At 40.6% G+C, this 144,179-nt stretch overlaps 2 protein-coding genes and 1 long non-coding RNA gene across 6 annotated transcripts; 1 reads left to right on the forward strand and 2 right to left on the reverse strand.

Annotated features, from left to right (window-relative positions):
* Nucleotides 1–230: 230 nt before the first annotated feature.
* On the reverse strand, nt 231–28,608 carry DNAJC15 (DnaJ heat shock protein family (Hsp40) member C15). The gene is made up of 6 exons (XM_037377049.1): nt 28,447–28,608; nt 20,306–20,357; nt 17,803–17,876; nt 10,714–10,790; nt 6,004–6,074; nt 231–2,863 (listed from the first exon to the last, which is right to left on the reverse strand). Exons 1-6 carry the CDS (start codon nt 28,546–28,548, stop codon nt 2,793–2,795), a joined length of 447 nt encoding a protein of 148 aa, XP_037232946.1. The 5' UTR covers nt 28,549–28,608; the 3' UTR covers nt 231–2,792.
* LOC119143131 lies at nt 26,047–28,136 on the reverse strand. Its single transcript, XR_005102582.1, has 2 exons — nt 26,495–28,136; nt 26,047–26,392 (listed from the first exon to the last, which is right to left on the reverse strand). It is a non-coding gene; the product is annotated as an uncharacterized LOC119143131 (long non-coding RNA).
* An 8,979-nt stretch (nt 28,609–37,587) lies between the features above and the next one.
* EPSTI1 (epithelial stromal interaction 1) lies at nt 37,588–85,717 on the forward strand. Of its 4 annotated transcripts, XR_005102745.1 has the most exons (13): nt 37,590–38,054; nt 48,160–48,218; nt 50,211–50,294; nt 54,179–54,252; nt 54,876–54,959; nt 60,641–60,714; nt 71,447–71,540; nt 74,770–74,853; nt 77,658–77,731; nt 79,254–79,359; nt 82,928–83,040; nt 84,065–84,097; nt 85,573–85,717. XR_005102745.1 is itself a non-coding variant. In XM_037377962.1 (12 exons), the coding sequence occupies exons 1-11, from the start codon at nt 37,861–37,863 to the stop codon at nt 84,083–84,085; spliced, it is 948 nt and encodes a 315-aa protein (XP_037233859.1). In that variant the 5' UTR covers nt 37,592–37,860; the 3' UTR covers nt 84,086–84,097; nt 85,573–85,717. The 4 variants fall into 4 exon arrangements, 2 of the variants coding, with proteins under 2 accessions (XP_037233859.1, XP_037233861.1); XR_005102746.1 differs by lacking the exon at nt 50,211–50,294 and having other exon boundaries at nt 37,588–38,054; XM_037377962.1 differs by lacking the exon at nt 82,928–83,040 and having other exon boundaries at nt 37,592–38,054.
* Nucleotides 85,718–144,179: the final 58,462 nt, after the last annotated feature.

Here is a 144,179-nt window from a genome sequence, read left to right on the forward strand (position 1 = left end):
CAGTTGTTTCCACGGATACATACTAATGCTATTGTACGTGTGATGCTGTGGCACCAGACATACAATAATGATACTTTCACAACCACTGCTCATTAGTTTCACTCATTTTACAGCATTTTCCAGATATGACTGGTCAGTTAATCTCCTGATTTTTTTAATTTGTTAATTTGTCAAATTTGTTAATCGATCAGTAGTCTGCTCTGAAAGGAGGGAGAAAGCAGAACTAGAACTTGGGTTTATTTCTTTTTATTAAGAAGGACAATCTCTCTCATAACTGAAAGCCAGAAAAAAAGTGTTTTGGCAAAAATAATCAAATATAAATAATTAGATCAGGAAGAAAATTATCAACAGCACAATCTCACAACAATAAACGCCATACTTCTACAAAGACTTGGAAAGTTAATTTTTAAGAACAAAACAAGATGATATTTTTAATGCATTTGTTTCAACTGATACTTTAGAATAGCTCTTTATACCTCATTTTACTCAGGGGGAAAAAAGGCATCGTATGAAAACAACAGCTAGTCAGTTCAAAATTAATGGGTTTTGCTACCTACCATACACATCCATTTTGCTTTTGAACAATGACTCAGATCACTTACAGATTCCACTTAAGAAAATTAGAAACAACCCCACCACCTCACTTCTCTCCTCCCGAAATGAAAACCTTTATGATTTTTTTTTCTAATACATTCTGATATACCAGTGAAAGGAATAACTAACCTTAAATGTGCATTAATTGGTGGCTACTCCTTTAAAAAGAACGCCACAATTAAGGCTACTGCATAGGAATAAAGTCCATTATCTTCTAATGAAAGTTGCCTGCATTAAAGCATTAGTTAAATGACACAAGTGTAGTACTCACATAGTGTATGCCCATTCCCATGCAGGTTCTTCCCTGCAGCCTTTTTTCTTGACTTCCCGTCAAGTTGTGTCGGATGCCTTATCACCCTAACTGTAGAAAAGTCTCTAAGTCACCTAAAGTTAGTGTTTTCTTCCAGGGTCATCTTAAACCTTTTTTCTTCTCTCTTTAATGAAAGGAAATTGTGACAAAGTGGGAGGAACCTGACAAAAAAAAAATAATTGTGTTTTCTTCCTTTCAAGGAAAAATCCATATAAACTGGACACCCACCACTGGGTAAAGATAAACACATGTTCTAGTGGATAATATGAGGTTGGATGCTTTAATTATTTAACTGCTCTTAGCTACTTTTCTCTGGCTAAATAACCTCGGGAACAGAATATCTAAATTTTACATTGGTAGCACTTCAGCAAGTTGTTTGCTGCACTTCAAGTGATACGAGCCTGCAGTGATACTAGAAGGTTTTTCAGTCTTGCACTGAACTTACTAGACTGTCTCATCTCATCATCATCTTCTTAGGAGAGTTAATTCACCTGCAGCCAAGTTACAAGTAGAAATTTGCAGCAGCCAAGTACCCCAAATGGCACCTACCCTTAACTGTCAATTATAGCTTTTTTAAATCAGACATTCACAGCTCCAGTATTCCCCAAAGTCAGCACTAGGTTGCTAGGGTGCCACATAAGGAGGTATGCGTGATACTTTGGGATATGAAGCATAATGCAGAGCTGTCAGAATTACCTGAGAACTAACCAAGTAAGTCCACCCAGAGCCATAACCAAAGGAACTGTCATCAGGGGTATAGTCCTGTCTGTTCCCTGCTGCAACAGTTTTACACCAGCCTGACATGACCGGACTGACCTAGACAACTGCAGCCTATAAAATCCACCTGAACTCCATTCAGTTCCACTGCCATTAAAAACCCCTGCAACACCCCAGCTGCTACAGAACAAACATACACTGTGACTTGAAGTAAAACCACGTCAAAATAATTACTTGACAATTTCAGACATCTTTTAATATGCAAAAGAACTAACCAAACCCAAGCCTCTTCCTTTGTATCTCCAAACGCCATATATACAGCTAATGGAAACTGCAGTCTGTAGTGCCGTTAGTCATTTTGTTCTGAGTTGCAGCTCTGAAACTGCACTCATGAATAAACCCTACTGTTTCACTAGCAGATTTAAGTGCAAGGTGATGCTGAAAACCTGCTGTAAGGGATCTGACTATTTCCTGTGACACAATACATTGTCACATATTTTCTAGTAGATTTAGATTAGAAATAAGGAAGAAATTCTTCACTACGAGGATGGTGAGACACTGGCACAGGTTGCCCATAGAAATTGTGGATGCCCCATCCCTGCTGGAAGGGTTCAAGACTAGTTTTGGACAGGGCTTTGAGCAACACACTCTACTGAAAGGTGTCCCTGTCCATGGCAAGAGGGGCTGGTAACTAAGTGATCTTTAAGGTCCCTTCCAACCCAAACCATTCTATGATTCTGTGAAGTCTTCATCATTGAAGAAAAAAACCCTATATTTAGGACTATTTTTTTTAATTTGAAAAAGCTCCAAAAGTTTAATGGAAGAGGCAACTACTTATGAGGAAGAACACAGACAGTAAGAAAACATTTTAAAACTTGTAATGGATCATAATTCAGTAAAAATACACTAAAATTGAGACATAGAATCATAGAGTATCTCAAGCTTGAAGGGACCCATAAGGATCATCAAGTCCAACTCCCTGCTCCTCACAGAAGCATAACTGTACATAACTATAAAAGATTCAGTTTTGGTTTTAAATAATATTAAATTTTTAATTATGAAAATAAATAGGAACAATCAATGCGGTGTTAGGAACTGTGCAGAGCAAGTAGATAGGAAAGCTGTTGCACGATGTATCTGCTGAATCTCCTATGACCCAAGGCTTCGGATTTCAGTTTTTGGCACTGGATTCCAACAAGTCTTTTGCTTCATTTATTTTTGTTGCTAAGTAAGGTGATCCACCTGAGAAGAAGAGGAAAGGAATACCATTTACACATCACTATTAAGTACCAAATAACTTGCAGCATCCCCTTATTACTCACTTTTATTAGCTTTTCCTTCCTAAATACATCCTTTCCATACAACTGCTTAAAAAATGGCATTGATATAAACTAATTGATAAGGAAACACGAGACATGCAACCAAAACTGAAGTCACTGAAGAATAATGCTGAACAATTTGTCTCAGAGAAGACTGAAATCTGAAATCACTTTACATCAGTGTGATTCAGACTTGCAGTAAAATGCTGCTGCAAATGTATGCAAGGTCAGCTCTCTCGAACACTCATCCAAAGCTAACATCTATTATCTCCACTGACCCCAAAAACTAAAAGGTAAAATTTTATATATAAATTTAACATAAAAAAAATAAATCAGGAAGTGTGTGCACATGCACACTCACACACAACAAGCCTCTCCTACGCTAGATGCCAGAATCACCAGCCAGAAACCATCACATTAAAGCTATTTAAACATGGTACGCCTTCTAACTTCTAGTCCTGAATACTGTCATTGCTTTACGCTCCATCTAACAATCTGATTACAGTTCAGCGGTCTTTTTGTGTTTGGGTTTTTTTTTTTTTTACTCTCCCCCTGAGTGTCAACCATCTGCCTACAGTCACCAAAACCAACATTACAAGGTCTGTATCAGTAACTTACCACTCACAATAATACACCTATATTTTTTTTACAGGAAAATGTGTTTCCAGCAGTACTGCACACGGAATAGCCTTTTCCAAGGCATCTGTTCAATCATTTTTCCATTCATCACTTCATTCATTCTATTCTATTCATCAGAAAGGATTATGATAGAAGAAGCACACAGAACTAGTTGTAGACACATGTAAATAAAAACAAAAAGGCAAGGCTTTCTTAAAGACTTCTTTAGAACATACCTGTAGGAATCCAAATTATGAAGTAATTTCATGGTGTAATAAAACAACTGCAAAAAGTAATGGAGTTCTTTTGTTCAAGTTTTGGTTTTGTTTAAATGTAGCCCTGATAACTAAGACACACTGGAGGAAAGTGAGGCAGGGCAGGGGAAAGATAGAGAATTGACTACTGGAAAACAAAAATGTTTTTCTTCTTTGTTTTTAAACCAACTGGCTTTTTAGTCAGGAATAGGATTTACTACATTAAGTAATGCTTCCTTCAAAGAGTAGACGAGAGCATCAAACAGACAGTAAAGACTAAAAACTGCAATAAACAATGTATCCCAAGTAATTTTAAAACGTGTGTTGATTTTCTGCATGTCTAGAGTGGAGGATCTTAAAGTAAATTCAAATGTGCTGGAAGTGTTTTCACTACATTTACATCCTTAAGTGCCATATTAATTTTGGAGCCCTCCAATGAGAGAGAATTCAATCTCATGATTGCCTAAGTGTTTGTAATTAGGGCAAGTCCAAAAAGGCATTTCTGCCTCTTTTTTCTGTGAGCAAATATTCTTTCATAAAACTAGTAAATGATAAATTAACATACAATGTATCAATATAAAAACACTTTAAAACTGAACTGTAAAGGTTAATAAGCAACCATTTTAGTAGTGCTCACTGGGGATGTTATTATGCAAACTCCTGTATATTTCTTCTTTATTTCTAATAATTTTCTTTTCAACATTTTGGATCTCAGATAATTTGTAACTTTTAACATCTGTAATTATTGCACTTTCTTCTACCAAATCTAGCTGGTAAATTATTATTTTAAAATAACATTTTAATGTTGAATATTATTTTTAAAAGCACATCTGTGCTACACACAGCCAGAAGAAATCAAGATACATACATAAGCAAACAAGTCTCTCTGTGATGCCACATGTTCAAGATTACTCCAGGCTCTTGCTCTGTAGCTGAAGACATTACACAAGCTTTTTTTCTATAGCCATGCCAGAAGAGCTGCAGGGGCAGCACAGAGGCACAAATCCCTTCAACTGGTGTTCCTACTGAGAAAATGCTCCATCTTAATAGCACACAGGAGGGCTCACTACATCCATCCAAACATACACTGTGCCCAGCTGCAGGTGCATTACAGCTGTAAGAGCAGGTCGTTAAAATGTATGATCTTTGCAACGGGAGCTGCCTCTCTAGGTCTACTCAAAATCCACACAGAGATTCATGGTTCTGGCTCAAGTCTCCAAGTACTGCTACAACAAACTCTGAAATTAATTATAAAAAAAATGTTGACCTAATAGGTACTCTAGCGGTTAAGAGGCCTTTGACCATCCTAACACATTAGAAATACAGAAGAGAATTTCTCTTCTATGTCTGTGCAGCTTATACATTATAGAAAGTGTAAAAACAAAGTGTGCAATCGAATAAGCAGGACAATTTTTGAATTAAACTGAGGGTTAAGACAGCAAAGAAAAGAATCGACCAAATACTTCCCATGGCTAGTGGTCACAGTTATTTTTTCATTTTCTTAAAATGGGGTGCTGGCAGGGAGCCCTGTAATTCTGTCAAAAAGATATAAAAACCCTCCGATTTCCCCTTTTGACTTCCGAAATACAGTGCAACTCTTCACCATCTGTTATTTGAAAGTAGAAACAGCAATGAACATATGGGCTTTCTTTTTCAACCAGCTGTAGTGTAGTTAAAGTTATAATAATAGCTTTTCTGTAAGATAAATTTACATTAAAAACCTGGCCAGTAAAGCAACAGTGCCTAGCTTTACATTTTTTCCAAGCGAATTCCAGGAAGTCTGAAATTCATCAATGATGTAGTGACTACAGAACATTTCCCCACAGAAAGTTACTTTCACACATGTGACTGGTCCATCTCAGTTCAAAACAGGAATTTGAGTTTAATGTAAAAATGTTACAGCTAATATTTTCATATTTTGTAGTAGAGTTTTTAAAGTGTGGAAGACTGGTCCCTGAGCTCATAGTTTTAACTGAAGCAGCACAAGTATAGAAAACAATATTAAAGGAAGATGGGTAGCACTGTGGTTCATAAAGCCTGGTTTATCTGAGAGAAGACACACAGAAGCTCAGGTCTATAAATAACATACATTTGCACGCAGTGTGGTTATTTACACAAACAGTAAACTTAAAAGATCTCATTTAAGCCACTTCCTTTCCAGCTCTGGTTAAGAAAAATAGTAATTATTTACCTTTATCAGGATGATTCAAAATCATGATTCTTCTATGGGCTGTTCTGATTTTGGCCTTGTCAGCAGATGGACTGCAAAAATAAATCAAAGTGTTTACCATAAATGCCACAGTGTTCAGGCTATAAATTATAGTTTATACGCGCTTCAAAAATAATTAAATCTTGAGATTTTCACCATCTTGTGGACAAAACATAAACTGCATTTCTGAGGAAGTAACAATAACAAAGGCATGTGAAACACACTGAGAAGGACATTTTTAAAAGGCCTGTGTATTTGAAACATACAAATATCTTTCAGGGTTTGATTTTTTTATTGTTTTTTAAACACAATACATCCATTCATTTAAAACAATTTAGGAAAAAAAAAGAAAAAAGAAAAAAAAACCCGGCAGCTCTAGGGTGTTTCTAGCTGGTTATTCTTACCATTAAATGCAGAAAACACATTTTTTCCTCCTAGAAAATAAGTGTTTATATGACCAGTGACAAAACAACAAGTATTTAATACTATCACATTTTGTTCTACTGTAAATATTTTTATAGCTGCTATAAATAATTCTTCTTTCTGCTGGGGCCTGAAAAAAACCTGTATTTGTTATTTTTGCAAAGCTCTTCAATCTATTACATTCAGGGACACGCTGATTTATGAGTGCTACATAATGTTTTTTCATTCAATGACAGATACATAAAATATGTACTTGGCCTAAATTAAATACGCACCTTAACAGACAAATAACCACTTATGGATGCAGTATGCCAAAACAGTACGGCTATCATATGCAAAAGGACAGTCTGAATGGTTCAGTTTCTCGTGATTTGTTAGCATGCAGAAATGAAGCCGTGCTTTCCACTCCAGGTGACTTCTTAATCAGTGATGATTCAATTAATTAATCTTTTTGTAGATACAGTTTGAATTCAAGGTATCAGCCTAACTAAATTCCCGAAGTAAACAACCTCTAATTATTATTCTGTCACAGGGAAATTAGGGTATGTTGCAAAAATAGTTCATAGAACTGCATACGAAAAGACTATTTCAATGGAACAGAAAGGAACCCAGAAAGTATGAATTAAACTGAGGGTGAAAGGCCTTGAACTACACAAATACAAAAATGAAGTATTTCTTATCAGACAGCTAAAAATATCAATCATCTATATTTTGATTTGTAAAGTTGTTTAATAATAAAAAAAGGAAAGTTGATATACCACATTTAGAAACTCAGATGGCTAGAGCGTTAACTGTGGAAAAGTTGCAGTTCCATATCATGGAAAATCATGCTGTGCTGCTCCAAGAAGCAATGGCGACAATGGTGTTTTACATCAAATTTCCTTAGTTTGTAAGGTATTGCTTATTGCACAAAGTGGTCCCTAAAGATTCTTAAATCACTACCAAAAAACCTTTAATGTCAAAATCACAGTTATGTTGAATGGTACAGCCTCACAACTTGAGTCACGCCAACGTTGTGCTGCCTTCCAACACTACCAACTGGCTGAGAAGTCTATCACCTTGGTGGGAAGAGTCAATACAGTGGAGGACAGGGCTGACGTTCAGGGGGACCTGGAGGGGCTGCAGCAATGGGGTGACAGGCACCCTTCACAGACTTCAACAAGGACAGGCGCAGAGCCCGGCACCTGGGGAGGAAGAGCTCCTCGCGGCGCTACAGGCTGCGGAATGGCTCTGCTGAACGGGGCCCAGGGCGCAGCAAGAACAAGAGCCAGCGGTGCCCTGGCTGCAGAGAAGGGCAGCAGCCTCCTGGGCTGCGTGAGTGGGAGCACAGTCACCGGGTCGACGGAAGCAGCTATTCTTCTCTGCTTGAGCATCCACATCCAGCTGCTGCCTCCCGTTGTGGGACCTCTGTACAGGAAAGACATTGGCCAGCCCAGCAGGTCCAGCAATACAGGTCCAACCACAGTGGCGGGGGGCTGGAGCACTCGCCCTCCGAGGGGAGGCTGAGCCAGCGTGGCTCATGCACCCCAAAGAACAAAGGGCTGCCTGGGGACCTCACAGCAGCCTCCTCAGCACCTACAGCGAGGCCGTGAAGAACATGGGTCCAGGCTCTCCAGAGTCATGCACGGTGGGAGGTTGAGTGAAAACAGGTACAAATTGAAAAGTGGGGGGGTGAACTGGGTGTTATACTTGCACAACTCCAAAGAGAGTCCAGCAGGGATACGGGTTGCCCAGCAAGGATGTGCACTCTCCATCCTTGGGCATCTTTCAAGACCTGCTGGACAGTCCTGAGCAACCTGCTCTGACCCCACTGGTGGCCCTGCTTAGAGCAGCAGGTAGGACCAAAGACCTTCTGAGGTCTGCACCAACTTGAAAGGTCTTATGATCATGTAATTATAGTCCTAGAAATCATGTAAACACTATAATCACATGACTACCTGTGCAATAAGCTGTGTTTAGAAATAAAATAAGTTTTTTAAAAAACAAAGAAACTCAAAGCCACTAGGATTAAACATTAAGTATGTTTATGTTTGTACACTTACACAGTGTACTATTTTTTTAATGTGATAGCCTAATTTTTTTTATGTCATTTAAGAATTATTATTTAAACTTTTTTAACTAATGCACATATATATTTTCATACATTAACAATTAACTATTTCCTGTGGAAAGAAAAAGTATGCATCTTGTTACAAAGAGTAAATCATGTAATACAGAAAATTTTATCTCACACTTTTCAGACATATTTTCTAAGCTCAGAAGTTCAGTGTAGGAATTTGATAGTTGTAAACCATTATACTTAGGACAGCCATATTTTGCTAACATTATTTTGTCTAATGTTTGTAAAACACTCCTAACATTTTCACCTCCCATGTAATCTCATTCTGCCATCTCTCCCATCAACAGTTTCTTGTACAGAGTACATAATTAATATTATTGCTGTGTTTACACTGAATTTCAGTAATCAGTGCTGCTTCATAAGAACTAATGCAAGAACTTAAGATAAGTCAATATTTCCAATACAGTATTTGGTAGATTTGGATACCTTTTATATCATTTAAATACAAGTAATTCACGTGCATGTTTCTACCGAAACCCCTGCAATCTCACAAGATGGTTGTTAGAGAATAATATTTGAAATGTAAAAGCTACCATTAAATGGTCACCTTTATCATGGCTTGTATTTATTATGTATACTACCCATGCATACTCAGCATTTGAAGTACTGAAGAAAGTCTTTGCCTCAGAATTTAATATGACTTGGAAGTGATGACACAGAGGACAAGTGTTACAATAATAAGATCAGGGCCTAGACAGATCTAGTTTGTGCATACTCTGGCATTTTCCATAACTCAAAAAAACCCCAAAAAACAACACAACCTATCTTTCTTTCTTTATTTCTTCTTGGTGGCATTTTTATATATATATGTCATGCAGCAAGCAGTGAGTTAAAACTGGTCTAGAAAAGCGTGTTTAAACAATCTATTTCCTATAAAGATATCAGCCATGCTTCTACACAATTAAATGTTATAAAGGATTGAGCCTAAAGAAGAACATTTCTTAAGTCTGATTAAGCCTTGATGTTTGCAAGACTCAGTCTAAACACAACAGGCAGTGTCACTGTTCCAGTGCAGACTCAAGCTATTAAAATTAAAAATTACAAGTGTATTGATTAACGATGTGATGAAACTTCAGACATTTACATTAGCAGTGTCCAAGCTAGGCATCGCCACTGTATACGTGCTTTTGTAAGCTGCCATATGATACTCTGGAATATCACTGAATTTGCTCTTATAAAGTGAAAGTGTTAATACATTATCAAACTCAAAGGCCAAAGGAAGTATTTCTGAAGAGCATTCCTGTAAATCTCTTCTTCAGTGTGCAAGCATGGAGCATTTCAAATAAATGTAATGGTTTTATTATACAACTTCTTAAAATGAATACTAAAACTGCATAATTTCCATTATGTTAAAAATAAACACAAATAGCACCCTGAACAGCATTTTGAGTCCCAGTTTTCACCATCTGAAATATTTTCTTCTGGGGATAATTAAAACCATTCTCCTTATGGTTGTTTTTTTTTTTCTCTCTCTTAAACCTTAAAATTAAAAATTAATCTAAACCTTAACTAAGAAATCTACTAGGGTCAGATCTGCTCCTCTCGTCTGGAAAGCCATCAGACTCACCACCTGCTTCACAGAAAACAGGTGTGTGGTACCATTGGCCATCCAAATGTTTATTAAAAAAATCCATTGAATACTCAGCTTGGAAATTATTTCCCATACCTCCTCTAAATGACAAGTCTCTCCAAGTATTTTTGTTTGGAATATGCTGCAACTTTTTAAATCCATACAAATCAGAGGGGAGAAAGAAAAAAATAGTATTACTGACTCATGAAAAAAATGAGCAAAATTGATTTGTTTTCCTCGTTTATTAATATAATCTACAATATTACTTATCTCAAGGGGTATTTTTGGAGACCAGGCCATGTGATCACACTAATTAGCACAGTATGTGCTATTCTGATTATTTCTAGAGCACCAGTTCTCCACTGCAATATGTTACTATGCCTTCAAGCCAAACAGAAGTTGCATGTTTTATTAGCATTTTGTTTGCTTTTTAGCTTAAGCAGAACATTAGCATGGTTTACAAGTCATCAGAAGTCCTTTTTTAAAAGTTATTATTTTGGCAAGAATATTCCACATTCTCACAACATGCATCTTCATTCAATACTTGGCAAACAAAAATATATTAATACAACACACCTACCTTACACCTAAAATAAGACTAGCTTCTCGCCTACTCATTTTCTGTTCAAATCCTCCTTTGTAGTACAATGAAAGACTCTAAAAAGAAGAAAGGGAAAACAAGCAATAATTAGTTTAATCTACAAGGTCCCAGGACCTAAATCGTATTTATATGACCTCATTCAGAGCATTACATTTATCTATAATTTATTTTGAAGGTATGGAATGGTTACAAACCAGATAATATGAAAGGACTTATCCTGAGTGTTAACACATATAAAAACCAACTTAAAAATAACTATCAGTAGTTTTTTCCATCTTCTATTGCTAGTAAGAGATATTAATAGCTACAACCATTAAAATCCTGCTTTTGGGCAAAAAAGTCCACAATGGAAGTACACACTAGCATAGAGTGGTACAGTGTGTGTGCTGGGGAGGGCAGGGAAGAGAAAGCAGGAAACTTGTTTAGAACAGCTTTGGTCCCACCACAATGGAAAACGACAAAAGTCACAATACTCTGGCATCCAAGGAATTATAATCACTCTGAAGTCCAGATATTTCTACAAAGAAAGTAGGTAGAAACAACTATAAAAGCATAAGGACAGATAAGTGTAATACACTGAGTCAGTATGTGTTTTCACATGAAGGAATGTTACTTCAAAAATTATATCAACAGTTCTTTGAAGGAACCCTAAAAAATAAGCAAAAAGAAACAAACAAAAAAAAACCAAAAAGAAAAACCAAACCCCACAACACCAAAAAAAGGCTTAGCATCAAGCCACAACCTCTCTTTCAGGAAATCACTCAGCAGAACACTGGAAAGTAACAGACTATATGGGGAAATCCTAACCAGCTTCTGCCTTTACATCCTTTCCCAGACACTGATGACAAGTAGAAGACAAAGGATCTGGAGTGAGTTTTTTAAAACTCATTGGCATGAAGGACTTTAGCCACTGTTTTAGGAAGGGGAGAAAAATCACAAGTGGGAAAAGAACATTAAAAAGAAGGAGGTGGATATGAGAGTAAATCATTACAATTAATTTCATAGGTAATGGGTTGCACGTGTATTTGTCAACCATAAATGTATTTTAAATTTAAAAGAAACCCAAATGAACAAAAGTTACTGAACCACCACTCACGGTTAGCAGTGATGACCTCAATGTAAATGCTTCTATGAGAAGGATTAGAGACTAGCCCATTGCTACACAAATAATAGTCTAAGCTGCACAAGTCCCAGAGGCAGCAGATGTAGCTCCAAGACAGCCTGCCTTTGGGGACCGCCACACAGAAATCACTCAACAAGACTGAAGTTCCTCAATGCAAAACCTATCACCTGGGGAAAAAATAAGCTGGTTTTGTTGCTATCAAAGGGAAGTCTGGCCTGAGAGCTGAGATTATTTAGAAGTGTTCCTTTTACCCTCAAGTAAAGATGTGTTTAGCCCTTAATAAAATAGTTTTCTCACTAAACGAATCTATTTATATTCAGTGAGAATTCTGACTTATGTTTACACAAACTCTCTCTTATGTAACTTCAAAAGCATTAAAGCATTTAAAGGGCTCTGCCTATGATATCTAAGCAAAGCCTTTAATTAAGCTTAGGAGTGACATTCACCCAAAAGTATGGGTCAGAAATACCTCACCTATTGCTACCCTTAAGTCACACACAGCCACAGCAAAGGTTTTCTAGTGTGCTGCTGTGATCTGAAACTGATTTTATCTTCCTTCTTCCCACCCTAAACCATACACAAAATCATACTACAGGTATCAAAGCTGAAGCAACTGTGCACGTGTCATACCTGCAAGAAAAATCTGTTGAGGAACCCCTTCTATAGCCGCAGGGTAACACAAAACAGGTCTGTAACAGCGCACATTGACATTACGGGTTAATAGTATGTAACACAAGGGCTCCTCCAGTCCTCTACAATGAAACAATGCCAATAATTTAATGACCACCAGATAACACCCTTGAGGAGGCAAAACTGCACAAAAATTTGCAACGATGCTGTACAATAACTACAGCCAGGAGAGAAAAGTATGCTTTAATGTCCTCTAAAAGGTCTTCCAGAATTTCTCCCAAAGCAGCTTAGGTACAGATGGAGTTCTGAAAAGGTTAATTCTTCTCTGCCCTTCAACTCTGGCATACAACTCTCATACAGGAGCAGAGGACACTGGTCCACTGTTCATGTCGAGAAGAGCAATATTTGAATTATCTCTAACATGGCTCATCTCTGTTCTTGGTATTTTAGATAAAATCTACTATTTAAAATAAGAGAATAGAGAGGGATGGCTACAGGCTTCCATTCAGAAATACGTTTTCATGTTTTTAAAGCCCACTTCCTTGACACTGTTCTAACCTTGGGAAGCCTTGATTCAGTTCACTTCCAAGAGGAATGAAAAAAATTTCTGTATGTGCCCTTTGGCACACAAACAAAAGCAGTTTGTTGAACTGGTCATTAAGAAAAAACATTTTCTTCTCAGAAGTGAAGCATGTAACAAGAATAATCAATTCTTAAATTAAGATTTTGATCCTAACCAGAATTTAAAGGAAATTAGACATAAAAGCTATTTTTCCCATTGGTTAGAATAAGGGTGAAGATTCGTTGAGTCTTTGTTTTATGAAACGTCTTCGCAAATTTCTAGTTCCCTAATGAAACAACTTTTGTACGCTATCAAAATCAAAGCTTCCCCCTGCCCGCCCGCCCCTCCCCACCGCCAGTTGTAAATTCTAAGCAATGGCCGTAATAAAATGAAACAATACTGAAGATATTTTCTGTTATGAAAACTTCTCGATGAGCAAGCAGTTCCAGACAAAAACACTGGTTTATTTATTAACTTTGGCTATTGCAAACGAAGTCTGTACTGGAAAAGACATTGACATAACCTCTCCATTTCTTTATACTATTTGGGATGAGGGGACAGCCTATCATTTCATTTACTTTGTTTCCTTGCATGCTATCCTTATATATTATTATGTTCAGCAACTTACGGAAGCAAATTCTGCTTCCTGAACAAATACTATTCATAGATTTGGGAGCGTGGGTGTGGGGAAACAGAAAATGGCTAGACTTGCTCTGCAAATGTCTATTCACTCTTGCAAATTTTCACAAAAGCAGTCAGCTAAGAAAATCCAACCCATTTGGATCGTGACGTTTTCAAGATACTTTTCCTGGCATAGCACAGGGAAAGCATAATCACTGTTTCAATGCCAGGTAAGAGATTCAAAACTCCGTAACTGAGACTTTTTCATCCATCATGTAACATGAAGTAGTGAGTTTTTCTGAAAACTGTATGTGTTGTTCCACCACCAGTATACTTCTCCACTGAAATGGTAACAAACACTGGAAGGAAAAAAAACCCCAAACTATAATAACAAACTATTTAGAAGCTGTATTATAGTATAACCTATAATTTGCCAAGATCGACTTCAACTTCCTTAACTTCAGTTATTAAGAAAAAAAAAAAAAATAAAAAGGATTGCAAATTGCATTATTCTCTGGAAACTATTTTCAATGAAGGACAAGAGAGATGGTTGCTACCCTTACCTCTCAATTCAGAACACTGTGAGTCTGAGCAGAATCAGATCCAATAAGGGAAATGCAGTGCAAAAATCTCTAATTAAGTGCTATAGAAAACACCATTTTCTTCTGGAACGCAGAATTTTCAGGATTGTGGTATTTAAGTATTTTGACAGTTCATTTTGCCTAGATTTTCTGTTTCTATCTTCAGTATCTTCTAACTTCCAACCTTCAATATCAGTGATTCAACAAAGAAAAGTAATGAACGCTATTGAAATTCTTCCTTTTTTTTTTTTTTAAATTCCACATTTTAGGAAATATTATTATAATTAACAGCATTAAGGTCTGCCTAAGGAAGAAAAGCCAAATGACTACTTGGTGCTACGCACCTTCTACTGGCAACAGACTCCTGTCACTACACACAGAAACAAAACAGTGTCACTGGCATTTGTGTCACCTGTAACAAAACTAGGCTCAAACTAAAGAAGCGTTTCTCTGGAAACTAGCATTACGACTTGTCATAGAGGGGAAATGACAATGTTTCCTCTCATGTCTTTCTCCATTGAAAAAAGATGGTACAGAATTTCAGAGCTAAATTACAGCAGCATTTACATGTCATATTTAAGAATACCTGTTTAACTGCCGTAAGTTAAAGTTAAATGAGAGGTAGAAATTCAGAATAAACGTACCACTTTTACTTGCTTTCCTTACTATTTGTGACTAAAAGATGAGTGCAGCTGTTGACCGTACATGTTATTTATTTAGGTAAGTAAATACGAAGTGTCAAATACCTGAGACAGAGCAAGCAAGCATTTTAAATCATCCCTTCAGAATTGCTCAACTTGACCTTACCCAAATCATTTATTAGTGAGCAGGAAGAAAGCATAAATGGCATCTGGATTACATTGTGTGACTACAACCAACACAAACTGTGATTTCTACTTCAAACGGGGAGGGGGGGTTGGGGGACAGGGGGATGACGGGGACAGGACACACAACATCAGTTGCAAATGAGGGGAGGAAGAATGGGGGCTTACAGAGAGAACAAGCTAGCTTTGAAACAGACAGCTGCTTCACAGTCTCTCTCAAACAAAAACAAACAAACAAACAAAAAAACCTACCAAAAAACAAAAAGGGAGGTGATGAGGGACAGGGTTTGATTCTAGAAAGCTAGAGTAACTTCTGAAAGTTAGGTACCTCTAAATACCATAGGAAACCAGCAAAGTAACAGTAAGCCTAGGCACTAACTTTTAATGTGAGATTCTTCCTCCAGTAAGCAAAGATAGAAGTATTAACTGCTTGATTTCAATTGTCAGTAAAGTTTAGAGGAGGGTATGCTGTAAAACGTGATGAAAGTGCTAATCCACAGATAATACTCAGCAGCTTCAAATTCTCCAAACAAAATCATGTAAAGCCACTGAAATAAGAAGTCTGGACAATAAGCCCTTACAGAGGATCTTTTGACCTGTATTTTCTGTATTGTTTAATGAAAAATTATAAATAGGTAATAACTGATTGTTAAGGGGAGAAGAAAAATACTTGGAAAAAAATACAGTCCAAGAAAGTAGTAGCTGTAGAGTAGTAAAGAACAACTGATTTTGGCTAAGAATTACACAAGTATCCTAAAATGGACTATGACCGTGGAAGAAAAGCATTATCATTACCCTCACAAATGTAAAGCTGACAAATACATACAGTTAATGGCAAATAAGAGAGAATTTTTATTGTATTCAGCAGAACTCGTCTTACACTGAAAACTCATAGTTTCAAGTTCAGAAATAGAATAATAGAAGACATGTACTCTACTAGAAATCAACATATAATTCTGGGCTATGAGGCAGGATGCAAAGGCAAACAGAGGATGCAGCTCCAGGGACTAGGAACACCGAGAAGTGCAGAAGCTCCTGGTTGCTCTTTATGTTGTTCATGAATTCTGCAGGACTCTGAAAGTCACTGTGGTAAAAATGCGATAGGCCTGTAATGACCCTGGCTCAGCCAGTATACCAGTATTGAAGGGTACGGTTTCCTAGGAACAGACACCTCTCTGTGCAGCAACATGTCGTATTTCAATGTGATAAAAAGAGTCACCGTCTGCTTTCTTAAGTGAACACGTCTGAATTTAGATTCTCTAGCCTATGTCTACAAATGGATAGAAGGAGAAATGCTAGCGTAAAACTGCTGGGGAGGGAAGGTGAAGACTGAAGCTCTCCCTACTCTGAAGCCACATGTCCTTATCGCTAGCTACTTCTAGCAAGCCTGAAGTCAGACTGGATCTGTATCATGTGAAAGCAATTTAATTCACAGTACCTAAAGTCTCCTCTGCTGTTTTGGCAGGCAGCTTGGGAATCTCTCAAAAATTTACTTTGAAAAGGGAAAATAAAATGGTGTTGGTCTCACAACAGCAATGCAATAGAGTGACAGAAAGCAAAAACTGATCCAGGAAGCCTGTTTCTGGCTGATACACATCACAATTAAGAACAAGTGTGGACCATCCCCAAGAGGACAGCCCATGTTTCGAGTCCTTTCCTCCCCAGGAAGCTTGCACTGATGAAAACTGGAGTTTCAGCACATGAACATGAAGTACTGATGGCAAATGAATTTGGACCCTAGGATCTGTCTATACACTGCAGACAGGCTCTGTGCTGCAACCAGCCTCACATTAACAGGAACAATATTAATGATCACTTTTTTAAAAAAAAACACCAACTACTTTAAATATATTTTTCAGGAAATAATAATCTGCAACAACTACTCCCTCAACACCCTCACCCATCGGCATAAGAGGGAAATTGTGCTCCTTCCACTGTGGTGAAGCATTCACTGACTATGAACCCTGAAAGAATACACCGCCACATGCAGACATATACCTCTCTGGGAATTACTTTAATCAAACAGGAATGGAACGTACTTATTTATTTACCAGAGGACAGTGTAGCCACTGAAGCAGAAAGTAAATGCTCCCAAATATTCCCCGCATATGCTCCTCTCACAACACTCTACCTCTTGATTTATTACCTCATTAATATATTTGTAAAATATGTAGGGCAAAACAAAGAACAAAAACTTGGTTAAAAGTTCAGATTAGATGGGGAAGAAAAAAAAAAGGCAACTCTCGCATGCACAAGAAAATAAGCTCCCCCATCTCTATGGCAACCTTTCCTAGCAGTCTATCAATTTGTCTTCTTTATTTTTAACACTGTATCTGAAAGAAAAATGACTTTAAATTCTTTCAGTTTTAGCTTCCTGAAATGAAACTGCATGTCACTCCTTTGTAATCTCTAGAAATTAGCTATTTTCTTACAGCACACTTCAACAATTTATCATACATTTACTAGCAAAGAGTTCTGAAACATGGAACACCACCACAAAAATCAGAACTGTTTATCAAACTCATAAACATCTTCTGATATAGCTTCATCCACAGGGGTTTAAAATATACCAGATAATACGCCAGAACATACACAAGTAAGGAGCACCCCTATCCTAGAGAAAAAAAAAATAACTTAAGTGGCACTTACCATGTTTAATATAAAACTTCTCCTTTCTAAATACTTGAAATCTAAAAACACATAGTAGAAAGTAACCTCTAAACTTACAGAAGTTGAAATCCTCTTTGCTGTTTCTGTAATTGCCTGCTCCAATGGCTTCCAAAGGTGGAAAGCAAAACGACCTGAAACAGATTGAAGTTAATGGAAATGATAGCCAACATTCACTAAAAGTAAAAAAAAAAAAAAAAAAAAAAGAAAAAAGTCTCCAACTTATGTTCATTAGCTTACACATGATTTTTTGGGGTAAAAAAAAAGAAAAAATAAAAATCCTTCCTTGTTAATCTTTTTGTCTCATTTATATTCTGTACAGCAACATTGCACTTTACTGCTTTTCAAGATGTTCCCTCAACAGCCATTTTTGGATCTTGCCCAGCCAAAGTTCCACAGTAAACTTGCTATGGTTTACATTTTTCAATCTTTGCACTACTGGGGAAGGGAGGGGAAGAGGTTTAGTATACCTTATCTAAAAACCTAGTCATGGACTGCAACGATCCACTGTGTTTGCTGACAAAAGAAATAGATTCAAATGCATTTCAATATGATAAATGAAGATATCTGCCTTGTGAACTTTAAGAAAAAAGCGTAGTATAAAACATTAGCTTTACATATACATTATTTATTAAATACTGTTCAAAGGTTGCAACTTCAAAAAAGAAATCTATGTACTACACATTTCTTGCTGTGATGTTGTATGCTTAATCACACATTTTGTAAGTACTGGTATTTTTTGTTACAAAGAGACAATCCTCTGGGATTCAGAACCATTCAACTCCCCACCGGCAGTGAACATCTATAGCTAGTAAAGACTAGAAGGAACACTACTGACTGTGTTCTCAGAAGTACAAAGCAGGTCTATCAACTTCAGAACCAAGATTTGCACCATGTTACTGCAGGATTTCCCTGTGAGTCCCCTCTCCCCAATTACTGTGCTTGATTAACTATTCATTAGCAATGTAATGTACTATTATACACAATGCAAAAACTTGTTATTAAATGTGGCTCTGCTTCATTCAAACACCATCTTGCTTTCATTCTTAAAATATGCAATGTGTCCATATGTTTAGTCATGTAAACCTGTGCCTACGTTAACATGGACGTTAAAATCAGTTAGAGTATCACTGTTGCCATGCTGTGATGTACTAATGTATTACCTCACCTTCTTTTTAATGCTTGCTGTTACTACTCCTTTGCTAGCTGCCATTAATATTTCAGCTCAACCAGCAGAGATTTTAACAGCACTCCTCTTCTGCTTCTATACAAACACATAGATAAACCAACTTCTTAATGGGTGTACATCACCAAAGATCTTGTCTTCCCTTCCCCTAACCAACCCCCCCCCCCAGAATTGTACCCACTAAACACCTGCTAATGTTTGCTGCAACTTGTTCATCTATTGCATCTATTCTTGGTGTATGCATTTCCACATATATGCTGAAAAAAATGGAAATAGATTTGTGTACTTCGAAACCAGAACAGACCACAGTTACCTGGTCTGAGTACCCCAGAGTACAGATTATTTTAAGCCCATGCCCTGATGTTCAGACTAGAACCTATTTTTCAGAAGAACATACAGTCCAGAAGCAAAGAGTTCAGATAACAATGTACTGTGGAAACACTTTAGTATGATAAAACCACCACAGCCACTACAGCCTTCCATTTTTCTGTATTTGAATTTGTTGAGCATCACCTTCACATCACAAGATCCTGTTGCACTCTTCTGTACTACAGAGCCCTCACCTTGCAATAGATTTGCTCTTGTTCCCAAAAATAGGCAAATGACTCAACTGATGATTCTTCAGTCTGCATCACTGTCAAACCACTCAGGTTAGTCTGAACAGGTGCTTATGGACTCTAAAGTTACTATTTCTAACTTGTGAGTACTCCACCTACTTCAGTGCAAGACCAGTTTCTTCAGCGCTTCAGGGTAGTAACAAGTAGCTAGGGAACAGTAATCTATAAAACTGCTGGTCTCTTTTCCCAGGTAACAAGTGATAAAACTGGAGGAAACAGTCTCAAAATTTCACTATCTAAAAGATATTTAGACTGGATATTAGGAAAAATGTCTTCACTGAAAGCGTTATCAAGCACTGGAGCAGGCTGCCCAGGGAAGTGGTTGAGCCACCATCCCTAGAGGTATTTAGAAAACATGTAGATGTTGTGTTTAGGGACGTGGTTTAGTGGTGGACTTGGCAGCATACAGGTTTATGGTTGGACTTGATGATCTTAAAGGTCTTTTCCAAGCTAAATGACTCTATGATTCCATGTTATTAAATAAACAAAGTAAACTTTTCACATTACATTTTGAAGACAAAAAGCAGATGGAACCTTTTAGCTGATGCCGACAAAAATAGCTGTGATTTTTCCCAAAAAATTTTGGAAAATATGTCAAGGATTTTGAAGGGACAGGAACTGTAACTGAACACAATTCTCCAGAGAACTCTCAAGTGACCTTCCACTTTTCACTATTTATATTCATAAAAACTTCATTAACCCTTTTGGAAACTGCAGCTCACAAGCAGTAATTCCACACTAAGCTGGTAATTTAGCTTACCTGCAAATGCAACAGTTGCAACACCAAGCCCAACTGCTATCATAGTCCTGGCCTAAAAGCAGAAAAACAGGAATCAGAATAACATGCAAATTCTAATTTAAAATACATGCACCTTTTACTTTAACAGTGAGTATTTCTGATGTCTGACATAGACATTTCATATATAATTTACCAGACAGATAAAAGTGAGTTCTGTATTCCACAGGCTATGTTAGATTTTATAGTTCAGTCCCATTAACCCATGCCAATGCATCAGGTGTAACCTGGAACCACCCATTAGCAAATCAGTGAACACTGACAAAGCAGCTCACAGTATGTCATGATAAAAATACAAGGCAGACAACTATTTGTGATTACTTGAAATTATTTGTGCAGACTAAGTCAACACATTACATAACAGAAAGTATCAGTTCATTAGAAAAACATAAAGAACTAAAACAAACAATATTATTTTGCTAAGTCCTTCACTGGAAATCTCATAATAAAATTACTTCAAAATTGTATTGGAATATTAACTTAAATGCTACAACCACAATTAGTGTTCTCCATCTTTCATGTATTGACTCATGGAAGCCCCAAGAAATACATGAAGCCCAGTAACCTCTTTTCATTAGTGTCAATCACTGGCTACACTCTATCATATAGTACAAATATTCATGAATAGGCTGATTTCTGACAGATTTCAGACAATGTTTATCAGCAGCCAAAATCTGCTTTAAGTCTAACTGCGCTTATTGGAAGCAATCCCACCAAAAAGACTGGAACCCTCAGATTAGGTGTACACAGTGCCTGAAGAAAGTCAGGCACCTCAAGAAGGACAATAAGAGGTATCTCTGTGTTGAGCAAAAAGCTGCTGAAAGATACATATTGGATCTTGAAGGAGAGATTGACCTCACACGTTTGCAGAATTCAAGAAGGGTAGTGATCATTGCAAGTGTTGGGGCTTCAGTTCCACTTCAAAAAAGCCTACATGCAATCTTGGAAACAAATGAAATAGTCATACGTGGTACTATCTGTCTTATCATGCGATCGCACAATAATGATAGTTCAATAATGCCTTGAATTTTCCCCCAGGAAACATAAGAAGTCAGATTAGGCCCGTTTAGCTTGAATTCAAAACATAATGATAGTGAAAGTGATTTTTATCACCAGACTGTGACTTCTATATATGACTGACTTCTGCATTTATCCAATAACTGGTTTATAAGTCTTCTACCAACAAGCCTGACAGTAAGACTTAAAGCCCAAATTTCAATGTGAGTGTCCTAATAACTGGGTTTGGAGATTTGGAGCCAAGTTGCCTTTGCTACTGAGATTCCTGGGGCTAAAATCTTCTGTCTTTGATTGTACCCAATCTCACTTCTAAACAGAGCGAGTAGGGGAAGAGTTGGGAAACACTGGTTTTAAAGCCTTCTAGAGCTGGCTAATAGGGTTTAGAACACAGGTTGACAACTTTCCCAGGAAATGCACTGCTGTACAAGGTGTAGGCACTGCCATCATGCCCAGTGGCTCCTATGGCTTCAGCTTTGAAGGCAATCGGCTGTGATCACTGTCAGTATGGAAAAAAGTGGTAGCCTACTGTGCTGGTTTAACCCCAGCTGGCAATTAAGTGCCACGCAGCTGTTCACTGACTCTCCCTCCATCCCCCTGCAATGGGATGGGGAGAATTATTGGAAAAAGGTAAAAACAATGAGTTAAGAAAAGTTTAATCATTGAAATAAAACAAAACATATTTATTAACAATTGTAATGAAAGGGTGGGTGGAGATAAAACTGAAGAAAAAACAAGTGATTCACAATGCAATTGCTCACCGTGCCCAGCCAGTTCCTGAGTGGCGATTGGCACCTCTTGGCCAGTCTCTTCAGTTTATAAACTGAGCATGGCATTCTATGATGTGGGATATCTTTTTAGCTATTTCAGGTCAGCTGTCCTGGCCCTGCTCCCTCCCGGCTTATTGTGCCCCTGCCCATGGGCAAAGCACAGGAAAGTGAAAAGCCCTTGCCTTAGGGTAAGCACTGCTCAGCAACAGCTGAAACATCCCTGTGTTATCAACATTATTCCCATTCTAAGTCCAAAACACAACACTGTACCAGCTACTAGGAAGAAAATTAACTCTGTCCCAGCCAGAACCCGGGCACATGCTCTGACTTCATTTAGAAAAAAGCTGTATTCCTCTGTACCTAGCTTCTGGATCCTATGGTTTTAAGTACCTACCTCGCAACTACCTGTGATGGGGCTATTCTAGCTATTCGCATAACATAATATTGCAATTGCCTAGGGGTTTCTAGTAGAAAAAAAAATGACTAAACATAGTGAAAGTGGCACTGCAACGTTAAGACTAGGGGTGTTCCGGCCTTAAAAAGTCTGCCTGTCTATCCCATTTTAGTAACCTAACTCTCATTTTGGCGTAGTCTTCAGTCTCAATATTAGCATTCATTTCTGAATGTAAAAATAATGTAGTAGGTTTATGTCTGTTGTTTCTTTCAGTTCCACAAAATTTCCCCTCATCTTTAGACCATGAAAAAAAATCTAAGTACATTACCTTAAATCTAAGTACAGGAGCAGGACCATGAAAAAAAATCTAAGTACATTACCTTAAATGGTAGAAGATGTAAAATAGCAAAGCATACAGTTCATCTCCTCACAAAACTAAAACTCTTCTAACTTCTTCTCACAAATCTGTTTCCCTAGGTTCTCAGTATTCAAATCTTCTAAAAATTTCCTCCAATTCTTTTGCTTAGACAATAACCAGAAACAAACACATTTCTGAAAATATCATAATCCTATAGCAATTCTCTATTACTCTGTTCTGTGGTTTGTGACCATGGATTTATATTCAAGAGACTTTTTGTCCTGATTTTGGCTGGGATAGAGTTAATTGTTCTTCCTAGTAGCTGGTACAGTGCTGTGGTTTGCATTTAGTGTGAGAATAACATTGATAACACAGGGATGTTTCAGCTGTTGCTGAGCAGTGCTTACCCTAAGGCAAGGGCTCTTCAGTTCCCGTGCTCTGCCAGTGAGCAGGGTCACAAGGAGCCAGGAGGGAGCAGGGCCAGGACAGGTGACCCGAACCAGCCAAAGGGGTATCCCATACCACAGAATGTCATGCTCAGTACATAAACTGGCAGGGGCCGGCCAAGAGGTGCCAATCACTGCTCGGGGACTGGCTGGGCATCAGTCAGCATGTGGTGAGCAATTGCATTGTGAATCACTTGTTTTTTCTTAGGTTTTATTCCTCTTTTTGTTATCTCCCTTTTCATTATAATTATTACTATTATTTATTTCAATTATTGATTTTTTTTCTATCTCAACCCACAGGTTTTACCTTTTTCCAATTCTTGTCCCCATCCTGGGGCAGGGGGGCAAGCAAGTGAGCAGCTGCATAGTACTTAGTTGCCAGCTGGTGTTAAACCATGCCTCTTTCCTTGACTTGTTCAGAGTGACAGCAAGAATCTTTTACTAAGTGATTACAGTCAATTAAGAGCTCAACAATGTGTGAAATAGATCACACTGGCAAAAGAAATAATATTTATTAGCTTGCACTTGTCCAAATTAAGTTATACTTGCTTTGCCACCAAAAAGGTGGTTTAAGTCAGCAGTTTACAACAAGTTATCCAGGTTGCAACAAGGCATTAAGCAGCAGACACCTCATCACGGGTAAGGCCAAGCACTGAGACCAGGCTAATAAATAATACCTGGACTCTGTCAGTTCAGTTTAGAAATAGCTTAAGTGTTGGTGCGCACAGTAGTCTAGGAACAGAATGTCTGGGACCCCTTCGGGCCTCTGATAGAGTCAGCCATGTCCACTGGGATGCATTATTTCATTCTCAGTGGAAAGCACCAGCAGTTAGTAGAAAGCTAGTGCTGCCTGGAAAACGGCAGGTAAAAAAGCAGCATGGCAGCAGCTCTAGAATAGGAGCAGTACACAGCATCAACAGGAATATGAACACAAGTCAGAAAAAAGGTAAAAGTGATGGAAAGTTCAAGCCAGAGAAGCATGAAAGGCTGTCCGTGTTTTGAAGTGAGGTACAACCACCAGAAAAACTGAGAAATACTGGTTTATGGTAACTCACCTTATTTGCATGATGAGCAGATTAGAGTCAATTTTCACATAGTAGCAAGGAACTGATAGTCATGCCAAACCACCCTGAATGTTTGTTGTGTGTGAAAATATCCAGCTACACACATGATAAAAACTGAATTTGAACCAATGTAAGAACGATTGCATGGTTCTTTTACCAACGCAGCCACTGTTATAAAATAAGTGGCAGCTTCAAGTACTAACCAATGAGCCCTTTAAGTCCAGCCTGACTCCGCGTCCTTTGCCATGCTCACTAAATTCAGTTGATTATTTAGAACAGTAAATCCAGGTTTATTCTGGTGCTTTGAAGTGTAAAGTATAATGTTCAAAGCTTTAATTAAATGCACTCTTTTCGTATCAATATTAAATGAGAGCAACTCACCATCACTGTGAAAGGGATCAGTTAATTTATGGCATGCTAATACAGCTACCACCACAACCATTTTTTAGCTCCCATTGCTTGAAAATGCATTTTATTTCAGACTCATAAAGGCTAAAAAATTTAAATATTTACTAACTTTCAATTAGGACAGAATTGACCTCCCCCTCCCTCAGAAAAATGCCATCAAGAAATTTCTAAGACTTATTTTTTAAATGAAAGCATTCTGTTAAGTTCCAAGAGGGAAAAATAAAGAAATACAAGATTAAAAAGCAACACCTTTCCCTTTATTTATTCAGTGAATCAGCTCCCAAAGGTTAGTCATTAACCCAATGTTATTCTGCTGATCTCAGTATTTTACTTTTACTATATAGTTCAGTTTTCAGTAACAAACCCTCTTAGATACAGAAAACAAATAAAACGAATTTTTGCTAAAACTGCAAAACCTGGTATTTTTCTTAAAATATTCTTTTCAGAAACATGTGTAAGAAAACACAAACTTTAGAAAGGCAACTGCAAGACCTGACTTCCCGAAGTGTTTGGCAAACAAGAGGTTAAAACATATTAATTAACATAGAGTATGTTCCGAGGTTTACTTCATATACTGTTAGCATACAGAGATCTGTGGCTTAATCTTTTAATATCTGATCTGCCAGTAGCCTTATTTTTTTAGCAGAAGAAACAGGGAAGAATGAGATATTCTTTTTGCAAATTTCTAATCCACAGTGCTCTGCTAACTTAACCATAGTCAAAAAAATATAACTACTTCTGTAATTCTTAGCATTGCAGCCTCTCTATGAAGTACAAAAAAGTTAAACTTATAAACAGAAGTAGAATTTCAATTTTTAAATTTTTTCAATTTTAAAATTTCAGCACAACACTATTACAGCTGACTACAGGCTACAGGAATCACCATTATGAATGTCAAAACCTATCTGCTTCTATAGGATTTGGATTTTACACACTGCTTCTTCTACCACAATTAGTGAAAACTCCCTTCTCGGTCAAATGAAAAATGCTTTGATCTTCTCACAACTAGCTTTCAGACACACAGCAAGAGCTCCAGAGTCTTTTGCCTCAGAAACCTACAGTGTAATAGAATAAAAAGCTGAGAAAATAGTAATTTGTTCTGATGGGTTTGATGGCATTTTGTAGTTAGTCCATACTTAATCACAGATCAGCAAAATAGGAAGTGTGTTCTTACATTCAACTAAGTACAGAAGAGTAAATTGCTTGACCAAAGATTTCATTTTAAGGAGGTTTGGTTTGTTGGGTGGTGGGTTTTGTTTGGTGGTTTGTTGTTTTTTGTTGTTTCTTTTTTTTAATTAAGTGTTGTATGACTCTAAGAAATAGGATTCACAAGTATATTAACCAAGTGTACAAAAATATTTCTGAATCTAAATTTTTCCTTAAATAAAAATTCTTGATTTGAAATAAATGATTGTTTGGCATAGAAGCTAGAATAATGCTTGTATTCATCAGAGAAGTAGCTACAACTTATTGGAAGACTGTTTCAGAGCAAACCACCTAATTATATGGAGCTGAATACATTCTGAAGTGGGATTATATTATGAAGTATCTGCAACAGATTTGATTTCATAATCTAATACCTTCCTTCCAATCTTACCTTCCTTCCAATCTTACCTTCCTTCCAATCTTACCTTCCTTCCAATCTTACCTTCCTTCCAATCTTACCTTCCTTCCAATCTTACCTTCCTTCCAATCTTACCTTCCTATGAGACTGAATTTTTTTCCAACAGCAAATTAAAAGTAATTTCAGCTAGATGCTGTTCTCTGTACTCACCCAATTCTCTTGTGTCATTTATTTCAGAGCAACTTTTTTGGTTTGTATATAAAGCTATGCCTACAGTTTCTGCTATTTTTTCATAGGAAATGGTACCTGAGCAACAGATTCACTAACAGAAGCATTACCATAAAGTATTCAAATCAACCCTCTTGTGTGTTAACAATGGCCTGTTGCTGTTATCTGTGAGAACAGACTCTTTATACTTCTACTTTTGCTCTTTCATCGCTTCAAACTGCGAACGCTTTTGTAAACCAGCTACCAGAGTAACAGTGATCATGATCAAGTGACTTCAGCTAACATCCTGGACAGCTCACAACCACGATTCAGGGTAAGATAGGGTAGGTAGATTCAGGGTAGCTCTTTCAGCCCCCAGAGGCGGATGCTGCTGTTTGACTTCTGCTACTATTTCCTTCCACTGTGGCAAGAAGGGCTCTGTAGGACGTCAGAGGAACAGATGCAAAACACTACGGTTGATCTTGCTATTTCTCTCTGGCAAATTTTAGAATTTGCTTATACATAGCTTAACCTCCTTCTGAATTCCTTAGCCAGGAATGAAGTAATAACTGTCCTTTCTTCCACTATCCATCTACACGACACCATCCAGAGAAACTGTGAAAAGAGCTTCTACTGCCAACTGTACGCTAACAGTTTACAATGTATATATGCCTGAAAAATACTGCATTCTCCACTGAAAGGCCTGGCTAAAGAATAAATTTCAACAGACAATTGCAGCAATCCAGATTCTACTCTTCTAAAGACCTACCTCAATCTCTGGATCTGACAAAATAACTCCTACCAACAGAGCAAGCCGTGGTAACCCCAGGTGCAATTTTTAGCCCAAACAAGTAAGATGACCCAAAGAGTCCACAAAATTCACTAGGAATTTCCCTGCTAGCATTCCATGGGGAGAGTACATGGACTTTGACAATAGTAAGTTTAAGACTCAGTGTCTAAAGATTACACAGCTTGCTGTTAAATACACAGAAAAACTCTCTTGGGGGTCGGGGGGGAAGTCCTAGACCTAGACAGTAGTAACAATGAATAAATAACTTATAAAGAACTACGATATAAAAAATGTTTTTTTTTAAAAAGTAGATATAACAACACACACACAATGAAGTAAGGCAAATACATCTTTAAAGCCATTCTCAAAACATGGAAACTTCACCATCCAGTGCTTTAAGCAGCGATCCAAGTATTTGTCGCACTTCTCCTTTTCTAAAGGGAACTCGCTGTCCCACGAACTAGTCACAGTGACCAGAACCAAGGAGAGGGATGAAGTTCCAGTGCCCTTCCCTCCAGACCACAGCACAGCACCAGGACACTTCGGCGGCACCTTGGCTCCACTCCAGAGCCACCCGGCCTCTCTCCCATTGCAAAGCACCAGGTGAGAGCCGCTTCCCTGAAACAGCGCTCTACAAAACCATTAACGCCCAAACCCGCCGTAACAAAGCTTGCACAGCACGTGGAAACATCACAAGTGTATCGTGTCTGTACGGCAGGGGAACCAAAGCTCGGGCCCGCTCGCCCCCGCCAGTGAAGGCCCTGCCGCGCCTGAGGCGAGAGGCGCCCGCCTTCCCGCCCCGGGCACCCCCGCCCCCACAGCCCCGTCCCCCGACCGCTGTCCCGCTGCTCGCACCCGGGGGGTGAAAGCCCCGGGCTGGCAAACAGGGCAGGTGGCGGCCTCACGGCCCGGCAGGGCCCAACCGCCAGCCGGACCCGCGGCGGGCACCCCGCGGCGGCACCGGGCCCGGGCGGAGGAGCGGCCCCCGCCCCGGCTCCGCGGGCCGGAGGGGCACAGCCGGCTGCTGTCCTGCCCTCCCCTCGGCCGCCACTCGCGGGATGCGCTGCCACCCAGCCCCCGGCGCGCTCACCAGCCCTCGGTCCAGCTCGGCATGGCCCTTGCCGGCGCCCGTAGGGACTCTGGCGTACTCGGCATAGCGCAGGCCCTCGGAGGAGGCCGCCGCTCCTTCCATGCTGGAGAGGGCAGCAGGGCGGGCGCTACGGGTCGGCCGGAGAGACAAACCAGCCGGGGCGGACGGCGGAGCCCCTCCCCTCGCCGGTCGCGCGTCACGGCCGCGGCGGGGCGGGAGGCGGCCCCGAGGGAGCCCCGCTCGGCCACCGGTGGGGCGCTGGGCCGAAGCCGGGGGCTGGTGTCCCCGTCATTTGTTGTCCTCCTGACTGTCTTGAGGCGCTGGAAGACCGGAGGTGGCAGCTCGTTCTAAATCCCAGGACAACCAGGGGTGGGTGTGTGAGTGAGATGAAGGGGTGTGAGGTAATGCGTGCATTAAAAGAATAGGATAAGGAGGAGAGAAAACACTTTGGAGAAAGCCACGCACAAATTATTCATGGCCGTCTTCAGAATATAGGATTTTTAGAAGGCGGAAAAGGCAGAAAGGAAAGGATAAATAAAAGTTTGGGAAAGAACCCCATGAACAAAACCACAAAAAATGCTTTTTACTATTTGTATGTTTCCACCTTAGCTGATGTCTGTATATGTTCCCGTATATTTAAATTTTCATTTCCTTAAAATGCAGACACTTGGGTTTATAGCTCACTCTTCTGAAAATCTTCCAGTGATACGTCACGTGCAGAAGCTGTCAGTCACCATTAGCCCTGTACTGCAGAATGTGAAGCGCTCTATCCTGTTCCAGTACAGCAGTGTAGCAGCTCTTCTTTTGCCCTTACGGCGGTTTTCCTTCTCTCCTACTTGGTAGTACTGGCAATGGAATTGAATCGTCTGCAGATTGCTAAACGGTGTGACTCAACAAAGAGAATTACACTTCTTACCTCCTATTTCAGATGACAGTTGCTCTTCTGAGGCATCTTTCTGAGCATATATCATGGTTTTGTGTATGTGGTTGAGATTCATCAATCCTATAATACCAAACAGCAACTGCTTTAATTCAGCTCTTAAGTATCTTTTCGAAGTACAGCTGCTACTAACCATGAAGGTGAGTTGACCATATATAGCATTTCATTAATCTCAGGCAGACGTATAAATTTAACTTTCTACATCATAGAAGTCACTGGAAGTTGTATGGTGATCCATTTGGGAAGAAACTTTTTTTCTTCCTTACTGAACACATAACATACAATCATATATGGTTATTTTTTTAAACCTTCAGTGGAACTGAACTTCTTGTAATCTTAAAACCTATTTTAATAACAATACAAATGCCTCCAACTGATCATTTTTTGTTCATTGATTTGCATAGAGATGATGTAGAATGGCATGTAACTACTTTTTTTTGATGAGCAGGCTCAGTTTAAAAAATAGTAAGCAGAAAGTATTGGTATTTAAGGATTTTTTTTTTCAATTCTGCATTTTATTGCGACTTGGTTAAAAAAATCTGCCTCTCCTGATGACACAATGTTCTTTGTTAAAAGATAATTAGCCATAACAGAAGAAACATTGCTTTGGGGGAAAAATTGAAATGGCAGGAAATAAAAAGAAGCAAAACAAGTACAACTAGGAGAAGGTAACGGGCAAATCTGTGAAGTGAAAGACTGCAGAAAATAATACCCCATTTTTCCAGCTTCTGCAACATTTACCTGTATTGAAAAGTACCTACTCATAAAAGTAACATCTTTGAGTCCAATGGGACAGTAAAGTGAATGAGAGTTACTCATTTTAGCCACCATGTGTGTTTGGACAGGAAACTGTAGGAAATACACATGGTTGGCTCTAAACTAATAGCTGAATTACTTTGGAAAACTTCAAAAGACTCAGTGGACAAAAATCAGCAGAGCATCAAGAGTAATGAATTTTAACAGTGCTTTGTAATTCTGGACCAGCAAAAAGCAAAGCAGTTTACAAGAATTTCTATAATATCCAGGTATACAACCATAATTTAAAATCTGCCTAAGTGGTACCATATAAAAACCATGTGAAGTACAGGAGTGTGAGGAGTCCCAAACGTTTTGCTGGCTTATGGTCAACTTTTCCACCAGGAATTACTTGCTTCACAATGTTCCCTGGAATCGAGGTGAGGCTGAACAACCTGATTTTCCCCAGATCCTCTTTCTTGCACATTCAAACAGTGGCTCTGTATTCTTCCTGGGCTACCTGCCCCTGCTCCCACCTCTTGGATACTTCCTTTTTATATTTGAGTTTGGTCAAGAGCAGCTTGTTCATCCACGTAGGCTTCCTGCCACTCTTGTTTGACTTCCTGCTGTCACAATGTTCGTAAGCTTTTAGGTAAGGATCCTTGAAAATTAGACAACTGCCCTGGACTTCTCTTCAGTCCTATATCTCATGGGATCCTTCCAAGCTAATCCCTGACACCCTTGAATAGGTGGAAATCTGCACTCATTAAAGGTTGTGATTCTGCTGTTTTGGCCTAATTCCAGTGTCTCGCAGTCACTGCAGCCAAGTTCTTCCCCATTTGTAAGTATCAGATCCAGAAGAGCATCTCCCCTTGTCAGCTCCTTGATCACCTTTGCGAGGAAGTTACCATCAATGCACTCAGGAAACATGTCATTGTAAGGGTAGCAAAATTTGGCCTTTAAAGACACTGGGTCATACTATTATGGTCCATCCAAATACATCTAGGCAAGCTCTGAGTTGGAAAACAACTCCTCCAAATGTCTTCCTCATATCATCAGCAATGGTACTACTACTGTTTCTGAGACAGTGAGACTCAGAGGGCATATAGATTAAGCAGAGCAAACCAGATAATCAACACAAGGAAAATACATCTTTTGCTAGGGATGAAAGACTGTAGGTTGTTTCCCTTGGAAGCAAGGAGGGGAGGAGTGAAAGCAGCTGGGTCTTTGGTTACAGCTCTCTCCCAAAGCTCCTCTCAGCATGGCACAGCTGTGTGCTACACTATGCACAGGATGGTGCTGGTAGAGACAATCTGGCCATTACTATTTTAATTTAATCCTAAACACTGGTATGTTCCAGCATATTGTCACTATTAATGTGTAGCAATGTTGTCCAGATTTGTTATGCCATTTAAGTTAATTGTCTGCATACTTTTCCTGTAAATGACTTTCCTAAACAGTCTGTGCTGCAGTATTCCATGTTGCAGTCAGGATCACTGCTGGCAAGAATCTGTCAGGAATGAAGGAGAATCTAGAAACGGGTGAAACAGATACCAGATTAAAGCTTGTGAAATGGATAACAAGGCTGGGGGTGGGAGTGTGAGGGGTGCTTTTAGATTTACTCTTTACCACTGAGAGTTTCCAAAGTATCTGTAAGTGTAGCACCTGAGCAGTGGTGTTAGAATGGCAGGGAATAAAGTTTCATGCCAAAGATTAAAGTTTCTGAGGTCAGGCAGAGAAGAGAGTGTAATTGAGAGTTATCAAGGAAGTCATAAGGCGTATCATATAAAACTGGTAGAGTGAGTACTTGAGCTTTGCTGAATTGTCATGTGCATACAAATGAATAAAGAATAAATCTTCCCAGCCACTGCACCAGGCTTAGAGGTTCGGAAGAGTTCATTGCTCCTAAAAGCATCTGTATATTTCTTTCATTGCTGTAATATACTATAAAAGCAAAAAGAGGCAGGAGCTGTGGACTTCTACATATTTCAAGTAGCATAATCTGAAACGTTAAACAAAAAAAATGTTCTTTCTAGATACTATAATAATTGTCTGCAGGACACCATTGGTTGACTAGGTACCACAGAATAGTATATTATACAAAATCCTAAACTGAAATGAACCATGGCCTTCAGGAATTACAGGTGTACAATTATTCCTTGGAGAAGGTGGTATATATGGCAAAAGGCTCAGGTATCTTTAGGAATAAGAGGGTTAAAATTATTTATTCACAAGTAAATCTCCTTTGCTTTAGAAACTGTTAAGAAAAATACATATTCAGGAATTTTACAAAATACTATTTTAATACTGTCAGACTTCTCAAGGACTTTTTCCTTCTGGTCACAATGCTGGAGCAATAGGTGTAAGAGTCCTTTGTTTCTGATAGCATTTGTGTAGTTTACCAGTTAACTTTGCCTTTTCCAATAGATTTTTTTGCAGGCATTTTTAATGGTATGAAACATTCATTTGTAGTTCTGATTGTGTTTGTAACATCAGGCCTTTAAAATAGCCCTGTATTTAATACTATTTGTGTAGCAATAAAGATATGCATAGCACTCTCCAGGCATAAAAATACTCTTAAAGTGTAGTGATAATTTTCAGGATCTCAAGTTAGCAAGTTCTGGACATCAAGTCAATTATATTTTCAGCCTCCACTTCCTTTTCACTGCATAATATTAGCTAAAGCAGAGGTGGACCTGCTGTAGTGCTGAAGGATACTGCAGAGAAAGCAAGGGTCAATTTTCTTTTAGAGAGTAGATTATAGTTTTTGACAGGTACCGTCAATTTCAGCTTTCTGCAATAAAATGGGAAGTCTGTGCAGCATTTTACATCTCCTAAATAGATTACCCAACACAGACACACACACACACTTGTCAAAGTTAATGGCATTCTTTCTGCTGAGCCTGACAAACTCCATTCTTAAATCTAAACAAGAATAAATCTTGGCCAGATGTTGACATTTCACCCTCCTGGGGCTACCTCTCCAGGGAGCAGAGAAATTTCTCTTCTCCAGAACCCTGAGCTGTAACAACTATTGTTACCAATGCTGCAGAACAGACTGTCCTCACAAAAGAGTAATCTTGCTCCTAATGCAACATTATCTGTGAAGAGCACAAACCTAAAGGTAATACTACAGCTTTCATTCATATTAATGTTTTCTGGTTTGGGTCTACAGTGAGCTCAGATATTTAGCTTGTCATAAGCGTATTTCAGATCAAGTATTTTAAAAGTCAAGCTGAACATTACTTGTTCAGTTTAAGGTTTTCTGTTCACAACTACTTGTACAGGAAACTAGAGTACTCAGCCAGAAAAACCTTGATAAAATGTGTCTTCAAAAATTCAATTTTTAATGTGTCATTATGCTATAGAAACACCATATGCAGTGCTAGTTATAGATGGTATATTTGCCATCCCTTATCATTGCCCTAAAATGTAGGGAGATATTCCCAATGATCAATGACATGTATATGCTGTGCAGTGTATTCAGCTATGTGTCTTACCTGCTTAGCCAAAAGATCCAGGGAAAAAGCTATGTATGTTAACCCTTGAGCATCACACTCGGCTGTAGGACTAAGCAGTTCAGCTGACGGCGAACGAAAAAGCAGTTATCCAGTAGTCAAGGCCTTCTGATACCATTTGCAGGCTCCTGGGAAAACTAGAGAGGTGGGCGGTAGCAAAGCTAGTGTGTCCTGGCTATCTTTCTCAAGTGTCTCCTGCAATTTGATGATTTTCTTCAGACTTTAGACTTCTAGTCTCCTTGGATTAAATTAAAATCCTAGCTTTTAATGAAAAATGTCTGTGGTTGTAGAAAAAAACTTTAAAATTCAAAACTTTAACATCCATAAACCATAAACAGTGAAATAATGAAGAAGGAATAGGTGTTTTCTGGGAAGGAAAGGTAGGGTACATTACATCATTGTAAACACTTTGCTTTTTCTTTTTTTTTTTAATACTGTTTCTTTCATAGAACAAGGTTTTATCCCATCGGACATTCCCAAAGGATGAGGTAGCTGACCAGGATTCTCAGCATCCTCTATAGTGAGAAAGGATCTCTGGTATCTCTCATTTTGGTATAGTTCATGGTGCTGCTGAGTTGGAAATAAAGGTTCAATATAGAATGTTCCTCTACAGAAGAACACGTGTTTTCATGCAAAATGTAGATGAGGGAGGGAATATGATGACTCTTAGTATTTCACATCTCCACTGAAGAATTTTCTCAAAGCAAAAGAAAGATAATTTTCTATCTATCTATTTCCCACAAAATAATAATAAAAAAATGTTGTTAGCAGCTGGAATCAACAGAGCTTTACAGACAAAAAAGCTTTATTTTGACAGATGAATTTTCTCACTCCTCCTGTTCTCTTCCCTGTTCCACTGCTGGGGAGGGAGGGACCCAGAAGCTGTGTGGGCACTTGCCTGCTACCAAGGGCCAATGCCACGGCATCAGACCCAGTCAGGGATGTAAGATAAACCATTGGACACAATAGAGGGTCAGTATTTAGTGGGTCTAGAAAAATGTTAAGTACTGAATTAAAATTCTTATGGAGGATTTGGGAAGGGTTGAGATTGGGTGGAGTTTACATGTTTCAGGAGGCTGAATACATTGGCATTCTGATACTTTGGAAGCACAGATACTTTAGCATCTATTTAGCATCTACAACAGTAAACAAAACAGGGCCAGAGGCTGATCCTTTGTCATAAATCCAGCTAGCACAGATTGCTTATGTATGTGTTGCTTAAGACCAGCCTCGACTTGGCTAGGAGAGGTGTAGTAGAGGCAATATGCATGTTCTTACTACACAGCACTTAAACTCCAAGTGTCCTGAGAGCCCTAGGTGGTATTGCTGTGATCCTGAAAATTATTATTTGGGGGGATATTTCAGCTCGATGTGTCTGAAGCAGTATGAGGGATGGGTGGCAGCCCATGAAAAGTTGTGTTTTAGTAGCATGAAACTGAAGGGCTGATGAGTGACATACTGTAGAGTATGGCACAGAGGTACATTGGATGCATTTGAGATGCAGAGATTGCTGGGACGGTGTTGGAGGGATGTTTAAGGTGGAGGAAGCTAAATCTGGTGCAGTCACGTTCATACTGATTTTCTAGGGGGTCATGTCTGGCATGAAACATCCTCAGAGCCAGGCCTGGATGTTTTCCTGGAGAAGGGTAGTTTGGGTTGTCTACAACAGAGCTAAGAAATAAAAAAGCATTGAAGTGATGTAAGCGATTGAGCTTCTGGTGCTTGGGTTCATTTTACATCCCTATTTTTGAGCAATATAGATGTAAACTATTTAGATTGTACAGTTACTATTTGCAGCCATAACTTTCTACATTTCAAGAGGCAACGGATACTAGATCTGAATTTGACATAACAATATGGGATTGAAGATAGAGCAGCAGCGGCCACATTAATTATGATCAATTTTTTGTCATTAAATTTGTGTTATTAATACATAAATCTGCATGGGTTAAGAAGAATCCAGATGTTGAAGCTGGATTTTTACCAAATAGGTTGTCTGTAGGCACATCTGTTATCCCACAAATCTTTGCAGTCTTCAGACATGACTTTGCTATCAGTTTGAACTGCTTCTGGTCTCTCTGCGCCTGATGTATTTATCCTGCAGTCCTACGTAAAGGACTAAGCTTGATGCTTAATTTGCCAACACCTTGTACATTATATATATTTATATATATATATGTATATATACACACACATACATTTGCGAAGAGGAGGGGAGGGGGAACCTGGCTTAAGAGCTGTTCCTCAGGGCCTGCATTTAGCTGTGCCTCGCAGCTCACATGAAGGAGGACAGCAAACCTCTTGCCTTCTGGCCTACTTGAACACCTTTTTGGACAACTTAGGGGATGACTCAGATTGTCAAGTGCCATGCATTTGATTTCTGGTAAGAGTGCAATCACTATCCAGGACAAAATGTCTGTGTTCCCCACAGAGCAGAAGTAAAGAATAAATGCCCACATCCAGTCCAAGGCTGTAATGCCCTTTGCTCTTTCAGCAGTTCCTGAAGACAACTGGCAGAGGAGACACCCTTTGCCCAGACCAACCTGAAACACCCTTAAACAAGAAACCTGCCTATGTTGGCTGTTTGCAATATCAAGAGTTGCCTTGGAGCTGTGACCCAGCAATATCTTACAGGCTAGATGCGCTCGTTCACCCACAGCATATAGCTTTAAACAACATGAGGCAAAGGAGGCTGTTGTAGTCTACATTTATTTTCTGCTCTGGCCTCCTGAGCAGTTTGCAAACCAAAACGAGCTGTGTGAGCAAGCAATCTGATTAAAGGTACAGGCAGCTAAAAGAGATTGGGATTAGGGATATCAGGGCTTGTCAGAAGGTAGGCAGAGGGCCTTTGGGTAACTTCTGCTGTCTGTCTCCAAGAAGTGACCATACTGGACTCTTCCACAATGTTTCTGTGTGTTCATAGACCAGGCTAGACCCATCACAGCCCAGAAGTGAGACAGTTCTGGGGAGCAGCGCAAGGGACTATGCATCAGTTCATCCCCTTGCAACACACTGCTATTGCGCTCCAGAGACTCTGCAGAATGATTCATGCACGAATGGAAATTGTTCTTGCTGCAGAGCATGTTGAGGGTACGGTGGGAGGCAGAGACCATTGATGCTGTCTTCATCAGGTAGCCCTCAGAGATACATCCTGCTGGATGTGGCAGCTCTGGGAGGTGTGCTACTGGTGACAGGGTCCCATACAGCACCCCAAGGAGCATCACAAACATCACAAACACCAGGCAGCCTGAGGCTCTCCATGTGAACATTTTATTTTGCTAATTTCCCAGGGTGTGTGGGGTGCGCTGTAAGACCTAGATAATCTGGACAGCCAAGAAACCTGGCTACAAAAGCTTCCCTTTAGCAATGTGGTTTTAGCGCAGCTTGAGCAGCTGAGGGCAAAAAGAGACATGATCTATATGTGTGGAGCTGGATTTACCTAGCTCTGCTGCATAAAGCTTGAACAGCATTGCTAGTTCTTTTTTTCATGGGTTAGGAGCTGCCAAACATCTTTATTTTGCTAGTGATATTAAGAAGGTTGCTGGTTTTCCCCAGCCCTGCAGATCCCATAGATACAGTACCACTGGTCAGATGCATTCACTGGAGGGATCAATGTTTTCACTTAAGAGGTTGATGTATGTGTCCTCTATTCATCAGGTGGAATTAGGAAGGTCAAAGTAAAAAAGTTTTCTGATTGAGCACAATTGAAAGGCAGAATTGGGAGTTGCGCAGGACCATTGTCTTAAGATTTATCTGAGGGTGAGCTTTTAGTTTCGCTTTCATCTTTCCTTGTACACTCCTGCAAAATAGAAACCAGCAACCCCCCTGGAGTTATTCCTCTCTGTCATAGGCAATTTTGAAGTTCTGGGGTAAAAAAAAATTGTCAGAAATATGGCTTTCAGCCAAATCTCACTGTACTTATGCTGAAGCAGTCCATTCCAAGACTGCACAAACTGTTTTTGACTGTTTTATTAGTACAGGTCAGCTTTGCTGTCACCCCATGACTCCAGTCTGCCTGGGTGCTGTGGTTGAGATGATCAGACTGTGCTTCAGCTGGAGGATGACTCAGAAACTAGTGCATGTGTCTTACAGCTGAGAGTCCAGCCAGGGGCGGGTCTTACAGGGAAATGAAACCAATTTGTGTGAACTCAAAAATTTTGAGTCTTTCCCTAGCCTTAGTGGCAGCACTTGTTTCTGACAAGGCACGGTACTCCCAAAGCAATGTTTGGGGTTAGAGGACAGAGGGGAGGCAGCAGGTACAGGACACCTTCTGCCTCCAGTACCCCATTTTTTTCTCAGGGTTACCTGAGAGGAAACAACAAAACAGAGGAGGCTGAAAAAACCCAGAAGCTGACAACATCTGAAGAGGAGGGAAGCAGCCAAGCGCTGGTCTACCAACAACAGCAAGAGGAATAGTAAGTAACAAGGAGCCCGACTAAGATGGTATTATGTGTATCAGGTGCCTATTCTCCACCTTACTCAAGGTGTGCACCTTCAAAGGTGGAAATACTTTATAGAGAACCTGTCAATGGGTACAAAAGCAGCATGTCCTCATTCTCTCAGAGCCACCTGTGATCAGCCTGAAGCCTACCTACAAATGACGCTTCCTACATGGGACCTGAGTTGTTCTGGCAGGCTTCCTGATAGCATGGCTTACACCTTGTGTAATAGCAGTGGGTGGTTCTATACGTTTGATATTGGCATAAATGGTGTCTGTTTCTCGGCATCTTTTTTCAAAGTGAAATTTCAAATCTGGTTCTAGTTCCATGTTTTCTGTCTCCTAATACTTCATCCTGGGAAGTCTAAAAATACTTCCTTTGGCTTAAGAGATGGATATAGGCTGCATTCCAGCACTAATCTGAATGCAATCTAGGACACAGAACAGTTTCCAATAACTTCATGCTGACAAAAGTAAACCCAAAGCTTTAGCCCTCAATTTCATTTTAGGCTTTATTGGGATCTATGCTCAGTCCATCTCTGGGGTTACAGTGACAATTCTTAGATAGCTTGTATAAGCTCTAGCTTGCAGATATAATACAAAATAAAACCTGAAAGTAGTGTGTGTGTATTTTATGCACGTGCTTAATACAAATATGCTTAGCTGACCAAAGATAATTATTTACAGTCTTTTTTCCCCAAATGTCCTTTTCTGACCTGTTGTAACAGTGCATGTAATGCTATTATGATGTGTTGAGTTTGCTTAGCTTGCCTTTTTTCCCCCACCTTTCAAAGTGCAGCTGGAAACTGAAGGCTGTTTCAGTTTCCTTTCCCTTCTTTCTGGATGAAGAAGGTGGAGGCACGCTGTGAAAGACCTGTCAGGCTGCTGGTTGCAAGCAGCAATCAGCAGCTTTCCATTGTAACCTATGAATGCTTGCCTACTAGGTTGTAATGATACAGGGACTATTAAGAGCTGGGTAGCTTTGAAATCCGTCAGCAGATTTCTTTAATGACCAACTTTCAGGAGAGCAAACAACCATTCCTGAGCTACAGTTCATGTTTATTTTCTGCCACTTCCAAACATGAAAGACCCTGTGGCTTGCCTGCCATCATGCTGGCATATATTTACAGTAGAGTGAGAGCAGCCCTAGTTTGCTTATGTATTTGTGCTACTAGCATTTTTTTGTCTTGCTTTTTTGCCTTTTTTTTAGGGATGGTGGGTGGAGGTGGTGGTGGTGGATAGCGAGAATTTTCCCATTGATATAACTTTGACCAGCTTTTGCCAGGGATGCAAACCCCCTAGTACAGGTTAGGTAAATACTTAATCAGTTAGCCTGAGCTCCCCACTGAATTTAAGGCTAGAGCAAATATATTCACACAGATTCCGACTGGATGATGGGATCCCCCCTGAAACTAAGTAAGTTTTTTTGGGAGAATAATTAAAAGCCCTCTTTCCTTTTTCATCTTTTTATGAAGCTTGCAGAGAGAAAGCTGTTGTGCATCTACTGCAAGGACTGCTTAATATTTTTGCTATGTGATATGAGATTCTCTCTGTCTTCATAAGGTAGTAACAAAGAATTATTCCTAAACCTGGAGTGTACAAATTAAAGTCTGCATTAGTATGTAGTTAATGAGGAGGACGGAGGAAAGAAAAGCATGTCATATGAGTGGAAAATGAATACTCAAAAAAAGAAGTGAACAAGATGGGTTTTCTACCTTTCCTCAAGAAGGGAGATGCTAGCAGTCAGTTTGAATGGGATGAAGCTTCTTAAACTGCCATTTCCTTAACTAATCCAGATTAAAGTGGTAGGTACTGTGTGAAATACTGAAGCAGACAAGGGGAGATCTTTATTCTTAAAACAAAAATTAATGGTTTCATTCATAGTTACTATCTTTATTCTGTTATGTCAAGTTACATTTCAAGAAAGGTCTCAGATTAAAATGTCATTTTAGCAATGATAAAGCTGACTCAGACTTTTATCCATCACTCTTTTTGAACATGATCTTTAAAACTAAACTACCAGGACACCCTCAGAATTGTCCAGGTTTTCAGGCTGTGAGATATCCAAAGGTTTGCTCCAACAGAATCGTTGGAGAGCTGAAGTCATAGGGTGTCAATATAAGAAAAAATGCACAGACTAGCATTAACCTAGAAGGCTTCCTGGAATATGTGTAGCAGAGGGAACATGAGGGGCCTAAGCAGGATACCTCTGTGCCAAGGAGTGGCTCTATTCCAGCATGTGTGTGTGCTTCTTGCTGTTTTTTGGAAACAGCCAACATATGGTTTTGCTGCCAGCAAAGTGTGAGTTGGAGTCTCTTTTGAAGCCTCTGTGTGAGTTGTTTCCATGCAAACTCTTAATCTCACGCTGTGCTCCAGTGCAACTGGGAGTGGGAAAACACCTGAGCAGCATCTCAGGGTGGGATCAGGTGACCTTACATGTAAACTGGACACAGGAAATATGTTTGGGATGTGGCATGTTGCAGTCTCATCCACTGGCTGATATTCAAACTTGACTGTTAAAAAGTACAAGGCAAGCAACTGGTATTACAGGGTAATTTTTCTCTTGCTTTGGAAAAGCCCTTATATGATATGCTGAGGCTGACAAGTGAGAATAAAATGGTCCTAATTAAGAAAAATACTTGTTCAAATGCAAAATTGAAATCAAACTCTGCACATCCTCCTCCAGTTATATATAGGATGTGGTTTCAGGCCATGGAGAAAAAATCACCAGGATGACAAGCGCTTGAAACTGCTTATAATAATAAGCTTGCATTTGAGTTACTTCACTTTGTCTGCTAAGTGCCATGAAATTAACTTGTAGAAAGTGAAATCCCAAATTGTCCCAGTCCTTGTCTATTCAGAAACAAAAGTCTGTATAGAAGGAAAGGTGGAGGAAAGTGGGAAAATTAGGAAAAAGCTATAGCTGGTGCCTGAAAAAGAAATTGCTGCCTCCATTGAGCAGTGTGTCCTTGGTGCCTTTAAAGCTGGAAAGAATAACATTGGTTCTGGTAAAATCCATTAAAAAAATGAAATTCAAAATAATAAAATCTGAAGATACATTGTCGTGCAGCTGGTACAGTCCCTCATCATTTTGTGTGAAAGGAGAGCAGAGTTACTAGAATGCTTGACTCACAAAATTGTATTATTTGACTGCCAGAGCCAAATCCATAAGTGCTTTCTTTCCTTCCTTTTCCAATCTTCATCATGAATTTTAAAAAAATATAATTAAATATATATATATAGTGTAGATATAGACCTCTCAATCTTTTGCTGATAGAATACACACAGTTCTTCTGAATTTTTTTTCTTTCATGATTTGAAATTTCTTTTTAAAAACACCAAATTAATCTATGAAACTGGAGGCAGGTGCTTAGCAAAAAGCTTGTTTTGCTCACTGCCCTGCCACCAGTGGGAGTGCTAGAAGGGTAATTTCAATTATCATAGAATCACAGAATGGTTTGGGTTGGAAGGGACCTTAAAGACCATCCAGTTCCAACTCCTCTGCCATGGACAGGGACACCTTCCACTAGACCAGGTTGCTCAAAGCCCCGTCCAATTATGGAGAATTTCTTTAGAGTTGAGCTCTCCCTTTGCTGTGCAGGAGAAATCTCCCAACTCTCTGTCTGTCAGGCTGATGTACTTAGAGCCCAGCAGGGTGAGGCAGAGATGCCGGGCTTCACTGTGGTCAGTAGCCAGCCTTATCTCCAGCCAAGTGTTTGGTGGCAGGGTCTATGTAAGAGGATAACTATGCATTAAGATATCCATTAGTCTGGATTGTGGGGGTTGGTGTGTTCCTCATCATGCTTGAGTGAGGGAAGTCCTTCTAACTCCTTTAGGAGGCTTTCTTGGAAGAGTTCGATTTGCACAAGCCCCGGCATGTTCCAATCTGTTCTGTGAATGTATCAGAGGGACTGCTGTTCAATTATCATTTTCATGCTTCTTATTTCATTTTCCATAATTAAATGTTAGACTGTCATAAGATACATTATCTCTAAACTGCTAGCATTGCATAGCAGTTCCATTTTATGCGATCCTAATTTGCTGATTATTTTTGTTTTAATACCTTTTGCAATTAATGTATTGGCTTATATTGTGGTGGACTTGGCAGTGTTAGGTTAACAGTTGAACTTGATGATCTTAAAGGTCTTTTCCAACCTAAACGATTCTGATTCTATGATTCTGTGTTCCCTTGCACAGCTTGATGTGGAGCTGTGGTGAGATGATGAACAAGGAATATATGGGAGGATACTGTGTTTGGGCAGGGGCAATACAAGGACAACAAATACTATGGTGCAGAGGCAGAGCAGAAGGAAATGTATTGTTGAAAAGAAAGCGAGGGAAGCAGAGGTGAACATGTCACTAGCTGAACTCTTAATTTTCATGTGATACAGCGCCTGACCTGCTCAGCTCTGCAGGGATGCTGGCCAGCCTGTCTTGCCACACAGACATGTCCACGGGTGCCCATGGGCACAGTTGATGGCCAGCCCAGTGCCCTGCCCACATGCTCCGCACCACTGGTGATTGCCAGGTGCCCCAGACGGCTTGGGCATACTGGCTGCATCCCTGGCACTGTGCTGCACTGAGGTAACTGAGCTGCTTTGAGACCCGGGGACACCATAAACATGGCTGTATCTGACTTCACAGGCTTTGCTGGGCCTGATTTTAGTCTACTACACTGCCACAGCCTCCCGTTGGCATAGTCTGCCCATGAGCTTATGCTGACTAATGGCATGTTGGTGTTTTCAGGGAAGAGAGAAAGCTGTGCTGCGAGCCACGTCTGGGCTGAAAGCTACCCCTTGGCTGCCTAATTTGTTCCATCACTGTGGCAATTTCCTTGGAGCTTTAGAAGGTGGTTGAGGTTGTCCAGAACAGGGTGCTGGCTGAAGCACCTGCTGTCATTCTTTCTGCTGTGCTGCTGCACACTGAGCTCAAACCAAGCTGCTGAATCTGAGCCCCATCTTGGAAATTTAGTTCTGAGTTTCAGTATTACTCCTTGGACCAAATTTTAACTTCAGAAATTTCTCTGCAAGCTTGTGGGTACTGGAGAATTAAGATTTTTCTGCCATCAGCAGAGCAGAACTGCAGGTCTGTGGCTTTCCTGCTTGTTTCTGACTCATACGTTCTCCTGGGCCTCTCTTCTGCTGTTTTCCTTCTTGTTCTTTCCCCATGCAAGTTCACTTCTTCAGAATTTAACTCTTTGTCTTATCCTGAGGCATCACCATGGCAAAAATGTTGGCCACTTCAATGAAAGCAGAGGGACCAGATACAGAAGTCAGTTACCCTGGCTTAATAAGCTTCCAGACATCAGCTGAACTGTGGTAATTAAGTGCACTCCTAGCCTGTGGCAAGCACAGGACAAAATCCATGAACGTAGACTTTCGATGATAAACATTTTCTGCTAATGCAGTTTATTTTCTGCCTCTCGTGTTAAGAGCACACATGCAGCTAGGATGAATCAGACAGTGTATAATGTTAAGCCCCGGTAATTCACTTTTGTCTCTGAGCTGCAAATTGGTAAGATACTGCTGCTATAAAGATGGAAAGCCAGAGCCCCAGGCCTGCACGCAAGGTTTGTAGACCCTCCCAGAGCTCTGCTTGTGGCACCGCTGGGGCACAGAGCGTATTGCTTGACTGAGGTCTCAGACTGTGGCTGTCAGTTGTCGTTAGCATCTGGCCATGTGTGCATTGTGAAATAGGGATACTTACAGGACAGTTGTCTGCTCACTGGGATTTGGCATCTTGTAGCCCTCTGATTTGGCACTTTCCGTGGTGCTTAGTAGCCTGTGGCTGCTCCATCAAGCATGGGAGCCTTGCTGAAAACAATACTTTGTGGTGACATGAACGTGATTGGTCTTAAAATAATCTCAAAGTTAAGGCTAGCGTATCTTTCAAGGAGATTTGACAATCATCTTTGGCAGTTTGGTCCCTTTTCTCTTTTAAATTCAGTCTTAACGTATTATTTAATGCAGTATTTCGCCTATATCTTCCCTTGAGTCCTTTCTCCAGACTGAACCTGCCCAGGTCCTTTCCCAAGCTTCAGTCATTTGTGTTGCTCTCCAGCTACATTCTCCTTGGTTTCTGCCTCTTATACAGAGTGTATTGCCCAGCAGAGCGAAATATTTAGATTTCAGCTTTGTGGCATTCATGTGCCAATGCACTCACAGTATAAAACACAGTGGAACTGGAAATAGTTTATAACAGCCATTACTTCTGTAACTCTTTAAACTATTTCACACTTCATTTGGAAAGCTCTCCAGTGGTAGATGGCTGGAGCGGGCTTGAGGAAAAACTGAAGGGCACAACACTGCAAAAAACATTATTGGTGAATTGCAGTTCTCGTGTTTTTTTTTTCAATTTTAGAAATAAAATATTTTATACAAACGTGAAAGAAAGTAGAACAAAAGTTTCTATGGTCTATACTCTGAAAACATTGAAAAGGTGTCCTTGAGTGGTGCTAGTTAGGTGAGTAGAGTATACATGCAGGATTCAGAATTTAAAGATTGCAGACATAGTGTTCTCTGTGTTGCTGATCACTCAGACTGTAAACTCTCTTTTCAGATTTCTGGTGACTATTCATGTTTCTTCTGACTGAAGTGTTTCTATGTCTATTTATTTGTATGTATCATTACGTAGGTATTTATCTTCCCACTACTGTGGTATTTGATGGCTATCTGAAAAATCATTGGAAATTGCTTTTTGTTTTATTTCAATATATATGCATTCTCTGATTGGATTATAACCTTCTTACTCTTGTTAGTATCTGTTCAGTCTGTGTAATTAGTCAACACATTCGCATTTTCTGTGGAGAAAATAAACCAAAAAAAGTCTCATCAAGTTTAATATGATCTATGAAGGTAAAAGACTATTTGCTTCTCTTTTTTGAAGAGCTATAAGTTGTGTAAGATGTTCTCCCTGCTTCCTCCAGTGACTTCTGTATTTTTATTTATGAAAAAACCTTTCCTCAAAGATATACTTAAGTCATATAACAATAAGAATCGTTATTAGGGAACCTGGAAAGTTAAATTCTTTATCATATTTTCTGGTTGTGGATTTTGAAGCACTTTGTATATTGTTATAAAGTACAAAAAGTCTGCACAGCACTGATAGCTTCAAATCTTCACATTTCCTTAATTGCTACCCAGGTAAGTAGGATAATTTGCTCCAGACTTATGGCTACTGTGGCAACTCAGAAACTGACTGGAATATTAAATTGACAGGATGTAGTGGGTTTTATAGGCTTTACTGGATCAGAGGTTTTGTCTGAACAAAGAAATGACATGCAATATCCTGCAAACTGGCTAAAAACACAAGGTGAAAGCTGGTGGTGAGTTTTTGCAATAACTTTCTCTCCTTCAAAAAAAATATCTCAAGACAATAAGAGATACTAGGTGCAGATTTTAAATTTATCATTAGAACTAGTAGGGCAGGTGGGGTGTCTCAGGCTACAGTTCATCTGGCTCCTCTCCTGCTGTAGGCTCGAAAAGCAAGGACCGGTTCATACCCTGACTTTCACCAACCGCACATGGAGTTTCTGTGTGCTTGCTCATCCTTCCCCCTGACCCAGTACCCAAAGCTACACTTTTACATATCTGTCTTTCTAGAGACCAAGGTGAACACTATATAGTTAGATAAACTCACTAATGCTTTTTTTTTTTTTTCTTCCCCTGTTAACTTGGACTAAAGCAAAGCATGTAGTATAAGAACAAGGTAAAAGACAATCAAAAGTTGGTATCCTTTTCCTGCTTTCCCACCCCCACTGGAGACTTGACTTTTAACTTTGCCTTTATTTCAGTAACATGGAAACCAAACTGGCCTTTTAAGTAAGCATTCTTTTAACCACAATGACTCTTAAACTGCTCTCTGGAAAACAGAGCAGAGCTTTCCCTGGCGCCAAGTGTAGTGTCACTTCTACCCCTTTTGTAAACCGATTGATCTTTGCTATATTTTATGTGCCATCCTTCTGAGCTCCTGGGTAATGACCACAGTCAGATATCACAAGAGTGGCCTGACATGGCCTCCTGGACTCAGCTTTCCAGACAAAAAGCAGAAGCAGATAAAGGAAATGATTCATGGAAAAAGGGCTGGATTTGATACCGTGATTTCTCATACATGTGCAGACACACAGATGTCCCTGCTTTCTTTTTGATTCCTAATTTAAAAATCAACCAAACACACACTGTTTGAAGTCATAAAACTACATCTGATGATATAAAAACTCTTCTGCCCTCTAGTGCTGTGAAGCAGTGGGATGTCGGAGATGCACTGATGTTTTCTTGGGGGGGGGAAATACATAGCCTTGCAACTCTACTATTCCAGCCATTTTTTTTTCACTGACAAAGGGAGGGGAATATAAAAAGTGCTTAATTTTTGTGTATGAGAGAAATATGACCTTAATATCTGAAACAGCCAAGAAAAAATACTTTAAAATGTCTTGAAACCAATAAACTGTACAGCAGCTTGTCAAAGGCAGTTTGGGATAAATTATAAATGCTACTACTTGGTCAAATAAAAAAAACCCAAAACCCTGAAAAAACATAAATGATGGGGAATGTTACACCATAAGCAAGGTGGGTTGTCAAAACTTCTTTTAAGTAACTGTTGCAGTTGAGCCATCAATGTCAGAGGGGCATTGCTGCTGTCTTAGCTCCTGCCTTTGAGAGTCAGGGATTTGGTGGAGAAGTGAAGAACAGTCTCACGGGCACCAGGGTATGCTGGCAGGAAGGGAAGGGATCATATTAAATGGCACCATTAAAGCTCGCAGCTCTATCTTTACTAGTTTAATATCATAAATTAATCCATATCCTCCTAGAATAAGTCTTCAAAAAGAAAGAGGTAATTGGATATAAATACTTTCCTTCCCAAACCCTGAATTACAGTGATATGGTAGAAGGCAGCTTTTTGCACTTTGATCTCTTTGCATGATTTTCATTCCCCTTTTTAGCTTAGTCTCAGGCCTCATTCTCTCATTACTTTTCGACAGCCAAACTGTGCTTTCTCTACTTCCTAGCTTGTCCTCTAGCCACCCCCTGTGGCCCTTTCTTCTTTTAAGAGGCTGAGCCTTCGCCCCTCATTATTCTTTGTTGTCTGCTCTTTTCCTTGGGCCTTCCCCACTATGAAGTCAGATGAAATATTTGTGCCCATGCGTGCACATAAACCCCTGCCGAATGCTGCAGAGAGGTGGGAGCTTGCGTTTCTGGTAAACCTGCAGCCCCATGGCTCAGCAGAGCTGAGCGGGAGCAGTGTAAACTCCTACCTGCATAATACACCGTGTAGATAACCCCCTTTGTTTTCTGCAAGTGGAACTGATGTGTTTTCATCACTCTTTTGATCACCTCGAGTCTCTTACATACTCTGAACCCTGTCCTGCCTCTTTGCCGTCATGTGAGATTGATAGCCCCTTGAGACAGCAACCGAGTTTTGAATTAAGTCTAACAAAACAGGGCTTTTGTCCTGATTCAGTGAGTCGCATCTTAGGCATGACAACAACATAAATACGCCCAAGGAATTCCTGGCGCCTGACAAAGGCAAGGCTGACAAGGAAACTGAGGCTCGGGCTGAAAGCAAGTTGCCTAGGTCCATCACAAACAGCATGATTTTGCACACTTCTTGGACAACTTTTGAACAGGCTGCCTAAATCCACAAGGTGTGGTGCCCTCAAGGTATGGGGTGGGACTGCCAGCACCAGTGCTCTTCCCAGTAGGCAATGGTCTTCCTCTGCTTGAGCAAGCTGCAGAAGTAGTTGTCTGCCGTACAGAACATTTTGGTTCAAGGAAGTGATTTGATTTGAAATGCATGAGATTTGAGGTCAGCGGTCTAAAATGAGACTTGAATAAGAAAAGTGATGGCGTATGCTAAAATTTTCTGAAAATTTTACCTTTGGTATTTCTAGCCAGCTCCAAATACAACAGGTATTTCTAGAGCATTTGCCAAAAATTCCTGAAGAGCTGAATCAAAATAAATACTGGGTTTGATATGAAGCTATTTGCTACAACAGCAGAAAACTGACCTCACTGATGAAGGCACCCCATTCTAATCCTGGTTTTCTGCAGACAGGAAAAATAAGACTTTTTCTTTCCTTTTAGTGTCCGCCCTTATGTCTTGATAACTCCAAACGAAACCAGAAGAAACCAGCTGCAGCAAAGTAAGTTGAGTTGTTTAATATAGTAATACATTATTTCTACTTGAATAAGTTTAGGATTTTGTGCACTTTATTGCCCTAGCAACTTTTATCCTCATTTTTACAGTGCTTTTATATGTGTAGCTGTGACAGTCAAGTCAGTGCTATGAGCATTCTCCATCATCATGTAGGCTTTTCTTAAGATTAATTTCTCATCTGGCTAAACTTCATGCAGAATAAGTCTTGTTCAGGAAAAGGTGCTGGAGCTGTTCAAACTGGTTTCTACAAGACTCGGCTGGAATTAGCTCTATCCCACTTTTACAGGGTTGAATTCAGATTGGAGAATCCAGCTTTGAATGTTCTCCAGGTTAGGGGGGGAAAGAAAAAAAAAAGGCAAGTAAAAAATATTTTTTTAAAATACTCCCATGTGGAGACTAAAGCGACTAGAACCACTGTTGGCTGTTGAATCTCTATTTAAGGATTGTAGGTGGCTCTTTTAATGAAGCTGGTAAAGATAATTTTAGACAGAAAATACATGTGGATATAAGTTCACTTTTGCTTGGCTTTGAGTCTTGCTGGTGAAAGTAGCTAAACAGGGACACCCTGAACCTCTACCAGAAAGATTAAGCATATGTTAAAAAGCAAAGTTACAGCAAGAGTTGGCTGTGAAAGAAATCCCGTATGCAGGGGTGACCAAGCACCGCAGTCCTAGACTCCTGAGTGTTTATTTGTGCAAGATATGAAAGCTGAAGGAGTGTCAGTCAGCACTCATCATGTTTTGAGCCCTCAAGGAAACAGTGCAGTTAAATCCTTTCTTCTCAAACATCGTGAGTTTGGTTGAAATGCTTCACCAGCAGGATGGTGTGGGGCTGGGTTTCCTTTGGTTGCAAGAAAGAAAATGAACTGCTCCTGAACTAAACCGTAATATTCTAGAAGGAGGAATAAAAGCAGATCATCTTAAAGCTGACTCTGACACTAACAGCAAAGGTGCTGCTACTCTAATAAAGATCTGTTTTCACTTTGTGCCACCAGCGTGCAAGGTCTGAAGCGTGCTAAATATTTCTCCCTTGGATACTGGCAGAAACAGGGCCTCACTGAATCCAGTCTCTACCTAAGTGTTTGTTTTAAAGGTGAAATAACAAGCTGGTCTCTCTCTTAGGCCCCTTGCACAGGAACTGGCTTTGTCTTGTTAGAGGAGAGCTGCTGGTGGTGTCAGATAGCTGTAGCCTGCCTTTAGAAAATATGGATCATGTTGGTTTTAGTAAGAGTGAAATGAGCTCCTAGAGCAACTGAAGCACCACTGTAATACACAGCTCCTCTTTTCATAGGCTTTGTTGGCCTGGCTATTGAAAGAAATTGTTGGTTTTTTTTCCTCTGTCAGTCGACTCAAGAGAGCATTTTAATCAACCAGCCATCCTAGAGCATATGGCCAGTGCCCCTGGCTATGTTGACTAGACTTCCACCAGCTAAACTGGGAACTTGCCACCCATCTCACATGTGGACACCTATGTTGAAGTGTCCTAATTTGAAGCTGAATCATGCATTCCTCCTGTTTTTATTTAGGGAGCATGTGGTCGGGAGGGAAAATTACTTACTTTTCATTTCCCTGCTGGGGAGCGTTACACCACAAGCATTTCCCTCCATGCAGCAATAACATCTCAATTGTAACAACTTCTGCTTTACCTGCAGGAGTAAACACTGTGGCATTTACCTACAGGTTCCCAGGCATTAAAAAGCAGTCTATTAGCAGTCCCTTAGCTGTTCTTAGTTTTGCTTTTGGGGTTGAATCCTAGGGTTTGCTCACCATACAGTCTCGAGTTAGTTAGGCAAAACGTTTGCCTTGTTAGTTGATCGTTGCAGTGGCTGTGTAACATCCTGGGGGATGTCTGCATCCCTTGAGAACAAGTTTGTCTGTTACTGGATGGTCTTCAGGGTTACATACAATTAGCGATACTGTCTGCTTTTTAGTATTGCCTCTAACTTCCATATATTTGTTTCTTTTTTGTACCTGCTCAGTTGCTAAGAAAGAGCTAGATGACCTGGAGCGGTGGAAGGAAGAGCACAGGCCAGGGCCAATTAAGTTGGTTCCACAGAGACTGGGTAAGACATGTAAATCAGCTGTTACTAATTGCAAAATTTTATTTTCCAGGACGTGAGACATTTTTCACTTTTTCTCACATGCTACTTAAAGAGATTCAGCATCAATAAGGGCTAACATGAGCCTACTGTATGTGCTCTGTGCTTCTTGATGGTGATGGCACTGAAGAAACAAAACATTTTTGCTCAAGAAATCTGTTGAGATCAGTGTAGAAAATCTATACTAACATTTGGGCAGAACAGGTGGATTATCCCTCCTGCTGGTGACATTGTCTGTGGCTGCCTCTGAGGGGGTGCAGACTTGGCATTAGTGTGCAGATGGACAGCATGTGTTGGAGACCCTCCAGTTAACCATAAGAAAACTCCTCTGTGTTATGGGCCAGTACGGCTTTCCTGACGCTGCCACTTGAAGGGGCAAAAGTGATCCCTGCAGCTTCAGGCATGCAGGCTAAATGTGCATGAGGCTCTGTATAACAATTTTATAAAAATAACACGAGACAGGTAAATGAAAAACAGGATAAAAAGCTACAGGAACTGAAGTCATCCTGAACAAATGTGTTTGGTAAGATAACCAACTTATTTTCTAGACAGGTGCGAAAATCCGTAGGAGATCTCTTCAATTGTAACCACTATAAAACATTTAATTCAGTGCTATTTGGGTGTTAGTTAAAAAAAAAAAAAAGACAAAAAACTCCCAACCCGCCCTCAGAAAATAGGACTGCAGGTTGTGCTGAAGCATGAGGAAGATTATTAGAAGTGCTTTTTAAGTACCAGTCTTCTACCTATCTCATTTTAGTATCTTTCTTTAATGTCTTTGGCACAAAAGGTAGGAGAAAGCTGGTGAAACTTACTGACAAGACAAAACTTGAAAGCATCATCCATATAGAACATGATAAGGGTACTGTGCAGCAAAAATGGGATGACTTTGAATGACAAAATCCATTCTGACAAAGTGTATGAATATAGTGATGCCTTTATTAGTTTTGTAAATCTAAGGCTACTTTTCCTTCCCTTGGCTGTCATTGGAGAATTTGGGGTGCACAGTGCAGGCTATTGTCTGCCTTGACCCGGGAACTAATTTCTTTCTTTACTGTGCTACACAAGGTAAGTTTGAATTGGTGTCCTGTGTATACAAATAGATAGCAGGTGGGAGGTGGAGTAACTTAAACTGACTCCAACCCAGATTTGTTTTTGTGGTCAAGGTGATACCGGTCCCACATGTTTGTTTTGCCCTGCAGCTGGAGTTCCAGTTGTTTGCGGTGATGAACCTACCTTTGCAAGTTGGTGTAATGCCCTGAATTCCCACCATCATGAGCAGTTGTGTGGCCAGACATGCTCTTTGTGAGTTCATATGTACTAGCTGATTCTTGCCTGTGAGCAGTTCCTAGAAGATATGCTTCTTTCCCAAGAGGACCACAAAGTTTTTTGCTGAAGAAAGTGAAATCTGAAAACAGAAATTTGGTGTGTGGTGTCCATGCAGAACGTCTTCAGGTTGGCTACATGACTGGGGATGTGGTGGCAAACCGGCAGTGACTGAGTGTGGGGAGTCTTAACTTCTTCTGGTCCCATTGCATTTAAAAAAATTCTTGGGAAGGAAGCAAATTAAGAAAAAAAAAAAGGGGGAGGGGCAAGAAAAAGCTGAAAGAATTCAAGGAGGTTTTATGAGCTCTTCAGTCACTGTCTAGATGCCACTTAGAAAGACTTCTGGAGACTGAGACACATGCACTATGTTCAGTGCATCTGAAAAGAGGGAAGGTGCAAAGATTATTAGATTTTATCATTCCCACAGGAATAAATTTGGAACAGAAGAGAGCCCAAGGAAGGAGAAAAAAAATATAAGTGGCTTCTCTAATTTCACAAATAAGTTACTCATTAAGATAAAAAGGTATCCTATGTTATTTTCTCAGAGTGATTTTAAGAGACTACACATCGAATCTAAATCACCAGAGAATTCTTAAAGTTGAAGTTTCTTAACTCTCATGCTTTCCATAGGGAAATTAATATTGTGGATTTCAACTCTGTAATAGTTGACTGGCAAACTTACAGGTACCACAGAAGGATGAGAACAATGAAAGGTTCAAGTGCTGCCCTCCTCCACAGTACATGCAGCAAAGTACAGTGAAGACAAAAATGTTAAATGTTGCCAATAAAAGGCTAGAAAGAAAGAAAAATCAAGCATCCAGAAGGTTTCAAAATGTGTTTAGTAGCAATTTTATTTCCCAGACCTGGGAGGAGACACTCTACAACACCAGCTGTATGGTTATTGCTGCTGTACACTTGTTGCTTGTATACTGTATGGCTGATCTTTCTTGAGAGTAATGTTATGGAGTTATTTGTGTGCATATAAATGTTGCCATGTAGAGGGATGAAGCTGGGTTAATGAACGTTGATAATATACAGCTGTGAGCTGGCTTCAGGGGCGGTGGGTTGGCTGATGTGGATAAGGTGCAGCTGTGGCTGGTTCCTGCTAAGTAGTTAAATAGCTCTAAGGGTATGGAAGAGGAGCTCTGGATGAAGAGAGACCTGGAGGAAGCAGAGGGAGGAGAGAGAGTGTGCCCTGAGTGTAGGAGAGGAGAGAATTCCCTGGATGGAGGAGAGACAAGAAGGATGTAGCAGAGGCAAGAAGCAGGGTGGACTGACCTGAAGAGTATGAAGAAAGAGCATGAACAGTAGATGAACTGTTGAAACCTTGTGGGGGATTGGTGGTGTGCTAACTACTTATTGAAGTTAACCTGGTATAGGATGGTAAAAGCCTTGTTGCAGCTGGCTAGTTTTGATAGTGCTGCAACATTGCCACACTTGGAGAACTGATCTTCCATTCCCTGAACCTCACAAAAGCACCTAAAAATTAGTTAACTTCCATTAGTAAGCAGAGAAAGCCGCTTTTGGTGAAGAGCGATCCCTCCTGGAAGACCTAGTATAGTTGTCTTATGTTTCAGACACCTCGGGTAGCACAGGTTGGTCCAGCTGCCACTGTAGAGCTAACAGCCACATAGTGGAGAACCTCTCAGAAAACCATAGGTGAAAATGCAGATCTCATCATCAGAATGTCGTGGTGGGCTTTTTGCAGCAACTGAGGGAATGAATTATTGGCTTTCCCAAAGCAAGAAAATACTTTGGAAAACAGTAGAGAAGAATAATAGAATCAAGCCCATTCCCTTCATCCCTTAAGACTTTTATTGCCACTTTCTCTGTGTGGCTGGTTTTTTTGTTTGTGGGTTGGTTGTTTGGTTTTAATTGAAGAATGAACATTATGTCCAGAGCTTTGGATGCTCTCAAAAGAGAGCCTGTGCTTTTGGAAAGGGCACCTTCTGCTACCTGGATGTGAATGTGAGGTCTGTGGGAAAAGGCTTTGATGCCTATTTCAGAAAGGGAATTCTTGCTTGAGCCTTAAGACATGACTTTAAAAGATACTAAAGATAGCATCCTATTAGAGTTGGCAGACTCCAAGCTCCTAAATTTGATTAAAGTGAAACTTTTTGGCAATAAAATTTCTGACTTTGTATGCGTGTTGGTGACAAACTGAACAAAGGTGGGAAGAGCTGGATCTGAAAAAGGAGACTCACCTGCAAAGCACGACTGGTTTTCTGAAAATGGAATGGTGTCTCAGTAAACTGATCATATACTGTAGGGCATATTTGCTGGTAGAGTGATGATGATACAGTGGATGCTCTGTACATAACAAGCTAGTGCTTTTGATGGATGGATGAAATGATTCAAAAGGTCTCCTATCTGTTCTCTTTAATGTCAGACAGCTACTGTAATTATGAAAAATTTCCTGTATATGCATACATCCAATCTGTTACATTGCTTTGTTCTGAAATGACTCGCATTTGAACTTAAAATGCTCATGCAAAATGCAATTTCTATGTTGGTTTTTTTTCAAGGTGGAAAAGAATCAGAGGCTCAAACAAGGCAAAAACAGCAAATGATGCTCATGCAATCTAAATACCAGCAAAAGGTCAGGAGAAATAAATTTGTTTATTTTAAGAATTTAAAAAAAGCTTTTCATGAAGTGTTTCATATGACTATAAAATGAACTCACAGCTGCTTGACAAAAGAAAGTCATGAAACCTGAAGGAAGCAGCAGAAAACTAGAAACAAATGTATTGCACCAAAGAAAATGAGAAATCTAGCTATAAATATGTAGCAACCCATATCACAGATCATATCTAAAATGATAACAGTACAGTTGTAAAGCCACTTACATGCCTCGCTGTATCTTCCAGCATGCTGCCTACAGTTCGACTAATTGATCAATGTACTACCCCATCCAGTGCTTATATAGAAATGTTGTTCGTGTTATAAAAGGTATAAATGCTTGTAAGTTATGAATCCGCTCTGTGATTGCTTGCATGGATGCCCATTTATCAGTCCCAGATTTCTCAGTCTCCTTAAAGCCAGTATTGGAGTAGCTGGTGCACAGCCTGCTTTATTCAGTGTCTCATTTTAAGAAAAAATTCTGGAAACTTTCCTCAAACACACTTCAGATTTGAAAGATGGGCAGTACAGGAGTTAAGTTGCCTTGTGTGTTCTTTGTATGCATACATATATAAAATAATTTTTTATGTTTATATCATACAGCACAAGAGAGAAGAGTATGTAAAAGCAAAAAAGGCAGCTGAAGAAGCTGAAATCCTCAAAAAGAAAGCAATTCAGAGAGAAAAGGTAAGTACGGTTACTGCAGAGTTGGAGCCACATAAAAAAAAATTATTGTCTTGATGCTTGATTTTGCTGAACTATGTGGAACAGGCTAGTTATATCAAACAGTAGCCCTGGATTGGATCAGGGAGTTAGGAAATCCATCCCTCCTCCTGTTGGTAGCTGGCTGAAGGATGCCTGACCTGGTGTTCTTTGGGGCTTGAGCATTCCTTTGGCTCTTCAGCAACTCCAGCCTTTCAGTTGCATACATCCTGAAGAGTTAGCAGAAAGGGAGAATGCTGGGGTCATGATTAGTGTTACAAATACAGGCTATATAGTTCACTTCGGCATGAGCTTTTTCTGTAAGATGGGACTGTGGCAGATGGCACAAAGACTTTATAGAAATCCATAATTGCTTGCTGTATACATGGGAAGAATACAAGAAAATCCAGCCTGTCATGGTTGAAATGGCATCCAAATTATGAACAGGTCAGTGTAGTCTTATCTGCCTTGTGCTGAGTGCACCCTGAAATTCAGATGTCCCTCCAGTCCCTCTGGGGCTTGCACACCCAGGTATATTGCTAGCACGAAAAATCACTTTTCCTTCTAATATTCACCATATATTGATGCCAATGATAGCTCACTTTGAAATCATTGGGTTTATTTTGTGTGCATTTGTTTTTTCTAGTTATTCTCACAAAATATCTTCTTGTCCTGGGTGCTGCATAAACCTTTGTTAAAGTTCATTCATGTCTCCTTGGTGGTAACCAAGTAGCACTTGCCTAAGAATGTGATGTGGAATTTAAAGGAGAAATGAAAAGAGGGGGAGAATGATACCGATGTGTACAGTAATAGTGAGAGAAAGGGAGATTTCAAGTTTGCAGTTTTTTTCTCCACAACAGTAAAAATTATCTTCTGCACGGAAGCTGAATGCTGAGAGTTAATTAAAAAAGCATCACTACTTGATGGTGTACAAGGGCATGCATGAACAAAAATAGCCTTAATTGCCTCTAGGTAAGGGTTAGTCTGCTCCCAGTCTTTCAGTGGTTAGCATTACTCTTTCAGGGTAAGTCCATACACAATAGCTCACAGCGGCAATAAATACTATCATGTGGAAATGTCATTAACAGTTACCAGATCATGGATAGCTCCAGAAGTAGTGATGATAGCAATGGTAAAAAGAGGATTAATTATATTTTATTTGCCTATTAAATATATGTTGTTTGCCCGTGGGCATTGGACAGGAAAAATGTTGCTATCATTTATAGTTACACCTAGAAAATATATTGATGTATCAGTTTTGTTTTCATGCTCTTTACTTTCCTTACTTTCACTCCCGCAGATTATAAAATCTTTATAGGTGTTGTACATAGTAAAACTGTAACTATCAGTTTCTTCTAAAGGAGAATGCAACATTGTGGCAAACATCTTTTCCAAACAGACTGTTTAATTTGAATAAATAAACATAGACCCACAAAGCAAATAAACAAAACAGAGGAGCATGAAAGAGAACTCTTAATTTGAATTTGTTTATTTGGATTCTCTTCCACAATAGTGATTGAGCTGATGAAGATTTCTGCTTGGAAGATGTTTATATGTTAAAAATTCAACTCTGTGTTTAAGAAAAGCATGCTGGAAAGCTACTACAAGGTGTCAATTTGGCTATGTCACCCTGCCCGCAGATGAAAGGTTTCTGAGATCTGAGAATGACAGGAAAGGGATCCTAAAGAACTGGTACTGTATGACCAACCTTGGGCCCTGCCTGATTACTGCAGGAGAGGAACTTTTTTAAAAAAGTGATTTGTAGACAACTGCACCTGCAGGGCATCAGCTGAGAGCATGTCTTTCAGCAGATTCACAAACCTTCTGTTCTTGCACACTAGTCCTTCTTTTGCTCAAGGTTATTATTCATTCAATAAAAACCAAATTGTGTGACAGGCTGAAAGGAAATAATGGCTAGCCAGCTTTATCAGCAGGGGCCCTGAAACTTCTGCAGCTGGAGAGCTGCTTTGCCAACAAACATGAATGGTGAAGCCCTGCAGACTAATGCACAGTGACTAGGTCAGGTGCTGGTACTCAGCTCAGTTCTTTCTTGATTGTAAGGTTGGTGTACTGTAAGCCAGTGGTGCTTATGAGCATAGGATCTGTTTATGTTGGTGCTTTAATGCTGGTTTTGCAGAGAAAAGCAGTATCCACTCTCCTGTTACCTTTGTGACCAAGAGAAAACTGGGTGTCTGCCAAGGCAGTACCCAAATGTGGAAGATCTGCTTTACCATTTGTATGAGTCCACCTGACTGTCTCTGTCATTCTTTAATTAACCATGAGGTTAGGTGCTGGAATACCTTGTGCTTGGCATCTACCTTGTCTCTCTTCAGCTCCCAGAAAGAGGAAAGATGGACCCCTCCCCCTCATTCTGTGTTCCACAGGACCAGTTTGTGTGAACTGGTATGCAAGTCTCCATGGTACCAGTGAATGAGAGTTGGGATCCTGTGTGCTTTGTGTGAGACAGCTTGTTCTGGGACTGCTTTGCTTTGTTCATGGGATAACCCTGGGCTGCATGAGTTTGGCTGTTCTCCTAAGCTAGTGATCTCTGAGTGGTCACTGAAATAATTTTGGAGAGACTTGGTAACATTAGCAAGGAAGTCCCTATTTCTGCATTTGTCCCTAGTGCTGAGATGCACGTCTCATCTGCAGAAGGTGTGGGAGTAGCACCATTATTATTTGCTCATTAGTAGCAGGCATCTGCGGTTCGGTGTCCTTTCTGCAGCCCTTCACATGAAAGATTTTGACCAGACCAAACCATAACTTCCTGTGTGTCTTTGGGGTGGAAGGACCATCAAAGTTCCCAAGAAAAAAAGAAGTGGCTGATATTTGGCTTTTTTTTTTTTTAAGCTTTCTGCATTTGTGCTGTACACAAAATAGCATAACTTCAGTGTACTGGATATTTATGTTTCCTGTCATTCAGTCTCTGTTCCTATTGCCCTGCCTTTAGCCTTTCCTTGTATATTCTAAATCTTGACTAAACATTAAAAGATTTGAAAGATTTGAAGTGAAAAGGCTTAGTGTAATTCTATTGCATGCAACTTTCTTTTGCATTATGTGGTAACAGTCCTGCCATCTTTAGAAACTCTCCTATTTACAATAAGCTGTAATTTTGTTTTATTCTTTATCAGATCATGTGCTCTTTAATTTGACTGTGTTAATCAGCATGAATGGCCTTTTTTGGGAATTTGTTAAAACCAGGCACTTCACAGACCTTCTGCTAATGCTTTTCAACATGTTTACCTTCAGTATCACAGCTGTTCCACTCTTGGCTTTGTTTATGAAGACCATGCCAAATGTGGAGTGCTTTGGCAATGTCTATTGATAGATTGTCATTACTTAGAGAATGTCCCAGTCCCGTTGCCTGTCATTTGTATGTGTCCTAAGCAGGAGTCCCAGGGTAAACCTCCAGAGCAGAAAATAGTCACACCAGCCACAAGTAAGTATTTCAATATGCTGGTATACTTTTCAGGCACTGTTCTGGTGGTAGAACAGCTGTAGGATTTTTTTCTTCTTTTTTATCTGCTGGGAGATGGGGGTGATATTGAAGGACTGTATTTATAAAAGTTAGTATCAGTGTGGTGTTCTAGCTAGGAGCTAGACCACAGCAAATCCCGTGATCTTTGAATTTGAACTTTTGGGAGCCTTGCAGTATGATGGTGGATCCCATGTCAAATGCTTTTTGAGAGGTAAAGGCATCAGCGTGTAGTGCTGAGCAGTGGAGGTGAAAAGCCTGGGAGCTATTACTGGTGTCTTGAGGGTATCAGCGTCACCTTTGACAAAAATAGATGCCATCAGATTTCCTTTCTTCCTCTTTCCTTTCTTTCCCTGTAAATTGTTACGTTGCACAGGTGAGTGGGAGTCTTCTCCCTGAAAAATCATCTGTCTCTGGGTGGAGGTGTTAGAAGCAAACAAGATATCCCTTGAACACTATCAAAATTTACCTGTACTGTGGGGTGATATTCCTTACTTTAGTTTGATTATTTTTTTTTAATTGCATCAGTACTTCATACATTCTACCACTGTCTCAGCATGTCAGATGACTGAGCAATGGGACATCTTATTCAGAGATTTGTCTTCCTCCTTTTGTTTATTTTTCCATTGCCTTTCTCCAAATAACTTCTAAGTAATTTGCCTTCCAACAGTTTATAGCATTATACTACACAGTGGCTCTTTTCCTATCTGCAGACATCTGACAGGATTTTTTTTTTCTCTTAATTCAATACATGCTGTGGACGAATTTGCACTTGTTTTGCAAATTTCTTCCAGGCAGTCATTCTTTATCCAATTAAAAAATACCCACCCTGAAATCACTGAAGGCAAAGTAATTGAGTAACTGCCAGCAGAATTGTAATTCTTCTGAAACGTTATTGACTGCAGCGCAGGAAGAAAATTATTGGGGTGGGGGTTACAACCCTGTTCTTAACACTGCTTTCCCTCTTACACCCCCGCCTCCCACCTATTCTACCTGACCTTGCACAATACCTCCACCCAGGTGCAGTGTCCTATCCCTCACCTGGGCTCTGACCAAACGGGCCATTCCCACCCACAGCTCCCTTCTCACCTCTGCAAGGTATTGTCTGGAATTTCCCAGGCACTTCGTTTCGAGCAATGTCTAGTTGCTGGGTTACCAAATATTACTTTTTTTCATTTTGAGGGTGGGCGATGAGCAGAGTGACAGTCTGAAGTTGCAGTTTGCTCAACATGCTAGTCGTCGTGAACCTCGGGTGGGAGCTGCTGTTGGAGCATCCCCCCACCAACTGCAGTGTGGGAGCTTGTGCTTAAAATATAGCAGGGCTGAAATCCCAGTTTGGCACTTCTGTGCTTTTAATACACTGAACTGCCTTTTGACTGCTCTTCACACTGAACCTGCCTACAGCCTGTGTGTCAAAAAAACCCATTTGGCTAGTCTTTGACTGGAATTTAGCTTGAGGTACATATTGCTGTTGCTTCTCTAGTTTCTGATTTAGTTTCATGTTTTATTCTACTTGAATTTTGGGGGTGGGGCAGTATAGGTGATCCTTCTACTGGAAACTATGTGCATTTTTATGTTAAAAGGCTTCATCACTTGTGTGGTATCCAGATTTCCAGAGGAGTTTTGTGTGTCGAGGGTTTGGTTGACTTGCACTGGGCTTGGTAACTGAGGTAGAATAGCATTGATTAAGCACAAATGTTTCCCACTTCCATCCATCTCAAGACGTGTTCAGCTGGCCAGTACCTAATGCTCCTGAAGGCCACAGATCTACGTGCAGAGCTACAGGTACTCCTGTCACTGTGCTTTCAATGCTACAGGACTATCCCCTGCTTCGGTGCGGTGATTCACGCCCTCTGCCTTCCTGCTAGGACCAGTGTTGCAGTAGTTGTACCAAGAGCTGGTCCCAGCAGTGCCATGACATGGGAGCTGTGAAGGCTCGTGAGACCCTGTGTGAGGATAGACCGGTCTGCCAGCAGCACAGTGGCATTTTCTATTTCAGATATCTCTTGACTGGGAGCTATTTGGTCATGGCTAAAGACTTTCAAATTTGAGATTGGGTCACTTCTGTACTCACCTGCTGCTATAGTTGTTTGAAAAACCAGATTACTGAAATACCTGAATTGAAGTAATCAATGTTTGTTTCTTGCATACTGCAAATCTCAAGTATGTTTTCTTGTTTTGAATGCTGTAGGCAGAGAGACTTGAAGTTAAAAAAAGGCAACAAGAAATACAAAGAGGAGAGATGTTCCTTGAAGATCAATATTAGTAAGTAAAAATTGAAACTTATTACCTAAAATTCCTCATCTGCTTGTCCTTCTGCTTTGGGATTTTGTTGGGTTTTGGTTTTTGTTTTGCTTTGTTGTTTTTTTTTTTGGTTTTTTTTTTTAATTTGTTTGCTTTTGTCTGGTTTGGGGCTCAGAAAAGCTTTGGCTTCTGTTGCTGTTCTTTCACTTTTTGACATGAAACTTTTGACTTCAGGGCAAGAGGCAATGGGCACAAACTGAAACATGGGAGATTCCTCCTGAACATCAGGAAACACTTCTTTTTCTTTTTAATCTAAGGGTGACTGAGCATGGGCACAGGTCACCCAGGGAGGCTGTGAGGTCTCCATCCTTGGAGATATTAAAAAGCTATGGGTAACTAGCTCTAGGTGGCCCTGCCTGAGCAGGGGGTTGGACAAGATGACCTCCAGAGGTCCCTTCCAACATCAACCACTCTGTGATACTGTGAAATATTTGAACCCTCCTCCATGCCTTATTCTGTGAGAAACTGGGTTCAGTAGATTTCTCTTAGCTTCTGAAAACATAAATTTTAAAATGAAAACTGTGAATCATAGAATGACTTTGTGCTTTCTTTCTGTAACTAAATCAATATGTGATCGTTCAATCCAAGACTACTTATTGAAACAGAATCTAAATTACATCTCCACCCATTTATTTTAGTGACTAGTAAAGAAACTAACCCACACAGAAATAATGAGGGCTTCCTATATTTAGCACAGTCCTACAGCTTAAATGTAGAGATCTGCTGTGAAGACCTGTTTCCCAAGAATCCCTCCTTAATGTCAGATTTAGATATGGCTTAACTCCCGACATAATTAATTCCATTGGCAGTGAAGTTCCTGCCTTGCCAGTTCACTCTACCCCATTTATTTATTTTTAACTGATACAAACCAATTCTATCACATAATTAACACACAATGCTGTTTAGTCACCTTTACCTTTTTTTATCTTTGGCTCCTGAAATTACTCACCTGTGTTCTTAGCATGATTGATTGCTCCTTCCTCCTCTGTGACCTTTAAAGAGGCCACTTTTGTCCCATGCTAGTAGCTCCAGTTCCTTCATCATTTGCCCAGTCTCTGTTCTCTAATGTATAGACATTTTAGTGCTTTCTCACTGATCTCAGACGTGTCTTTTTCCTTTCAGTTCTTCCCATTTAGCTTTAGATACACCTCTTGCTTTAAATACATTGCCAATGTTTGTCTCTAGATACTGGTATTTTCCCTGCTGTTTGTCCTCTGTTGGTCCCGGTGTGGATTTCTCACACGCACACCCTGATTCCTCAGGATTTCTGAAGACCCTGCGCAACTTTAGATCTCTGCTTGTTTCTGACAGACTAGACACCTTCAAGCTCTTCAAGCCTAACTAAACAAGAACCTTTTCAGTGCAGGGTCCTCAGTTATGGGACTTTTTTTTTTTTTTCCCAAGGGCATTGACAGGGTTCTTATCTTCCTATTTAATCTGGGGTTTTTTGTTTTAAGGCTTATTCAGTTATGAACAGAGACATATTGCTTCCTTTCTCTCACCTTCCCTGTCTGTACCTTTTTTTTTTTTTTTTTTTTTTGGCTTAGGGTGAAATGAATTCTGCTAATCAGCACTTTTTCCATTAAAAGTAAGCTTGGTTCTGTCAAAAGCAGGCCCAAACCCTCTGAAACACCTTCATGTGGGCAAGTAATTTGGTTCCCATGGGGTGCAGGAGCTGAGGCTGAGAAGGAGACTGGCTTGCAGCCATTCTGTCCACTGATCTAGGAAAGCCTGGTGAGCATTCAGCAAGTGTCGTCTTAGGTAACCAAACTGACTGATGCAGCTGAGGGTAAAGATGAACTGTCGAGCTCCATTGCTCAAGATCATGTTCAACTATCAGAAGATTATTTGTATGTACTGTGTATTGAACATACCACCAGGAGGGCCCTGTAGATACTGCGCTTGGAGGAAATGACCAGAAAACTACCTACATTGAATTTTGGTTAAGCAAAAACATCCTGTGCTGTACAGAGTAGCACTAGTGCCTTCCCTGGTCCAAAGGAATCCCTTGGTGGGCAGAGGAAGACGAGTCTTTACCACTGGATGTTGTTGAGGTTGCATTGCTAAGATACATTGACACTATGGAGCACAACATCCAGGAGTAATGGAAAGATAGTGGGTGACATCTCAGATCTCGTAAAGTAACTCCACTGAAGTACTGCCAGTTATTAGAGACATGTTTGTGTAAAAGTGCTTGGTATTTAAAGATGTGCTTTTGCCTATTATGCAAAAACGAGTGACTCGCTGCTTCCATCATCTAAGACCCTATGTCTAGAGGTGAAGAGAACAAATATGAGGTTGTACTCCTTTCCTCGCTGTCTCTGCTAGAGTATTTTGACCTTCCCTGCTTGCTGGGAGAGGCGGGGAGGAAGGTCATGCGCTGCATATAAAGCAAGGACCTCTGCAAAGTCATGGCCTTTGGAGCCATTTCAAAAGATAAGCTGCCTGGTTATTCTGTCCTCTGTAAGCATCTGTAGCTGCAACATCACAGTTTTCCCGAGATCGATGTGTACCAACAGTCTCATTAGCTGAGAAACCTTTTAAAATTGATCACCGCCTCTAGTTGTATCAGCCTCCACAGGTACAGCCCAATCAGTACCTCTCTTGTATGAAGTGCCGCTTCTATTTGATAAGTAAGGACACTGAAGATTTGCATCTCATTAACATATTCTGACAATAAAGTATGATGCTACCCAGAAGTTCATTGTTCTGATTAAATTCCTGTCACTATTAAAACCAAGAACTTCTCGCTGACTGAAATCCCCTTTCATAGGGTGTAACATGAAGTAAGTGAATGCCAAAAAGAAAAAGTTGTCTGCAACCTTGTCCGCTGCCTGCAGCATACAGTTATTTGCTATCTATTGAAAGCCTTGTTATCTTCTGTGCGTACAGCTGGCCCTTGAAAGTCAACTGTATCTGTTATAGTTACTTGAGTATACATCTGTGTCTTATGAGAATGGGGTCTAGATATGCATGCAGGGTGCTGTGGAAAAGTCTGCGAGCTTCTCTTTTTTGGGATCAGCAGCTCCTCTGAACCAGGTGGACTCAAGCTCTATTAGGTGACTAAAATGGACAGTACTCGCAAGGCATCTCCTAAAGTAGCTGAGTAGAAAAACCCTGAAGAGCACACAGGAGCAGACTTTGGGCTGGGGGAGTTGCTGCATGGCAGGATTGATATGGATTGTAGTAACGGAGGAGATGCAATTGAAGGATTTATTGGTGATGTGTTGCCACGGTTCTGCCTCTGAAGATGTCAGATCTAGAAGATAATGACATATGCACGTTTCTACCAGAAACTACTTACACATGAAATGGAGTCCTTCCTTCTGAGTAACGGTGTCTTGGATACATTTTACATTGGTGTCCTGTGGTAGAAGCTGTGTTTCTGTCAAGAGTGCATTAAAAGGGAATGAATGCTTGCATAGTTCATACTTTGCAATTGCTAATCCTTGTAAGGTAAAGACTGAGTGTCCATCTTTCCAAATGGGAATGAAGAAGAGGTTAGATGGGTAGCCCAGGACTCTTAAGGACATCCCTCTTTAGGACATAAAACCTGTTATTTAAACAGTTGTGAGGGATGGCTACCTCATGACTTGCTTTTCTCTGTGGCTTGCTGTGCAGGCTGTATGATTCTGTACCTGATCTGTAGTGTTTCCCACCATATGATTTTAGCCCAGCTCTCTAGTAAGGTGCTTTTATTTAATTTGGATTTGACTTCCCAGAAACTGTAGTGTTGGATGTGGTCCACTGCTTTTCTAATAGTCATCTACCTATTTATGTAATGGGAAAAGCAGTCTAGAACACAGTGTTACTTTTTAATAGTACATGATGGATGTTGTATCACTTCATCCTTCCCCTTGTTACATACTTGTGCCTCTGTTTTTGTGAAGGTTGTACTCCTGTAAAAATTCCTGGCACTGCTGCACTAGGGTACATGTGTGCACTCAATATATTCTGTTCAGAATTTGGAACTGGAAACGGAATTTGCCAGAGTGTCTCTGAGTGCATATTCCAAACACAATGCAGGAGGTTCACCAAACCAAGCTGATGTACATTTGCCTGCCAACTCAGTTTTCTCAAAAGTCATAAAATGTAAGAAAATAAAACCTGAATCAAAACAGAATTTTTATTTATTTATCTATTTTTACAGGATAAATGCTAGTGTCCTTGCCAGTTTTCAGTCCCCTATGATGTGTGGTTCAAACAGCAGTCTGGTAACAAATTTTCCCCACAGAAGTGCAAATGTAAACCTGACCAGACTTTTAACATAGCTTGCTAGAGAGAATGAAAGAGGACTCACACAAAAAGGGTTTGCAGCCTTGAGAATCTTTTGTTTGCTTCTTTTCACCACAATGGCCTTCATTTTGTTCATTTGCTCCTGATTATTTTAAGCATTGTCAATTATTTAGCTAACAGGCAGAAAACTAGGCTTTTATAGACATCCAAAGGGACTCTCTTGAGTGTAATAATGAAGGCAGTTTATTGAACGCCTGTGAGGTTGCTTTCTAATTGTATGCATTAATCTGCCCATGCAAGCTGGCTGAAAATATAGAAGCAGATTGCACATGCAGATGGAGCGCACAGAATGGAAGATCTATGCAATAGACTTATACAAAACTGCACTTCCCTTAAAACTGGATTTATGCTTATTACTTTAGATAATAAATTAAACTTACATCTAAGATAACTTCCAAGAATATTGGATGAGTTGGTGGGAGGAAAAAATACCTTAGCTGTATTATTTTATCTAGTCAGGAAAACAAAAAAAGCAAGTTGGTAGTTGGTTGACAGAAAGATTAGTTTTGGGTGTGGATAGGGAATGATGAAAATAATTCTGCTGAGAAAGTTGCCTTTTTTTAAAAAAAATAATATTTCTATACTTGAAGCTTTATACCTAATATGAACTACTGCCGCGTTTTTTGTTCTTATCCTCAAGAACAAGAACTTGTCAGGCAAGAAAGCCTATCAGCCAAAGATAGTACAGTTTTGATCACTATCATTAGATTTGTCCAAGTCCTCCTTAGTATGCTTGTACATTACTTCCAGTGAAGTCTGTGAATGCTGCGTTAAGCTTGGTGTGTGGCTACCAAAACAATCTGTGCTGGAAAGCAAGCGAGCTAAATACCCAGAGGATGGCCTTTCTTCCCAGTAAAGGGCATTGCAGAAGAGCCATCAACATCATACAGGCATTTCACATTGTAATTTTTCACATTATAGCTTCCAGCAAAAGATAAATCCCACACCCACATGCACACCAAAAAATGGATGTTAGTTCATGCTGAGAACTTTGCACATGGCTGGTGTTTGTTTTTATTTTTACACAAAAGTGGACTCTGTCCTGCTGGTATGGGTTAGAGTTGACATATAGGAGAACCAGAACCCATGTAGAGTTGAGGGCACGTTTGTTGCTGACAAATGGAGATGTTTTTACTGCCTTGCCCCTTATCATGGCCCAGCTGTAGGAAACATGGCAGTTACTTGTAGCCTTCTGAACTTCTTTAAATCTTGTAAACTTATTGCTGTGGTAAATCTCTGCAAAGAAGAGGGGATGTGAGAGGGTGCATGTATACCAGCAAAAGCCATTGGTGGCTCCACTCGGGCTACTTGCAACTTTCTTAATGGCTTAGTTTTGAAATACGTACCTTTGGTGGGATTATTTCCACAAATGGTATTACTGGCCTCCCAGCTTCATTCCCACTTTAGCAACTGATTTTCATTAGTGAAAATCCCAACTATACCTCCCTTTGAGTCTCTTTCTCCATCTCCCAAGGTGGAATCTATGGGAAACCTCCATAAATGGACAGCAGTCTCATCAACCTTTGTGACAGCTTCTGTAATTTCTTCTATTTTAACATTTGATGTTTGTTAGGCCACATGATAGAGGAGCAACAGCGGCCCTAGTACCAGCCAGCCTGGCTTGTGTGTCATAGCAAGTGCCTGACCAGGATGCATATGGCAATGCATAAAGCAGAGCCCTCACTGAGGAAGGAACAAGGGCATCAGTAAGAACACACCCACCATGGACCTTACTGAAACAAAGGGCAGCTTTTCTTATGGGTGGGCTTTGGTAGTGTTAATCAACTGATCTTAATTTCTGCAAAAGCCAGGGAAGTTGTTATGCTTCACCAATTAAGTAAGCTGAAGTGGGGAGCAGTGTAGATATGCTTGCTGGTGCCGCAAAAAGATGCGTCTTGAAGGAAATTCAGTTTTAGTTTTTGGTTTTGTTTTTGAGAGGGGGAATCCTGCTATTGTTTAAAAACCATTGTGAAACTTCTGGGCAGATGTGTGAAAATAACATTATGTATGCATTATGCATGGGTTTTAGTTTTTTAGCTTAATTGGAAGGAATGTTGAAATATAACTTTAGCATTGCTTGCTGGCAATGACTTTGGAAGCTGATGTGTCCATGTCATTCAGCACTGGGTGCTACTGTTGTCTTAATGACTACTCATGTTGTCTCCTCTCTGAAATGGCTGTAATGATTTACTTGGCTTGGGATTCTTTATTTTTATTTTATATTACTGTTTTTTAATGGCTCTTAGCATACTTGCGAACATTCATTAGAGCAGAATTGTAATGCTGGAGATGCTGCTGATGCAGCTTGGGAAAACAAGGCGTTCAGGAGCTGTCTTGTTTTCAGTAGTAATAAGAGTGGCCATTATCTTTTAAAAAATGTCAAGAGAAATAAATAGATTTATGATATATGCAAAAGTATTGTGCTGCCTTTTTTTTCAAAAGCACTGGCATAAAAGCCAGTATATTTTTCTGTGTCCTGGCATTTCAATATCCATCAATTAGAGCAAAAGAATTACCTGCCACTGGTTTCATTGGGAAGAAGTAATGAACATTACAAAAAACCTTTTTAATTTATGCATTTTTAATATTAGTCTGTAAAACAGACTTAAAGCCAAGAACTTTATATATAGGCCAAAAATTTATTTTCTTTACATCTTTGGTCTGAGGAATACAATCTCAAATTAAAAGCTTAGCAAGCAGTGCTGTGTGACTTGGGTGGAGGAAGATGCTGTGGCCAGAGCCCATATCCTTATTCACGTCCCTAAGGATGAGTCCTTTTCAGTACTGGCTCTTCTGTTGGCTTTATAGATGTCACAGGAGTTAAGACCAAATGACACACAAAATTAAAGACCTCTGCACAGGATTTTAGATCTCGGGTCCTGCAACAAGATCAGTTGTGGGTCTTCGTATCTTCCACAGTTACATGCTTGAGTCAACTGTGGAGCTTTCTGCTTCTTGGCTGTCAAGGCTGGTGACCCTGTTGGAGCTTCGGAACTCCTACCTCGGTCATAGGAACCTAGGCTCACTCCAGCTTTTATATCTACCCCCTTGCCTCACCCCAGTGGGAATTTGGGCAGCACACACAATACAGCATCCCAAACAATAAGAAATGTGTGTGGATTCCCTGATCTAGAAGTAACTCGTGAGTGCAGGGTGCCAACTCTAAATCCCTAAATTGCACCATTGTCAGTGGAACACGTAGCAAATTCATGTTTCTGCATTTTACGTGTCCTTGTTGAGCTTCAAGTATATGCTTTTATGTAACAGCTTTGAAGAAAGGACTCACTCTGAAGAACAGTTGTGAAATGTAAAGCCGTATCTCTGAGGACCCTCACAGAAAGCATCTGCAATGTGGACTGATTTCCACAGTCATGCACTGTCCCTTCCTAGCACGTTACTCAATGTTCCTGGCAGCAGAGTCAGTATTTTCCCATGACAGCATTAAAGAGTTTTTCAGCCCCCAAATCCAGTATTGTGCTTCACTCCCCCACAGTTGCGTCTGTGCTAATAAATTAAACACTGTCACTTACTTTCCCTTCTGAGGCCAACAGACCTGAGACCGCCTGCTTCCATTGCTAGCAAACTTTTTCACCTCCAAAAATGGGGCTGTTACATCCACTGTGCCTGTTGGGAGTCACCTGTGGTTGATACTCTTTCCCAGACAGCAGCCAGAAGCTATTTGGAACAGGTCAAGACTATTGCAGGAACTGTTACCACAGTATAGATGGCTGAGTTCCTCTGCTGAGAGTATTGCCTGGTCCTACTAAACGTTCTGGTATGGGAGTAGCCTGTTTTAATTAGCAGAGCGAAAGGCTCATTGCCAATGGTGTAATGGGAAACAGGGCTACTGAGAAAGGCAAAATACCATCATAAGATCACTCCAGTTTAACTAGTGTTTCTGAGTGGTTGTCTTCCCTTCCTCCTGATGCTTCGGGGTAGTCCGAGCTCAGGTTAGCAGCCTGTTAGGAGGGCGCCATCTGCTTGGTTCGTTTAAATATTGGATCTCCTTTTGCCTAGCTATTTTTGAAGGGTATCAGGATGCTGCTGTATTGAAATTAATTTCTTCAGCTCATGTTCTTCATTCCTTAATATTAATTAGTTTTAGAGGAACACATTTTATTAGCATCTTTGATTAGCCCTTGAAGTTCTAGCAAGCGAGTGAGATGTTGCTCCAACTGTCTGAATGTGGAACACCTATGGACACTTTGATATGCTGATTTCCTGCTGGAGATAATGCTTTCCTCTCTGGAACATTAATTGAACTGTCATCTCTCCCTTTCCCTGCAGCATGGCTTATGCTGTGCTCTGCATTGTTATGACTATAGGTTTAATATTATGAAAAATACCATTCAGACAATACTTTGACAGTCTGGCAACTCCAGATGTATTGCTGGGTTTCCACAGAGATGATGCACAACGAATTAACATATGTGACTGACTTGACTGAGTTTGTCTTTACTTGGGTTCAGAAATCTGAGTCCCTTTCTTGTGATAGAGACACTTTGTTAACGTATTAATTAGTTCATCTGGTGTAGTAGGTTTTTTCTGTATTCAAAGGTAGTGCACAGTCTTGCTGAGAAACTTTATTTGCTTCCACTTTTGTAACTGTCATTTCTAATACCAAATCTGAGTTAGCTTTTCACCTGTCAGTGTGCTGATCTGGGATATGCAGTGTCTTAACCCTCCACCCCATTTTTATGCAAATAATGAGAACTTCCTCATACTCCATGTCATTTTTTTGCCATCCATAAGGAATTAGGACATCCAGGTATACCCCCAAGTTGCCATATTTCTTTGCAGAGCTTTAACCTGCTCAAATATATTCTAGACTTTCTGCAGGAGTTCTTAGTCTTTCTGGTGTAGAAATAAATTATTTTAGCAATTTTAGCACGGGTAGAGAAACACAAAATCTGCAATTTAAAACTTCAAGTTCCGCAAATTATTCTGTGCAATCTCACCACTCAGCCACTCATCTTTCATGGAAAAAACTGTGTGTGCTTAGCACTTGGGTAAGAAGACTACTAATTTATTTAACCTTGATATACAGGTGCTTTGTAGAGCAGGGAATCTTATGTTTCACTTGGTTCTTTCTGTATTGTGCATTGGCTGAGGTCCATGTTAACTACCCGGGTAATAGAGGAAAGGGAGTGAACTGAGAATGCCGAGACTCAAAAAGCATGGCTTGCTACAGCTTGAGCAAGTACTCTGTACCCAAAGTGGTAACATGGTTTTGTATGGTGTAGAGTAGCAGAGAAGAACTTGTGAGTTCTTGTTATTTTTCCCCACTTCTCAATATAACCACTGACCAGCAGGACATGTTCCAAAAATGCATCTATTCACCATTTCAGATCATGGACTGAAAGATAAAAACACACTTGCTAGTCTGTTTCAGCAGTTAGTCATCATCATTCTTTGGCAGCCAAGGCTTTTTCTCCAAGGTTAAGTAGCTGTCTTTGGTAACAGCATCTTCTCCCCCACAGAGCTAGCTGGTTGCCCTCTTAGCAGAGTAAATTTTTGTGTTGAATGCCTCTTGAAGCACTCTTTCTGCTATCGCTTCAGTACTTTCATGCTTTCCAAAGCTGTATACAGAAATAAAATTGCCTCTTTCTTCTAACTCTATTCCTTTGAGTGAGCAAAGGCTTGAATAGATATGCCTGGGACTGCAAGTTAGGAACTGGTTTCTGAACACAGCACTGAATCTCCTATACTTAACATTTGTTTATGGTTGTTGCTTGTGACTTTGTTTAAGTGTGGTTGGTTGAAACTGTGAGCGAAATGACGCTACTTTGAAAATCTGGTTTGTAACGGATGTGATTGGAAAAATGAAATTGCCCTTTCCAGAATAAGAAGTGACAATGTTGTGCAATTCTGCTTCAACTAAAGGCAGGCATTTTTTTTTTTTTTTCAATGCTACAAAATGCTTCAAAATCTTTCTGCTTGATTAGGTAACCTGTTGTAAGGCTGCATTTATTAATCATGAAGGAAAAATCCTTAAAATAATATTTTAAATTACTTATCTGAGATTTATAGATCTGGTAGAAGGATTTCCAACGATTCGGTGAAGCAGTTGCATCCTGATGAAATCCAGTGGTATGCAATTCGGTGGTTTAGGAGCTTTACAGTAAGGAAAGAAAGCATAGCCACTGTAGACCCCAAACATGCAAATGACAGCAATTGCTTAAAAATTCCTCCCCGCAAATATCTTATCTATGATATAGGTTCTGTATCCTCTGTCCCATTTCATTCTGTCTGTCTCTATAACCTTTTGTTCCACCTGTGATGGTTTTCAGCAGTCACATGATAAAATGTCTAGGCTAGATTCCAAGGGTGGAATAAAAAGCTGTATTTATTTTTATGGAAGCACTAACAATTCTATTTGGATTGGATTTCTTCATAGCAAAACCAATGAATTATTGAACAGATTGGACTTGGGTTTGCCAAAGAGTGATTCCTGTCAGATTGCTGATCGTGGCCCAGAATCTACAGCATGGGTAAGCAAAACCATGGCATGTGCTATATTTTCTGTCAGCTTTCCAGGTGCTGTCAATAGTGTAATAGCAGAATATTCTAATTGAGCTTAATTGCCTAGACATAACTGAGTGAGTATCAAGGAGTCTTTCTGGGTGAGTGAGTGAGATTGCCTACATTGTCTCTTAAAAACCAGCAGAATACCCTACATAGTTGGGGACTGCCTTTATTATTCACAGATCTCTCTCTGATAAATGAGAGCCAGATTTATATTCTAAGGTCAGAGCAGAATCTTAAATTTGCTCTGTACCCATCCGCTGGTGGCAAGCTTTTATGAAATCTCAACTAGTTCATGTCAGCAGATGCTTTACTACATTGAAATCTAGTCAGAAGAGAAGCTTATTTCTCACTGCATCCTAAAAGTGATTCCATAGACTGCTTGGGGACTTTGTCCCAGTTTAAATGAGCCTGGTAAGTATCAATGTAATTATGAAACAGATAAAGTATTGCATAAGTTTCGTTATTTTAATGGCCTCAAAAAGGCTTTTTCGCATACGATTAGTCTCTTTGTGTCTAAACTAAGCTTTCCTGCTGATGTAAAAGCTTGCAGTGAGGAATACTAACCCTGAGACAGAAGTATTTCTCCTGGAGGGAGGTTTGTAATTGGGGGAAGTGAGAGAGCAGGCAGCCAAGTGGACAGAAATTGTCGTTACAGGCAATAGTCCTTAGTCAGCAGAAACTTGGAAGTATTCAATCTGGGCAGCCCTCTTGTATACAACCTTGAACACCAACAGCTGAGTAAAGGGAGGAAAAGATTTACCACCATATTTCCTCAGAAGCCTTGGAAATGTGCAAGGACCTGGCATTATAGCAATTGCTGCAAACAGAATATACAACAGCTCTGTCTTGCCTCTAGTATCTCTTCCTGGTTTTCATTACATGAAAAGGGAAGGTGATACTGAAAATCAGTTCCTTTCCCCTTTGATTCCTCAGGTCATTTTGTGTCTCTGAAAACCCTAAAGAAATCTTAGCGTATGTAGGCGGATATATAGCTTGAAGGAGCCAACTTCTGCCCAGCATTGCAGGAGGGTGGCTTTCAGACTTGTCTTGTAGTCCTGAGCAGACAAGAGAGATGAAAGGCTACGGGAAGGGAGAAAAGATGTCTTGAAACCACTTCTACCTCCCTCTTGAAGCACCTGATACTCCAAACAGTGGGAAGCTTGTTTTTTGATAGGGATAACCCAGCTCTGCAGCCTTTTGTATGGTGTGGGCATTGAACTGCGAAGACAAGTGAGCTCATGTCCCCAGGGCTGACGTGGATTTTGGTGTGGTGTCTTCATATCTATACAGAAGTGGGTAGATGCCTAAAGGAACACTGAATTTCGTCAGGGGAACATGTCCTACTTTTAGCCTTTGCCTTCTACCTCACCTACCTATGTGTGCCTTTCTTGTTCCAGTTTTTGCGGGGTTTCTTAATCAGTTATGCCAAATTATATACCATGTTCATCTTTGGCTTCACTGGTATCCAAGCAGATAAAATACATCGTTTAGCCATACTGTTCTTTAATACTAGCTGATACTATACGTGACTTTTGCATGGCAGCATTTTTATAGCTTTATGAATCAATTAATAACTTCCTTATAATGCACTATGCAGTTAGCAAAATGTCTTCCCAACCAACTTGTGTAAGGTATGGTCTATAGGCATATGCACAACCTCTGTACTCTGTGTGAGGAATCTGAAACACATAACCAATGAGTTGTTATCTAAATAAACTTGGTGTAGTACCAAAATGCTAAACCAGTGGGAAAAAATTGAACTCTAATTTTGATGTTATCTTGGACCTGCCCTTTGTCTGGAGTAATTAAAAGATTTAGGAACAATGTATTTGAATAGTGAAATGTGATAAACTTAGGTGCTTGACATGCATGCTAAAAGGGAGGCATATATATATGTGTGTGTGTGTCTGTGATTTTTTAAGTTTAAGATTTGTGTTCTAAGAGAGGTGTGGAATGATGTAATGTTGATCAAATTTTTTTTCCTCACATAATTTCCTTGATAATGATATTAATTTAGCACACCTGGTTCAAATATCAGTGTCAAACGTTACTTGAGGTGCATGAACAAATTTAACGTCTTTGGAGTGACTCTGTCATTGGTGACTTTTTCAGCCTGCTTATTTAATCAAGCTCATAATTAATTTTAATCCTGTCTTTCAAAGTGTTACCAATCCTGTGTAGATTTTTATTGTCTTCCAACTTGATTAACATACACTTCACACAATTCTCCAAGCCATTACAGAGAGTAATGAATAATATTGGACCCAGAATGAGTCTCCCTGGACATATGTAACAACTCCTCCCAGCTCAAAATTGAGCTATTAATAATTGCTTTCTCTATTCAGTCTTTTTAGCAAATTATGTGCCTGTTGTTTTAATGGTGTCATTCTGCATGCATATATCAAGTTTTGAGAACATTGTGTAGACCTGCAACAAATTCCTCACTAAAGTCAAAGCTGCACACTTGTATTAAATTACACTGGCTCATTTTTTAGTGTGCTACACTATGTCCCTGCTCAAAGGCTTTACAGTCTAAGTTCCTGTGTATAAGATTCTAAGGATCCTGTAAGATCCTAGCGGTAGGTTGTCTTTTTTAAACAACTACTACTTGTGAAAGACCAGGGCTAGTTATTGTAACAAAACCAGAGTTGAATACATTATTCATGATGCATAGTTCAGATTTTTAGTTCTCTTGGCTGCCCCACAAATAGTACAGCAGGTTTGATCTCTCAGCTTCTGTAGCCCTACCTCCACAAATGCCTTTCCACAAATAATCCTGGGTTCCTCTCTGTTACCAGACCTCCGTTCTGCTTTGTTATCTCACTAATATTTTCAGTACTTTTATTTCTTCCCAGAGTACCCTATCACACTACCATACATCCTGATGGTGTTTTCTGACTGCTCAGGGTATCCTGAGCATATGTATGTGTGACACCGGCACATGGGACAGCACGTGCTGTGGCTGCCTTGTGACGTGCCAGTGGACATTCAACCAAACTGAGACTGAGAAGCTTTAGGCCACTTCTTGTTTAAATTCTGTTCTTGAGGCCAATCTGGTTTTATAAGTAACTGGAATTATTCATCTGTTTCTGTTTTGTTAATTACCTGTATAATGATTTGGGAATAAGGTTTGGGACTTTGCCCCCCCCCTCTCCCCACACCAATATGTTTATATTCTCTGCTGAACAATAGGTAAGAAGCCATACTTATAAGCAAGCTCTTCGAGAGGATGAAAAAAGAAGATTAGAGGAGATGAAGCAAGCACAACGGAGGAAGGTAATTATACATCAACAGTTTGCATATTGTAGCATTTTTGCATGCTGTGAAACCAATTAAATACATTGATTACTTGTAACCTACGCACAGAGTTTCTCTTTCGCAAAAGTGATTCAGTCACTGTATTCAAATATTGTGGGAGAGATGAGCCAAGCTGTAAAATGTGGGCAGGGACTTACTTACCTTCTGGGTTCAAGGTTATTTGCATCTGGATGACTGGCTCCTGTTCACCTCTCCATTTGAATAATTGTGCAGAGCATTTTCTGACCATGGCACCCGATTTCATAGGCTAAGGAAACCAGTTTCCTCTCTTTCAGGCAGAAGTAATCTTACTGAGATATTCATGATGGACTCGGACTCTGAGTAGTCTCTTTCTAGAGAGCTGAGGCCTGTGTTCCCTGACTCCCGAATGGGGTTGCGGAAGCACTCAGATTTGCTGTTAAGCTTGTATGCTGCTCTGTTCCCTTGCTAACCACCTAAATGAAGAGTTTTGAATTGTCTAAAAAGCAAGCATGCTACAACTGCAGGTTTGAACTTCATCTTCAGCATGCGTGGCATGCATTGCCTGAAATGTGTCTGAACCACTGTAGTCCCTCTGGCGTAGATTTGGGTACCGTATCCACATAAAGTTCGTCTACACAAGGTGATGGTGCTGTGCCAAGTTATCTGACTTGGCTCCAGGTCTGACTGTGCAAGTATGGGGAGGGCAGCATTTGAAAATCGTATTAGCAAATAATTCAAAAACATATGAAAAAATACTGAGGCTTTTGCCATGCCTCTGCTGTTACTACCATCCAAGTTAATGTTCAACTGCTTCCCCAGTAGCAGAATCTTAGCATAAGAAATTCCAAGCGGTGAGATTCTACTAGAGCTGGACAAGTGACTGAGCCCCTCTCATGGATATCTTTTGTTAAATATTGGCAATAACTGTCCTTATTTCATAGTGTTCTAGCAACCAGGGTGCTGGAAATAAAAGGTGGGGGAAAAGAGTGGCTTTTAATTACTTCCCCATCAGGTGTGTGCTTAATCCCAGGAACTGTACAGAGGAAAATTTTTTGAAAGCCAGTCCTGATGGGTGTAAGTCTGGTAGCTGCTGTATTCTTTACATTGATTCTTCCATAGAGAAAATAACTACAGATGTGAAATAACATGCCCCTACTGTATGAGTTTGGTTTAAGGAACTCATTTAGAGCTTTAGGCTCTACCAATTTCCACAACTTGCTGAGAAGCTGTTGGCTGCTTCTAAGACTGCTCTTGCTCGGTGCACAGTTCCAAGTGCTCCTTGCCTTCACAGTTGCTGCTACCTATTGCACAGAGTAATGCACTACTTATAAACTTACTGTATATAATATGTATTTTAAAGGCTCCAATAATTGTCCCTCAGATATATGTTGGCGCGTTTCTCTCTTCAAACTAATATTTAATAAAATAACTGTGAATTCTGTCTTGTGTGTACCTTCTAGCACAGTGTAGTTATAAAACATGTAGGTATTGTCAGTTCCCTTTTTTTTTTTTTTTCAAAACAGGTTTTTGTGTGTATTGCTTGATTTAGAAATTTTCAGTACGCTTTGAACACCGCATCATATAGACACAATATATTTCAGACGTTACTCCAAGAGAGGACTCAGCATATTGGAAAGTCAGATACTGCGTTTTAATTTTCAGGTTGAATAGTTATTTAAAACACTGAAAATTAAGGTTGGCTTTTTTATTTCTTAATCCTGTTTCTTCTTTTAGGGCTAGACAAATATTGATACACAACACATTCACAGTTATTGATTTTCTTCATACATTTATTGCATAGTTTTTATTTAATGTTCCACTTAAATTGATTTTTTTAAAAAAAAAAAAACCAAAACAACTTCTGTGGTTCCATTCAGTTATTGAAGCTTTTATCTAACTGCATCATTTTATTTTAGTTCCTATTCCTACGGCTGCTTAGTTGCTATGGAAAATATGAAAGATGGGTCTGTTCCCATCCCTTCCCCCTTGGCCTGCAAGCCAAATTTTCTTTGCAGAAAAATCTGCATCTCCAATTCTTGGGTGCATTGCAGGAAGAAAGAGCCAGGCAAACAAGCAGACATGCAGAGCAGAGTCGTACAGCCTGCGCTTCCTTTGCAGTCCTGGTTGAAATTGCATAAGCAAACTCTCCTCTGAGAAGAATTTCCTTTATAAAGCTTAATAGCATAAGGATGGTAGGCTACTGCAACACTGAGAGCTTGCACAGACTTTTACCATTTGGTACCAACAGGTACCATTTGCCCTTCCCTCACCCTTGGGGGGAGCCCCAGGGAGCTGGGGGTGACATGCCATGCCACATACCCTTGTTCTTATCTTCTCCTCATGCTTCATGGAGGCAGGAGGCAAAGGGCATGTCTTCATACCCTGTGGGTGCGATGACTATGTCTGCTCCTGCAAAGTGACTTCATCTGTATTCCTCCTTGGACCCACAGGGGAATTCAAACCCATGGGTGGGGGCAAGGGAAAGCAGAATCCTGTCTGGCATACTTTTTCAAATTTAGGACTGTGAATGTCTGAATCCTGTAACTTCCCACCTTTTAAGGCACAAACAAAACTCATCCAGTGCAATGCTGAACAGAAAAATGAACGCAGATTTTAACATCATGCTGTCACATAAATCAAATGCTGTTGAGAGAAGTTCTGGGAATGAACTTGTCTCATGGCTCTAGCTGGAGGTAACACCATGTGGAATTAATTGGGTTTGCAACATAGGTTTGTTAATTAAAAGTTTGTTGGTTGTTTAGATATTTGTTTTGTTTTGTTTTTTCTCTTATCATTCCCAGGCTGAATTAATGGAATTTAAACAAAAGCAGGAGGAGGAAGCCAGGACAAGAGCACGTCAAAAGGAACAGAGGAGGTATGATGCAAAAATGCAGAACACACTTTAATTAAATTCCTATCTGGAAATGGTCTCAAAATTGCAGGCATTCATGATTTAGAAGATGATTGCAATGAGGATCCCTGACCTTGTTTCTGGTTTAACTTTGCCTTCAAATGAGACACTAACACCCATCATTACAACTGTTTACTGTAATGCAGTGTGACCCAGAGTACCTTTTTCACTTTACCCTATCGGCACAGGATATAGGGTAGAAACTATTAGTAATTTCATGGGTAACTACTAGTACAGTAGCTTCAGCTGGGAAACATTTTATCTATCTATCTTTTATTTATTTACTCAATCTTGCTTTATTTTAGAATGTGCTACTTTGTCAATGCCACGTTTTGTGGTTGGCTGTCACTGAAGTTAACAGGCAGAGATAAATGTGGGATTCGATATTGACACAGATCGAAGCTGCAGTGCAGCAAGGCCTTCTGCAGCTGTATTGCTTCGCACCCCAGGGCTGTGCCCCACTGCTGTGCCCTCTCTGTGCTCAGCAGATCTAATCTTGCACTTCTGTCACTTAACTGGTTTTCCATTATCTTGAAGCACAGCTTTATTGTCAGCTTTGTTTTGTGCTGGTAAAAAGAAGCAACATTTAGGCTCAAAAATAAAACCACCATTTGTGGGGTTTTTTGTATCATTAAGGTAATATATATAAAAAAAATAGTTCTTTAGGCAACCACGCTCCATACTGTTTTCATTTCTTATTTTTCTGTAGCAAAGATATTGAGATAATTACCCATAGAAGTTAATGAAGGATTTTTGATTCAGTCCATCTCATGTCCCTAGATAGAAATAATCCAGCATCTTGCATTTTACATCATTCTTACAAATAGCATTGTAAAACATTAAAACAACAGTCATGTCTAAGCATGTGTGTCAGTCCTAAGCATTAATAGGGAGAAAAAAGAAACAGTTTTCAGGAGGTTTGAAAAAACTTAGAAGAGATTGAGGAAAAGTACATTTGTATTTGTGCATGCTTTCCAGATTGATAGAGCAGTACAAAGAAATGCTAGAGTTGATTTCAGAGCTGTATGGTAGGGAAAGTTGTCAGCTACACAAATTGTCTCTATTAGTAACAAGCTTAAGTGGTTTTATTCATTGACGTTAGGAAATTAGTACTTCTGGAAACTCTCCTTGTGTACTGAAAGCTGAAAGACTACCTAAGGTGAATTGCCAAAATAGCAATACCTCCCCGATAAGATGGGTGGTGGTATGCAGGTCGTCTTTCTACAGATAATTTTGGTGCATTTCTCACAGCAGCTGAGCTATGCCTTTTAATCACAACGGGCTGATCCCTGGATAATAGTGAATTGAAAATTAAATCCACCCTATGTCATGCCTGTCCATGGCTATGCAGCACAGATTTGAAAAACAGAGGAAGGTGGGTATTAAACTGCCAATAGGGAAAGCCACTCAAAGTATGCTAAATTTCAAATGTTTGTGAACTCCTCAGCTACCTTCACTCATTATTCATTTTTTGTTGTGTTTTAAGGGTAAATAATGCTTTCCTGGACCGACTCCAGAGCAAAATGCAACCTGATAGACTCCACCAACCTGGATATTCTGAGAATCTGAACTACCTCAGTAACAGCATCTGGGTAAGTTTTTGGATACAGAACATGAAAGCAAAGAGATTGTTTAAAAGTTTACTTTTCCCCCAGATTCTGTTATGTGTCTATGTACATTTAGCCTGCCTGGCAGAACTCACAGTCCTGGCTGGCTGTCTACAATAGTTTTTAAGAAGAAATCCTGTCTTAAATATAAGCTATTCAAATGGGAGAAGGGAGGAACAGCTGCTCTTGCAGCAAAACTCAGTGGCTTTGCATGCAAGGTGCGTACTGCAAGGAACTACATCCAAGGTACTTCTTAAGTTCAGAACAAGGGTAGTGAAATCGTAAGGGATTTTTTAAGTCTATAAATGAAGGATGTTTGGAAATGCTGTAAACTTTTTAATACCATATTGAAATTGGAGGCGGAAAATCCCATGAAAGGTACAGCAGTTTATTTTTTACCTGTATAAAATAATGGCAAAGAAGACTCAACTGCATCCAATTTAAAATACAGGGTTTGTAAGGATTGTCTGAAGAAAAGATACTTTGACTGTAGCTTCTTAAACATCCACTAATTTTTTTGAGCTGTCCTAATGAGGCATTAATGTTATTTAGAACTACATTATTCAGTGTAAAAAAAGTAAAATTGTGTAGTATTCCCATCATGGAAATCTCCATTAGGTTGACTTTCCATTGCTGAGAGGACTCTAGTGGAGAAATGGAAGATTTACAAAGAATGAGCAGCAAAAGGATGAGTCTAAGAGAATTTAGTGAATGTGTCAGTGTAGAAAAATATGTTTAGTTAATAAACCAGAAAAGCTTGAACTGATTAGTTGACTGTCTGGTGAGGGTGTGTATGTTGGCAGATGAATGCCTGGAAGCCTCGGGTTCAATCAATCAAGGCATGATTAAGCAGCAGATATTCTTGCTGCTGGATTTTTCTATATACTGGAAGTGAAAAAAGAGTGTCTCCATCACTACAAGCTTTGGGCAAGCCCTGGGCCATGGCAGAAGGCTTGGGAACCTTGGACTGATTCTCTTGGTCTTGCTGAGAGAAGGCAGGGTCTGCCAACTCAACCTCCTGTAAGGCCTGTGGGCAGCTGCTTGGGGAACCAGCTGGTTAGAGGCTTTACTGGTAACGCCTATATTACATGCCAGGCAATCCAGGAAGCCAAACTGCAGATGTTCAGGATAATAGAAGAGTGTGAGCAAGAGGGCACTCTGCATGGCAGACCTGAATCATCTCCTGAAGGATGGCATGTCTGCAGATAGTGGAATTAGAGACTTCAGGTAGGACAGAGGGGCAAAAGGTAAAGCCTGCTAGATGGTTAACAAAGGCAGCAAGGGTGGAAAATACAGTTTTTATTTCACTTTGTGTCCTTTACCCCAATTTGTAAACTGTTTCCTAATAAACTCAAAAGAAAATGTGTGACGCAGCCAAGATCCCCAATATCTAAACTTCAGAGTGCCTGCTGTCACCACTGAAAACCTTGCCATTGTCTCATTGTCTGAAGAGGCGGGGGGTGGGGAGGTGGAAGGGGTGGGGTGTTGCCTTTAGCCAGGTGCCATATGTCCTCTTCCACAGGACAGGTGCTGGTACCACTAAATAAGCGCACTCAGCCTAGGCACAGTTTTAACAACAAACAACTCTGATGTACGCAGCCAATCTGTGCTTTTTAATATATTTATATATATTCAAAGAATGCATCAACACAAATGTAATAAAACCCTGCATGTAGAAGTGATAAATTTCTTACTCTGATGTTTACTTAATGGCTCCCAAGGAGCCTGCCTTCTGTTGGGTAATGCTAGATTATCGATTCTCCATTATGCTACGATGTGAGATTTGAAGACTAAACAAAACGGGGAAAGAATAAACTATGAAAGAATACGCCATCATGGAAAGGAATTAAAAATGAGTATTGTTAACAAGAGCAAGAAAGAAAAATATCTCTCAAAAGACAGGCTGGAGGCTGCAACCTCAGTGTCTTTGATTATACCAAGATTATTCCCTCTTCCCTTGGGATTTTAAGCAAAAAGAATCGAACTCCAGGTGGGGCTTACAAGTCATGTAGTCTGCAGCATGGTGGTTTACATTACAAGGGAGCTTACTGAAGCACATCAGATGGTATACTAAGATTAAAAGAAACTAAAAAGGTTCCCAAAGTTAAGACCTGCAGATAATTTTTGAGCCTGCTCCATCTGTGCAGTGGCACTGAAGAGGAAATATTTGTTCTCTTTCCTGCTTTTATTTTTTCCCCCTGTTTGAACTCTTCACAGTCACAATGGCTTCACACTTAACAGAACCTGAACATCTCACTGTGCTGTCAGTATACCTGCTGGATTTTTCACTATTATTTCTATTAGCCTGGTTTCTTAAGGAAATGAAGTTTCTATGATCACACTGGCTGTCTACATGTAATAAGGTTTTCAACCTGCTGGCCAACCATAGCCAAAATTGAAAGGGAGTGTAAGCCTCAAAGATATTTAAGATTCTGTGTGTTTCCTGAAAAGCAATGGCTGGCAGAGGAGAGACCCCAAAACAGTGCCGCATTCTGATGGGCGGTGGGAAGGACCCGGGCACTCTGTGCGTTGTTTGTCTGCAGCCCTATGGCCGATCAGCATGGGCACAGCTCCAGAGCAGCTGCAGCTCTGCCCTGTTTTCCTGGGGGTAGGGGATACAAAAGGGGACATGGATATCACAGGGGACATGGAGAGAAGGGAGGGAAGGCAAATTCGTTGTGTGCGTTCAGTCAGTGGGTAGGAGATCAGTTGCATTGCCCAGTTATCCCCTCATCAATAGGAAACTGGTTTTCATTAATTCGTCTGCCATCTGACATCTTGTGTTTTTATTAGGAATATTTGTAAGCTGTTATTTCAAGAAAGGTCTTTGTGAAATTAATCTTTTCTTCCTTTTTGGTTATAAGTGCCAGGGCACTCGCTAGGTGCTTGTGTGGTTTTCTGTTTTAATGGGAAGACAAATTAATGAATTTCCACTTCTGTCTGTGAGCTACCGCACCCTTGAGAGAGCATTGAGTCTTGTTGTATGCTGTCAAGAAAGTTTTGATGTCCTGTGTGCTGCTATTGTCTCTAACATAAGGATAAACCTTTTAGGGTAGGAGGGTAAAGAAAGTTGTCGTTTTGATGTCAAAGTTTAATCAATAAGATTTAATCCTTAGTCAGCTGGGACCTATGACTAAGACAGTATCTGTTCACTGTAATGCAATGAATGGTCAGTTTTATTTAAATATTAAACCGCTCCTATTTTTTACAAAAGAGTAACTTTAAAACAGGTGCATATTTTTATATTCACAGCATTGTGATATTTGCCTGTGTTCAAGTACGAAGGGATCTGCAGAGGCCAAGTGCTAGTGCATGGCAAGCCTGTAACAGAGCTCCTGGGGGGTTTTTGCATGGAAATGGAGCACTGTCAAGGACCCTTTTGTCTATTCTATCAATGGCGAAAGGTCACATGGTCAACATATGAAATTTATATGTCTGCTCTTCTTTAACAGAGTACTAGTTGTCTTGCTGAAACTCTTTAAGCTGTAGTAAACCCAGAATCTAGAAGGCAACATGACATATTACATCAACCTGTTTCGTGTCTCCATTACAGCTGGTGTCGTGCATGAGAATGAGAAATGCTCTCTCAGATGCTGACTCTGCCCTTTCAGTGGATGCACAATTGTAGATGTTCATTGTGGGAAGCAACTGTGCCCTGAATACCAGGTGCAGTGGGACAGGAAACCCCAATCGCTTCCTTTCCCATATGCAGAACAGAGACTCAATGGAGGCTGGATAAATCTGTTTTAAGGAAACATGGTTTATGGATAAAACTATTTTAAATAAACATGGTTTGTGGGTTAGCTCTTGGTTTAGTTCTTGTAGCTACTTTTAGATGGATAAAGTTGCACTGAAAATGCTGCTTTCCCAGGACAAAGAAAAATCTTTCTTTTTAACATGGGAATATTGAGAATAGAAAATTTATATAAGAATATCGCAGAGTGCAATCCACAATGGTTACATTTGTTTTAACAAAGAATGTGGTTTCCTAACTTAGCTTTAACCTGGTCAGTCAATGCACAATCTGAGTTGGAAAGTTTATTAATTTTTGTTCCTAAAAGAGGTGAGTTTGGGTTTTGTTTTTGTGGGGTTTTGTGGGGTTTTTTTGTAAGGTGCTTGTCTATTTCTGCCAGAAGAATGGCAGAAAAGAAACTACTCGGCAGAAGTATCAGCATTGATATGGGGACCTCAGATGAATAGGTCCAGGCATGCTGTAGCTGAGTTTCATGACTTACCTCTGACAAGGCAGTCAAACAGCATATGCAGATGTGTTCTGCCTGGCTTGACTTTGAGCTCAATCATTCTTTCCTTTGAAAATCACATCCTAAAAGAGAATAGCGGGAGTCTGGGGAGGAACGGAAGAAGCTTTTCACTCTTTCAAATTGTGAGTTCAAGAAAGGATTGAAGCATCTGAAGACACATTTTTTCCAGCAAAACCAAAATATGTTTATCTCCTGAGTTGATACGTCCTCCTATTCATATTGAGTTCAGATTGAAGAAATATTTATTGCTAGAACTGGAATCTTGCAGAAGGGTTTACTTGTTATTTTAAGTGAAGTTTCAAAAGACAGGAAAGGGCACCAAGTAATCAAGAAAGTTCCACACAACTGGATAACCATAATTCTTTTATAAATATGTGATTGTACTGTACATCGTACTGTACTAATGCATTTTTTTTTCTTTCATCCAGGAGTCAAATGACTTGGAATAAAGGAGGAGAAAGGTAAGAACAATGAATTTGTTCATTCTTTTTAGTACCAATGCTGGTGTTAATTTAGCTTCGTATTTGACATTTCATTATAACAGCTTATGTCATTTAATTATCAAGTAATGAGAGGGGATATTAAAACAAATGCTTTCCAGCTCTGTGTTTGGGGCCATGCAATGGCACATACCTGTTCTAAAAGACATTCTTTTGTGAAGAACTGCAGAACGTGTATTTCAAGTCAGAGAAAGTTCTGATGGCATGGAAGGCATCTGCTGGGGGTGCCTTGATATTTAGGCTAAAACTCTGATACATCCACATTCTCTGTGTCATGGACTATGAGTGGATAAACCTGGGCAGCTGAGGAGTATGGATGGAAATGCAGGAGGTGACTTTGCAAGCTTTCACTGATCCTAAGTGAAAGAGGATAACTTTGTTGTGGGCTGTGTTCTTACTGCTATTTCCCGTGAGCAAAAAGGGACACTGTTGTCAGTGGAGGCTGTCAGTAAAACACCACTGTTGAATCAGAGACATCAGGCCCCCTATGTTCAAATGACCATTTTGTAAGGCTCACTGCACCTACGGGAAAGGGGTTCCCAACCCTAACTCTGATTTCCAATATAAAGATTTGTGCAGAGCCTTTGCTTCCAGACTTGGACACTTCTGAAGCAGGTTCAGGCACTGACACGCATTATTCTTGCCTTAGGAGATGACTTTGACACAACTCATGTTTTTTGAGAAGCAGGATTTTATAAAGAGGAATTAAAAAACCCCAAACTTCAGTAAGTCCCTTGCTTTCAACCCTTCTCCCACAAATGCAGGTATTCTTCTATGACTTTCTTCCTCATTTTTCTGCTCCAATAATTATTTTAGTATTTTTGCAGCAGAGTTGTATTCCGAAGATGGTATCTAAATAATATTGTTGGCCTCCCATGAGTCATCTTTTCAATTTAATGAGGAGTAAATTTGTTATTAAAAATTAACTCAAATTCACTAAAGAAATGACAACAAGTAAATAAAGGCAGTTCCCCACAGAGGAGGAAATAGCCGTCTTTTGCAGCCCACGATACTCTTAGGTTTGGTAAACCGTCAGCAGCTGAAGGAGTTCAATGTATTGGATCCTTTGTTGTTTTTCACAATTTCTACAATACCAATAATATATTTACAGTTGAACTGTATAAGACCTATGGATGGGTGCACTTTTCTAAGCCTTATTTTGCTGTTGTTTTGAAAACACATTTCAGCTTGCTACATGAATATATTGTTCAAAGAGTTATTAATCTAATAGGACAACTAATTAGGACATTTTGTGAATGAAATTTACAAAAAGATAGGAATCTCTTCATGAAGGGTTTACATAATTACAAGCTAAAACCTGTCAGAAGAAAAGGGAGACTATTTTTCAGTGGACATAATCCTAGAGAAGTTGACTTTGATTTTTGTTTTTGCTGCAAAAGATAATTTTTAATTCTGTTTTCTCCCTCTTGTTACAGGGTACTGGAGAAATATTCACTTTTATCTGGCCTAGGCCAAATGACCTTGTAAAAGCTCTGAGAAAACGCTCTTTTATCATTGTGATTTTTTTTCTTACTCTGACTTCAGCTTCACACCCACTTCATGAGCAATCTGCAGAGACTGGTTTCTAGCTGTCATTATTCACGCATATTTGAAGCAGCTGATTATGGAAGTCCTATTTAATTTTTAATAAGAGAATGTGTCATTTTTTTTCATAAATTGTTTTGCCTCTTGCAGAATGTAATTATCCCAGTCTTTGGGATCTCAGAAAAAGAAGACATTAGTGGCTGTAGAAGCTGCAGTAATATCAGTGTTTACTTGCTGCTCTATACCCAGCCAAAAATGTCTCAGAGATTTGAACTAAAGAAGCAGGTAGAGGTGGGGTTTTTTGGGATGGGAAGGAGAAGTGTTGCTGATTTGGGGTTGTTTGTTTGGGGGTTTGGTTTTGTTTTGTTTTGGTGGGGATTTTGTGGAATTATTTTGCTATTGTATTTAACAGCAGACACTCAAGAAGAAATATGTGTATTGTAAACATGATCTTTTAAATACGTTCTTAGAAAACTACAACACAGGAAAGAAAGAAAACTTGAGATAACACTGAAATGTATTTGATCTCTCCTGCATCTTTTGTGATATATACCAGTTTCTCACTTAGCCTGTTTTACCTTAGAAATTTCTGTTACATGAGTGGGGGAAGCTACTACAAGGTTAGCTTTAGATTCTTGCTTTTGTTTGTCCCTCTAGTCTAATGGAATTTAATTTATATCCCCCTCTTTCTGCAGACAAAAACATTTTAATGCTTTCCATAGCCAGTTGTATGACCAAGATACTTCTAACAGAAAAGAAGGGTCTACATTATGTGTTACATAAACCACGTAGACAAGAAAAAGTATCTGCAGCATTTACAAGTACATCTTAGGTGAAGTTCAAGGTTTGCTGAGCAGGTTTTTTCAGTGTGCAGGCATGCCACAATATTTTTCCATCACCCTTGAAATATGGCAACTTTGTAATGGATCACCTGAAGTTTTCTTTTGAGCCACGGATGTTGCTGCGTTTGCTTTCCCCTCTGGGAGTTTCTGCAGTTGCCCTTGGCTCTCTTTGCCTCAAGGAATTATTCAAATATCTCATACTACTGTCTAGCTGATGTTCATAGGAAATACTGGAGATCTTGGTAATGCTCTGCGGTTTAGCCTTTTGTTAAGTGTCTGGCACTGGGAAGATTCCTGGGGAAGGCTTTTGCACACCTACACAAGGGCACTGCATTGCAAGTGGTACTTGGCTGTGCTGTCGGACTGCTGCTCTGGAAATTAAAGTCACATCTCCCTTCAAGAACTCCCTTACCCAGCCTCCTTTAGTAGATAGCAGGGCTGGGGCTAAATGTCTGCAGAGTGGAATATATGTATATGCATGCTAATATATTTTTTAAAGGAAATGTTTTTGCTTTAATTAAATCCTTGTATTGTACTCTATTCAGACGAAGACTTGTAGGTGGTCTTCTTGAAGCAGTGAACCTGCAGCCTTTCTATACTTGATGTACGATACCCCTAGACCCTGCTGAGAAAGGCTGAGTGGGAGGGGAAGTCACCATGGTCACTGACAAGTTAAAATTCAGTGTAATCATGTTGCTGTGTTTCAATATCCAAAAAAAAAGAAGAACTTCTTATTAACCTACTACTTTCATGATCAGGAACAGTGATGGCAAGTCACCTTGAGTAACCCCTTCCATTAAGCTTGTCTGCTTTCTTTTGGCTGTCTTCAAAGATGAAATTCGATCACAATCTTCAAAGTGCTTCTCCTTATCAAGTATTTCAATCTCTTATTTGAAATGCTCTCTACAAACTATTTCAGACATTAGCTATTCCAGCCCTTTTTAATGGCAAAGTATCTGAATTTTTCCTCCTATCTTTCTGAACAGAACAAACAAATCTATATGAACAGTAGCCCAGGAAGCATCTTTGAGAGCCGTGGCCTGCAATGGAGATGATAAGAAGTTATATGCATCCACAAATTGATGTTAGCAGGATGTCTGGAAAAATGCTGTTCTTATGCTGTTGGAAAGCTTCCAGTATCTCAGAATTACCCACCTCTCCACACACACATATCCTGCCAAAACTTTTAAGCTTGAAAGCAAAGGGATGTCATGACATGGCCTGAAATGGAGTTATAATGAAATGAACTGGTGATGGACTGGGAAAATGGCTTCATGTCTGTGGAGAGTTAGGAATTGATAGCTGGGTGTGTTTTCTATCTACCAGTTATGAGTAAAGGATTTCAAATACAAATAGGTTCCTCTAGTTATAACTTAACACTGAAAAAAAAATCTATTATGCAGTGGCCTAAAACCAGATTTTATTACTATGTGACGGTAAATGGAGGTTCATTTTTTTTTGTTTTGAAAATTGTTATCTCAGTATAATCTGCACTAATGATCTCGTCCCATTTCAGAAACAAACCTTCCAAGAGGGAGTGGCATGGGGCTGGAAGTTGCAAGAGGAAACCCCTTGGGTTTTCATTGCTGAGACAAATTCATTTTAGCAAACTGACTAAACCATTATGATCAGCTGTTCTGAATGCCAATACAACGTGACAGCAAGATTCCTATGTTTAGATTTTATGGTCTGCCTAAATCAGAAATTACCTTCCTACAAAGAAACACAATGTTCATCTAAGGATGTAAAAGATTCCTTCTCCGTTGTGTACCTAAAAGTTGATCCCATGGTTTATCCCTGCTTTTAAAAGTATCTGCCTGACTCCTAGTTCAAACTTGCCAAGTTTCAGGTAGCTGTTACTGAATTTTCTTAGCCACTTGCCTGGTAAATTAAAGAATTTTCTGCCCTTGGGACTGTTTTTTTTCAGTGTGGTTATTTGGACAGTTTCGTTCAATTTGCAGTCCTCGTTCAGCTTGTATTCTTAAAAGTATCCCAGATTACAGAAACCCTTAGATGCAATAGGATTTGGTATATGTATGTCTTCTATTTTGTATGTCCCCCACTGAGGCAGAATATTATTAACTACTAGAAAGGGAGCTAATCCATAGCTTTTATTTTATGATACTCATCCATGTTCATGCCTCTGCTTCAAGAAATCCAAATCCCCATCTCCTGTCTTGGAGAACATCTTAACACTGGGCTCTTTAGGGCAGTTCTCAGGACCCAGGCTGTGATGGCTCTTCTGCTTTACATAAAAAAAAAAGAAATTCATGTGAAGTGAGAAGGCATATGACTTTATCTAGCCCAAGAGCTTTATGTTCCTTCTGTGGCCCATGCCATGACTCTGCTCCCTGTCACAGTGTTCCCTAAGGGCTCCTTCACATAGCACACTCACTCCTTTACACTCCAGATATTTGTTTTCTCTAGTCCTGCTCCTGGAGTACTCCTGGAGTCTGACAGAAATCCCTTTTGCTCCCTCTGCTAAGCATTCCTCTTCCTTTCCCTTCAGTCATGCCCATGCCCCCTTTCTTGTTAAATCCCTCTGCTTCACGAGCTGAATTGAATCAGGTGCCAGTAATCCATGGATTCTTCTTCAGCACTCTGGACTTCTTCATCAACTGACTTTCTCTGCTATATCTTATTAAAGAACAAATGGACAAAATAGTATTGTTATTTGCTGCTTCAGCTTATCTTTTTTTCTTTTGCAGTCATTTCTGTCTTCTTTCTGAGAGGTGAGTGTGTTTTCCTGACTCCTCTCTATGCCCCTCATTTATCCTATCCTTTCCCATCCTGGTATGTGGCTACATTAGGGAAGAGCATTGCCAAGGAGGTGCCATTGCCACCTCAAGGGAAGTGATCCTTCCCCTTGCTCAGCACTGGTGAGACATATCTGGATTGCTGGATCCAGCTCTGGACTTCCCAGTACAGGAAAGACATGGACATGCTGCAGTGAGTCCAGCAAAAAGATGATGAGGGTGCTGGATCATCTTTGGTATAAGGACAGACTGAGAAAGCTGGGAGTGTTCAGCCTGGACAATATAAGGCTCAGAGGGATCTTATCCATGTGGTTAAATATTGGAAGATGGAGAGTAAAGGAGATGGAGCCAGGCTCTTTTTGATGCCCATTGACAGAACAAGAGGCAATAGGCACAAGTTAAAATACAGAAAATGCTGTGTAAATACACACATCCCCTTTTGTTGTGCCGTGAAGGTGTTCGGACATTGGCACAGGTTGCCCAGAGAGGCTGCTGAGTCCCCATCCTCAGAGATATCCAAACCCAAACTGGACGGCACTGAGCAGCATGCTGTAGGTGGCCCTGTTCTGAGCAGGGAGGTTGTACTAGATCTCGATGATCTCCAGATGGTGCCTGTGAACCTTACCTGTCCTGCAGTGATATCCTAATCTGTCCATAGCTATTTTCATCTGCTGTCACTCATTTCTTTCTTCAGCCTGCATTTTCCACTTTCAGCTCACAATCCAAGAGCTGTTGTTTCATCCTGCAGACATAAATAAAAATTTTTGTGCCCCAACTAATTTTAACTGCTTCCAACCCTCTTTTTTTTTTTTTTAGTTGTGTGGCTTGTTGACAGTAAGTCTATACTCTTTATTTTTTTAAGTAGTTTAAATCAATATCCCAAATTATTTCTTTATGTTTAAATATTGGAGTCAACCCTTTGTCTTCACCCTCCTTTCTAGCAACAGCCAGTCCTGGTCCTCCTGGGTTCTGACCATGGTGGCTCGCCTCCAGCTCTCTGCTGGCTCCCTCAGACAGCTCTGGATAGCTCTGCAGGACCCTGGACGCCAGCTTCAGTGCTCACTTCCCTCCTTTGCTTCTGGAGGAGGAACCTGTAAGGGTGTCATGTTATCTGGAATAAACGCTTTCTCTTGTCTTGTTTAAAGGCGTCACCTCAGTCCCAGGAGTCATGGGCAGATGCTGACACTGTTAGCGGGGGAGGGAGAGGTGGGCATTCGCTGTGACTGGGGCTGGGTAGAAATGCAAGCTTGAAGATGAGAGAAAATTCACTTGAGCTTTGTCAGTCTTTCATTAAGACTTTCCAAATTTCAAACCATTCTAGGGATCTCATCTGAACTCTCTCCAGTCTGCTCTCATTAAAATAGGGTGGGGTTTTTTTCATGCCAACATTAATTCATTTTTTATTTCACTTACAACCCACGTTCCCAGTTCCTAGCTGTGTGATCTTTGCACCTAGCTCTTTAATTAAAAGAAAGGGAGCCCAGATTTTCCTACTGTCTGGACCTCTCTCTAGAAGCTATCTTTATCTCTCATTCAGTTAGTGCCAGCCACTGCCTTTACCACCAATTTCTCTTAACCTCCCTCTCAGTCCATGAACTCCCCTGAACTATATTTGGATAAGAAAACTCTACCAGAAATGTTATTTTGAAAGACTATTCCCATTTAGGATTTTCTTTAAAAATCTCTGTAGTAGATTTTTAATTTGCTTACCTTCACTTTGAAGTTTGAATAGTGGGGTTTTTAAAGTGACAAAGTCATACGGCCATATATAACTCTGCTATTTTAACAAAAGCACATTTTGTCAGACACTGGTAACCCCACCAAAAATGCAACTTATTTATCTGTAAAGTTTTATCTTTCATTAAACCACTTTGTTGGGTATTAATTATGCTGTTCACCCTTAATTCTTGATTAAGCAAATCCTATTTTCCTTTCCTGAGATTTTGCCTGTGTAAGCATTAGATTGGTAGACTTATAGTTACATTTTCAGCACATTATGTTTCAGAAATATTGAGAAAAAAAAAATGTTCTTGTCTTCTCTGTGAAATCTTTGGGACAGTCACCCTATCCCAGAGAACTTGCCCAGTATCCTACTTTGAACACAGCAGTTTAACAATCTCATCTGTCAATACGTCTACAGTCAATGGTCCGAGTTTTCAGCTTTGTTGATATTTAGTAATCCCCTGCTTTACTAAAGGAACATGTTTCCCTATTTTAATCTGGAAATAGTCATCTGTCTGTTTCCCAAAAGTAAATAAGAATTTATTTTATTACCAGAAGTGGGGATTTTTGCACTTTTGCCTCCTGTTTGGCACAGTGTTTGTTATTGAACTAATCTGTGGGGGTGTATGAGTTTCCTTGCTGGTGCTCCTTGTCCTAGATACTTTGGTCTCTGCCTGAGGTGGGGCGCTTCCCTGGAGGTAGGCATGAAGTAGCAGTAGTCTCCAAAATCATAGAATCTATCATAGAATCATAGAAATTGTTTCAGTTGGAAGGGACCTTGAAAGGTCATCTAGTCCAACTCCCCTGCAGCGAGCAGGAACATCTTCAACTAGATCAGGGTGCTCGGAGCCCTTTCAGCCTGACCTTGAATGTTTCCAGGGATGGGGCATCTACCACCTCTCTGGGCAATCTGTGCTAGTGTTTCATCCCTCATTGTAAAAAACTTTCTTCTTTACACCTAATCTAAATCTACCTTCTTTTAGTTTAAAACCATTACCCCTTGTCATGCCACTAGAGGACCTACTAAAAAGTTTGTCCCCAACTTTCTTATAAGCCCTCTTAAAGTGTTGAAGGGATGCTATAAGGTCTCCCTGGAGCCTTCTCTTAACCAGGCTGAACAACCCCAACTCTCTCAGTGTTTCTTCGTAGGAGAGGTGCTCCAGCCCTCTGATCGTTTTTGTTCCCAGATGTTCCCAGAGGCTCTGTTTTCACAAGCCATGGCACATGACTGGTGACCACTGGAGAAGCAGCATGTCCCATTTTTGTAAAATTTTATCCTCAGAGCAGATAAGCTTTTAGTAGCCACCCTCCATATTTACTCCAACAAGGAAAAGGTTGTCTTGGAGTACGAAGGTGAAAACAAAGTTATAAAAAGAAGAAAATAACAAATGCAGTCTTCTTGTATCCCTGACACCAAATCTCTCATCTAACTGTCACTTCAAAGCTTTGTTTGAGTAATACTATGGCCCAGCAGCCAAGAAGAAGCCAGCCAGGTCTACTCTTCATTACTGCCCTCTCAGTTACAGCCAAAAGTTTTCTGGTTTGTTCAATTGCATTTGTTCAATGTACAATTTCCTCCTTAATGGACAGTACCTTATGCTATTTCACTTTTGCTCTGCTTTTGTAGAGAGACTCTGTTGCTATTGAGTCTCCCTTTCTCTCTCTCTCTCTCTCTCTGCTTGTTGGAATGCTTGTATCCTGGTTTGTATTTGTTTTGTTGATCTCCACAATTGAATTGCTTCCTCCTTCTTCATAGAGAGTCTGGGAAACAGATGTGTTGTTGTGGCAGATCATGAAGGTCAGCAATTGCTGTCCCAGCGAAGCAGAGACTAGAGGCTTCAGTCCTAGAAATTGGACTACTCTTTATTCACATAGCTAATCCAACCCCATTTAAATAAATCAAAAAGCCTTTTTATAATGAACTAATTTGTACCTTTCACTGGAGGTTAAGGTAAGTGGATTGCAACTGGAAAGCTGTAATACATGAGGTTGTTTCTTAGGGAGATTTCACCTATTTCACCCAATCTCTTTTTAACCTGAACAAATTGGCAAAAAAACCCCACCCAAATAACAAAACCCCAAAGCCAAAGCACAAAACTAAACCAAAACAAAATAAAATTAACTCTTTTTTATTTATTTATTTTCATTTCCTTCAGAGAGAAGGAATTACTGAACTTGATAGGATTTTTTTTTTATTAGCCTTTATTTTACGTGACTTCAGAAATTCTGCAGTACCTTGTCACACTGGATCAATTCTGACAAATTCTGCTCTCTTGAACTTTTATGTTTTCTATATGTGAGATCAAAACTCAAAGTGCCAATTACTTTACTTTTTAAATCAATGTCTCTGTTGGCTCTCCTTAAAAAAAAAAACAAAAAAAACCTGTATGAAGCAGTGATTTATTCTGCTTTCTCTGTTTAATCTGGGAAAGTTCGTTGATTGCTCTTTGTACCCTGGCAATTGTCTCCAGCACAAGGCAATGGGAAATATTGGAACTGAAATAGTTTAAACTGATAAGAAAGAAGAAACCCAACCATAAAGATGAAATAATATAATAAACAGATTCAATGTAGTTATTGCCTTACAAGTTGCAGCTCCTTTTGACTTCAAGTGGAATAGCCAGCACAGGGGCCTCCTGCAGGTTAGCTCTCTGGAATCAAAAAATGGGCATGCAAAATGGACAGCTTTTAAGACTTGGGAGTGGACTCATGAACAAGTACTGAAAACAAATGGTACTATGTTAGCATTTTGCAAAATCTATGATTCATAGACAATATCTTTCTTACTGTTTCTATCTTCAGTTTAACATAAGTAATTGTAAACTTTATAGTGGTCTTTTCATGTTGTGAGGCAGAATAAACTGAAAAGGTAGGTGGAATACAAATACAAAAAAAAGGAGGTGGTACAAACAGACCACACATTGGGTTTGTAGCTTGCGTGTGTGGAGGAGAAGCAGACACTAATTGGTCCTGCAGGAACAGTTTACTTTCTGTTTCAAGGAGTGTCTTTACCTAGGGAAGAACTCAGTTTTCTGAACTGTCTGGAGAGCAGACCTGTGGAGGCATCTGGTAGGGGATTTTTGGATTTTTGACACCTAAGACGAATCAGTCTGTCAGGATGTCTGTCTTTGCTGGAAAGTTATGGAAAGAACACAAATGATCACCACAGACTATGTTCCTAATTTTTCAGTGACATGAATCCCATCTATAGCAGCCCAAGCACCAAGAAAAGTGATTTACTTGCAGCGTATTCCCATAATTGCAACTATATGGATAGTCCTGGAGCCTTTTTGAAAAATTGCTTTCACAAATAAACACAAGGGTTTTCCATGAGGTTACAGGACTCCACACTTCACTCTGTCAGTTATCACAAATAGGTCTTTCAGGCAAATGTAGGGATCACAGTTTAAAATGGAGGCCTTGGCACTCATTGATATCTATTAGCTGAAATTATATGTTGATATTTGTGGCAGGATAACCTTAAGAGTTGTTGAAGGGTCAGCTGAGATTAGAAGCCTGTTGTGAGAGCACACAGCGCTGAGCATTGCTGCTCACCGAGAGGCCCAAAGGGGCTTTGTTTAAACAGGCAAGGCAGAGGGGAGAGGGAAAATGAGTATAATACATGAACAGAGTGATGGCTGGCGAACAGCAAGTGAACTCTGAGGCACATTTTTTAATTATTTAATCCTTCCGAAGTTTGTTAGAGAGGGTTAACTACAAAAAGGAAATATGGGAAGGGGAACCTGGGGTGGAAGGGGAGTGGTTAGTGTAGGGCAGAAGAGAGCAGAAGAGCCTGTAGCTGAAGTGAAGCAGTTGTGGAGACAGCATGTGAGCAGCCAGCCAGCTTAAAATCTTTTGTAGTCCCAGGAAGGTGGCATCTCCCTAGAACTGCCTTCCGTTGAGCCACATGGCTTGAGGGGTAGAAAGAAATTACTCTGCAGACAAAATGCATGGAGAGAAATAACTCTCAGGGTATCACAGTTATGCTGGAGATGGAGGGGCACCACCCAATAGCTCTGGAGTAGGATTACCAGGAGGGAGCTCTGGCTACGGCTAGCTGGTATCTGTTTCGTCCCTTTCTATGGCCCGCAGAGTTGCCTCTGCCATTGATGGGCTTTCATTCACACCCCAACTAGGAGGCACCAAGGCAGGGTCAGGCCTTGAGAAGATGATGCATTATGGCTTCACTGTTGCTGAAAAACCTTTTTATCCCTCAGCTACCTTACTTCACTTGGCTGCTGTTTGTCAGGCATACATTTGAAGGGGATGACAACACCCATAAATACCTAGTACCAGTACTGAGGTTTATGTCACTTGATACACTATTTCATCCTAAAGGCAATATAGACCACACAGACATCTATGATACCTTGACTCTGACAGCATTTTGAATAAATATGTATGGTCAGATCATAAAGAGGGGTAAATCAGTGTAGCCTCAGTGAAATTGGGTCCTTTAAACTGCACATGAATTACATATCTCGGTGTGAGTCACCCTGAGCAGCTGAGTCCCATGCATTGAGAAGGGGCCACACAGCTGGCTCCAGGCAGGCTGGGGGGATTTGCAGAACACCCCCTATGGCAGATTGGACTGGCAACAGACTTAATCCTGGGAATCCTTTCAGCAAGCTGCAGCCTATTGCTACCACACCTCCTTGCACCTCCTAAGCACACCAACTGTGCATCGGCTGTGGGTGCCAAAGCAACGCAGTCGTGCACATCAGTAAAGGAGTTATTGGAGAAACCCGGCAGGGCCAGCGATATGCCAAGCCACCGCTTGATCTCAGTTACAGCTGAAGCCCACAGATGAAGGCAGAAGCAGCTCACTGTGTTTAATTGCAAAAGGACATTAACTGCAGAGCGGCGAGGCCAAAGATTTGGCTGCTATGTTCAACCCTTCCACATGTCAGGGAAAAAGGCCAGCAGTACTATGTGCTAATAGCTCCCAGTAGTGACGAGTTAGTCTTTTCCTTGGACACTTCCTTGCTAATGGATCTCTGAAGTGTTTTCCTGCTATAATAAGGTACAGTTAACCTGTCAAAGGTGGACCTCTGTGCCAAAGCCTATTCAGACAGGTTCTACATATATTTTGTTCAGTGATTTCCCCAAGTTCCCAGCAAATAGTTAATCGTTCATTCACCAAAGGTTACATTCCTCAAATGTTAAGGGGACAGTAAAACCCTACCATAAGCTTTTGAAACGATCTTCTGTGCTGAGCATCCAGCAGTCTCACTTTCTCTGTTACCTGGCCTGGCATGTGTACAGATCAGACCCAGCCTGTTCTGGGGTGCCCATGTCTGTTGCTAGGAACAGATTGTGCTGGAATTTATTAATCCACTTTGCTCAGTTTTTTCACTCTGGCTGGCACTGCAGTCTTAGTTGTGTTCACTTAGTACTTCCACTTCTTATTGAATGATGATTACAACTGAGCAGCAGGGACCAGTGAGTCATCAAGGGCGTAAATTTCAGGCTCTGTTTAAATTTTAAAAAGGCGGTAAATGCATGATATATGAACTGCTAAAATCTACAGTTAGGAAATCAGTATGCTATAAACACGATTTATTTTCAATATATTAAAATTTTTTTGAGTATTCCACAGATGAGTGTCACAAGGGGCTGTATTCTTATTGTGCTGTAATTAAAATGAATGTTTCAAAAATGCCTGCCCCGAGGCTGACAATAATGACAGTGGAAACAGGTGAGGAAAATAAAAGTTAATGAAACTGGACCAGAGTTAAGAGATGTCACAAAACTGACTTTATTCCATATGTGCACAAGTTCCATTTAGAAATACTTAATAGTGAGCACATAACTATTATTACACTCATAAATTAATCTTTGCTGACAGTGAATAGTTCATTATTGGTTACTCAGGAGTCAGAGTTTAACACCAAGCACACAGCTTGGCAAAACCTTTCAGCTCAGGGACAACAATCTTCAAAAGATGACAGTGACAAATACCCTACACATTTAATCCAAAATGATGCATCTCTGTGATCTTTTGAGGGGCACTTCAAAAGAGCTTTCCAGTCAAGCACAGTCCTGGATGCCCCATAGGGATCCCCCCATAGCAGGGCAGGCTGTGCATTCAAGTGTGCCTATGACATAGGCATTAAGTCTGTTGCCAGCCAAGTCTGCCATCAGGGTGGCTGGAGGGCATCCATATGTGTGGGAACCGAGCAAGTCAGGGAGCACCGTATGTTCCTGCCTGCTCTTTAAAAAAAAAAACACCAAACAAAAACAACAACAAAAAGTGTTGATCTACTCTTTGGGCAGGGATTAGCTTTTAGTATTAAATCTTAGCTTGATCACCAGCACCAGAAAAGGCCCTAGTTGTCTTTGTTGTAGGGCTCCACAGAAATGCAAGAATGCAGCAGAATACAGAATGCTTAACCTAAGCTGGCACATGGAGCAATTCTGGCTTAAAACTGTGAAAGAGAGGCACTGGATTTATGACCAAGGAAACCGGTCTAAAACATCTTTGTGTTGGAATAAAGCAGCCAGCTAGGAACAATGACAGAAGAGATTTTAAAAATAATTTCAAAAAAACCAACAACACAAACCAAACATAAAATCTCAATTGATTAGTTACAGTAATTATATTACCTGAAATAATAAAATGAGAAGATTCTTGTGTTCTATGATCTAAATAAAATGCATCTAAGAAACAAGTGCACTTCCAGCCAAGTAATAGCATGAGAAGGTAATCAGGAAGAGGTGTATTGAACGTATCAAGGAAGTCCAGAAAGGAAACAAAGACCTGCAAGTCACAAGAAGGTAAAGGAAAGAGAAAGGAGCCAACATGAACAGCTAGATAGAGATGGAAATTAAGTGCTAGTCAAGCCTTTAATAGCAAGATCTATGAGCAGGATTGAGGTGTGATGCACGGCTCAGAGCTATTGCAAGTCTTTCTTCCACATCCTTGGGAGATAAAACATCATTCCTAGGGGCATTTTTGCAGGAAGTCTTGTAAAAACAATTGCACTAAAAAGAAGTTGGTCAAAAAGCCTATATACTTTCACAAGGCATTTATCCATCTTGTTTTACTGACTTATACCATCAACTAGCAAAAGTGCAATTGTTTACTAAGTGCTGTGATATGGTTTTAAAATGCTATCAAAAGCTTTACAAACTCTGCTGATTCCTATATGACTTACAGGAGGACAAATGTCAAAGAATAAAGGAAGAAGGAAATACCTGGAAGACATAGAACTAGCGTTGTATTGGTAGCAAAGGACTGGTAGCCAAGTACACTATTGAAAGCATATTACTAGGCTGAGACGATGAAGGAGAGGGATTTTTCTCTATGTAAAAAAACTTAAATGTCCTCGTCTACTTTTACTAGTATGTCAATCCATATACCAACTGTATCGCAGAATAATAAGGTACAAGCTACAGGTCTCACTAGTTTTAATGAATTGTGATGACATCCACAAATCCCAGTCTGATGACATAAATTATCCTCATTCCTTCGTCCATAACAGAAATACATGCATAAAAGGAAGGATATGGAGTTGATTTGATATTTCCAAGTAAAGCGACAGTGCAGGCAAAAGTGAGAACTATAAGGCACGAAGTAGATAATATACCACCAGGAAAACAAAAGACAAATGCCTTATCCTTACCATGAAAAAGAAAAAGGTAGAAGAAAAGAGCTCACTCGATTAACATTACTACAGCAAGGTGAAATTCAAGACAATAAGCTTTTTCTATAACGACCCTGGGGAGCAGAGGAACTCTTAACTGATGGCTGCCTATTGCATACATATTACTCTGACTGTGGACAATACTTCTGTCTCAGCTAAATTATTCCATGGAAACAGCAAACTGTTCCCCTGACCTGTCACTTGAAGAATTTTTCATCATTATGGGCATTTTTTTTTTTTTTTTATGCTATGATTTATAATGGTTTCAATAGAAAATGTAAATTTCATTTTTCTACTTCCTCAAAATCTTAATTTTCCATCTCTTTCTAACTAGTCCACAGATAGGATTCATCTGCTTCTAAAACTAAAACACATCCATCTGTCATAGTTACCCTTGGCTTCTTTTGGTGTAGTAAAAAAGGGATCTCTGTTGGGTGATGAATCTTATTGTAAGATATGTTTCTAATGTAGATCACTTTAAATGATTTTTGGAGGCCCACCTCTCTTTATTGGGTACAGAAGGAGTGACCTGGGATTAGTTCGGCTTTAGTTGCACTGCTGCACAGTGAAAGCAGGCTGACTGGGATCCCCTGAAAATCATGAGACCTTGATACTCCTGTGTGGGTTGTGGGTCTATGGAGCATGATGGAACTGCGTCAGAAATGGATAGGTAGCACCTAGGTGTCCAGATGCTCCTCTTCCTATCAGGTCCTCTGCTTTGTTATTAGTGAGACCAAGCTGATGACTCTAAATTACTATCTGTGAAGGTTACACCAGACTGCAGGGAACCTGCCTTCATGAAAACCAAGAATCCTGCCAGGGGCTGGTAACAGAAATGCTGCAAAAAAAAAATCATACAATAGGTAATAATAACAAAGACTAACAAGGATGTTGCTTGAGAAATGGTGTGCACTCAAATGTGTGCTTTTGTTAGGTTGGCTGGGATGCAATGGATATATAATATTAACAAGGGAGTTTGCCTAATCAGATCAGATTTGTAGAGCGGAACTGTTATTGCTGAGGAACCTGGACCCACACTGTCCTTATTTTCGGTAGTTTGACTACAGACTAACTCTGCAGAATGAAGACCCATTAGTGACTGGAACATGCTGAAGGCACCACAGAAGTCCTTCCTATACTTCAGCTTCATCAGGAGAGAACATGGTCCAAGACTATTCCGAAATGTGAGCCCAGGTGTGGTGACTGGCATGCTAAGGAGGTTTGCTTCAACTGTACACTGCTGATTTAGATTAAAATACTGGTGTAGATGCACCCAAAATTTCAGTTCCATTGAAAATCTCAAGACCTTGAAGAAAATGTTCATGCAGAGTCAGAAAGAAAAGCCAAAGCACTTCCTTCTCTTTCCCTTTTCTACAGTGCTTTATTTCAGAAACACTGGGAATAATTTGTTTTTCTTATGCTGATCCATGTGCTCCCTAGATCTAAGGGAGCAGAAAAGCAAGGCTTCTCTACTGACAGTGCACAGAGGACTCCTTGGTCTGGGAACTCTTAAGGCAGCTTGCCTGTGAATATGGTCATCAGACAAGTCTCAGCTGTAAGTTTCATCACATGCAATGTGTGTGTCCCCACCATGTCCTTTTGAGTTATTGAATCAGTATTTTTGTTAACGTGTTGAAAATTCTCAGATTGTTTATTTAAATGCTGCTAAATGTAAAGTTGTACCTCTAGAAGTAAAGAACAGAGCCCAAACAGACTAAGTGATTGTCTTACAAAGCAATAACTTTGAGAAGACCTTGGATATCTTGTTTGATATCCTTGTTGGATAAACAGCTAACCATTATCTCCTAGCAGTTAACTCCTAACTCCTGAGGAGTTCAGGGGAAAGGTGCTATGTTATAAAGATATGAAGTTTGAAAAATGCATTTTGGCATGACAGGCTGAAATGTACCATCTTCATTGAGAAGTTGAGGTGATGACTTGCTCAAATTCAACAAGATGCATTCATTACAAGGAGAAAGTATAGGAGAACCATTGAGCAAAGTGTAGGAAAGAGCCAAGGACTGAATGTCAAGAAAACTGGCTAAAACCACTGGAGCCTGTCAGGGCCAGAAAAGGGATATCCATGTGGAAAAAAAATGAGAAAGACACCAAATATTGCAAGTTAAGAAGTTTTAACCTATTTCCAAGATACTATCTCTAAGGGACAAAGTGTTCTCAGGAAAGAGATTTTTCTGTGTAGCCTTCCTCCAAGGTGCTAGCAGGTTTTAGACTTTTTGCCTGTAAATCACTGTCTCAGAGTGATGCCTGTTGGAGTAATGCTGAAGAAGCAAGCGGCCAGACAAATTAGTGACCTCTCCATCATTCCAAGTCATTAAGCAAAGCTAGATGACTTTCTAAAAAAATGCTTTCTTATTCCCCTGAGGGAGGCAAGTTTGGTATTAACATTTGCATTACAATGTACATTAACATTACAAAAAAGGTGTTGGGGCTAATGTGAACAAATTCCTGTATTAAAGCTCTTATAATGTGGCAGTGCCAGCTGGGAGAATTTGAGCTATGGCTAATACATTCCCAGTTCTCAGTGTGACCATGTGCTTAAAATTGTGACCCCACAGGTTGAAAAACGTAACCCTAGTTCAGCTGCGAGTGTGCAGTATTGATAGAGGAGCACATTTTTCAGTGTAATCCTATGGTTTTTGCTGTTATACAGGAACTCACATAATCCTGTGTCCCTTAAAATTAGGAATTATTCCTGTATGGAGAACCGAGCCGTGTTTGCCACATTTCTGGATGACTGTTAATGTGGAAAAGATAGGCATATGAATTGCAAAAGAGCAGGTGAACTAATCCATAGCTACTCTTTGATCTATGCTTCTCACCTTCCAAATTCCTGCCTTCCTCTAATATAACCATGGCAGGGAAATGTTGGGATGATCCCAAATTCAGGTATTTTAATTAACTCCCTGGTATTGACTTATGGACTGGGGGTACCTCTCCTTCTCTGCTGAAGTTAGTGCAGGTCTATGCACCATGAGCACTGCCATAGAAAGAATAAACATCATTAATAAACTCTGTAGACAGTCAGATATTCTTCTATTTTCAGCCTTGCTGAAATATGTGGCACTCCCCCTCTGGTGCTGTGCAAGTAACATTAATGTGTGCAATCTGTATCTAAAACTTCATTAGGGTTTGAGTTTGAACTACCTCATTTTCACATCTCAAAACAAGGCTGAAAGACTTAGCAAGAGAATTTTCTTCCTTCCTTCCTTCCTTCCTTCTTCTTTCTTTCTTTCTTTCTTTCTTTCTTTCTTTCTTTTTCTTTCTTTCTTTCTTTCTTTCTTTCCTTTCTTTCTTTCTTTTTCTTTTTCTTTCTTTCTTTCTTTCTTTCTTTTTCTTTCTTTCTTTCTTTCTTTCTTTCTTTTCTTTCTTTCTTTTTCTTTCTTTCTTTCTTTCTTTCTTTCTTTCTTTCTTTCTTTCTTTCTTTCTTTCTTTCTTTCTTTCTTTCTTTCTTTCTTTCTCTCTTTCTCTCCTTCTTTCCTTCCTTCCTTCTTTTCCTTCTTTCCTTCTTTTCTTCTTTCTTGTTACATTTAATTCCTTTCTCTTCCTTGCTTTGTGTGTGCACAGACCGATTCCACCTGCTCTCCTTATGTTAGTAAACCCACTGACACAATGAGACCACCTTTGAGGAAGCATTGCCTGCTGTGGGACTCCTGGCGCAAAGCAAAGCAAATTTGACATCATTTCAATAATTTTATGACATTACAGCTGCTCTCCTCCGTGCTGTTTTTGTGTCTCCACGAGTTTATAACTCCCTTCCTCGATGATCCTTGCTGGAGAGCTGACTGCCATCTAGTGATCCCTTAACCACCTTGTTCCCTATTGTCGCTTTGCAATATGCTTGTCTTAACAGCTCCAATTTTTTAGTTTATAGCCTGCCCTCTTTCTCTTTTTCCCTGGTGTTATGAGCAATATCAATTATAAAGCTTTGAAACACAGCCTACCAATCCCAGCAAAGGACAAACTAAATGTGATATTAAGTCATAATTTTAGTCCACATAATTTTTTTCTCCATCTGTATTTTATAGAAGGGATATTGGATTTCTGTGTTTCACTATAACCTTGCTGTCAAATAAAATCCTTCGGCAAGGGAGAAGGTTGTTTAACCCACCTGCAATGAACCATTGATTATGGTTGAATGTATTTAGCACGTTAATATGCCCATCTACCCCGGTACATGCTGTCCGTGCTTTTTGGCTGTTTCTCAAGTGACTTGGTGCAGCTGCCTGTGTGTTGAGGGAGCAGACAGAGCTCAACTGTTTCCAGCACCATGCCAAGAAAACCTGCTTGGAGCAAACCCTAATGACTCTGTGCTGCAAAAGGAAGTATCCTCACTGCACAAGCCCTTAAATACCAGCCACCCCCCAGCAGGTACTTCCCCCAGCAGCAACAAAATGAGACACTGTATGTAGAAACATGGTCCTTTTTTCCGAGTTGTTTAGTCACCTAGTCCAAATTAGATGCAAACTGTCTTTAATTCATTAACATCTGAGGAGGGCTCGGAGGAGGTAAAGCCTCTATAACGGCTGAGAATCATGATAATTAATTTCCGAGTCCAATCCAATTAAAAAATAACTTCAAAGGGACTTTAAGCAGGGAAATCTGAGATGTAAGTTATTTGAAATATGAGATATTAAACTCTCTTCCCATGCCGTCCTCGATATTCCCATTTAAGCAAGGGAAGGTCTTTCAGTCTCTTTGTCTGTGTGTCCATTTGGAAATGGGCAGAGGATGAGGATGGCAAATTAAATATTTTACAGTGGCAGGCAAACAGCATGCTCTCCAAATTGACAGGTAACCAGTCTGCATAAATAAAAATAAACAAATTTTTAAAAAGCCACACAAAAACCCCAAAAACCATGAGACTAGTGTTGAGCTGGCAAATTTTTCCATGCATCAAAACAGCAATTGTATTAAAAAGACAGGTGTTCAAAAGCACTAAGAAATCTGTATGATTTATTCAATGTGTTTAGGGAATTCCAGACATATGTTGGTCCTAGAAGAGCTGAAAGCCTAAGTTTTCAGTAAGCAGACAAAGAAGGGACAGTTTGTCTGAAGACCACAAGGACTCTAGAAGAGTATATAGTATCTAGAAGAGCAAATAGTATCAAGGCATTATGAATACATTTGCTACAGGCACAAGCATCACTCATACCCTAGTACAAACCAGACAAAGCTGCAGTGCAATATACCTGGCGTAGCCACACTGAGCTTCCAAGTCAGCTTCATAGGTCTAGGACTGATGTAAACAACATAACTAGATTTTAAAATTACTGAGGTGAGATCCATCATTTCTTTTCTCTTAGAGCAAATGACTTCCCAGAAGAAATGAAGGCACAAGCGCAGACAGATACTAGGAAATAGTACACCTAGCAGGGATTTTACAAATGGCCTGGAATCACTTTGAGCCTCTACCATTGCTGTCTTGATGATCAAAACTTGTTGCTACTGTCTCCCTGCCTCAGTCTTCTCATCTGGGCAAGGGGATCATCGTGGCAGCTTTGTCAAGCACCTCAAGACCTATCAAGGTACAACACTATTGAAAAAGAGTTTCCTGCAACAGGGCGTACTCCAGGTATGCCTGTAACAAGGTCAGCGCTGGCACTGCGGGCCATGGTCATGTCCCTAGCTGAGTTTCAAACTGCCTTCAAAACTCCTTCCCAAAGGCCAGGCAAATGGGGTGAGCAGTACACCTCTCATTTCGCCAGCAGCACCGGCACTGTTAGTTTGAGGCCAGTTTGGCTACAAAAGCCAAAGTCATGGAATTATGCTACAAAGGCAGCACCCTTTTGTGCCAGGCATTCGCATGGCTGGCAGAAGTCCTTCACACCTAGCGATCTGCTGCTAAACATAGCAAGCACTGGAGATGTTTCAATCCGGCTGTAGCGGCAGGTGGCTTTGCAATAATTAGTCACATTCTCCTCTCTTCACAGAAATCAATTCATTTTCGCATGATGTCTGCATGTCTGTCTCATTGACTAGTGACACGCAGCACAGCCCGCAGAAGCCACTCCTGGTCCAATGAAAGCCTCAGTTAACGTGCAGGGAAATATGCTGTGAAAATTGCCTACCCAAGCAAAGTGCCTGAGCAGAACAGAAAGTGAAGTCCCCAGGAGACAGCCTGTCATGTCTGTGACCCCGTCCACTTGTAATGGGCTATGGCCAAGCTGCAAAACTAAACGCTGCAGGGATCTGCCCAAGGCAAGCGCCCACAGGAAAGTGCGAGCCCCAGCAACCCAAAGGGTTATGTTCTCAGGAGCTGGGATCTCTCACATGTGAGGCTCAGGGCTCACCCCAGTCAGAGCTGAAGTGAGACCTTGTCCCAGTGCAACCTGAGAGATTGGTGGCAGCCTTTTTGCAAAAAAACCAGCTGTCCTTGAGGGATGAAGCCTGGCTCAGCAGAAGTCATTAGCAGCATTGACTTCATCAGGAGCAATACTTCACACAACAGCAGACAGTGTGGTGAAGGACCATCCAGCTTGCACATTGGGCTAATTAAAGGACTGCTACTCTGCCAGCTGGACAATCAATGTCTTTTGTATTATTATGCAAACTAATCATTTGCTGGACACCTTTATGAAGGAAAACAGCTCTCAAGGCCTTTAGATTAAAAAAAAAGAACAAACAACAAAACCTTTGACGGATGCAGAGAATAGTTTTCCTGGGTTAATACAGCATCAGAATTTGAGAAGTCTTGAGAATGTTGGTTTCCACATGTTTGAGTGAAGGAATTAATTCCTTCCAAACAACACGCAGTATTCCACTGGGCTGCTGAGAAAGCACCAGGAATTGAACTGTAACATCAGTTGTTTCATGTTGCTTCCAGTGATGACAAAGCACTTTTCTCCTATTGTAAGTGAACATTTTATAACTCACTTGTCTTATTTGGGCCGTAAAAGGTTTGCCTTGAGGTGTTTATTATTTACTCAATACTTAATTGCCGTGCCAGACTGCATTCACAGGAAAACACATACCAATTTTTGTTATTAATTGGGTTGGTTTGTTTTTCCTTAAGAAGCAAGCAAACAAAACATTTCCTGTTGTGTTTCAGTTATCCATTGATCCTTAGGCAAAAATAGAGAAAAAATTCAGTTAATATTGCTGTGATGTAATACACATACATTTTTACTGTGGAATTGTTTTCGTCCATTTATGTTTCTGATTGGCTACTCGGGCAGAAGGAAATGAAGACATAAAGAACAAGTTGCTGTACATGTTATTTCATTTCTGGAGGAATGACAATGGAAATGTGTGGGCTGGGGGGCCCATACGTTCATCTCCCTTAGTATCCACAAGTGAAATGAACTGCCACATGCAGCTGCCCTCGCCTTCCACAGCTTATTTCACTGTAACATTTCACTAAAACACAGTATTAAGAGGAAACCCCAAACCTCGACCAGTGTTGCTTTGAACAGCTTCAGCGTGTTTCTGTTTTTTTATTACACAGATGACAGCTCCCTGCTTTATCTCTCCAGCCATTCCTTTTAAGTCTGCCTGACTATCATATCACCCAGCACCAAGTGGGCAGCAGCGTGTATGTACTCTTACTGCTTAGAAACTGGTCTGAAATGTCCCCCTAAGCCAGGGTGTATCTGAACAGTCATGTTCTTGAGTAGTCCTTGCAGGTCATTGAGCAGGAGCAGGTGGCTAACTAACCACAGTACGACCATGCTGTGAGAAATCAAATCTATTCCCTGATCAGCACTTCTGCTTTCTTTTGCTTAATTTCCTTTTTTTTTGTTTTTGTTTTTTTTGGGGGGGGGGGGGTACAGGAACAACCAATTAGCAAGAGAGAGTAGAAAGAAAATAAGTCACTTAAAATACCCCATAACACTAAAAAGTACAGATTTAAAATTCAGTTTGATAACTAGCTCATTTATTCTTTGCAGACACCTTCGCTTTTTTCTGCAGTGAAAGAGAACATTTTCTTTTCATGGCCACTGGGATGCCAGCAGGGGGTTGACTTCAATGAAAGCTACATTTAGCTGTAAATTTAGATGTGGTGCCAAACTGTCATGATTAAGGAATTATATTATGTTGGGTCTTGAAAGGTGAACAGAAATATTATTAAGAAAAAATGGCATTGTGCTACATAGTGAGGCAAAGCGTCCTCATATGTATTTTTAGCAGACACTTCAGTCATTTTTTTCCTAAGTATGAATTTTTCTCCCTTAATGGGTTCATTGCATTGCTGGTCCATTGCTGGTCTACTGTATGGGGCCAGCCCAAAGACTCCCGTAGTCCCCAGGACTCCATCTCTTCTCATCAGGAGGTACTGGACAGGACTGGCTGTGAGCTGTCCCAGAGGTTCCCACACAAGGGAATCAGCAGAATTCCTGACAACTGCTGAAGAGCAAAACCTGCTGACAGGAACAGAGGAATTTTTTTTTTTTTTTCTCCTGAAGTTCAAAACACCAATTTTAAAGCATCTTTATTCTAAAAGACAGCTTCTCTTTTTTTGGGGGAAGAGCATATATACATATATATAAATATACATAAAATAAAAATTCACATATTTTTGAAAGAGGCAAAATCCCCAGTCATATTTCAGGAATCTATTGGGGTTTTGTCAATATAGACTAAAAGTTAAAAATAATCTGAGTTTTAGTGTAGAAAGCTATTGTCTGTCAGAGATACTGACTGGATGGCTGAAGAGCAGTATATTAACCTGTAAAGTATATGCCTTAATCTTTTGATTGGTTAAGATATGTTACAGTGTGTCTAGTATATATGTATAGTACATATGGAGTAGATTATTGTTATGTACACAGTTTCAAATATTTATATATAAATTTATTTATACAAAAGACATATTTATGTATTAAAATATGCTGACATAAACTATGCTAATATATAATAGAAATTAACATGTGTATATACAATATATTCAAATATGTCTATGTGTTTAAATATAAATATGTGAATGTTTCTATATATTGTGATATGTTATCTATATATCATGCGTATTAAAGTGGAGGGAATTGGATAGTGTTGGTGCTACCATGTGCCTCTCACCTTGTGTTTATTATCCCGGATCCAGCTGTTTTAGTGTTGTCATTATCTTTATTATTATCACTGCTGCACTTTTGGATACGACTGATGACCCAGAATGAGAGGCAGCAGGACATTTGTCATGGGCAGAAGATTCTCAGGCTGGGGAGTCTTGCTTTAGTTAATGTATTGCTAGCCAAGACAATGACCTGTGTATTGAGAAAAAGAAGAAAAATATTAGATTTTTAAAACTTACAGAAACATCTATCTCCCTGCTTCAAATGTCAAACACAGCCACAGTCCCTCTAGATGTTACTGCCCCCGCATGGGTTGCTCATGGCCACGGTCCCTCAGGGATGCCCCTGCCCGGCATTGATCACCCATGGCCTCGGTTCCTCATGGGTGTCTACCCTTCGTAGCATTGATTGTCCTTTCATTTCCCATGAGCGTGTCCCCGGCCCTAGCTACTGCTGGTTTTTTTCTCAAATTTGTGTGAGTAAGGGCACTCTGTGTTTCACTGACTGGATGGTGGTGGAGAATTGTCACGCGATAGTTTCGCCATCATCGTTTTCACGTGTCTCAGGGCAGGCTGCAGCTGATTTCAGCAGGCACGCTGTGGTCCGTGACCTTGCCCAGCACTGGCACCTTGATAGGACAGCCTGCAGTATGTGCCCCAGCCTGCAGCATGTGCCCCTGATCCTGGCAAACTCCACCTATCACCCCTTAAAAACAGATACTTAAATATCATGTTCAGACTGTCACAAATTAATCTGTGCAATCAGCCTGAATGACAGTCACGGCTCCAGTCCAAAGCTCCCCCCAGCTTGGGCCCCATGTGCCAAGCATGTAGGCTGAGGAACCTTGACGTGTACTCAGCTGTGGAGAGACCCATGCACAAAAAGTAGGGCAGTGGCTGAGGTTTTCCTATGGGATCAAACTATTAACCTTACATCTTCAATTATTCATTAGGCAGGAAACTATCAAGAAATATCCTTTTCCAGGTTGGCAGTGAATGCACTGAAGTGAAAGGAGAACAGGACACAGTATCACCAGTGCTGGCCTGGCACCTATGAGGAGTGGAAATGGCACTGGCAACACCAATATAGAACAAACGTTGCCCCTCCTGGGTCATGGCATAGCTACTGTCCATGAAGACATAGGGCACCAGCCTTCACCAGGGTCTGTTGCAGGACAGTGCAGCCCCCGACCCAACTACAAAACTGAAGGAAACCAGGCAGAGCAGAGCACTGGAAACTGGGTGGACCTTTTGATCCACACCGCACACCACACGGAGATGTCTTGAGTGAAGTATATACTCTGAATAGTATACGCTCTACTCCAGCAGATTTTTGTTTCTGTGGGTGCTAACCCAGAAGCTCATGTAGGCTAAGCTCCTATATTGGTACCCTTGTCATGGCTACCAAAGCTTCTGATTAGGGGTTCCAATGAGTTTGCTTCTCTGCCACAATAACATATTCTGTTTGTGAAATGAACTGGTTTTCTTGCCTGCAAATGCCAGACTGCTGAACTACTTACTTATACAGGGTGAAGCAGATATGCACAGCTTCTTAAAGAACAAAGGAGAAGGGAAAAATAATGTGCTGAGCTGACACTTTCTGGGGTTTCTGAGGTTTTCTGTTGACATGGAGTAGGAATCTACATGGTGTTCAAGCCAGAGTCTCCCTGCAGCTGACCACCAGAGTAGAAGGTAATCAACTGGCTTCTTCAGGGCTTTAACCATCAGGTTGTTTTTAAAGTTTTCCTATTGAGAATGCTCCTTTCTGATCACAGGTCCTATCTGAGTATGCTCCTGATAGTCTCCACAGCTCAAAAGAACAGAAAACAGCTATGACCTTTGCTGTGTCCTGTAAAAGTAAACAAGGCTTTCTTGTTCTGGGTGTAGGTGAAGGCAATATATTAAGACTGCAATGTGCTTCTGATGTTCCTCTCTATTCTCTGTGTACCCCTTCCACTACTTCCTGCACACTCACAACCAGTAATTCATGCTGTATACTGCTGGCTTGTTTCAGTACCTGTCTATCTCATGACAGCAGGAATAACTCCTTGGATGCACTGAAAAATATCCTTTCTTGCACATACCCAGCCTGTCGTTTACATGATAATAATGTCTTCTGCCACTATGTCTTTGCAAACTGGCCGGTCCTGAGTAAGGGTGGTTTCTGTGCCTTCATCCTGCCTCATGCTTCATTTGGCTGCACGGGTCCTGCCCTGTGATGTACACAAAGGAGCTGTTTGCAAGCAACATACACTTTGAGGTGCTTTGTCCCATTTATGGGAAAAGGAAGTCTTCAGCCCATGGCATGTTAATGACATGGCTTCGAAGACCACTTGGTGATGGCTTCTTCATCATCTTTCCTGATGGCTGGTGATCAGACTGTGCATCTATCTTATGCCTGGAATTGTCATACTGGCGTCATTCTGTTCCAAGGAGCAGAGCCATCAATTTTGTTTGTTTTTTCGGGTTTTTTCCCCCGCTTTTTTTTTTTTTTTTTCTGAGCAAATAATTTGTTTATGCCCCTGGGCTTCTTTTGGCAAATGCACTGGTCAATGGCTTTGCATCACTGATGTTCTTCACTGGAGTCCCAGACTTCAGCTGTAGCTAGTCCATGGAATTGTAACACTGCAGAAATGGTGTTGATTTAGAACTGCCTTTAATCTTACAGAAGCTGCTCCTTTGGTCTTCCCCACTCATTATGTGGTGACAGTATTAATAGCTCTTGGCCTTCTGACACGATGTGCTCATCCATGGATGGCAAACCTTTTAGATATTGGCAGCAAATTTAGCTTAAAAAGCACCCCAACTCTCTCATTACTAATGGTGCCAAGACTAATCTCTGTCAGTGTCAAATTTGGTAACTGGGCCAAGGGCTTATCATTGCTTCCCTAATTTGAATTTTAGATCTATTCTCTTCCTTTCAATCCAATCTTGTCTATTTAGTCCTTCTCCCTTGGTACTTAACCATAAGCTGAAGAATCTAATCCTTTGCGTGGCTCTGCATGAAGACAGGGAGACCTATTTTCTCTTTAAATCCTGACCTTCTGGTTAAATCTCTTCTTTTCAGGCTGACCCTGATGATGCGAACTTCTCTGCTTTCTATTCCCTGCTGAGAGGAAACAGAGTGTGCATTAGCTTACGTGCTGCTGGGATGCATGGTTTCTGCTACCTTACAGTGGGTCTACACACACGTGCAGGAGCCTACATAGACTTCCAGGAGAACGAGCCTATGGGCAACACACGCTCACAAACTCCTTTTATTGAAGATAAGTGACTTTCTTCTTTTCACTCTATGCTACAGATATTTTTACTGTTATTTCCTGCCTACCTTTAAGTAATTGTGTGAAAATTAATCGGTAAATGTTTACAAAATACTCCAGACATAAAACTGCTAGATAAGTACTAAGTATTCTTTTAATTAGAATTAATAACAATAATAGAACTAGACTGAGAGCCTTTCCATGACCATAATACTAGTTTTCAGAGGGAGACCTTAAACTGACCTGAATATTTAGCAAGTTACTGCTACATAGCGTAGATAATTAAAAATAAATTACTATCAGGGTTCTAAAAGTAATTGAAAATCATGTTAATAAATTTAGAAGGGAAAGAAAAAAGAGCCCAGTGCACAACAAACCAGCTTAGCGAGCCACCCCAGGGGTTTCTGAAGAAGTGCAAAGGATTGAAGCCTACAGGATATAGAACAAACCTGTAAATCTCTGAACACCACCGGCAATTCTTATTGCTTGCCTAAAGACCTGACCTCTTAAGAAATGGAGCATAATCAAATGTGGCCAGGTGTGTCTAGCAGGAAGCAAGATGTAACCACCCCTTGAGACAAAACAGAGAGCAAAATATGATGGCAGCAGTTTGCAGGTAGATCAGGTCATGCTCTGTTTGGATTAAGTGCTGTTGGAAGCTGAAAAGGGCCTTTACCGTCTTCTTTATCACAGAATCTAAAGCACTCAGGTGGTTGATTGTAACAACTCCCCTGTGCTATATGCACAGTCAATGGCTTAAATTCACCCTCTCTCCGGCTCAAGATAGGACCCTCCATCTGGAAACTCCAATTTTTACCATTTGGGCTTCAAATAGACATAGCTGACAAAGTATGGGTTAGATCAGTGGACAGAGAGGTGGTCTGAAAACTTCTGAAAACTTTTGAAAACTGGCTGGTACACACTGGTGACCAGCTGGCTGGAAAGCAGCTCTGCAGAGAAAGACTTCGGGGTCTTGGTGGACACTAAGTGGACTGTGACCCAGCAATGTGCCCGCACAGCAAAGAAGGTCAATTGCCTCCTTGCATGAGGAAAAGCATTGCCAGCAGGTCAAAGGAGGTGACCCTTGCCCTTTGCTCAGTACTGGTGAGGCCACACCTGGAGTACTGTGTCCAGTCCTGGGCTCTTCAGTACAAGACAGGCATGGACATACTGGAGAGAGCCCAGTGAAGGGCCACAAAACTGGTTAAGCAACTGGAGCATCTTCAACGTGAGGCGAGGCTGAGAGAGCTGGGACTGTTAATCTTCTGGATAAGAGCAGGATGAGGAGGACCTTATCCATGTCAGGATAAATGCCTGATGTGGGGAGTGTAAAAGGTGGAGTCAGGCTTTTTTTTTTTTTTTTTTTTTTTTTGTTGGAATGGGCACAGACGTCGTCCCACCGCACAGATGTCATCCCACCGCAGCTCCTTCCCCAACGTCTATTCTACACACACTGTTAGAGGTACGTGCTTGGGTAGAGGAGTAGAGCTGAAGTACTGTCTCTCAAGAGCTCAGATTCAGGCCATGGTTTGCAAGTAAGAGGACAGCAGATTTTCAGGATTAGCACGATGTTGCATTTTGTTGGTGCTACCAACTGCCCTTAGGGAAATCTCTCAAAGTCAGCAGGAATCGTGTTGATCAGGTTCAGAAAGAAGGAACACAGAAGGATAAGAATTCAAACCCTATGCGCTGTCTTTGGATATTCAATGGCTTACTTGGGCCAAACAAACTTCCCTGTTCACAGGGCAGAGTAGGAAGTAGGAAAGACTGAACTAGGCACTATTTGCCTTCCAGAAACAGGTGGTCACTGGACTAAGACCACTAAGACCCTGAGAAAAGTGTCCAGATTTTCTTTGAAGAGAAACTTGAAGAGAGAATCCTGTACTGAAATAAAAGGTTGGGTATCATACCCAAGAGAAAGCTGAGGTCAAGAGGAAGATTTAGAAGGAGACAGAACTTAGAGGCTCCCCCCCTCCTCCCCCAACTGTGTCAAAAAGAAAAAGAGGCCAACGTGGTAGGAAAGCAAATCTGTTACTTTGGACTAGGTGCTACGGGAAAAAAGAAAATCAAAGCATCGCTCTCTGATGGGGTAGAGCTACCTGCACTTCTGTAAATGTGCATCAGCTACTACGGGGATGAGAAAGAGAGTTTCAGTAAGAAGAAGTGAAAGGAGATGTTGCAGACAGTAGTACTCAGGAGATTGTTTACTCACTAACAAGGAATTTGTGCCAGTCTCACACTTGTGCAGCTGTGCTGCCACAAGTACTGCTAAAGATTTATTTCCTCATCTCTGATCTCTGTGCAAATGGCCTCAGCAGTGCATGAATTATTATTAATAACAATGGTATGATTGCTCCTTGTCTGCATATACTCTGCTATCCAACTCTTTTCTAATTCCTGCTAGGTTGCTCACTACCTAAGTTTGGCAGTCAAGAGCTGCTGCACTAAACGTGAGTGAAATGAGAGTCTTGACTGTTCATGGTTTAATCAATAATAGATTTAGGAGATGAAGTCGCCCGTGCTCTTCATTTTTGAATCTCAAGCCCCATCTGCTGCTCACTCACTGATTCGGTCTCTCTCCTGTGAATGCCTCTCTGATGATCTTGTTGTTTACTGTGAGTAAAATACTTGCCACTCAAGAGTTCAGTCAAGTACATACTTTTGCGGGCTTACCAATTATAGAAAACATTGGTATTGCCAAAATACACTCTCTTTGCATCATAAATGCTGCCTGATACCACATGAATGTTTATTTTTGAGCATTTTTCACCTGAAACAAACCTTCAGGGAGACTGCAAAATTGAACAGAGGAGATCTGGATGAGGAAATCCTTCCTCCATCTAGTATTTAACTTTCTGCTGATGAATAAGGTATAAGCTAATCTGCACTTCCAGAAAATACATTTGCATAAGAGAGTTACTCACAGTCTACCACACGTAGGGTCTACTGAACTGGGCCAGAAATGAGGATGGAGGCCCACATCCATTTAACTTGGTGCCTTTTTCTACTTCAGTACCACAGCTGCACATAGCAGGCATGAATATGTGAGGCAACTCTCATGGCTTTTCTTGGGAACAGTTGGCAGCAGACTATTAATATAGATGCTCCAGTGATGACAATTAGGACTAGGGAAAGACACACATAGTTTGCACTAAGCACATAGTTTGCACTCATGCAGAGCATTTGACTGCTGCTTCTCCCCACAGTGGGCTAAAGCTGGTCCAGCTGCACCAATTACTCCCTGCTGACTGGCTGTATCAGGGTTTCTCTTAAGTGTAAACAAGCTTCAAACCTTCTGTGTGCAAAGTATTTCCACACACACCACAATAATGTAGGAACTGTACAAGTATGGGCACTATGTTCTTAGGTACCACTGTCTGGTGTCCACCGAACTGTGGTCTCTGCTCAAGTGATGCGACCCCTGATTCATCCAGGCAGACCCTGACAACAGAATCTGCTATGGGCAAGGCAGGAAGATTTGAGGAGCTTGGTTCAAGGTGTTTTAAAACAACTTCCAATAATGTTTCAGGGTGTAATTATTTCCAGGGCACCACACACAGAATCTGTAAAACCTATTGTGTTGCTGAATCAACAAACTGTTTCCCCCCAAAAAAACAAGACGGTAAACAAAGAAATATCATCAGATTTGAACTCAGAAAATAGTTTTGATTCAGCCATAATGCGAATGGGTGCAAATTCCTCAAGTTGGATGAAATCCCACCCTTTAACATCGTTATGCGTTTCTCAGAACAACCAGCTCTTGCTTGCAACAAGGCAACTCAATGCTATCACACACTGGAGTTCACACTGAAATACTGAAAATCTTTATGGAAATGGAGGTGGAGAACCTGCAGTCTGTGGACTTAGCACACACTGTCACTTCATTTCATGCCAGCTATGGGTGCATCATTTGTTTTTTAATGGCATTCATGTGAGATGACAGGAAGGTACCCATCGATTTGTGGCTCACCAGCAATGATAGAAGAGCACAGTGTTTCAGACATCTGAGGAAGACTCACACACAGTTCCATGTGTAACTATAGAGGATGTACTTATAGAGTAACTACAGAGTGACATTTTAAAAGCAATTATACTGATTCAGTTCTACTACAGAGGACAATCTATTACCTCAAAAGCTGTTCATTGCAGCTGTGTTCATCCTGGAGAGGGTTTGTGTTACTTTAATAATATCCATCCTGTTAAGGGAAAACAGCTTCTGCGTGTGGACTTGAAAATTGAGCTCAGTGTCCTAAGTGAAATTGATGCACCCCCTAGAAGACCTTCTTGTTGCAGTTGTGAAGAGAAGCTTTTTTAGCTGTCTGTAGCTTTTCCTCCCTCGCATACTGTGTATTGCCACTTAGTCATCTCTCTAATTGTAACATATTGGCATGAATATTGGATGATGATTTGGAGATGCTTAGCACCTCAGGAAAAATAATTGCAGCATGACCTCAGGTTTAAACCATCACCTTATTCTTATGCATGGCAGCTACTTTACTCTGTATTTTTAATAGGGCTAACACCTTATTTCCTCCATCTCATTTTATTGGCGACTGCTATGTGAATGAGGTTTGGGCATTTTTTTTTTCTAAGCTCAGTAGACTGCTGGTCCATCTTTTTAATGTGTATGTCCTCTTTTTATAGCATTTTAGATTCTACCAAATTTCATTATCCGGGAAAAGTTAAAGGAAGCCTTGCTTCTGTTAACAGGCTCAGTTGCCCATAACAAGACAGACAATGGCTTAACTCTCCATTTTACTGCATTCATTGCACCTGAATTTTATAATACTTGCATGAAGTTGGTGTAAGAGAAGAGCTGGAGTCCGGCCCTTCACTTTACATTCTCCAGTCACCTGTTTTCCCCTTCCAGAATCATAGATACGCCAACTGCTTCATGTGTGCAGATGTACACACTATTGCATTTCTCTTGGTTTAACTCTCTTGTCATGTTTTATCGCATCCCTGCAACACAGCATGTATTTTAAAAGATACAACGGAACTGCAGTACAGCACAGCACAGCGTGGCGCAGTAACGGGCAAGTACAGAGCATGGAGAACATCGACAGTTAATTGCCATTTGCTGGTACATGCCCCCACTGCACACGGGTGAAGTACAGGCATGTGAACTGAATTTGAGTGTAATATAAACTTCTAATATCATTTTCCATGAGAGTTCTGCCTTTATTTCTTTTGTTTTCAGACCCATTGCTAGCTGAAAGCAAACACAATTATTTTTTTTTCCTAACACATACCTGAATTGAAAGACGTGATTAGAGTCAGACATATTTTTTACATACACATCATTAATTCACTAAGGGAAAACATGCTTTGGTCTGCCAATATTTGAACTCTTGCCAAAATGCACAAATATTTACATATGAAGTCAAAAGGGTTGGTTTTCTGGGTTTTTTTGGTGAGGGAAGCAATTCTAATATTTTTTTAATACTGGAAGATTCAAAATATTTCAAAATTTGGAAATATATAAAGTATGCTATATATAGTATAGGCAGTGTTTTAGTGGTATTTCAAGACTAACTTCAGATAAATTTTATTTTTTAAAGCATGAGAAAAATGCACAAAACTGAAAAAAAATATCTCATTTGGGATTGAACAAAAAGGATTTCTGTCGGCTGAAATGCATTTTCTTCATTATATTTTTGTTTTAGCTGCCAAGCTTAAAAACAAAAAGGAAAAGATAGCATTAGCAAGGCCATAGATTAAATCGTGTTCAATCTACAGCATTATTGGAATGGGCTGGGGAATAGAGAGAGGATGCTTGTCAAAGACAAGTGAAACACTGGGGACAGGACAGCTGCTTTAGTACAGGTACGCCGCTGGGAACAAGAACTTTGTGTCACTCTTGAAAGCACCTCTTCCCTCCTAGGAGGCAATATGTGCATGCTCTGTAATTCACCCTTCTGGAGAAAATGGTCTGCAATTGCAATCAGCTGAGTTAGTGAGAAGAAAAGGGAGTAGACAGGAGTCTAATAACAATCCCTGTGCTGGCACACAGGGGAGAGACAGATTAACTACCTGATGGGTCCCAAGACCACCAAGATACCTGCCAGTAATTTCACGCAAAATAAGAAGGGTCCCCAGATCTCTGAACTCTAGTTCTGGTCCCTGGGAGATAAGATAGATGCTGCAGAAAGTGGCAGTGGTGAAAAGATGGAGAAGCCTTGCAGATGCTTGCAGATGCTGCCAGAGTTTTAGCCTGCCGCCCCTTCGGTGGGGTGACAGCTCTGGCAGGGGCTGCAGCCCACAGCAGAATATTGTCCTGGTTCAAACTGCAAGTCCTTATTACAGCGTTTCCAGGAAAGTGCTAGGAAACCCTAACGACTGAGCTACAGTAGACAGTATTTTGTGTCAGGCTATTGAGCCATCTGAGCAAGGGCTACAGTTGCTGCTGCTGTTATGGTACAAGAGAGAAGAAATGGAGGAAATTACCCAAGAGCTAGTCATGAGATTTGGCCTGGGTAGAAGCCAAAGGGTTTACACTGTGGACAGATGCAGAGCCCGAATTTTTTCATGATACTTCCAGTGTGGGGCACTTTATTTGTACAATACCTTTTCAGTTTTTTCAAGGAAATAATTAACCTACAGAGATTACCTAAAGGATGTGCAGCACAGTGGGAGAGTACTAATGGGTAGAAATTTCCTGATTAATCCGTTCACTTTTCTGTACAGTTAGCTTCCTTCTTGTTCACTGATGCTTTGGCCAGCCAAGGTAATACACAGACTTTACAGATAACTGAAGATGAGTGATATTTCATTTAAGTATCCCTCTGCTAGATGAGAATTGCATATGGTTTCTGTGCTGTCAGCCTTTAAATCTTCAGGACCACAGAGGTGGTCCCCTTGGATCTAGATGATGGCATACATATTTGTTTGAATGTTCTTCACTAAATTTCAAGGATCATGCACTGTAGATTTGTGGTCACTGGAGAAATCGGTACTGCTTATCTGACATTACAGCAGGCAGGCCAAGCACTGTGGGTTAACACCCATGCTACAGTTCTATATAACTATAGCATGCCTTTTTCCTCTTCTTTCTTTTTTGCTTTTTTTTTTTTACAGTTGTAGACTTCACTGACCTTAAAAAGCTTTTCAAATAAGTTAGGATATGAAGCCATAGATTTACTAAAGGAAAAAGAGACAGCCATTCATCAGTTCTGTTCCCAATTATTGTCTCCATTTGCTACTGATCATTTCTCAGAGAACCAATTCTGGCCAGGGCCTGAATGTCACCTGTTATTTCTTTCTCCCTCTTTTAACTTCATGCCTGACCTAACATGACATCTGTTTGTCCAAAAGGTGGCACTGCATCTTTGAGCATTTCATGGACTGAAATTGCTCTGGTGCAGAAGAGGTCTTCCGTGTAAAAAAGTAGAGCTGCTTTGCAGATTTGCTAAACATTTCTGCCAGCTTTCCAGCCATGGGCCCTTTCTAAAGTAAGTCCTTAAGTTTTTTAAAAATTTAAAGCTTTGATAAAAACAAAAGCTTGACCTTGAGTTTTCTGACATCTAATTTTAATGTTGTGGCTAAAAGCAATGTCTCCAGCCAAGCACATCCAGGTAAGAGATAGCTCCTCTTTGGGAAGTTCTTTAAGGAGAGTTGTAATTCTGAGCTTTCAGAAAAGCCCAATGTCTTCCACTATGACAGGGAAATTGTTGCCTCTTCTAATCACTTGTTCTCTTTCCAGAGAGAATTTACCAGCTGTGCCATGGAAAGAAATAAAATATACTTTAGTATAAAAGGTAAAAACTCTTACTTAAGATAACCCTTTCTCCTCAAGCAACCAGGTACAAGCCACAGCCACAGATTTTTGGGCCCTAGGTATTTGGTCTAAGAAATACAGAACTGTCCTTTCCACAACACTCCCCGCAAAGCATTTGGACTCTTGACATCAAACCACAGCAGCATATCCCAGGTTAGCTCCTTCGCTGGGCTACAGTCTCTTTATCACAATTGTCTTGTACCACACGGATGGTAGGACCACGGCTACCCCATCTCCTTGACTTTTGTCAGCTTTCCTACGAAGGCTTGTTTGACCCCTCCTTCCTTGCCTACTTCCTGCGTTTCTAGGTCTGGCTGACCCCTTGCTCGAGGTACCTGCCACCTGATTCCCAAAGCCACTGCAGAGTTGCCAGACTCCTGCTATTACTGCCTTCTCCTGTCAGGCCAATCCCTATTCCCCTTTTATCTTTCCTTCTCTTTGGAAATCCAGTTCATTGTCTCTTTTCTGTCTTCTGGTGACTTCAGCTTCCTTTTCCCTAATATTTTTTCCTCTGATTTTTTTTTCCTCTGATTTCTTTTTTCTTTCTCTCTAATTCAAGTCCTCCCTTTCTAAGGAGAGCAGACTTCAGTTTTCATGTTGACAGTCAGCCTGGCTCTAGTATTTCACTCCTTGAATTTAAATTCCTGGATTGCTGTCAGCTTTCAACTCTCCTATTGATTGCCGGAGTTGTTCTCTCCAGTTTCCGCTCAGTCCTTCCACATCCTTCAGTCACTTCTTGCTTTTCTTCATTATATTTCATTCTTTCCTGTGTCTTATAAGCCCTCTAATGAATTTCAACCTCATAAAAAGTGCTTTAACCTGCCTTTTCCTCTCCCAAATAGCATTCCACCCTGATTCTTCTGCCTTCTTTCCTGTGATGTTTTTCATCGCTTAAAGTCTGACTTTAGCCGGTGTGCATCCTTCAGTTATTTTTTTCTCTTTTCTGTCCTTGCTGCTATCCTCTTGTTGCCACAATTTACACTTAGGACCCAGTAGAGCAAGAAACCCCACACAGGGCCAGTTCAATCACAAAAAGCTGTGCTCTGCAATTGGGAAGGAAACTGAACTCCTTCAAAGCTTGAAGAAGCTCGTTTTGGTGTCTGAGGTTAATATGCCAGAGAGTCTTAAATCGGAATTCACTGTCAAGCTCTTACCTAACTTTTAAAAAATGCACACCATTATATAGTGTTTGTGCATAAGACGTGTTTCAGTAGCACTTATGAGCTATAGGACAGATGTTGTAGCTATGCCTTGTGAATGTTTTATAATGATCTTATGTTCCTGACAGAGTGGCCAAAGGAATAAAGTGCCACGATGATGAGAACTGCCTCACTACTGACACAGACATGGGAGCTGTGCATGGGCTATGTAGTCAGCACTACCAATCAAAGGTTTATTCTTAAAAATTTGTTGTAGCCAGAAAGCCTCTTATTCTAGATTTGGGGTTTGGGTTTTGTTTTTTTTTTCTCATGAATCCAATCATATTCATGTTTAATTCACTTTTTCTCCTGTGAGAGTTAACAGTATTGCATAAAAATGTCTTTTCCATTAAAATGCTTCTTTAACAATTTGGCCATGATACAAGACCAGATTCCCACCAGAACAGATTTTTATCTCCAAGCATATTGCAGCCAGTTTCCATCCTAATTAATACCATATCCACCTCCAAATTCCGTTTCAGTTCCCAAATGAAAACTGATGAGGCAGTCAACCACAAATAATCACAATATAGCACCAATAGTTCAATCGGCACAGTTTCCAGCATAGTGTGCTACTAAAGCACAACCAGTATTTAGGTTTTCATGTCCCTTGGGCATGCCCTGCTTCTAGCAAGTTACTATGGTAGCTTCAACTTACACTCAAAGAAGGTTTTTAACATGAAGTTTGATCAAAGAGTCCGTTGTGTATGCAACAAAATGAAACAGGATAGGTAAAATCTTTTCTGAGGAGCAAAAGCAGAGTCAGGGTGGTGGCATGCTTGAATGGAAGACAACAGAGGCTGGAGCAAAGGGAGGTGCATAGACCACATAAGCTCTTCCCCAATGTACTGGAGAGTTTGCAGTACCGTTCCCATAGCATGACATGCAACTGCAAGGCAACCCAGCTGCAAACAGCCCTGCAAAAGGGGACTTGAAATGCCTTTTCCCAGGCTGAATGGTAGTATTCTGTACCTGGGCAGCTGCGATCTGGACTTGTCCCACACCACTGCTACCAGCCAGTGTAACCAATGCAAATTGTGGTGCCAGTGTTTGCAGTGTATCCTCCTGACCCTGAGAACGAAGCTTTGACTGGTCCTTGCTGGCCTTCTTGTAAGGCTCTTCTTGGGAACTGACATCAGGGAATGAAGTGACAGTTCACGTGTTCAAATATACAAAACTTAAAGTGTCTACAGTGGAATCATCCTCTTCCCTGAGCAGAGCCTGTATGAAATTACACGCTGCCTTCCAGTAAAGCAAATGCATTTGCCACAAGAACTCAGACCACCTAAGCGTTTGTGTTTTGCATAAGAGGACACTCTATATTTATTATCAGACCCACACTCATACCAATTTAAAAGGTTCTGTCTTAGAGTAGCCCTACGTTTGCTCACCTTGCCCGTGTACAGAAAATCATGGAGGAAATCCTGAAGGGTAAGTTTTCCAATTGAGAGGATATTTAGCAAATAAATTATTTCAAAGTTTCAAAACACTGAGAAGCAAGTGGCAAAGCTAGATATTGGCAATAGCTCTTTAAAGTAGCTGTAACAGTTACGGACATATTTTCTTCTGCTGGGGCTTATCCATGAAACACAGCTGTTGGTTGGTAAAAAAAAAGAGAATCCTTTCATGTAGATGAAAATGCTCTGACTAATGTTTCTAAATGTATTTGCCTAGGTCTAGCAAAGTTTATTTTAAAGGGCAGTTTCTTCTTTAGGGATTTCTCAGTAAATAACGTATTATGTGTATCTTGGTGGAGGTATTCTCAAAGCTGCCTGCAAAAGTTTCTGTAATGCTCCAGAAACTGGAGGAATCCCAGCCAGGGGAAGTACGCAACAAAAAAACTGCCTGAACACCAGCTCTAGCTCTAGCCAAAGAGATTGATGAAATAACCAAACAGATGTTTAGTTTATGGTTGGACTTGTTTATCTTAAAGGTCTTTTCCAACCTAAATGATTCTGGGATTCTAGGATTGATAAGCACAGTAATAGGGAGAATTAGTGGGGGTAGTAGTGTGGTGGGGGTAGTAGATCCCATGTTCCCTACGGACCTCCTTCTTCCAGCACCAATTATTATAACTACTATTATTACTACTGCTACTTCTACTACAACTACTACTGTTACTACTACTACATCACAAATAAATGTGGTGCTTGTAATGGGCATGACCTAAAAATCTCTGGATTTATGCTCCACGTGCAGCAGTATGGCAGGTTTGTCCTCCTCAGCGGCCTGAATCCTGACTCAGAGGAAAGAGAGGAGCAGTACCTTCCAACCCTTTGCACACCTTCAGGGTCTCCACAGAACAGGGAACTAATGCCAATGGTGATCTTTCTTTCTTGTCATTAATATTACAAATGTCATCTATCAGAGGCCATTGCCCAGGCACACCAGCCAAGCTAGGTTAATAATGTACTGTAAAAGCATGTAGAACGAGATATATTATCACCCTGAAGGAAATAAAACCCCAGAAATACAAATTAACTGGCTTTTGTGTAAGGCTGGGAAGTGAGCCCGAATGTGTTGCTCTAAAGCAAGTCTTGAGTCACATTCTTCCCAGATTCTTCCCTAAAATAATACCTGACAGTGGAATGTAGCTAACCATTTACAGCAGGTGGCCACTATACATTTAACAAAACCACCATCAGCTTCAGCAAGAGCTGGATCCAACCTGTGGTTGGTGAAAGCACAACCTCATTTCATTATGTTTCCTCTTCATTTTCACTGAAATGGAAAACAACTTTCATAAGAAAAGTTTGTGAGGCTGCTCAGACCGTCTGCCATTTATGTAATGATGGTAGTCCGTTGGTGCCCCTACTCATGGACTATTCGTCTTTTAGCTATCAAGTTTGCAATTAACAATAATTTACTTTATGGACTCTGTTTACATATATGTTAAGCTCTCCTAGTTAAAAAGATATGATCAATTTAGTAGGTTTATCAACCAGTACATAGAAATGCACTGCTTCTCTATGTTACCTTTCAGTCAATTATATTTGCAGTTCCCCAGTTTTCTAGACATCAGCATTCATTCTTATCCCTGCATTTCCATTTTCATTTCTTCTGGCTTACAGAAGCAAAACTTTGCCCTATCGAAGACTACCATGGCTACTTTCCAGATACTTAACAGACATGCTCTGCTTCCATAAAATGGAGGAATTTGCAGCTCCTTATGCATTGCAAGTAGAGGAGTCATGCCACAGCTGCAGGTTCTTAATATATTTTCCCTGCGGTGTGAATGAACTGTGCCTACCACTACTGTTTCTAGAGTTAACCCCCTCTAGGGACAAGCCTGATCTTGGCTTCGGCAGGAGTGGATCTCAGTCAGGCTTCAATGTATGGATGATGCAGAGTTAAACTGCAGAGTCCTGGAGGCCAGGGGACACAGTCTAGTGTAGTTCATTGTATTCAGGCCCCACTAATGCCTACACCTTTACAATTTATTCCACTGTATAAAAATGAACAGCATTGACACAACTTGGCTGCATGCTCTCCTTGCCTATGGAGCATTTTGGCTGCTAAAAAAAACTGTGTTGTAGCTTGGGAAGGGCAAATTCTTCATGTTTTTTGCAGCCAGACTGTCTAGACAGCTTAATAAGGTGGAGGTTGTTGTGGCGTGGCCTCCTGTTCTTTTTAACGTTGGCTATTTGTTTCAGTGAATGCTTTGTTGGTAGATATTGCCTATGTTATACTCATTTCAGATTTGGGGGCTTCTCTGAGTGATGAATAAGAGCGATTGTTCTATAAATATTAGTCTTCTCAGTTCAGTAAAGCCCAGAGCATGAAAAAGTTTTGGATTCTGCCTTCTGCCTAAACAAAAGAATATGATGCCAATTGTAAGCAGCAACATCAGGAATGACAAGTGATAATTCAATAGTCAGAGCTTGACCTGGTTAGTCCTCCATATACACAAGTCAATGTGAATTCCATGCATGGAGGCTTTAAAGGATCAGGTTTGTAGTTTGTAGAGCACTAAAAAGCCAGTGCTTATTTTTAAAATGTCACTGCACATGTGGTCATCAACACAGTAATTCAGCACTGCTTAGGCCATTGTGTTTCTCTTGTCTCGGTGCTAAATGTCATGTTGTTCCTGAAAAGCAGCTACCCTCTGATGTGTGTGGGGGCTTCATTCTGCAAAGGGCAAAGTGCTCTGAGCTTCTGAGCATCTGCTCAAGCCCACACCCTGTTGCATCAAACCTTGTGCTCCTTCAGAGAAGGCATCCTTTTAGCGCTGTTTGTACCATGCTAGAGAGGAAGGCAGAACCATGCAGACCGACAGTGAGCCACTTTCCCCCCCTTGGAGTTTGCATATACCCTGGATTTGCACATACAAATTATGCGATTAACAGCAACTTACTACTAGCTGAATGTAGATAGTATCCTGTTCTACATAAGGATTGCAGTCAGTGGTCAGGTGATTGTTTTATTTGCCCTGTGGACATGCCACTGCAACTGGTAATTCCAGTTACCTCTCCTCTTTTTACTTTCTGAAGTCCTTATGTTCTTCTGTTGAAGGCACTTGACAGAAACACAGAATATACAGGCTGTATTCCCATCTCCACCACAATCTTATCAACACTTCTTCAAATGCCCAAATAAACAAGCAATACATTTTCCAGATCACCTAAATCTCTGTTCCTGCTTGTGAGCTGCACTGTCATGATCTCTGTCAGCTAAGTACAACCACATTTATTTGAAACCATGGTCTGAAGAGGAGGGAAACGCCTCTTCCCTCCAGCAGTTCAGTAGCAAGAGGAGTGGGACCTCTAACAGGAACCAGCTATGCAAGATAGGTTCCTAGGACCTTCCCAACCTAGTAGCTTCAGACTGTATCCCAGGTAAATATCCTAAGCTGCTCCGTGGCAAAGCCCATTCTACTCTTCACTGCTTGAAACAAGGACCTTTGAAAAACAAAAAAATGCAGTTCCACTGAGTCAGGAGGAGTGAGCACAAAGTCATAGAAAAACTGGATTGGGAGGGACCTTCAGAAGCTGTCTAGTACATCCACCTAGTCTAAGGAAGAATCATTTATACCTTCTGCTTGCCTAATTGCTACTGAGCCTCCTGGACAGAAGCTGCCACAACTCCCTAGGCAATCTATGTCAGCACTTCTCCATGTGTAGATTTAGGAGACTTTTCCGGTAATTCTTGTTTGCACTATCCAGTATGGGAAGAGGGAACAGATTATTCTCTTCTCTCTTAAAGTGTTTGTGATCTGTTGTCATCTCCCTGATCAGTCTTTAAATTAAGTAATCCCAAGTCCTTTAATGTTTCCCAATAGATCATAATATATGTATATATAATATATATATAATTTCAAAATCACTTTCTTCTAGACTGACTCCAGCTTGTCTTTCTGATACCTAGAACTAAACAGAGCACTTTAGCTGAGCTCTTGCAAAAAGTGGAACAAAACAATATGTCTTGCAAGCTGCTCTTCTGCATGTAAGACTTGATCTGATGCCTGCCATTTTTGCAATGGAAAACTGATATTGGTTTCAGCCTATGATGCCCAATGATATGCATGTACATTAGTATTTCAGTTGTTACAAGAGTACTTTTGAAGTGTTGGACTCTGTCTCCATATAACATGTTTTAGTTTGCGTTATAGAGCAGTCTTGAAGTGCATAAACTGTTTTCCCTTGGGATGAAACGAAACCAAAAGATGCTTCTCAAGAGTGCACTTACTGAGGATTTTCTGCTAATGGACAGGCAGTCCACAAGACCAAACTAGAGCTAGGCTGAAGTAAACCCTCTAAAAGTGAACCCAAGAGAGCTGGGTCCTCAGCCCTGGCTCTTTCACTCTACAAACTTGCTCCCATTGCACAGCCCTGCTTGGGTACCTCTGCAGGTCACAGAAGTACCCTGCAGCCTGCAGAACCTGTCTTGAAGAAGAGTGACTTACTGGTTGCTGGTTGTACTGAATACCACATACATACCATTGATTACTTTTGCCTTAGTGTCATATCTTGCATTTATCCACTTTGAATTTTATTCAGTGTTTCATTTCTCAGTCTCTCCTTAAATTCTAGATCTGTCCTCCAATGCATTTGCAGTCCTACTTGTCTTCAGGCCACCTGCAAATTTAATATTTAATATTTTTTCTTCCATCATCCAGGTCATTAATTAAAACATCAAGTAGAGTGAGATTCAAGACAGATCCCTCTGGCGCACCATTCAGTATCTCCTTCCATCTTAACAGTGAACTACAGAAAATATTCTTAGCATGTGATTATCTGGTCAATTTTGTCCCACACTATAGAAGTTCCACCAAGGCTATATACATGTAGATTTTTTTAATGAGAATGTCCTATGAGACAACGTTGAGATCAAAATACATGAAATTAACTGCCTCTTGTATATCTGTAAGATCTTGTCATAGACAGAAGTTAAATCGGTTTAATGCAATCTGTTTGTGATAAGGTCCAGTAGGCTATTATCTATCTTATTGTTATCCTTCAGGTACTTACATATAGTTTAGTCAATTGTTTGTTCTAGATTTTTTCTAAGAACTGATGTTGACTGATTTTTTTCCCTATTTAAGAATAATGACTACACTCGCCTTTTCTCCCGTCTTCGGGTACCTTATTTGACCTCTGATTCTCAAAGGCTTCATTTTGCACTACCAAATAAAACAGACGGAGGAGCATGCTCTGGCCCTGAGGCCAAGTGGCACAACACAGCTCATCTCCGCATGGCAAACCTTTCCCCTCATTCATCAGAAAAGAGTTTACACATTCAAACTGTTCCTCATCCAGGTTATTCCCCACGTGTCCAGAAACTGTCCAGAAAAATAATAGAATAATATGCCGGAGAGCTTTTAGCAATAAACACTCTGAATGATCCTAGGACAGCATGTTAGCCTATGACCTGTCTCTGTTCTATTTACAACTGTAGGAATAGACAAAAAATGATCACTTAACTGTTTGAAGTGGCCTAAAACCAGTTCAGTTGTGATGATGATGATGACAATGGTGCTTAGATCAGTGCTTAGGATGCAAGATTCATTTTAACCCCCTAAGAACTGCAGTAACAGTATGAGGAGTGGGAGAAGATAGTTTTTTCAAAGATTTAGAGGTAGAAAATTGCACATATGTGTCAATTTAGTTTAGTTTAGGAATCTAACTTACTCCTTGGTCTGTACCCACCCCATAATGAATGTTTCCTTTCTCTTAATTTTATCTACTTTTCTTTTCTTGGGTTGCTTGCTTACTTGCCATCATTTTCAAATGCCCTTGTTATTGTGATTCTGTAATATTCTCTTTTACCCATTTCAGCCCAGGCCTTCTTTATAGTTATCATTTTGTTACATTATGCAAGAATCATTATTCAGTCTTGTCTTAAAGACAGAACCTCTAGCTGCTACATAATGCATGTACAGATTCAATGCATTTCTAATGCTGAGAATTTCTCTTCTTTCCTATTGTTCATATAACCAGAAATATTCTGTGGAAAAACTAAAAATAAATCTTCACCCAGCAGAATATGGTTTGTAATGTCTCTTGATATGGGCATTATCTCCGATTTAGCTCAGCTCACTTTGTATGGGAGATAGAGAGAGTTTCAGCTCTAATTTAATATCTCTGAGATTGATCTGAGCTGTTTGCAGTTTCAGTCACACGTAATAAGGTGAAGGTACAGTGTCTGACTGTCTGTCTGAACATTCATGCTGTGCTTATCACAGTAACATATCTGAGCTGCTTTGAAAAAAAAAAACACTCTGAAAAGCCAGCAAAAATTAATAATGACCTTCCGATATTATTAACCTAACCCCATTCTTTCGTGCTTGACACCATTAGTTTTCATTCCTTTAATGTGCTTCCCCATTCCACAATCCTGAAAAATGCCAGAGTAAGGTCTTTTCCAAGGTTGAATGGGCAGCTGTGTCAGATGCCTTTCTGACAAAGAGCCATGCTGGACCGTGATCCTGGTGGAGGCTGGAGTGTGGAGGGGGGATAACACTAGTCACTGCACCATGGGTTTGGGGGCTGGAAGGGAAAACACCACAGGAGGCACTGCTAATAGAATTAGGAGGGAGAGATGGATGGGTACCTACAGCTGCAGTGCTGAATCTCTCCCTTGTGAGTTCTTATCAGAGATAATTCAAAATGGAGTAACTTTTGAAATATCTAGGCTACACAATTCAGCCTAATGCTGTGGTCCCTGAATTAGCTCCAGAAGCGGTATAATTACATTGCCCTGTCATTCTGCCCAGGCTCCTTAGTCTTCTTGAGAGGCAGATCTAATTACTCTGGGCACAGCACCAGCCTAATGCAGCCACAGCTCTTCTGGGACCGAGCTGGGGTGTGTGCCGACACTGTGCTGGACTGGGTAGTCCCACCAAAGCCTGCTCAATGACAGCTCCAAATTGCCCTCCCCATGCCTCGTGGTACCCTGCAGGTGTGTCATAGCCGGTCAGCCAACGCGGAGCTCAGACCCAGATGAACTGTGTGGCAGGATTCTGGAAGCATTGACCAGGGGCATGTGGTCTCCCCTTGGTCTCCTTGCTGCAGAGCAAGAAGCAACACTGGGTGTCAGAGTAGACCTGGTGGCTGCGTACAGTCCTGAGACGGTTTCAGAGGAAAGAACAAAGCCCTAAGAGACTCCAAAAGAATTGCCTGTAGTATTAACGGGAGGATCCTAAGCTAGCTTTTATTTAAATACTGCTCATGAGTGATGCAAAACAGCATGGGATAAACACTGTAAGTGTTGCAAACAGAATGCCAGCTCCATTTTCAGGGTGTTTGTCTCTCCGAAGAATAATCCTTATATTTGAGAATTACTTTTTTTTTTTTTCCCTCAGTTATTTTGAAATTCAAGCTTGTTGGTTCTGATTCGCGTCACTGTAACTTAATCAGTACATGAAAAACTGTTTAGATTCCCAGATTCATGTTATGGAGCTTTTATTTCTAGTGAAGAAGGCCACTGGGTTTATCAGTACAGTTTGTGATTATAATTGGTATGACACTAGAGCTACCTCATTTAAATGAGGTACTGTGGATCACTTTCACTATTGTCAGACCCAGCAGGGCTTACAAAGACCAACCCAGTGAAAACAGCAGACATTTTTGGTGACTTCAAGCAGTCAGTGGACCAGGCTGATAAATGACACAGAGTTGTCTGAGTGATCATGTCTTCTTTTGCCATCGGTGATGTAAGAAGTTGGATCCTGGCAGCTGTGGACTGGAGGCAGTCTGCGTGCTCACCCTACTTTTGCTGTCCCACACAGCATGAGACTGAATAAACATTAATTAGACTTTTCAGTACACCATGACTGTACCAACACCACTCTTTTGGAGAGCTGCCTATTCCGCCAGACCAGCCTGGATACCTTGCTGTTGCTTGTGTGCTCAGCGGTACCAGTAATATCACCGGGTGTACTGGTGCCTGCCTTTCAGCAAAACAATTTGGATCCATTTCACCTTTATTTCACCAAGAGCTTCAAAGAAACCAGGAGGATCAAGGGTGAAGAAAAACATTCTAGCATGAAAGCCTAAGAATTTAATCTATCCTGAACAAGAAGTTCACAGTTCTACATTAAATATCTCATCTCCTCCTTAGATTCCATTCAGAAATGTTTACAGTATAGGAAAAATCTGAAGATAGCCTTACAAGGACTTTTTGTTCATTTCTGTTTGTATGATGTTTGGCACAACAGGACTCTGGCTCTGAGACTTTGGGACACCCAGGAGCGCAGAAGACTGATAGCAGTTAAGGAATGGACTGTCCGAAGCTGGGGGATACTTAGCTGCTGGAGCAGTTCCACAGTTCTTCACTCTCCATCAAATTTGGTAAACTGTGCTGAACCCGGTGGATACTCCTCTTGGGGAATCTTGACTCATCTGCGTGACTATGGCACTCTCCATCAAGCCCTGACACCTTTATGGATAAATGGACTTCACTGAACTAGTGGTCTGTTGCTCTGTTTTCTATTCCATAAAATAAACTGTGCAATTTACTGTCTTCTCTTCTCCTTTCCAATTTTTTTGTAATCTAGAAAAACAATAAGCACATATATTGCTTTTATGAGGGAAAGTTCTGAGAACCTGGTGACTTGCCTGGTCTCCTCTGTTTGTGTTGGGGGAACAGGCGGGATATGTTGCTGCAGCAAAAGAATGAATAGAGTTCTGTCCCTCTGAAATCAGTTGCTGAGGAGTCCAGGACAGAGCCAGCATGCGTTGAGGTCTTCAGGAGGGATGGGGGACCATAAATCACGTTGTTACTTCTTGCTCCTCATTACAGCCAGTATCAGGAGGAATGTGTCTTACCTCCTTACTGTGTGGTACTGCTTTGGCATGGGTGTGGGAAGAGTAAACAAGGTTTAGAGCCCATTCTATCAGCTTTACTCCTAATATCCCCTTCCTGAGGGATATTTTGACACCCTCTTTGCACTGGGGAGAGAATGTGGGTTTCAAAGGGACATAGAACAGAAATTGAGCCTCAGGAGTATGTGTGATGTATGGGGAGGTGGTGGGAGATGGCAAACATGAAATGGAATCTTGTGCCTCCTGATTTGTTCCCTGTATATGTGACAAAAGCCACACTGGAGCTTCCTAAATATTATTTTGCATATCTACTAGAGCCCTACCGCTCATGGGCTTGCCCACAATACCAGCACATCTATTCTTCCACCTTGATGCAGCACCAGGCTCTGTGATTGGATTTTAGCAAAGTGGATGTTTTTTTTGAATTATTATTTCCATGTACCTCTCCTTCCTCAGCTCTCCCAGACAGGCCCTCCTACCTCTCTCCCAGTTTCTAGAGACACTTCCTTTCAGTGTGGCTCCTGCACTTAGTACAAGGAGACAAGAGCAGGCTGAGGGACCTGACCTTAGTGCTTGACATATCATCCATACCCATACAGTGAGGCGTACTGTGCAGCACCACTCAGTGGACATACGCTTAGATTATGTGTTCTTAGGAGTAACGCCTTAAACTCCATTGATTCTAGTGGGATTATGTGTGGATTAATATCCTGCCTGCTCTAAGGACACCTGGATGATTCCAAATACTCATGGGCAGAGTGGGCAGAAGCCTCCTGGTGAGGTACTTCTGTTTACCTGTTTGTTTTCAGTATGTGGCTGAATTAGGAGTTTCCTTCTCAGAAGGGCAAGCTATCCCTTGAGTAGTCCCACTAGAACTGTTTGCATCAATATTTTTATTCTGTTCTAAGAACAAAGTTCTCCATCTGCCTCTTATTTGAGACCTGGTAGATCTGTCTGTATTAGACATCCAGGACACGACCAGGACTACACCTACCTGGCTGTCTCCAAAGGAGAGCCTGTGCAATGCTACTTTCAAGTCTGACAGCATCACCACCTGCATCTTCACATGAATCCTCCCTTTTCCTCCAAAGCAGGTAGAAGTGGAGATAGTTTGACAAGGTGTCTGTTGTGTCAATTCGCAGATAAAACTACAACAGGATTTTCCTGTTCTCCAAAGATAGGAAATAGACCGCTTGCATGTTGGATGAACATTCATCAGATGGAAAGTGTTGGTGGAACTGGCATGTTTACTACCTGCAGATATACCCACAGTGGCCTAGTAAAGGCTTATCTGCACTGAAGTCCAGTGTAAAGGCTTGAACGAACTTCATATGAAGTAATCTAAGTGCCAGTAACAGCTCATCTGTGACACTACAGAGTTCCTTAGAGCCAGCTTTCTACCTTACCCCTCCTTTTTTAATAACTCTGATAACCAAAAAAGGAAATAAAGCATTTCCAGTTTCACTCACTCAAAGAACAGATGTTGCCACCAATGGGCTTAACAAAATTGCAGCAACCAAAACCTGTGAGTCATCTGGTTCATCCCCTTTAGCTCAGAATTAGTTTCAAGAATGCATTCATTAGCTCTTTCACAGTACAGCGAGCTTATTCTCCTGTAAAAGGCAGCAGCTGGGATAAAAAAAAAAAAGTTATTGGTCTCTCAGTGCAAAATGTAGAAGTCTACAAGGCAAGGACATGATTTTCTGTAATGCTAGAGGGATGTCTTGCACAAAGAAAATGTTACTGGAAATATCTCAACAGTATGAGGATCTCTACCTCAGTATTTGTAGAGGGGCTAATAAATACTGTAAGCTATATCCTAAAAAAATGCAGACTTTTAACTTCTCAGGTAGGTCTGGTTTTTCTTCCTAATTTTCATACCAGGAATGTTACATCAGCCTGTGGCTGTGTTGCATAAATTATTAGATTGTATAGGTCTATGTTATTAGGGAACAAGGTCAAACAGTGTATCTTTGATCATTCAAATGGCTCATTTGCTGGCTTGCCTCAGCCAGCTCTCTCCAAGACACAGCTGCTCTAGAGGGCCTTGTGCAAGGGAGTGGTGGCTGTTGTCCACCCTCCCTAGCCTGAGGTTCAGGGGCTGAGTCCCTGGCCCTTTTCTGCTTTAGCAGCATAGGCATCGACCATATTCAGACCATCTGCCATGGCACCTAAGCTAGACTGAGATGATGCCTGTTAAGACATTCTTCATTGTCAGAAGAACCGTGAATGACTTATAGGTGTAGCAGACAAGGCTGTCAGACCCTTCACAACGAACAGAGGTAAGAACTTGGTGGATGTGGGTAAAGATGTCATGATCTAGCAATAAGTCCCAAAGCTAGTATCAGTCATGGGCAGTCTGAATGTGGAGCTTACGCCACTGACTACACAGGTAGTCAACTGGTCTCAAAGACTGAGTCAGACTCGGTCACTAAGACCTGGACGGCTTTTAACACCCGTATCCTGCGTGTCTGTCATTACAACATGGCTAGCATCAGGTCCTGACCCTGATAGGGCTGGCTGTGCCATCTCAGGTCTGTGGTCAGGTAAGATGATGTGCAGACTTGTCACCTACCAGATGTAGTAGGAGGCCCACTGGTGTTAACACCTGCTGTAGAAGAGGCTGTGCATATGACACGAGGTCTGCCTCAAGCCTTTCTTGTAATATCTAGTGTTGAAACCACAGATCATCCTGGACCCCACAGCACAACTTCAGCTTTTAAAGTGATGCCCAGACCAAACATTTGAATTTCCGATTTATCCATTTGATCTGAGGATTTCAAAATTACCTCCTCTCATTTTTGTTAAATTCACAAAGCTGCACGTAAAGTTTGTGCTATATGAGTGTGTTATACAGCAGCAAGCTGAACAATAATTGCTTTAAAATATGTAGCTTTTGTCCCTGATTTTTATTCTACTGCATTTTCTTATTCTTTTAAATTATCACTTTTATAATCAGATCCTCTGCTAGCTTTGATAACTTCAAGGAGGCCAAGTTTATAGGTTCTGCATTTTAAATCATCCCTTTTCTCATTTTCTGAGTGCTGACTAAAGACTTCACATTTACTCAAATTGTTACGAGTTTTTAAAATGTTCTTCAAAAAAATAGAACAGTTTTCTAAAATAAAATGAAATTATTTCCTGCTGCTTCTGCTGGATTGAAACAGTTGTTTTGTTGAAACATATTATCCTGTTTAATTGCTTAGTTCCAATGCATATTATTGGTTTTCATATGAATATGATAGATCTGGTTTATTACTGTGGTATCAGTGTCAGAGAGGTGCAAACCGCTGTGACAGAGTAGAGAGTAAGGTCTCATGGATCAAATCAATAGACTTACCTTTGTCATCAGCTTTTAGAGGAGATTTTAGCCATTTACTGAATTATTCTGGAAACTAGCAGCAGGTATTCATGTCAGGTGTTTGTGCAGTGCTTGTCCATGTTATGGAGAGCTGAGAGCTAGTTTCATTTTTGTGCACTGGCTTGGGTGCCATTTTTTAGCTTCTTCACATAGCAGCATCTTCCCCAATGATCAGTTTGCACCTCATGCTTATGACTTGGGGGCTACACTGAGACTTCACACTTAAGACCAAGGGGCTAGGAAGAAAATCAAAAGGACTTTCCTGAGCACCTTGGGAGCTCCTCTTTTGCACAACTGGAAAAGCTCTGTACCATCAAACATCACCAGATGCACGACATTTTTGTGGTTGGTATATCAGAAGGGGCAGATCCATGTTCCAACCTTGCAGCAACAAGTCCTACATGGTTTTGCTGAGAGAAGCTTTCTTGGACCACAGTGCCATGGATAAGCATACACATTAACATACTGTGACCACTTTACTGAAATCTATAGCATGATGCCACTCCATTACTACATTAATTAGTTTCATATACTGAATAGTTGCGGTTAACTGGACTCCACCAAACAACATGTTGTAATGAAGTAGTAAAATTAAATTGCAAAACCATTATGCCATGCTTGACAAAATTTCAACTTGAGATTCTATTAATGTTTCTGGTTTATATTCACTTTTATACATGCCCATTATATTCAGCAAGAGAGAATGTTTGTTGAAATGAGTCTGTTCTGTGCAACACATTATCTTTTGAACAACAGAATATAATCGGGGGGTCGGGGGGTGGGGTAGGGGGGTAGGTTTTTTTCTTAATATTATCCCCTTACCAGTCTCTACTTAATAGGTAAGACTATACTTTCCTAAAAAGCAGGCCTTGGAGGATATCTGGGTGGAGGCTGGGTTGCTGCCTTGTGCAGAAAAGGCTTCTGCTCCACATGATACTTTTTTTTTTCCCACAGATTTCCAGTCCCTAGACAAATGTTTCTTCCTTTCTGTAATCACCCCCTCAGGGACCAAGAATTACATGAGAAGTATATGATATTAGTATTTCATGAGGTCACACAGTGGCAGAAAAATACTTTCACGTCTTCAAAGCATCCTTGGAGACTGTGTATAGAGACTCACAGAATGTTGCTCATTGAACTGAATTGCACTGAGGAGGAATTTCAGAGTATTTTGACACCTAAATCTATTTATGAGAGAGTAAAGGAATTAAACTACAAAATATAATCTGGTCATATCCAGATGTCTCCTCCCACACACACCTCGTTCCTCCTGTATCTCTAGGTAAATACAATATTACCTTTTGATTTCCTTGTGTGAAATGGTGTAAACCTGTCCTGTGTTATACAAACTTTTATGCTGTATCACTGATGACAGAATCTGAGTACTCTTATTTGGTTGCCATGGCTTCCAGAGATGGCAAGATTGCAATGGTAAAGGGATTTTATTTACATCCACCCACACAGCCTGTTGTTTGGAATCCTGGCCCAATACGTATTTGCAGAAGATGAATTTACTAAGCTGGGATTTTGTGGGTGTATTTGGCGGGGGCGGGTGTGTGTGTGTGTGGGCCGGGGGGGGGGGGGAGGGGGGGGGGGGGGAGGGGGGAGGGGGGAAAAGATCATACTCGCCTTTACATAAGCATTTGGTCCTGAATGAGCAGTGACCCGAGACCTTCCAGGACACAAAAATGTTTTTGTTTCTATGCTGTGAGTTGGGACCCAAAAGGGAAAGGCCATGGAGCAGGTCAGTGGCCAGCATGGGTCAGTGGGGAGCTGGCCATCAGATGCGACTGTACAGTCTGGTGCTGCAAACAAGGCAGTGAGGGATACAAGGGAGGTGCCTTTTAAGACAGTCTTGGGCCAGTGCAAGCTCCCCTCGCATGGGAGGACAGACAGCCCAAGCCAGGTCTTGCCACAAGCCCCAGCTGGGCAAGAGCTCTGCCCCAGGTACAGTGGTGCAGGTCTGGCTGCACAGTGCCTGCAAGACCAGTCATCCCATCGGGCTTTGTTAAAAGGCAAAATTGCAGCTTGCAGAGATGTGATTGCTGTAAACCATTTACTGGATGGAGTTTTTGAGGAAGGTGGAAGGTGTGTTGCCAGGAGACGGGAGGTGAAAGGAGCTGCTGTGATTTACTAGATGGCTGGGTTAATGTGGGCGCTGCACCTCGCTAGATGGACATTGTAAGTTTTAATTAATAGTTAGGGCACCTAAATATTTACAGATGGGTGGTTTTTAAATTTGAATAAATGAATAAATACAGCTTTGAGGCTTGAGCCCAACACAGTATTTCCAAGTGCAGTTCAGAGCTGGCAGAAAAGCTTCCATTTTTGATTAGCGATAAATCTAATTGCAAAGGAATGACTGACTTTCAGAGCTGGGATGGTATTACAAGCCATCTGAGGGTAGGAATCAGGCTAAATGAACCTGATATAATGATTTATTTACAGCAACTGATACTTTTAGTAATCCATTATAATTGTATAGACAGAGATTTCATTATCCTTTCACATATTTGTGATCCCTTCAAGGGCTGGGGACTTGCAGAGCAAGCCCACAGAGAGAGGAGCAGTCAGAAGGCTTCATCCTGCAAGGTGCTGAGCAGGCTGCACTCCTCACCAGGCAGAACAGGGTATTCAGTTCTTCCCACAATTTCCCCCTGTGAATCATTCAAGTTGGTAGAAAATAATTGAATTTATTTTATTTGGGGTCTAATAAGGATAGGTAGTTGAATTCTGTTGGATTATTAGCATAAATCTCTAACTGAGTCAAAATCAATAAGTAAATATTTGTATTAGGGTTTTAGAACATTGTTTGAATGCATTTCCTGTACATGTTCATAGCTATCTTAGTTTGGGGGAGGGATGGGCTTTTAGCAACTACAGAATCAATTAAACTTGTAAGAATTCTTTTATTCCTTTGGAAAGTATTCATTTTTCAATTTTAAACAGGTGAGCCACTTTTTTGCCTCAAGTCTATACGTTTTTTGAGATAAATGGGCACTGTATCATAACAGCATATCACACCCTATTCTGCCTTCTAAACTAAGATTACACTTCCCAAGTCAAAGGTTTTCCTTTAAAAAAATGAGCTGTTTCTTAGTTGAAACCTCAGTTTTTCTCTGAAAAACAACCTAGATGAAACCTTTTTGACTAACTGTTGTTAGGCCAGTACAGTTTGCAGAAAAAGTGCTGGCTAGTGCAGCCCTTAGGTATGTCCATCTCATAGTTCAACAGCAACAGCAAGGAAAAGGCATTGGCAGTGCTGGCTTTGTGCTGCTTAAGACCAACATGCTTCTGCCAGGAACATCACTACCCCATCCTCTGTTTTATCTCTTCCTCTGGGAGGCAGTCCGTTGAGGGCACATATTAAACCTGAAAGGTTTGAAACCTCACCAAAGTGTAGGGTTCTTTTGCCTTATCCCCATCTCTGTCGCTTTTCAGGAACATTAGGTAGGCTGATGTGTTGTTCAAGGGGTCCAAGCACAGGATGAGATCACTGGTGCCTTGTCTAAGGCTGGAGAGTTGGAATGAAGCATCTTAATTGTTCCTTGCTTGTTTCAGGTAGAAACCTGGGGTTTAAGTTGTTGTTAAAGGGATAAAAGTTCCCCAGGGAACAGGAGCAGCACAGCCGGTCAGCACATCTATCTATCTCTCAAGCCTAGGTAGGTAGGCATGTCAACGCACATCCAAAACTCTGAAATGGGAGCAAATAGACTGAAGTACTGCTTCTACAGCTACAGTTGGTTGGGAAAGCAGAGAGAAAGCAAAAACACTGGTCTCATTCAAGTCATTTTCCTTCAAAACAAAAATAAAGCTGGTCAGCAAAAAACACAGAAAGTTAGCGGAGTAGAGCTTTTCAGATGTGGGCCATGCAGTGATGCTCTTCATCCCACATTAAAGTCTGGGAATCTGGCAAAGCATTCTGGCTTTGGGCACATCATTACATCAGGTGCCTTTAAAAATCCCAGCCTAAATCATTGCCATGGACAGATGGGAACAGTTTTATGCTGTCTTTTGTAAGCCATTTCTGGACTGTTCCTATCACAGATCTGTCTTTTCCTCTGTCACTCACATCAACACATAGTTCAAAAAAAGCAACCTGGATTCTTTCTTTTTTTTTTTTTCTTTTTTTCTTTTTTTCCCCAAAGCTAGGATACATTTTAATGCTTTAACACGGATGTAGACAAGAATACACCATGTGCACCTGGTAGGACTTAATCTACACAAATTCCTGGGTGTTGGTAGAACAAAGGGAAATAATACAGGTTAATAGTACTTTAATATTATATCCACCAGAGAGTGTAAGACTCCAACAGAAAATGGTGGGCTGAGAGAAGCTAGCAGTTCTCTTTTCCTGGGATCTTTATGTCTGTACAATCTATTTGATTCACACTCAGCTGAACCCTTTCAGTGGAGATGCTCTTTCTAGCTGACACTGTCCTGGGGGATCCTTCACACACATGGTCCAGGAAGGAGAGGTAAGAACCTGACTTTTTCTTGGTTAACATGGCCTGGATGACAGGTAGGGAAGATGACAATGAATCTGTTGTGAGATGAATACACGTGCAGTCCGTTGCTGCTGCCCCAGTGAGTCACAAGCACACGTACCCCTGAAAGTGCTGAAGACCTTGTGCAGGAGAAGCCTCCTGCAGCACATAAAAGCTGACTTAACCACAGACACAGCAGCACTGGTGAAAGCAGCAGAAGGTTGTAAAACTGGCTGGCCTTTGCCAAGTATGAATGATGGAATCCGAAGGTATCATTCGCAATCAAAAGCTGGAGCTGCTGAGCCTTCTGTTGGCAGTTGGCATCTCCTGGTGATGTGGGACTACTCCTGCTGAGCCTAGTGACAGCAGCAGCAATCCTGTCTGATATATCAGGGTTATGGACTCAGCCAGGAGAAGGAAATTCTGACTACATTCAGCACCTCTCACTTTCTTTCAGTGTTTTGAGGACCAAAATCTTATCCTAGAAATCTCTCTGGTGCAACCTATGTTAGTTTCATCCTAAAATAATCTTTGTCTGGGACCTAATCATCCCTGGGTGATACTAAAACCTGCAGTATTCATTGAACTCACGCTATGTTTGACAATGCCATTGCCTATCTCCAGGAGGCACTACTAGGTTGTGCTCTTTCAGGAAAAGGCTGCAGCTCTAAGGGTCCCCACAAAGCCCTGGATTCCCAGTTTTCAAGGAGCTGCAGAGCATGGACACAAAAGACATAATGGCTGACTAAAGGCCATGGCTACCAAGCAAGCAGGTGGACAGGACCAGTAGCCCATTGGCACACTTATTCTGTCTGTCTGCATTTAACACTTCTGTACTTAATGCCTGCAGAAAGGGACAGACATTTTCTTAGTAAAGAAATAAATGTAAAATGCTGGAAGCATGTTGTCTATACCTGTTGGTGTGCTCATAAATTCTGCTGGGAAGGGCACAGTTCACTCACCATAAGCTTCCTGAGGTCCTCCTAACCTCTGTATGTGTGTGTGTGCGTGTGGTGACTGCACAGCCCATAAGCCTTTCTTCATAACCCCTCCAGCCTCAGCTTTATCCTCCAGACCCTGATTGCTTTCGGTTACTGATGTGCATAACTACTCCGTGAGCTCTGCTACTACAGCTTGAGCTCACATCGGTGGTGCAGTGTTTCCCTCACAGGTTTGCTGTTATAAAGCTCCATGGTGCTGTAGATAGCACTTCTGCCCTTGCTTCAGGACCTGTCAGAGAAAGGCTGCACACAGCAATTTGTGAACAATAGGACTAAATTTGCATCTGATTCAAAAGTAATTTCACATGGTTTTGAAAGAGTTTGTTCTTTTTTTTTTTTTTTCTCTCTCCTTCCACTGTTCTCTTGAAGGAGAATTTTATTAAATGAAGCATGGAATAAAAACAAGGAAGAAAACCAGAGTGAGGGTTATATTGGAACACTTTAACCATTTAAAGCCCCTAAGAGCATATTTCCATGATACAACACTTGTTAGAGACCCACTTTGTTACCCCCAAGAAGATTGGTACTTTTGGATGGCAGACAGCAACAACCTGAAAAACAGCAGCTTAAAGTCTCAACGTGTAAAGCCATGCTAGTGCAGGTCTTCTCTTGCTTCAGACTAAGAGCCCAAGGATGAGGCCAGAAAGAAAGAAGCAATAAAGCATTTTTGCCAATTTTTATTAATGTTAGTAAAGCTGAGGCTTTCTTAAATTCGGTTGTTGACTCCTATGGGCGAGCACACTAATGACTGAGGTTTACTGGCTTACAGTAGTTAGGAATAGAAGCTTGGGAAGTGGACACCAGATTTATAAATATTCTGTTACTCTTGAACACTAAGCATAAATGGGAAAGATGCAAAAGGAGGAGAGGGATATTGAATTACACAAATAAAACCCTCCAGCTGGAAAAGCCCAAGGAATGTGTAGAGACGCTTGGAGTCAGAAAGGAGTTCATTGAAAGCTGCACTGGAATTAATGAGCTAAAGTAATGAAAGGATGTTCTGTCTCCCTTTCTGTCTTCTTAAAAAAAAAAAAAAAAAAATGACAAGTGGGTGGGGGAAGGAAGGAGGACTTGTAGAAAGGGCAGGGGCCAATCTGCATCTGCTCCACTCTAGTAACAAAGCTCTTTTGGACCCAAAGAATCACAGTAGCTCCATGAGATCGCCACTGCAGTCCTTCCCAATCACATCCACTGCATGAGCAAGGACCCAGAAATATGTAATGTTCCTGTCTCCCCTTCCCTCAAAGCTCCTCTTTTATCATCAGTTTTTTCTCTCCATCTTGCACTCAGCTTTTCAGCCATCTTGAGACTGACTGTAGTGCAGCCAACAGGCTGAGACATTATGAGGCATCCAGAGCTGCCCAAGACTGGGAAAGATCTGTAAAAAAACAGAGAGAAACAGCGCTGACCAGGCTACACGGTTAACTGGGGAAGGGAGCCAGCAACCAGAGCAATAGCTGCTGTGGCTGACCTGCCAGCCCAAAGCATCCATCTGTGACTGACCATCTGCCTTGGATCCTGCAAGCATCAACAAAACACCATATTTTTCCCAGCTCTGCTATCCTTTCTCTCCTCCTTCCTCTTATGTCTGCCCATGCCTGGCCACAAACAGGGAAAACAGCATCTCAGAGCAGAACAGAAGTAACTGTGGCCTCCCATTTACTGGGATTGTTTGGCCAGGCAATACCCGTACATTAGCATGCAGAGCTGAGCAGGGTTACTTCAGCAGGTACCCTCCTTCCCACAGCAAATTAAAGTCTGAGGAAGCACCAGCTACTTACAACAGCAACATTATCAGGACATGACAGGACACAGGACAAATACGATGGGACATGACAGAAAGGTCACTGAAAGGAAAGGTGAAGTTCTTACTTTAAAAAATGGATAAAGCTGCTCATTTTAAGCTTTCTATCATCAAATCCTGACATTTTAAATTGTATTATGTTGTTTTGTTTGGAAATAGGGGCAGCATGAACATAAGAGTCACTGCTGAGGAGAGCAGAACAGCTTCATTTTGTATAGTTTTATAAATAAAGAGGAAGCCAAAGAAGGCTGGAAAGACAGAGACAAAGCAGAGTCCATTTAAAGAGAGGTGATCCTACCTGATTTCAGCCCAGTGTGCATTCAAAGCTTCTTGTGGCACTTATCAAATACTGGCCACTGAGAAAGACTCTGATGAGCATTCCTCTTCTATTTCTTTGTCATTGAAACTGCTCCTAATGGCTACAGCAGCACACGTTGCTGCTTAATGCATAAAGCCTGCTGTGTTTGCCTACACAGCCACCTGAGTTGGTAGCATTAAATTCACAGGGCTGTGCTTTGAGTTACCTTGCAGAATGAAAGACTTCATATATAAAACAAACTGTATTCAGCTCTGACTCACTCTTGCTTTTCCACGGAAGATAGTATTAATATTAAATGCTATTTCTCCTTGGGGAACAGTATCATTTCCATTCTGTTGACAAATATCCTAGCAACACAGGGGTAGAGGAAGAGGAGAGAGAAAGTGTGACAGAGCTCTGGGAACTGATCTAAGGGTTTTGCACAACCTCAGCCATTGCACTGCTGTTTCTTTCGGCTGACCACATCTTTGCTGTTTTGCAATGCATCTGACTACTCTGATTCTCCCTGTGAAACCCCTGCCCAGCCTTCAAAAACCATCCCTGTGTAGATGCATAGGGCTGCTGAGAGCTGGAGTGCAAATGAGTAGCATCATGCATCCTAACGTGAAGCAGAGGTTTTGGGTAAGCAGAACATGTCCATGCTATGAGAACCAGACAGGAAGCAGACATCTTCATGGAGGCAGAAAAAAACAGACCCAGCAAAATCCTCTGAAAATGTTTTGTGATTCAAACAAGCCAGTTTCAGCTGTGCTAATGAGGCAGAGGTGGAACATTTCATTTAAGTCCTAACGAAATGGAATTACAGTGTCCCACTGACTTTCATCTCGGGGTTGTGGGCTGTGAAGTCTTTTGAAAATCTAAAAATCCCATTTTTAGATGTGATCCCTGAACCCCTGTAACTTTCTGTTCCAATGTACCACAAACATAGTAGCAAATGACTGACTAAGACTGAGAGCTTCCAATAAATATTGCAGGATATTCATAGAAATCAAATTTTTAATTCACAGTCTGAAACCCTACTGCTGAGAATTAATTCCATCGAGTCAGGAGAAAGACACATACAACATGGTTTATGCATCTGCATGAATATTTGGAATACGGCTGTTCACAAAGAGCCGACAAGCCACGGATTATTTGTCAAAAGTGTGCAGTGAATAGTACCAGGTAATGGATGCATTTGGGATGATCACAGTTAATTCACAGGTTATTCACAAACAAAACAAAAGAAGGTGATGAAATGTATCAACACCTGTAGGAATTATGCATCTAGTTGCAGTGGAGACACTGCTGTTTTGCAAATGGTAAGCACTTGGAAATGATGTCTTTTACAAAAATTTTGTGTTGAGACAGAAGAATGGGTAGAAAACTCTGGTCACTTATTCCCCCTCATTCTGCAGAATTAGAACAATAATCCTCATCCACTGTTGGTCATCACAAAAGACAGAATGCATCTTGCATTGTGTTACTTGGAAGACAAAGCAGCTTTCTGAAGTGCAATTTTGCAGACAGTACATCAAGAAGCTTGTCCAGGAGGAGTTTCCTCATGTGATTTTAGATCTCAGTCTCCTGTGCTGTCTGTAAGAGGCATCTACCATGCTTTGGGACATGACGCAGAGCGGACTTCCAAGAGAGTGCCCCAAAAAGCTGCTGGACATTTAGGTCTTGGTGATTGCTGAGCAAACTTTTGGAAACCACCCACACTGCCCATCTTAGGGAAGATCTGCATTCCAGTCTGTGGTGTCTGTAAAAAAGTATGTCCTCACCAAAACATATCCTATCCCCAATTAAGAGTCAAGAGTAATTTTAAGGAAAAGATTTCTCTGAGCCTAGTGGTGTATTTGTATAGAGGAAGGATGGAGGTAATTTCAGCCCATTTACTAAATATTTGGATTTTATATAAGTGCATCAGTGCTAATGTGCACTGTGCGTCAGTGCTTTTTTAAGGGAGCGGGAAAGTTATTTGTTGTACATGAGGATGTTTGAACAGGATTTAAGAAATGAGTAGGAGCCTATGTAAACCTAATAGAGCTTGAAAAGCTTCTCAACTCTGTCCTATAACATTGTTTTACCAGCAGACCTCAATATTGGCATTATGTGAAAACCCTCTCTGAAAGGGACAGTTTATACAAGTTCTTTGTTACGTGTTGCCCTCCAGCTGACGCAGGGATGAGTGGGCACCTATCCACACCACAGTACACACACAATATTACATAAATGAAATCTCCATGTGCACACCTGTCTAGCCTCAGAAAACAACTTCACATAGCTTGCTGAAATATGGGGGTGATGGCCATGTCCCATACTGACTCCTATCCTGAGACAGAAATTTTCCCCCTGGACCCGTATTATTTCTCAATGAACTATTCAGATACACAAAGACACTTAAAGCTTTGAGGTATGATACTGGAAGTGGTTTCACTTTCCAGGACAAAGAACTACGCTGGTGAAAGCTGGCATAATATAAATAACTTGAGGACAAAGATTTCTTTCCCTACACAGAAGAGGAAGAAGGAATAAAAGGTAAGAACACATGTCCATAAAACAGTCATCCATCTCTTTTTTACCACGTCTTTTCCTAGATCCCTCTCAGTTTATTAATAAGGTGGTGGCTTTTAATATTATTTGCATATTTTTAGTACCTCTTCATAGCTGTTACGTATATGTGTACATGACTGTACATATGCACACACACATATGTATCTACACATTTATGCATATACATCCATAACTGTATGTTATATGTAGCAACACATGTACATACCTGCAACTTTCTGTCCTGTAGAGGCATCGCTTTCATTTGTGTCTCTTCCTTGTGCCTTCTTTATCTCTTTACTGGTCTGAATGTAAGTTTTCCACACAACAGATATGATTTCAACATCTTTTACTCAAGTGTCAATCCACAGCCACTGCAATGATTGAAATTAAATCACTCTGGAGGCTTCTTGTGGCCAGTGTAGATCAAAATATGGGCAAACAGGGACTGTTTTTGCCTCCATTGCCAGCACAGATGCACTTTGCAGTTGCTGAGGCAGAAGAT

This window comes from Falco rusticolus, chromosome 2 (genome assembly GCF_015220075.1).
Source record: "Falco rusticolus isolate bFalRus1 chromosome 2, bFalRus1.pri, whole genome shotgun sequence".
NCBI classification, from domain to species: domain Eukaryota; kingdom Metazoa; phylum Chordata; class Aves; order Falconiformes; family Falconidae; genus Falco; species Falco rusticolus.

Excerpts from the sequence above, each read along its gene's own strand:
- DNAJC15 (XM_037377049.1), bottom strand. The coding sequence starts at position 28,548 with ATGGAAGGAGCGGCGGCCTCCTCCGAGGGCCTGCGCTATGCCGAGTAC. Across the intron at positions 17,877-20,305 it reads TGCAACTGTTGCATTTGCAG|GTCGTTTTGCTTTCCACCTT; the intron begins GTAAGCTAAATT and ends AATCTGTTTCAG. Across the intron at positions 2,864-6,003 it reads TTTGAATCATCCTGATAAAG|GTGGATCACCTTACTTAGCA; the intron begins GTAAATAATTAC and ends TCTTCTTCTCAG.
- EPSTI1 (XM_037377962.1), top strand. The coding sequence starts at position 37,861 with ATGTTTGGGGTTAGAGGACAGAGGGGAGGCAGCAGGTACAGGACACCT. Across the intron at positions 60,715-71,446 it reads TTCCTTGAAGATCAATATTA|CAAAACCAATGAATTATTGA; the intron begins GTAAGTAAAAAT and ends ATTTCTTCATAG. Across the intron at positions 71,541-74,769 it reads GCCCAGAATCTACAGCATGG|GTAAGAAGCCATACTTATAA; the intron begins GTAAGCAAAACC and ends GCTGAACAATAG.